This window comes from Mustela putorius, unplaced genomic scaffold, assembly GCF_011764305.1.
Source record: "Mustela putorius furo isolate JIRA1106 unplaced genomic scaffold, ASM1176430v1.1 tig00000460_pilon_pilon_pilon, whole genome shotgun sequence".
Taxonomy (NCBI): Eukaryota; Metazoa; Chordata; class Mammalia; order Carnivora; family Mustelidae; genus Mustela; species Mustela putorius.
In genome coordinates this window covers 20,398,198-20,529,426 of record NW_025421389.1, presented here as the reverse complement: position 1 = coordinate 20,529,426, position 131,229 = coordinate 20,398,198, and the positions used below count along the sequence as shown (strand labels likewise).

The 131,229-nt window shown below is 49.7% G+C and overlaps 12 protein-coding genes and 2 long non-coding RNA genes across 42 annotated transcripts in view; 8 read left to right on the top strand and 6 right to left on the bottom strand.

Annotated features, from left to right (window-relative positions):
* The window catches only part of FOXR1 (forkhead box R1), a 9,044-nt gene extending 654 nt beyond the window's left edge, over positions 1–8,390 (top strand). The window contains exons 2-6 of the mRNA XM_004749980.3: positions 5,427–5,501; positions 5,585–5,853; positions 6,111–6,334; positions 7,628–7,866; positions 8,317–8,390. Of these exons, the coding sequence (XP_004750037.1) occupies positions 5,427–5,501; positions 5,585–5,853; positions 6,111–6,334; positions 7,628–7,866; positions 8,317–8,345 (836 nt within the window). The 3' untranslated portion in view covers positions 8,346–8,390. The remainder of the gene's footprint in view (positions 1–5,426; positions 5,502–5,584; positions 5,854–6,110; positions 6,335–7,627; positions 7,867–8,316) is intronic.
* Positions 8,391–16,014: 7,624 nt separating this feature from the next.
* Positions 16,015–22,749, top strand: CENATAC (centrosomal AT-AC splicing factor). Of its 2 annotated transcripts, XM_004749986.3 has the most exons (11): positions 16,015–16,204; positions 16,347–16,510; positions 17,111–17,209; positions 19,173–19,239; positions 19,311–19,373; positions 19,701–19,765; positions 19,911–20,016; positions 21,021–21,051; positions 22,150–22,239; positions 22,319–22,451; positions 22,536–22,749. In XM_004749986.3, the coding sequence occupies exons 1-11, from the start codon at positions 16,067–16,069 to the stop codon at positions 22,633–22,635; spliced, it is 1,056 nt and encodes a 351-aa protein (XP_004750043.1). In that variant the 5' UTR covers positions 16,015–16,066; the 3' UTR covers positions 22,636–22,749. The 2 variants fall into 2 exon arrangements, with proteins under 2 accessions (XP_004750043.1, XP_004750042.1); XM_004749985.3 differs by having other exon boundaries at positions 22,319–22,749.
* Positions 22,669–24,732, bottom strand: RPS25 (ribosomal protein S25). The gene is made up of 5 exons (XM_004749984.3): positions 24,599–24,732; positions 24,290–24,385; positions 23,558–23,741; positions 22,812–22,911; positions 22,669–22,714 (listed from the first exon to the last, which is right to left on the bottom strand). The coding sequence occupies exons 1-4, from the start codon at positions 24,599–24,601 to the stop codon at positions 22,817–22,819; spliced, it is 378 nt and encodes a 125-aa protein (XP_004750041.1). The 5' UTR covers positions 24,602–24,732; the 3' UTR covers positions 22,669–22,714; positions 22,812–22,816.
* A 30-nt stretch (positions 24,733–24,762) lies between these two features.
* TRAPPC4 (trafficking protein particle complex subunit 4) lies at positions 24,763–27,878 on the top strand. 3 transcript variants are annotated; one of them, XM_004749982.3, is made up of 5 exons: positions 24,763–25,270; positions 25,437–25,611; positions 26,214–26,317; positions 26,932–27,058; positions 27,209–27,350. In XM_004749982.3, the coding sequence occupies exons 1-5, from the start codon at positions 25,096–25,098 to the stop codon at positions 27,285–27,287; spliced, it is 660 nt and encodes a 219-aa protein (XP_004750039.1). In that variant the 5' UTR covers positions 24,763–25,095; the 3' UTR covers positions 27,288–27,350. The 3 variants fall into 3 exon arrangements, with proteins under 3 accessions (XP_004750039.1, XP_004750038.1, XP_044936384.1); XM_004749981.3 differs by having other exon boundaries at positions 24,769–25,270; positions 27,333–27,878; XM_045080449.1 differs by lacking the exons at positions 24,763–25,270; positions 26,214–26,317 and having other exon boundaries at positions 25,476–25,611; positions 27,333–27,878.
* Positions 27,879–28,629: 751 nt separating this feature from the next.
* Positions 28,630–35,089, bottom strand: SLC37A4 (solute carrier family 37 member 4). Of its 7 annotated transcripts, none has more exons than XM_004749990.3 (10): positions 34,970–35,089; positions 33,420–33,762; positions 32,377–32,609; positions 31,824–32,067; positions 31,153–31,311; positions 30,835–30,920; positions 30,231–30,344; positions 29,952–30,017; positions 29,476–29,614; positions 28,630–29,343 (listed from the first exon to the last, which is right to left on the bottom strand). In XM_004749990.3, exons 2-10 carry the CDS (start codon positions 33,565–33,567, stop codon positions 29,177–29,179), a joined length of 1,356 nt encoding a protein of 451 aa, XP_004750047.1. In that variant the 5' UTR covers positions 33,568–33,762; positions 34,970–35,089; the 3' UTR covers positions 28,630–29,176. The 7 variants fall into 7 exon arrangements, with proteins under 7 accessions (XP_004750047.1, XP_004750048.1, XP_044936381.1 ...); XM_004749991.3 differs by lacking the exon at positions 34,970–35,089 and adding an exon at positions 34,813–34,957; XM_045080446.1 differs by lacking the exon at positions 34,970–35,089 and having other exon boundaries at positions 28,630–28,780; positions 29,160–29,343; positions 33,420–34,806.
* Positions 35,090–50,202: 15,113 nt separating this feature from the next.
* Positions 50,203–62,075, bottom strand: HYOU1 (hypoxia up-regulated 1). Of its 9 annotated transcripts, none has more exons than XM_004750005.3 (26): positions 61,861–62,075; positions 60,947–61,044; positions 60,625–60,718; positions 60,369–60,447; positions 60,057–60,211; positions 59,862–59,938; positions 59,388–59,569; positions 59,052–59,167; positions 57,596–57,788; positions 57,283–57,417; positions 57,043–57,125; positions 56,788–56,920; positions 56,435–56,622; positions 56,097–56,235; positions 55,289–55,349; positions 55,068–55,147; positions 54,512–54,727; positions 54,193–54,365; positions 53,937–54,024; positions 53,700–53,822; positions 53,394–53,527; positions 53,177–53,261; positions 52,322–52,556; positions 52,185–52,232; positions 51,802–51,855; positions 50,203–51,672 (listed from the first exon to the last, which is right to left on the bottom strand). In XM_004750005.3, the coding sequence occupies exons 2-26, from the start codon at positions 61,035–61,037 to the stop codon at positions 51,608–51,610; spliced, it is 3,027 nt and encodes a 1,008-aa protein (XP_004750062.1). In that variant the 5' UTR covers positions 61,038–61,044; positions 61,861–62,075; the 3' UTR covers positions 50,203–51,607. The 9 variants fall into 9 exon arrangements, with proteins under 9 accessions (XP_004750062.1, XP_012910409.1, XP_004750064.1 ...); XM_013054955.2 differs by having other exon boundaries at positions 61,910–62,075; XM_004750007.3 differs by having other exon boundaries at positions 50,203–51,669; positions 61,861–62,074.
* Positions 62,076–62,129: 54 nt separating this feature from the next.
* Positions 62,130–65,945, top strand: LOC123392185. The gene is made up of 2 exons (XR_006606893.1): positions 62,130–62,454; positions 65,370–65,945. It is a non-coding gene; the product is annotated as an uncharacterized LOC123392185 (long non-coding RNA).
* Positions 65,946–67,103: 1,158 nt separating this feature from the next.
* LOC101691393 lies at positions 67,104–70,727 on the bottom strand. Its single transcript, XR_199232.3, has 4 exons — positions 70,657–70,727; positions 69,348–69,405; positions 68,439–68,599; positions 67,104–67,394 (listed from the first exon to the last, which is right to left on the bottom strand). It is a non-coding gene; the product is annotated as an uncharacterized LOC101691393 (long non-coding RNA).
* VPS11 (VPS11 core subunit of CORVET and HOPS complexes) lies at positions 70,673–82,093 on the top strand. The gene is made up of 16 exons (XM_004750010.3): positions 70,673–70,993; positions 71,762–71,910; positions 72,003–72,138; positions 72,468–72,631; positions 73,580–73,827; positions 74,534–74,735; positions 75,134–75,285; positions 76,026–76,212; positions 76,833–76,979; positions 77,092–77,280; positions 77,391–77,552; positions 77,756–77,895; positions 77,980–78,182; positions 78,315–78,486; positions 80,184–80,406; positions 80,529–82,093. The coding sequence occupies exons 1-16, from the start codon at positions 70,807–70,809 to the stop codon at positions 80,691–80,693; spliced, it is 2,826 nt and encodes a 941-aa protein (XP_004750067.1). The 5' UTR covers positions 70,673–70,806; the 3' UTR covers positions 80,694–82,093.
* A 601-nt stretch (positions 82,094–82,694) lies between these two features.
* HMBS (hydroxymethylbilane synthase) lies at positions 82,695–90,514 on the top strand. Of its 3 annotated transcripts, none has more exons than XM_004750012.3 (14): positions 82,695–82,869; positions 85,062–85,115; positions 85,465–85,537; positions 86,103–86,152; positions 86,680–86,735; positions 87,103–87,180; positions 87,393–87,470; positions 87,580–87,655; positions 88,747–88,860; positions 89,112–89,150; positions 89,395–89,514; positions 89,757–89,810; positions 89,948–90,034; positions 90,136–90,514. In XM_004750012.3, exons 1-14 carry the CDS (start codon positions 82,837–82,839, stop codon positions 90,304–90,306), a joined length of 1,083 nt encoding a protein of 360 aa, XP_004750069.1. In that variant the 5' UTR covers positions 82,695–82,836; the 3' UTR covers positions 90,307–90,514. The 3 variants fall into 3 exon arrangements, with proteins under 3 accessions (XP_004750069.1, XP_004750068.1, XP_004750070.1); XM_004750011.3 differs by having other exon boundaries at positions 90,133–90,514; XM_004750013.3 differs by lacking the exon at positions 82,695–82,869 and adding an exon at positions 84,769–84,895 and having other exon boundaries at positions 90,133–90,514.
* A 321-nt stretch (positions 90,515–90,835) lies between these two features.
* Positions 90,836–92,186, bottom strand: LOC101693436 (histone H2AX). The gene has a single exon (XM_004750020.3). It carries the CDS (start codon positions 92,091–92,093, stop codon positions 91,662–91,664), a length of 432 nt encoding a protein of 143 aa, XP_004750077.1. The 5' UTR covers positions 92,094–92,186; the 3' UTR covers positions 90,836–91,661.
* Positions 92,187–92,909: 723 nt separating this feature from the next.
* Positions 92,910–97,760, bottom strand: DPAGT1 (dolichyl-phosphate N-acetylglucosaminephosphotransferase 1). 5 transcript variants are annotated; one of them, XM_004750017.3, is made up of 9 exons: positions 97,338–97,753; positions 96,883–97,003; positions 96,497–96,710; positions 96,101–96,247; positions 94,793–94,877; positions 94,252–94,440; positions 93,853–93,940; positions 93,538–93,693; positions 92,910–93,459 (listed from the first exon to the last, which is right to left on the bottom strand). In XM_004750017.3, exons 1-9 carry the CDS (start codon positions 97,496–97,498, stop codon positions 93,394–93,396), a joined length of 1,227 nt encoding a protein of 408 aa, XP_004750074.1. In that variant the 5' UTR covers positions 97,499–97,753; the 3' UTR covers positions 92,910–93,393. The 5 variants fall into 5 exon arrangements, with proteins under 5 accessions (XP_004750074.1, XP_004750073.1, XP_044936377.1 ...); XM_004750016.3 differs by having other exon boundaries at positions 92,910–93,693; positions 97,338–97,760; XM_045080442.1 differs by having other exon boundaries at positions 92,910–93,693; positions 96,883–97,091; positions 97,338–97,463.
* A 5,906-nt stretch (positions 97,761–103,666) lies between these two features.
* C2CD2L (C2CD2 like) lies at positions 103,667–113,286 on the top strand. Of its 2 annotated transcripts, none has more exons than XM_004750243.3 (14): positions 103,667–104,435; positions 106,439–106,534; positions 106,906–107,025; positions 107,194–107,304; positions 107,393–107,509; positions 107,604–107,715; positions 107,858–107,966; positions 108,964–109,028; positions 109,118–109,245; positions 109,344–109,518; positions 110,211–110,312; positions 110,441–110,574; positions 110,662–110,947; positions 112,189–113,286. In XM_004750243.3, exons 1-14 carry the CDS (start codon positions 104,082–104,084, stop codon positions 112,398–112,400), a joined length of 2,121 nt encoding a protein of 706 aa, XP_004750300.2. In that variant the 5' UTR covers positions 103,667–104,081; the 3' UTR covers positions 112,401–113,286. The 2 variants fall into 2 exon arrangements, with proteins under 2 accessions (XP_004750300.2, XP_044936374.1); XM_045080439.1 differs by having other exon boundaries at positions 110,438–110,574.
* Positions 113,287–116,400: 3,114 nt separating this feature from the next.
* On the top strand, positions 116,401–129,074 carry LOC101693730 (histone H4 transcription factor). 5 transcript variants are annotated; one of them, XM_004750024.3, is made up of 11 exons: positions 116,488–116,613; positions 120,797–120,888; positions 121,770–121,954; positions 124,982–125,211; positions 125,464–125,575; positions 125,733–125,885; positions 126,617–126,694; positions 126,783–126,903; positions 126,995–127,133; positions 127,224–127,348; positions 128,102–129,074. In XM_004750024.3, the coding sequence occupies exons 3-11, from the start codon at positions 121,780–121,782 to the stop codon at positions 128,520–128,522; spliced, it is 1,554 nt and encodes a 517-aa protein (XP_004750081.1). In that variant the 5' UTR covers positions 116,488–116,613; positions 120,797–120,888; positions 121,770–121,779; the 3' UTR covers positions 128,523–129,074. The 5 variants fall into 5 exon arrangements, with proteins under 5 accessions (XP_004750078.1, XP_004750081.1, XP_004750080.1 ...); XM_004750023.3 differs by lacking the exon at positions 116,488–116,613 and adding an exon at positions 116,621–117,074; XM_045080440.1 differs by lacking the exon at positions 116,488–116,613 and adding an exon at positions 120,320–120,342.
* Positions 129,075–131,229: the final 2,155 nt, after the last annotated feature.

The window sequence follows — 131,229 nt, the reverse complement described above, 5'->3', positions numbered from 1 at the left end:
CTGAACCAATGGTTGACCTCAGGGTCTTTAAAAAGAGGACTTTTCTTGGGACCTCAGGGGCAGAGAGTGGAGGTATCACCTCCTAGTTTGTGGTACATTATTGCTATCTGTTCGGGCAAGGTGCTTGGATCAGTCCATTGTCCCCCTTCAGTGCACCCCCCACGCCCTCACCCCACCTTCCCTCACCTCCCACACTCCCCTGTATCTACCCTAATTGTTTTAATATCTTTAATAGGTGTATCTTTGAGAACTATTTAACGTTATTTTCTGTGTAGAGATGACCTTAATTTACTAAATGCTTATTCTCTCTCTTTTTTTTTTTTTCTTGGCCTACTCGCACTATTGTTATTATTTTTTTAAGATTTTATTTATTTGAGAGAGAGAGAGCACTAGAGGGAGGAAGGTCAGAGGGAGAAGCAGACTCTGTGCTGAGCAGGGTGCCTGAGGTGGGACTTGATACTGGGACTCCAGGATCATGACCTGAGCTGAAGGCAGTCGCTTAACCAACTGAGCCATCCAGGCGCCCCTGTTTACTCAAATGTTTTTGAGAGCTATTCTGGTTGCTGAATGAAGATGTGGTTCCTTATTTCTGATGGCTGGGTGGTATTCTACCATCTGTGTATGCTACCTTTTGCATTTTAGTTCTCCTTGCTAATGAAGACTTATATTGTCTCCAGCTCTCTGCCTCCTTAAGTAATGCTAATGAATTCCAAAGTTTTTGTTGAGTAAGAAATATTTAAAGATTTTTATTTATTTATTAGAGATCACAAGCAGGCAGAGAGGCAGGTGCGGGGGGGGGGCAGACTCCCTGCTGAGCAGAGAGCCCAATGTGGGGCACGATCCCAGGACCCTGGGATCATGACCTGAGCTGAAGGCAGAGGCTTTAACCCACGGAGCCACCCAGGCGCCCCTGAGTAAGAAATATTTATTGAGCACCTCCAATTTGCCAGACGATGTTCTAGACACTGGTAATACATAATGAGTGAAACAGACAAGTCTAAATGAAGCTTACATTCTACTGGGGGCAGACAGACAATCCACATAAAAAATATATAGTATGGTATAAAGTGACAACTAAGATGGGGAAAAAGGACACAGTAAGAGGGCTCGGAAATGGTGGTGGCTGTGGGTTGAGGTGGTGGCAGCCACAGTTTTAAGTAGGGTCATCAGGTTGGGCTTTCTTGAGAACATAATATTGGAGCAGAGGGTTGAAGAAGGTAAGACAGTGAGCCAAAAGGATATTTAGAAGAAAAGTTTCTCAGGCAGAAGAAATAGTCAGGACAAAAGTCCTAAGGAGGCAATATTCCTGGGGTGTTTGAGGCACAGGAAAGAGACCAGTGAAGCTGTATCAAAATCATATACAGAGGGCAGTTCACAGGATGTGGAACAAAGATCTGGAAGAGCCCATGTGCCACTTTAAGGATGTAGGGTTGACTTTGAATAAGTTGTAGCATGGTTGAAAGGTTCTTAGCCAAGGAGTGACAATGATTCCCGAGGGTGTGTAGTTGCATAGGTGGCTGGTACTTAGTTTGATGCTCTGCTTTCAGTGTCTTAAGATTTTTAATTTTTTTATTCTTTTTTTTTTTAAAGATTTTATTTATTTATTTATTTGACAGGCAGAGATCACAAGTAGGCAGAGAGGCAGGCAGAGAGAGAGGAGGAAGCAGGCTCCCTGCTGAGCAGAGAGCCCGATGCGGGGCTCGATCCCAGGACCCTGGGATCATGACCTGAGCTGAAGGCAGAGGCTTAACCCACTGAGCCACCCAGGCGCCCCTATTCTTTTTTTTTTTTTTTTAAAGATTTTATTTATTTATTTGACAGAGATCACAAGTAGGCAAGAAAGGCAGCAGAGAGAGAGAGAGGGAAGCAGGCTCCCTGCCGAGCAGAGAGCCTGATGTGGGGCTCGACCCCAGGACCACGACCTCAGCTGAAGGCAGAGGCCTTAACCCACTGAGCCACCCAGGCGCCCCAGATTTTTAATTTTTGAACAAAGAACCCTTCATTTTGCACTGGGCCCTGCAAATTATGTAACTGATCCTGCATGATCTATATCACTGTGGCTGATGTGTTGAATGTGGAGATAAGAAGCTAGTAGACTAGGCTACTACTGTAGTCCAGACAAGAGCTGGTGGTAGGCTGGAGGGTCAGGGTGGTGGCAGAGAAGGCATAGTATAAGAAAGAGAGATTAGAACATGATTCCTTCAAAGTTTTGGCTGGTTAAGTAAAAGGATGGAGTGGCCTCATACTGAGACAGAGGAAACTTCTGGTAGGACAGATTTTTTTTTTTAAGATTTTATTTATTTGGGACGCCTGGGTGGCTCAGTTGGTTAGACGACTGCCTTCAGCTCAGGTCATGATCCTGGAGTCCCGGGATCGAGTCCCGCATCAGGCTCCCAGCTCCATGGGGAGTCTGCTTCTCCCTCTGACCTTCTCCTCGCTCATGCTCTCTCTCACTGTCTCTCTCTCTCAAATAAATAAATAAAATCTTTTTTTTTTAAATATTTTATTTATTTATTTGACAGACAGAGATCACAAGTAGGCAGAGAGGCAGGCAGAAAGGAAGAAGCAGGCTTTCCACCGAGCAGAGAGCCCAGGACCCTGGGATCATGACCCGAGCCGAAGGCAGAGGCTTTAACCCACTGAGCCATCAAGGTGCCCCCAAACTGAAGTTCCTTGAGATAGTCTGCAAGGCCCTAGCTCCTCATCAGTGTCGTCATTCCTCCCAGGCTCTCTCCTTATCTCCGACACACCACACTCGAGATCCCAGGCCTTCCCACAAGCCGTTATCTTTGCCAGAAACACTCTTTCCTCTTCCTCCTGCCCTAGTTAATGGCTAGTTACCCATTATGTTTCTGGTTTTTTAAAAGATTTACTTATTTGAGAGAGGGGGAGTGTGAGTGAGTGGGGGAAGGGGCAGAGGGGGAAGGAAGAGAACCTCAAGCAGACCCCCCGCTGAGCACCGAGCCTGATGTGCACCTCCTTCCCTTGACCCATGAGATCATGATCTGAGCCAAAATCACGAGGTTGGATGCTCCCCCGACTGAAAAATCCACGTGCCCCCATCCTGTTTCTGTTTAAACATCTTTGTAAAATAGGCCTTCTCTGACCGCCTGTCCAAACATAACACACATTTTATCATAATTACTTTGCTTAAGGCCTATCTCCAGGTCTGTCTTGTTCACTGCCGGGCAAATGGGAGGAGCTCAGCTTAACTGGATGGATGAATACGTGGCAGGCTAGAAGCACATCAAGTGTGTATTAGAGCTATGGGCTCAGCACTATGCTGGCTCCTCAGGATTAGGGGGAACTATTTCCATCTCCCCCCGCCCCGCCCCAGGCCCAATGAGTGTCGTCACATGGCAGTTGAATCTAGGTTTTTATCTGGAAAATGAGGTTATACTTATTGGAGAACTCAATAATTAGAAAGGATTCCCATTACGTTACTAATAATGTTCAACATAGTATTTGAAAAGAGGAAAAATACAGGTGTTTCTTTCTTTCTTTTTTTTTATTTAAGATTTTTATTCATTTGTGAGAGTGAGAAAGAGAGTGAGTGGGGCACCTTGGTGGCTCAGTGGGTTGAAACTTCTGCCTTCAGCTCGGGTCATGATTCCAGGGTCCTGGGATTGAGCCCCACGTTGGGCTCTCTGCTCAGCAGGGAGCCTGCTTCTCCCTTTCTATCTGCCTGCCTCTGCACCTACTTGTAATCTCTCTCTCTGTCAAACAGATAAAATCTTTTTTTTTTTTTAAAGATATTTATTTATTTATTTATTTGACAGAGAGAAATCACAAGTAGATGGAGAGGCAGGCAGAGAGAAAGAGAGGGAAGCAGGCTCTCCACTGAGCAGAGAGCCCGATGTGGGACTCGATCCCAGGACTCTGAGATCATGACCTGAGCCGAAGGCAGCGGCTTAACCCACTGAGCCACCCAGGCGCCCCAAACAGATAAAATCTTAAAAAAAAAAAAAAGAGAGAGAGAGAAAGAGAGTGAGTACAAGCAGGGGAGCAACAGGCAGAGGGAGGAGCAGGTTCCCTACTGAGGAAGGAGCCCAATGCAGAACTCGATTCCAGGACCCTGGGTTCATGACCTGAGCCAAAGGCAGATGCTTAACCAACTGAGCCACCCAAGCATCCTGAAAAGAGGAAAAAGTAGAAAAAGAAAGAAAGAAAAAGACGAAACTACTATTATTTATAGAAAAAAAGAATGTTAAGATAGAAACTATACGAAATCAATATGCAAATTATTAGAACCAATAAGGGCCCAGCAAGTTTGCTGGTAATAAGAACAACATACTAATAAACACTGTTCCTCCATAGCAGCCTGAAGAAACTGGAAAATATAATAATAATAAATAATAAAAATTATATTATAATTAAAATTATAATAATATAATATATAATAATTATATTATTTAAAATTATATTATAATAAAATTATATTATATTATATTATATTATAATAATATATTATATTATATTGCAGTAACAATCAAAGTAACCCATCAAAGAATGAACTAGACCTTCATGGGAAAGATGCAATCACTATTTAAGGACATAAGAGTTCTGAATAAATGAAGACATGAGGGGTGCCTGGGTGGCTCAGTGGGTTAGACCTCTGTCTTCGGCTCAGGTCATGATCCCAGGGTCCTGGGATCGAGCCCTGCATCAGGCTCTCTGCTCAGCAGGGAGCCTGTTCCCCCCGCCTTCTGCCTCTCTGCCTACTTGTGATCTCTCTCTCTGTCAAATAAGAAAATAAAATCTTTAAAAAAAAAAAAAAAAAGGAACTTCAATTTGGCCCTCATGGAAAGCCATCAGAAAGTTTTTAAGTAGAAGGGTGACAAGATTGGATTGATATTCTAGGAAGATGCTCCAGCTGCCCTGGGATTAAAGATAGAGCAGCAAAGAAACATAAACGCCATTCAGGTGCTCCTGGACTTGGGGATTGCCTGGGTGTGGCTAGACCGGAAAGAAGAGATCAGAAGTCAAGAACACTTGCACGTTTCTGGCCTGAAGGACTGGGTAGGTGGCAGTGCCACTTGCTGAGACAAGGTACATAGGAAGAAGAGCAGGAAGATGGAGTTTGGTTTTAGAAATGTTGAGTTCGAAGTGCCTATAGCTTGTTCCGATAAAGACCTCCCATAGGCAGTTCTGTTGATGGGCAAGCAGAGCCGTCTGGCTAGAGGTCAAGATTTGGAAGCCCTCAATTGAGAGATGGTGGCTGAAGTCACAGGCATCCATGAGCTCTCTTGGGGCACAGGGTGTGTGGAGTGAGGAGAATGAGAAGGTCAGAGAGGTCAAATTTGGTGTCCTCATGCCCTGGGGAGAGCCCACAGCTATCTCCCAGAGAAACTTCCAGGCCCAGGATCCTGGGGCAGCAGTGGAAATCCTAGGACGTTTCGACCCTCTTCTATCTTTCTTTTTGTCAGTTGCCAGATATAGACTCCGAATAGTTGAGCCACCAAAAGAACCTGTGAACAAAACAGCCAGCCCTGATGACGATGGTGAGTAGGGGGCAGTAAGTTCTGCTCGGGCCAGATCCCAGAGCCAGCGAGCTGTGGCGCACAACCTCCTTCTCTCCACACAGGCCCAGCCCTTGAGCCCAACCTGTGGATGTGGGTAAACCCCAACATCGTGTTTCCCCCTGGAAAGCTGGAGGTCCCAGAACCTCGCCAGAGGGAGCATCTGCCAAGCACACTCCCCTCCCCTCAGCTGCCCCCCAAAGAGCAAGACTTCGCCAATGCCAGCTGCTCCTCCGAGGCCGCAGCCTTGGAGTCAGAGTCGCTGCCTTCTTCCAGCGAGCAGTCTCCCCCTCGGAAGCGGAAGCGGTTTGCCTCTTCCCCCAGCACCTGGGAGGTAGGAATTTCTGGGCCCGTGGGCAGGACTTGGGGCTATAGGCAGGGCAGCTTCGGGATGATACAGTGGAGAGGTGTTTGCTTAGGGATAACCAAGGGTTAATGGGTTCAGAAATCAGCCGTCCCCCCCTTGGGTTGGGGAGAAGCCCAGACAGGTGGCCCTAGACTACCCCGCTCCCTGCCACTGCACCCCACCCCCACTCCCCCCGGAGCAGAGGCCGTGGAGTTAGGACCAGTTCCTACTCTGTGCTCCTCTAGCTCACAGAAGAGGAGGCCGAGGACCAGGATGACCGCTCCTCTGTGGCTCTCCCGCCCCCTCACAAAAGGGCCCCCCTCCAGAGTCGGAGGCTCCGGCAAGCCAACAGCCAGGAGGGGAGGCTCTGGTCCCGGCCCCCCCTCAATTACTTCCACCTAATTGCACTGGCATTAAGAAACAGTTCCCCCTGTGGCCTCAACGTGCAACAGATCTACAGTTTCACTCGGTATGTGCCCCCGGGGGTACCTATCAGGGGGGAGGGCAGGGACCCTGGCCTGATACTTTCCGATCTGCCCGTGGTCCTGGGCTGCTGCCTTGGCTTCCCATGTGGGTCTGAAAGGATAAGTGTGTTCCCAGGCCATCTTTCCCAGGCATTGCTTCGGGTTGTCTCCAGATGTGTGTCCACGTAACCTGTGTGCGGGAAGATATCCACATCCACTCTCTTTCACATCTAAAAAATCCACCTGGTTTTTTTTATTGTTTTTTTTTTGTTGTTGTTTTTAAATATTTTATTTATTTATTTGAGACAGGGATTACAAGTAGGCAGGGGGGCAGGGGCGGGGAGAGCAGGTTCCCTGCCAAGCAGAGAGCCTGATGTGCAGCTCCATCCCAGGACCATGGGATCATGACCTGAGCCAAAGGCAGTTAATCCACTGAGCCACCCAGGCACCCCCAACTTTTTGTGTTTTTTTGTTTTGTTTTTTTGGTTTTTTGTTTTGTTTTGTTTTGTTTTAAGATTTTATTTATCTCTTTATTTGAGAGGGAGAGGGAGCACAAGCAGGGGAACAGCAGAGGGAAAGGGAGAAGCAGGGAGCCTGACATGGGGCTTGATCCCAGGACCCTGGGATCATGACCCGAGCCAGAGGCAGATGCTTACCTACTGAGCCACCCAGGTACCCCTATACCTTAGTTCTTTAAAAAATAATTTCACCTGAGTCAGAAGTTCTCCTATCCTTCCTGTCAGGAATTTTCCAGTAGAAAGTCTGGTTTCCCCAACAGCGTCTCGCAAGCTTTCCCTTTGGGCTGTCCTGCCGGCCATTGCCCCACACACTCCCAGGGGAGCCCAGTTGAATCACATTTAGCTTTGAGAGTCGTGTACACAGGAGTGTGAGGAGCTTCCCCGACCTTTTCCCTCTAGCGGGCGAGTCTTGGAATATTAATCCACCAGTGGTGTCCTTCCTTGACCTGGATTCCTCTCACAGGAGCTGATGGGCCTGATTCTCTTCTGTTCGCGTTGCAAGTCTCAGTCCTGAGCCCTCAGAGGGAAGGAGGAAAATGAGCCTGGGAATGCGAGCAATAAACTGGGTTTAAAAGATGAGGGTTTGGACAAGCAGCACACCAGGTCGGGTTTTGCCATGTGTTCCGTCAGCAAAGAGCTGGTCTTTGAGGCCGGCTTGCCATTCTCCCCCCCGTGAGAGAGGGGCTGGGGCTCCTGGCCCCTGGGGGAGAACAGGAGTCTCAAGACAGGGCCTCTCCCCCAGGAACTGGGCCCTTCCTGACCATTCCTCCCTATCCACAGACAACATTTCCCCTTTTTCCGGACGGCTCCGGAAGGCTGGAAGAATACCGTCCGTCACAACCTCTGTTTCCGAGACAGCTTTGAGAAAGTGCCGGTCAGCATGCAGGTCGGAGCCAGCACGCGGCCCCGCTCCTGCCTCTGGAAGCTGACCGAGGAGGGTCACCGCCGCTTTGCCGAGGAGGCCCGCGCCCTGGTCTCCACGCGCCTGGAGAGTATCCAGCAGTGCATGAGCCAGCCAGGTGAGAGGCCCTGTCACGCCAGGGACCCAGGGCAGGGGACCCGACCGTCGGGCGCAAAGCTGAGTGTGCAGGGAGGGAGCCTGGTTCACACTATTGGGGGGGGGCACCTCCTGTGGGAAGGGGAGAAGATGCCAGTGGCCTGAGACCCTGGGGTAGTGCCTGCCCGAGATGGGACCCCACCCCACACAGGCATGTCCTGGCAGTCCAGAGGGAGGACAGAGAAACAACTGAGGTGCAGTTGACCTCATAGCCCGTGGAAATGGTGACCACACAGTGAGAGAAGCGGGCTATGAGCAGTTATGTGCAAAAGAGGCTTTTTCTTTTTCTGGAGACCTAGTGGCCTTTGGGCCTTGAGGGAGAAGTAGATTATCTGCTGTGACATGATCTGTGCTGAGGGAACAGCAGTTGCAAAGGGCGGATAGATTCTGTTGACTCTTTTTTTTCTTACAGATGTGATGCCCTTCCTCTTTGATCTTTAACTCCAAGAAGCAGGAGTCAGCCCATCCCGTATTAAAGTTACCTGCAGCAGCCTGGTGTGTGTGTGTGTGTGTGTGTGTGTGTGTGTGTGTGTGTATGGTCGGTCTCTGGGGCTGGGAACAGGGTGGAGGTGGAGGTCAGCTCTGAGGCTGGAAGTGTGTGTGTGTGTGTGTGTGTGTGTGTGTGTGTGTGTGTATGGTCGGTCTCTGGGGCTGGGGACAGGGTGGAGGTGGAGGTCAGCTCTGAGGCTGGAAGTGGATACCATTGGCCTGGTGTCCCGCAGAGGGAGCCCACGTCCTGCTTTGCCCAAAGGAAGAAAACACTCAACCCCCTTCAGGATCCTGGAGCTGTTCCCATTTTTCTGGATTATGAGGACAGTCTTGGGAGATGCCAGCTCAGAGCAGCCTACCACTCACAGGAGGGGTTGTAATCAACTGGGAACAGTGGAAAGAAGCCTAAGGAAAGACATCACTGTGGGGCAGTTGAAGGAAAGACAGACCCTCCTAGCAGGCCAAGAAGGAGCAGTGAAAAGGGCAAACCTTTCAAGATTTTACTTACTTATTTGACAGAGAGAGCACACAAGCAGGAGGGAGTGGCAGGCAGAGGGAGAAGCAGGCTCCCGGACCCTGTGGAGCAGAGAGCCTGACATGAGGCTCCATCCCAGGCCTTTGGGATCACACCTGGAACTGAAGGCAGATGCTTAGCCCACTGAGCCACCCAAGGGTCCATTTAACTGTTTTGAGCAAGGGGTGGGAACTTGGAGCCAAGATTCGGGCCCATCCCCCTTGCTGTTCCTCTCCACCACGCCCTGCAGAAGCCAGAGCACCCGTGGATTGAGTTCTTAGCGGCTTCAGATCCCAGCCAGGCTGCTGTGCTTTCCTGGTGGCAGGAGCTGGTGTCCAGGGTAGGGCCAGGTGCCAGCCTCAGGTCAGAGGGGAATACAGAGAAGCCTCGTGGGCTGAGTGAGAAAGGAAAAAGGGTATTTTGTTGTTGTTGTTTGTTTTGGTTTTGGGTTTTTTTAAAGATGTTATTTATTAGAGAGAGGAGAGTGAGAGAGAGCACACAAGCAAGGAGGAGGGAGGAGGAGAGCGAGAGAGAGGGAGAGGCGGACTCCCCACTGAGGAGGGAGCCTGACAAGATGCTTGATCCCAGGACCTTGGAATCATGTCCAAGGCAGATTCTCGATGACTGAGCCACCCAGGAACAAAGTTTAAAGCTGTATCCCAAGCCCCAGACATTCAGACAGTGCTTGAAGACAATACTGAATTTGGATGACCTCGCTCATTCCTTCTCCTGCTCTCCCCTTGCCCCCCAGGGGTAGCCTTTGACCTTGAAGAACGGGCCCTTATACCTGGGGCTATAGACAAGGAGTTCAGCCAGGAAACCAACTTGGTATTACAGCTAAGCAGAAAGTATTTGTTGCATCATTTTAAGATATACTGAACTTTTCAAGAATGCAACTATTCTGTAAAGTGAAGGATAATTGTGGGCTTTTTTGTTTTTTGGAAGTTTACCAAGAATTGTTTGCCATTTCAGAAAATCACTTCACTGACAGCAAAGCTGCTCTGATATTTAAGTTACCGATACCACACGCTTGTATGAGTCTGTGTTTATGTCTGCTGTTCTCATGGGGAGTCTACATGTATAAACAAATATTTAGTTATTATATAAAGGCAGCCAATATAAAGAAAAATTATTTTCAATACACATTTGAATATCCTTTCTTAAATCTAAACTCTTCTCACCATAGGTATGTGCAAATTTCCAACTATCTCATATTTTCAAATCTTGTTTATCTATTGAAATGTACTTTTTTTCATAAATTTCTCTACCTTTATTTTTGTTATATTACAGTTAAAGTGTTATATCCACCTTTTAAAAATTACATGTGTTAGTAAATTATTTTATCAGTAAGATTCAAGAGGTAAAAACAGTTTTTTTTTAAAGATTATTTATTTATTTGACAGAGAGAGGGAACACAAGCAGGGGGAGAGGGAGAGGGAAAAGCAGACTTCCCACTGATCAGGGAGCCTGATGTGGGGCTCAATCCCAGGACCCTGGGATTACGACCTGAGCTGAAGATAGCTGCTTAACAACTGAGCCACCCAGGTGCCCAAAGCAGTCTTTTTTTTTTTTTTTTTTTTAAGATTTATGTATTTATTTGAGAGAGAGGGGTGTGGAGGGGAGGGGGAGAGGGAGAGGGAGAGAGAATCTCAAGCAGACTCCCTGCTGAGCACAGAGCCTGTCACGGGCTGAATCCCACACCCTGAGACCACGACCTGAGCCGAAACCAAGTCAGACGCTCAACCGACTACGTCACCCAAACACCCCAAGATGGTAAAAACAGTCTTACAAATCGTTTGCTCTATTCCTAGGGTGTTAAGGCTGGTGGGGTAGAGAACCAGTGAACCAAGCAACAGGTAAAATATAGTTCCTGCCCAGATGTGCTCACACACAGTGACATCGGCAACCAGTGAGGACAACGCGTGTTTATGTCCAGCCCCCCAGAGCCTAGCGTAGGGCTTGTCAGGTAGTAGGATCACGCTGTTTGTTATGACTGGTCACTAGTAACTTCTCTAAGAGGCACATTCCATATTCTCTGGAAGCACGGAGAAGACAACAACCAGCTCTGTCTGGAGGAGTTAGGGAGGGCTTCTCGCAGGAAGAGTTAGCACTGGGTCTTCTTCCCAGGTCTAGAAAACAACAGCCTCTACTTGTCCAGAAGTGCCCAAAGCCAGCTGGGCTCTGTGGGGCACTGCTGATGCTCCTAGGAGGCAGGGGGCAGGCTGAGGAGATGCAGAAGAGCAGCAACAGGATGGAAAGAAAAAAATCACCGGTTCCAAGGAAAAGACAGGACAGACCCAGGCAGGTGCCTGGTTGGAGCAATGGCCTTTCCCTAATGCACTTGGAAGTGCTTTGTGATTCTCTCCTCCGAGACCACCTGCGTGCTAGTCTCTGTGTGATAGCCACTGGGGAGTGGGTGGAAGGACCATATCATTCATGTCCTTCACCTCTGGACCCACCCAGCCCTGAGCAGCCAGAGCACCGCCCCCACAACACCAGGTGCTAAAGATACAGTGAAACCCAAAATGGTCCTTCTCTCAGAATTTTCAGCCTAGATAGAAAGATATTAAACAGGGTGTCTGGGTGGCTCAGTGGGTTAAAGCCTCTGCATTCGGCTCAGGTCATGGTCTTAGGGTCCTGGGATCGAGTCCCGCATCGGGCTTTCTGCACATCAGGGAGCTTGCTCCCCGCCCCCCTGCCTGCCTCTCTGCCTACTTGTGATCTCTCTCTCTGTCCAATAAATAAATAAAACCTTAAAAAAAGAAAGATAGGGGCACCTGGGTGGCTCAGTGGGTTGAGCCTCTGCCTTTGGCTCAGGTCATGATCTCAGGGTCCTGGGATCGAGCCCTATATCGGGCTCTCTGCTCAGCGGGGAGCCTGCTTCCCCTCTCTCTCTGCCTGTCTCTCTGCCTACTTGTGTTCTCTATCTGTCAAATAAATAAATAAAATCTTTGAAAAAAAAGATATTAAACAGTCCTATTAATGTGCAATGATAAGAAATAGTAATAAATATTAGGTGATTGTGAGAGGAAACGATACAGATACTTAGACTGAAGAGGAGGTAGAGAAGTCCATTTTTTTTTTTTTTGAGATTTATTTATTTATTTTAGAGGGGGGAGAGAGAATCTTGAGCAGACTCTTCACTGGGCAGGGAGCCTGACTGAGCCAGCCAGGTGCACCTTATTTTTAAAATTCTGCTTAGCCACTCATTGACAGTGGCTGCTAGGGGGGCACACGTGGGGAAGCCTGTAGGCAGAGCAGGTTTGAGCCGTTCTTTTTTTTTTTTTAATATTTTATTTATTTGACAGATGGAGATCACAAGTAGGCAGAGAGGCAGGCAGAGAGAGAGGAGGAAGCAGGCTCCCTGCTGAGCAGAGAGCCCGATGCGGGGCTCCATCCCAGGACCCTGAGATCATGACCTGAGTGGAAGGCAGATGCTTAACCCACTGAGCCACCCAGTCGCCCCAAGCAGTTCTGATTAGAATCTGAGAGATGCCTGAGTGGCTCAGTGGGTTAAGCGCCTGCGTTTGGCTCAGGTCCTGAGATTGAGTCCCACATCAGGTTCCTCGCTCAGTGGGGAGCCTGCTTCTCCCTCTGCCTGCTGCTCGCTCTGCTCGTGCTCTCTCATTCTCTCTCTGACAAATAAATAAATAAAATCTTTAGACTCTGTGAGACATCAGGGCAGTTTCATCACGTAGATGACTGTTGTTAAGTGTGGGGTTCGGAGGACAAGACTGAGCTGAAGATGTAAATACATCTGAAAGTCATCAGGATATAGACGGTATTTAATATTATGTCCTGTGTGCTAACACAGGTATCCACAACACATTCTGGGGAGAAAAAAACCCCAGCAAAATAATATGTTGGATATGACTACAAATGTGACAGAAATCATGTTCATATATATAAATGTGATGCCTAACTATAGAAAAACTTTTAGTTTAGCGCTTTTTTTTTTTTTTTAAAGATTTTATTATTTTAGGGCTCCTGGGTGGCTCAGTAGGTTAAACATCTGCCTTCGGCTCAGGTCATGATACCAGAATCCTGGGATCAAGTCCCTCATTGGGATCCTTGCTTTTCAGGAGCCTGCTTCTCCCTCTGCCTGCCATTCCCCCTGCTTGTGCATTCTCTCTCTCTGACAAATAAATAGATAAATAAGATCTTTATTTTTTAGAAGATTTTATGTATTTTGTCAAGGAGAGAGAACCTGAGTGAATGAGAGAGAGCATGAGCAGCAGAAAGGGTCAGTGGGAGAAGCAGACTCCCCACCTAGCAGGGAGGCTGATGTGGGGCTCGATCCCAGGGCCCCCGGACCATGATCTGAGCAAAAGGCAGATGCCTAGCCCACTGAGCCACCCAGGTGCTCTAAATAAGATCTCTTAAAAAAATAAAAATCTTGCAGACAACTCTAGAAGGCTTCACAAAAGGGGTGACATTTCATTTATTCAATAATAACATTGATACAGGAGCCTGTGAATGATTGAGAGCTTACCATGTGCCAGACAAAGCCACCAGCCACATGGAAATTCCATTCTCGTTCATATTTCAGATCCTTTATCATAGAATTTATTAGGCAGGGCTGGAAAGAAGTAAATTTTAGGCAGAGGGAACCAAGGGCTGGAAGATGCTAAATGCAGAGTACTCCAGCATATTGCCTGGAGGAGGTGGTAGAGGAGGTCAGGGAAGTGATGGGAGATAAGACAAAAAGAATTTGGGAAACATGCTGTAAAAGGCTTTGAAAGTCATCCTGGGAAATTTAACTTTTTTCCTGATGCTAATTTAGAGGCATTAAATTAATCCAGAAAGTCACTTGGAGACTTTCCTAAATCCAGAGTCTGAAGGATAAATGGAGCTGACTTAGACCACACATTTGGAAACCCTTTAGAAAAATTGTACAAATTGAAACAAGGTTTGCTCTAGGAGTATATCCAGTAATATATAATCCAGTAAGGCAACTTGAACATGGTGGATATGGGGAGTGAGTGAAAGCCGGTATCAAAGATAACTCTCCCCAAAACTCCAGGATTTAGCTTGGTGGTGTTCCCTGGGAGGATGAAAATAGGGGATGTTCTCAGGTGGAAGATGTTGAATAGATGTTGAATTCCATTTCACACAGTCAAGTTCAGTTGCAACTGAATGAGCACTCCATGGTGCAGAACTTTAGGGAAACAGTTTCAAAAGCAAAACTGCAGAGGGGTAATAAGTTAGTGGAAGTCGAAGTAGTGTAGTCTACACTAGGCACCTGGGAACAAATGAGGAAAACAGATGTCTGGGTTGATCTGCTTTTGGGGTTTGACGAAATGAGAGGTCTGGGACGGTCAAGGGAAGTAATAGATTGCCATGAGAGTGTGGTGGGAACAGTCGTGGGATCCAGTGAGTAAAGTGAAGCCAAGAGGACCTAAAACCTAGACCACTAATTAGCAAATTTGATTAAGCATTAGAATCCCCTGAAGGACTCATTAAACTATAGATGGCTGGTCCCCACTCTAGAGTTTCTGATTCAGTAGGTCTGTGGTGGGGCCCAAGAATTTGCACTTTTTTTTTTTTTAAGATTTTATTTATTTATTTGACAGACAGAGACCACAAGTAAGCAGAGAGGCAGGCAGAGAGAGAGGAGGAAGCAGGCTCCCTGCTGAGCAGAGAGCCCAATGTGGGGCTGGATCCTAGGACGCTGGGATCATGACCCGAGCCGAAGGCAGAGGCTTTAACCCACTGAGCCACCCAGGCGCCCCAGAATTTGCACTTCTAACAAGCTTCCAGATGCTGATGCTGCTGACCCAGAGGCCACACTTTGAGAATTCAGAGCAAAGCAGCAGGTAGATGCTGAAAGTTTTCTGAGTGAATGAATACGAGTACTCATCTTCAGGAATGGAGATCTTCCTGCAGTTAAAGGCAAGATGGAAACTAAGGCCACATGGGAGGATGGAAGATGGTGGTCAGAATACAACTTCAGAGTTTGAATTCAGAGGAGCATTTTTAAGGTCCAGGACTGACCCTTCCGAGGAAATGATGAGAGGTCAAGGCATTGAGCGTTGTGGGGTCTTTAAAATGAGTCACATCTGACAGAGGCCTGAGTCTACTGGGAGGCTCCAAGAGGAGGTCAAGATCTGAAGGGGGTCTGGCTACTTTCTGGGCCTGAATTAGGTAGGGTTGACTGTATATACACCCACAGACATTGTAGTCCATCCAGGTTAATGCACCAGTACTGGTAACAAATCCAAGTGAAGTTCGGACTCTGTTAGTTCTGTCCGGCACCTCCTATAAGTAAGGTATGGGCTGGGCCCCAGGCTTTTTGGGGGGTACTCTAGGGTAGAGATCACAGCCTGGAGATTTCAGCCCTGTAGGGAGCAATTTGCTTTAAGCCCTAAGGCTTAGGGGAGCAGGACAGATGGAAGGTTCTTCATTCTAGGAAAAGTAGCGTGTAAAGAATGAAAATTCCACTGAGTGAGCATGCTTACAGAATAAACATGTCTGTTAACCCTCAACAATGACTCTGCACCCTTTTCATAGCTTCCTTTTACAGTTTTATAGTAACAGCTTCTCAGAACACACACACACACACACCCTGGGGTATATGGCTGTGATTAGGTCTTAGATGAAGGCCACTTCCAGCATGCTTCCTTACCACCATCTGGTACAGCAGAGCATGAAAGGTGCTGCCTCTGATGCTTCGCACTTGTGCAACCTTCCACAGTTACTTTCTCCCCGTGCCTCAGTTTTCCCATCTGTAAAATGTCGGTAATAATAGCCACGTAGGGCTATGGTGAGGATTAAGTGCCTCGTGAATGTAAAGCTCTGGACACACAGCACCCTGTAATACTAGTTACAATGTGTTCCACTGTCTAATGCGGGTCCTTGTCAATGCCCCGACATGCGTGCGGTCTGCGGTCCTGCAGTGGCACCTCACTGTCGCGCGCGCTCTTTCCCGGGCATCTGCACAGCGGTGCCGCCACTTTTTCTGGGCGGATAGCATCTGGGAATATTGATGTAGGCTGGGTGCACCCGACGGCAGAGAGCCCGGGGCGGGACTCGCGCAGCCGCAAATGGGTCTGCAGTGGCGCCAGCCTGCCGCTGGGGGTCGCGGGGGAAGCGCTGGGTTCGCCCCGCCCCCGAGGGGTCAGGGGTCACCGGAGAGCGAAAGAGCTGCTGCGCGTCGCAGATGCCGGCTCTTGGGCCCATGGCGCCAGCGCAGCGTTGCCCCCTGTGCCGCCAGACCTTCTTCTGTGGTCGCGGACACGTCTACAGTCGCAAGCACCAGCGGACGCTGAAGGCAGCTTTGGAGCGGCTCCTGCCCCAGGTGCGGACGGGAGGCGGGAAGTGGCCGCGGACGGCCTGGGTGGGGGATGCGGGCAGTACAGGGAGGGTGCGAGGGGGTGGGACGTGGGGGTTCCACTGGGGTCCTGGTTGACCTCTCCCGTCCTCTCCCCTCTCCGCCGCAGGTAGAGGCCGCCCGCAAAGCCGTCCGCGCCGCCCAGGTGGAGCGCTACGTGCCCGAGCACGAGCGGCGCTGCTGGTGCCTTTGCTGTGGCTGTGAGGTGCGGAAGCACCTGAGCCACGGAAACCTGACCGTGCTGCACGGGGGGCTGCTAGAGCATCTGGCCAGGTGAGATCCGGCCTGGGAGCCGCCTCCAGCACATTCGCATCCTGGTGGGTTGGGGGGCGGGTGGTGGTGGTTTGGGATGCGTGAGAGGAGGAACGCTTTTGTGGTTGGATCCAGTCAGCTTATAGCCTCGCATCTTTGACGCGTGGAGGGCTTATGACTGCCTTGGTCTTAGTGGTAGAAGGTTACCTCCCATCATCTCCTCCCAGATTCTCTTTCTCTCTCTCTTTCTTTCTTTCTTTTCTTTCTTTTTTTAATATTATATTTATTTGAAAGAGACAGAAAGGGAACACAAGAAGGGGGAGTGGGAGAGGGAGAAGCAGGCTCCGTGCTGAGCAGGGAGCCGGATGTGGGGCTGGATCCCAGGACCCCAGGATCATGACCTGAGCCGAAGGCCGACACCCAACCGGCTGAGCCACCCAGGTGCCCCTCTCCCATTTTTATTGGAAGAGGGGAGACTGGACATCTGGAAGATGTAACAGTATTCTGTCATCCTTGCCCAGAGGCAGAAACCCAGATATCAGTGTGCATTACTTAATATAATGCCTAGATGTCTGAGTAATATTCTATAATCCATCATTGAGATTATCCATTCATTCTCAGCCCAGAGCACAAGAAAGCAACCAACAGATTCTGGTGGGAGAACAAGGCTGAGTTCCAAATGAAAGAGAAGTTTCTGATCTCCCCCCAGGACTATGCCAGGTAAGTTATGAAAGGTGAAATAACAGAATGGGACTTCTCTGGGTCTGTGTCAGGTACTGGAGCTTTCTCTGTTAATTGGAAAGTTCTGCAGGGCCTTTTTAAGTATCTATTGTCTTCATAGCACTCATTATTCTAATCACTATACTGGACACAAAAGAAGTATGATAGAGTCCTTGAAAAGTTTATATTCTAGTTGGGGGATGGGGTTTACAGTCCATTGAGCAAATAGAGAATAGTATATAATAAAAGTTCACTATAATCGATTATTTAAATGTGTGGTACAGAGAATATTAAGGTCCCTTAGGAGTAGAAGAGGCTTTTTAATAGTGTGTGCAAGCACCTGGTACTCATTCAGTGCCCACGTTGAATAGTTTTAGACTCTATTTTAACTGGCCCCTAAAGGACCCTGAGAAACTGGAGTGTAGTCAGCTGGCCCAGCGTAGAGCAGGTGTCAGTGCTGCTTCGGGAAAAGGACACAGACAGCCTCGCACTACTTTTATTAGGACAATATTGAGATTATAGGAAATGGAACCCAAGGGGATCCCAGAACCAAAGTTACAGAAAAACTCATGACCTCTATTATTGTTTCCTATTTAGTGTGAAGAATAATGAGGGAATGGTGAGAAATGCCTAAATCCTTCAAATCTGTGGTTCAAACTGGGCAAGAGATGGAGAACTGAGGCCAAAAAGCCTAACTCCTTACACCCTGGCCCAGCTCCAAACGGTGTTTGGTGGGAATAAAGAATAGTTGAGCAGAAAAAGTTATAATTGAGAGTTATGAGAATGGACTCCTTGACTTTTTTTTTTCAAGATTTTATTTATTTATTTGACAGAGAGATCACAAGTAGGCAAAGAGGCAGGCAGAGAAAGGGGGAAGCAGACTCCCCACTAAGCAGAGAGCCCGATGCGGGGCTCGATCCCAGAACCCTGAGATCATGACCTGAGCTGAATGCAGAGGCTTTAATCCACTGAGCCACCCAGGTGCCCCTAGACTCTTTGAATTTTTTATTAGTTTTCTTTTTTTTCTTTTCTTTTTTTTTTTTAAGATTCTGTTTATTTAGAGAAAGTATAAGAGCTAGCATGAGCAGTGGGAGAGGGAGAAGCAGACTCTCTGCTGAGCAAGGAGCCTGATACTGGGCTCATGACCTGAGCTGAAGGCAGATGCTTAGCCAGCTGAGCTACCCAGGCACCCCAGTTTTGACTTTTGAACCTTATACATTTAACGTGCACATGCACAAGGCAAAGCCAAGTTTGACTGCTTTGACTGGTAAAGATACCACAAGCCACTTTTAGATTTAGACAGGTTATCACTTAAATATCGAAGAAAATAAACCCGGAGTGCCAGCTTCCCAGATCCTTGCCCACCCACCAAAAAAGGCCACTCTGAAACAAAAAGGGCTAGGTAACTATAGTGTGAGCTGTGGGACACTATTTATAAAAATAAATTACAAAATAAAATCAGACCAGAAAGCAAATCCTAAAACTCATTGCAAATAATGACAGATTATCATAGCTATATATCAAATTGATAAGTTATAAAAAGAGTAAGAATTCAAGTGACTTCAACTCAAAATTCTAACTGTATAGCCTTAGGATATTTACTAAGGACTGAAGAACAGGAGAAATCCTGAGCTTTGGTTAGTAGTTCTATTGTTGATAGTGATATTGGTAGTATTGGTACACCTTTCTGTGTGTATTGTAGGATAATAACAACTCTAAGTCTCATGATGGTCTAAAGCCCATTTTTGATTTCGCAAAAAGGAAATATGTGCTAGAAGAGAAGTGGAGCCAGTATGGCAAAATGTTTAAGTGAATCTGGGTGAAAGGTCCATGGGTGTTAAATGTTGTATTTTGTTTTTGTGATTCTGAAATTATCCAAAATTTGAAGAAAAAATGATCTACTGAGGATTTTTTGTAACATGCATAGACAGGTTCTTGGCTGACTTGCCCTTTTTCTTTTCAGATTCAAGAAATCCATGGTGAAAGGTCTAGATAACTATGAGGAAAAGGAGGATGAGGTGATCAAAGAAGTGAGTTAAAAGGCCACTGAAGGACACAGCCCCATGGCCTTGTACCAAGCTAAGCAGCCTCTCCCCCACAGATGGCAGCTCAGATTCGTGAGGTGGAGCACAGCCGGCAGGAGCTGGTTCGGTCTGTCTTAGAGGTTGGTGTCCCTCGGAGGAGCCAGAGCAGTATCCAAATCCATCTGATCCCTGGTTCTCCCAGGTCCAGCATTTCACCTACCAGCTCTTCTAGAACTCATGGACTCCATGCTTCATCTGTTCGGCTTGAATTCCCTTACCTGTCTGCCAGGGGGCAGGCCTTGTCAGTGGCGATGTGGGCTGAGCTGGGAGGGGAAAAAAGGAAGTTTGCAAAATGGGTAGTACCATATGTCAGTATGCTAATTTGTTTCCTACTGGAGGGTGGGAGCATGGCCTAGATAAACTCTTAAGCATCCAAGACACATTTATTTTTCCTGAATCAAACTCAGCCTCAGCCAGTGCCAGACCCAGAAGAAGGCTCTTCAGCACTTGGAAGCTGGAAAGGGACCAACAGGTAAAATTGCTAAGGAATCTCGTTGAGTTTGGATTGTTAGAGCATTCTGTAACTTTCTGGTTGGAAAATGGCAAGAGTTCACCTCTGCTATCCTCATGGCTCAAGGACCTCCTCTGCCAGCCTGGCTCCTGCTTATCTTTTTCAGTCTAGTGGCCTCCACCTCACAGCAGCCCTCCTACTTGGACCTGCCACCTGCCCCAGAGCTTGACTGGATGGAGACAGGACAACCTTTGACATTCATCGGCCATCAGGTACCATGGATAAGCGAGTCAGGAAGGGCCAGTGCTCCCTCAATTCCCAGGACATCCATCTCTCACGTTTTGTACCTATTCTGGCCATCCAGATCTTGTTTCTTGGCTGCACCACTCCATAGTGTGTTGGGTTTTTTAAAAAAGATTTTATTTGACAGAGACATAATGTGTTCTTAGACTTCTTTCCCCAACGTCCAGTGATCTCATCCACACCTCTTGCCTCCACTGCCACTGAGGAGTGCCAACTCCTACAGTCATCCTCTGTAGAACCCCCCGTTTCTGCTCAATTTAGGACACTACATTCCAGTCACCTGAAGCTAACCCCTACTGTCCCTAGATTACCAGAACTGTAGCCAAGTTATTTCCTCTTCTTTCATCTCCTACATCCTGTTGAAGAGTAGGCCTGTTTTACCTCCTGGCTAGATGTCCTGTGTTACACTTTTCTGCAAGTTTCTATGCCCCCTGTAATCCTTTTCTGAACACAGAAAGCCACTGCCTCACCTGATGTCTTGTACACTCCAACCATACTGTGCATCTTATGGTTTTTGCACGTGTCACTGCCATTGCCTTAAAATGATAGGCCTACCTTTCTTCAGCCTAGCTCAAAGGTCACCTTTTCATGGAAGGCTTCTGTGAACAGGTTGCCTGTTACAAATGTACATGGGACCATGTAAAAAGCTGTAAATGTCACCTGTATAATTTATGCTTAAATCTCTCCCCCCACAATATATACTGTCTTGTGAGGAAAGAGTTTTGCTAATGTAACACCTAGTAGGCACTCTATTTTTGGACATCTTTACTACTGAGACCATAAGTCTTTTGAGGAACAGGACTCTTTCAGTTATCTGTGCTTTTTAAAATTTAACACCAACCAGGGGACAGAAGTAGCACTGTGGTGCTTCCACCCCCAACCCCCAACCCGTGGCTTTGTCCTTTTTCTAGTTGGGAATATACTGTCATCAGTTTCTTATCTGGGATTTCCCCCTCCCCCCTTCCAACTACAGGAGACACCAGGAATTGGTAACATCCACTCAGGTAAGGCCCAGAGCAGTGTTTCTCAGATGGTAAGAGGCAATTATTTTATTATTTTTTAAAGTTAATTATCTTGGGGGCACCTGGGTGATGCAGTCAGTTCAGCATCTGACTCTTGGTTTCAGCTCAGGTCTGATCTTGGGGTCACGAGATTGAGCTACACCTCAGGCTTCAGGCTCAGCACCAAGTCTGCTTAAGATCCTCTCCCTCTTCTCTCCCTCACCCCCCTGCTTGCTCACTTACTGAAATCTTTTTTAAAGGTGGACACTGAACTGACTGTGCCCCCCAATCACCTTTTTAAAGAATAAGGTTGATTATGAAGTGCTATCTGATGAAGGACTTGAATCTCAAATATATGAAGGATTCTCAAAACTCAGTAAAATCATGTAGAAAGATGGTTGATCAGAGTGGCTAAAATTAAAGACTGTGTATGTGAAGAAACATTCATAAACTGCTGGTGGGAATGTAAAATGGTACAACCAATTGGAGAAACAGTTCAGGGATTTAAGAAGTTAAACATACACCCACCATTATGATCCAGACATTGCAGGAGACAAGCAAACATGTCTGCACAAAGGCTTGCACACCAGATGGTCACAGCTTTAGTTGCAAAACCCCAAAACTGAAGCTGAAAAGAATCCAAATGTGCCTCCATGAAGGAACAGAGCAGTGCTCAACAAAGAAGGTACTGTTAAGTGCAGCATAGATGAATGTCAATTATTAGAAGCCAGATTGAAAAAAGGTACATAACTAGTAAATGCAAATTAGATTAACAGAAGCATATTCATAGTTTCCTGGGGTTGGGAAAAGGTACAGAGGAGCGGGAAGTCCTTTAAAGGGGCAGAACAATATATAGTGGTGATATTTAATATCTTGACTGTGATGGTTTCACTCAAAGTTTTTCAAGTTGTGTATTTTCCACTGGGCAGTTGTAGGTCTTATGCCTCAACAAAGCTGTTAAATACCAGCCCATGGTCAAAAATTCCCCAGCCCGTGGGGTTTTGCTTTTGAGCATTAGGTAAGAGTTTATAGCAAGGGCATGTTTCACACTAGTCTGAAACTTAGGACTGCCTTCATTCCTGCTTAATGGGCCTTTTCCAGGTGCTACACCTCCTTGGATGGTCCAGGATGAAGAATACAGCTCTGTAAACCAACAAATAGGACCATCCTATGAAGAATTCCTTAAAGAAAGTAAGTTAACAAATTCAAGAACAGGCTACCTAAATTTTCCTAATCAAAGCAAAACCGTTTAAAAACTCTTTCTTTGTAGAGGAAAAACAGAAATTGAAGAAACTGCCCCCAGACAGAGTTGGGGCCAACTTTGATCATAGCTCCAGCACCAGTATAGGCTGGCTGCCCTCTTTCGGCCGGGTCTGGAATAATGGACGCCGCTGGCAATCCAGGTGTGGATCCAGTGCCAGGACCCCAACCCACTATCCCTTTGGAGATTTCAGCCTTTATCCCGCTAACCTTTCATTTCCTTTCAGACATCAGTTCAAATCAGAAGCTGCAGCAAGAAACAAACAGTCACATAAAAAAAGCCAGTCATTTCCGGATACTTTTTCAAGCCAACAAACCCATACCTAAATCCTTTTCTTAGGAAAGAGACATACCCACGTATTTGATTTAATAAAATTTTATTTTCCAAAATGTACAGTTGGAGGATCTGTAAAAAATAAAAATAAAAGAATCAGAACTCTAGAGCCTAATACAAAAGTGGGATGTATATACTTTCTACACCACAAGCCCTCATGCATTCTTACCTTGTTCATGCATCTTCACCAGCAGCTGGGGCATCTCCACCCTTGGTGTTTCTGGTGTAAATTACTTGAGCTCTGTGCTTTGAAACCAGTTTAATAAGTCCTACAGAGAAAAAAATAAGGGTAGGGGTTCTATGCAGTACTATGAAATATTTAACAGACACTAAAAATACTGAATTTGAGCATTAGAGTTTAATAACAAAGGCAAACATCCCTCATGTCTTGGTGATGATCTAATTTTATTTTTTCTTCCTAAATGAAGGGCCCATTACCTGCTATGGGGATGCTTACCCTCATAGCGCTTTAACTTAAAAATTACTGTTTCCACATTAAACACTACAGATGCTTAAAACATTTACATTCATTTACATTAATATGAAATCATGGTAATTAAATCACCACTAAATTTTAAGAATACTTAAGTAAAAAATGCTTTCCTACCAAAGCTTTTACTGTTTTCACAACCATATTTCAATGTTGGGTTTCTTTTGTAACTCTTTAAATAAAATGAATTTATTTGAAAACAAGGGATCCTGAAGCTCCACCAATAGGACATAAGGGTCCACAGGACAAAAGTGGCCATGAACCCTGCTCTGGGGTTTACACAAGGGGGTAACATGTTAGAATATTATGGCTAGTGGTCAGCCTGTGCCTACTTTACAAAACTCCAGTATAAACATTGAAGATGGCTATTACAGGCAAGCCAATTTAACGTATAAAAGCACACCAGTACAACACACCCCTCTCACCTTTACTAAGGAGCTCCTGAAGGGCTGCCCTGGCCAAGGAACCTCGAATCTTCAGTCTCTCAGAGACAACAGCTGGAGTTATAAGCTTATAGTTGGGAACTTCTTTACAGAGTTTGTCATATGTCGCTTTGTCAAACAAGACCAAATTATTCAGCTTGTCCCGAACTTTGCCTTTGGACCACTTCTGCTCACAAAGAGACAAAGAAAATCAGTGCTTCTGAAGAAACCACCCCCCCCCCCAAAAAACAACCGGTGTCAGAGAACTCTTCCACTGCCGTCCTGCTATACTGCAAGGGTGGCTGTTTCTTGGCCTATACAAACCTACGAAATTCAGATTTTACTAAGTTCTACAAACAAAGACTCAAATAATCGAAACCAGGATACAAAACAAAAGGAACTCTAGCTGCCACTAACAGCACCAAAGATACGTCAGGCTGGGGGAAAAAAATAAAAATGCGACTTTCCCATACAGGCTGAACCCCACCATACCAACTAAAAATATAATGGACTAAGCCTCAGAATACTTTACATATTGTTAACTTCTAAGTAGCGTGTACCACCCTATTCTTCCAAAACAACAGAACGGTGATGCAGAGTACAAGCTCTAATAATCGGACTCTAGACCGCACAACCTTAAAAGCCATTTGCCCTACACGCCACTTATTACCAAGACACATGGGTCCGACGTCCCCGGACCCTCACTCCTAGGTAGGGGGGGGAGCTCACGCCTACCTTCTTTTTGGCCTTGCCCCCAGATTTGTTCACTGGGTCTTTGTCTTTTTTGGCCGATTTTCCGGCATCCTTCTTCTTCTTGTCATCCTTGGGCGGCTGTAGAGAAAAAAGGGGGAATGCAGGCAGGTCACAAGGCAGCCCCGCACCGTCCTAACCCCACTACCGGAGCACATGGGTGAAGCAATCCCCCCGCCCACCTTGAAGAAGCGGCCCGGCGGGTCTGAGGCCCTCCGTCCGGTGTCGCCCCAACTGCGCCCCAGCACCGCCCGGCTCTCAGAACAGCCCGGCCCCCCATTCCCGAGAGCTCACCATAACGAAGCTGGGAGAGGAGCGTCCACCCCTGCAGCCTCACTAAGATGTCGGACAAAAAGGAAGCACCTCTCCCAAACCGGCCCAGAAACCTCCACCCGCAACGAGCGCTTCCGGGGCAAGGGGCGGAGCCCGCGGAGAAAGGCCGGAAATCTGGCCCCCTCGTGCAGCGGGGAGCGGGCCGCAGCGAGGGGACGGTTGTTCCTGAGGGTCGCATCCTGAGAGCTGCCCGCGGCTTACTGGGTTTTGCCGTTAGTTGTGAGGCAGCCACACTTTGCTTCCCCTGGCTCTGGAAACGAGTAAAGAGAGACGCAAAACAATCTGCCGGGATCCGAAGGGACCCCCAGCGACCCCGCTAAGCGTGGTGCTTCAAGTGCGCAGGCGCCGGCGCGCGCCGGGCAGGGAGCAGGGGGCGGTGGCGGGTCCCGAGGCTGCGGTTCCGGGGCGGGGCCGTCAGGAACAAGCCGAATAGGCGTCTCGGAGCCGCTGCGGCCGTAATGGCGATTTTTAGCGTGTATGTGGTGAACAAAGCTGGCGGCCTGATCTACCAGTTGGACAGCTACGCGCCACGGGCCGAGGCTGAGAAAACTTTCAGTTACCCCCTTGATCTGCTGCTGAAGCTGCACGACGAGCGTGTGCTGGTTGCCTTTGGCCAGCGCGACGGCATCCGGGGTGGGCTAGGCTTGCGTCCGATGGGCGGGCCGGGTGCTGCGGAGTGGGCTGGTGTCTCTGCAGGGCGGGGGGAGGGCGAGGGGACAGGGGGTGAGGCTGGGTCGCCAGTCCCTTTGGCGGAATCCCCGCGCTGGGGCTTCGTTGACCTTTAGCCTCACCTCTGCAGTGGGCCACGCAGTGCTGGCCATCAATGGCGTGGACGTGAATGGCAAGTACACGGCCGATGGGAAAGAGGTGCTGGAGTACTTGGGCAACCCTGCCAATTACCCGGTGTCCATTCGGTTCGGCCGACCGCGCCTCACCTCCAATGAGAAGCTCATGCTGGCCTCCATGTTCCACTCGTAAGTCCCCCAGCCCTTCCTAGGGCCTGTGGTCCTGCACTTGGCCTTTAGGCCGGCTGGATTAGTGTGGTTCTGCGGGAAGTCTCCTGAGCGGCCGTGCTTACCTTTCTAAGTCTCCTTTTAAATCGTCAGTTCTTGTGTTGTGAAAGAAAAAGAACTAATGCAGGATGACTAGGTTTTAGGAAATACCGGCAGTGGTGTGACCTTGCACAAGTCCACTTCTCTTCCCTCAGATTTAGTTTCTGAAGTCAGGTAACTTAATTAAATGGTCGTTAAGACCTTTTTCTCATTCTCAACGATAGTAGATGTGCTGGGTAATCATAGCCATGGGGTAAGTAACCATGACACATATGCCCAGTGGTAATTTTACCCTCAGTTTTCAATGTATAATGTTTTACACCAAAGTATGAGTGTAAAAAACGTGCAGAGCTCAAATGAATTTTAAAGTTTGGTGCTGCTGCTAGGCAGTTGACACGGCCTCTTCTGACTTCTCCGTGTAATGTGAACTCAGCAGATAAGGTCACTTCGGGGGACAAGTTTGAGAAGCATCCCTCCCCTTATACAGCCGGCTGCATTCCCAACCTTACCTCCTTTGCAAATAGGCTGTTTGCAATCGGTTCCCAGCTGTCTCCAGAACAGGGCAGCTCAGGCATTGAGATGTTGGAGACCGACACCTTCAAACTGCACTGCTTCCAGACACTGACAGGTAGGCGTCTCCAGATAGGCCAGAGGGATGGGGGAAGAGACTGACCAAAGAAACTTTGGTAAGCAAGGGGGTGGTGGTTAACTTTTCCTGGGACAGTTGCACAGACACATACGTCTATTTGTTTTGTGAATCCAAAGCCAATATATAATCTGATGCCAATTTCGTCAACTCCGCCCAGAATGCTCAGCCGAGGTTATCCTGTGTGCAGATAAAACTCACCATAATGGTATCTCCTGTTGCACACGTTTCGGAAGGTGTATTTCAAAATGAAACTTGAATGCCAAATGGAAATGACCTTTGGATCATGTCATTGCCTCACACCCTTAATGGGGATAATTGAAAACTGCCTGAGTCTGTCCCCTGCCTGGCACTTGCTGCTGAGGGACCACAAGGAATTAAGTGACAGAGCTAGAGTTCAAAACGTGATCTCAGTCAATTGGGTGATGTGATAAAGTCACTTCCCTGTTCTGGTCTTACAGATTCACAGTCTTGCCTTTCCTGCTTTATGCAGCAATAAGGATAAAAATAAAAATGGGCTTATGAAAATGCCATTTGCACACAGGATATTCGCTGCATTCTCTACCCTTCCGTAACCATTATCGGTCCTTCTCCAGGGATCAAGTTTGTGGTACTGGCAGATCCTAGGCAAGCTGGAATAGATTCTCTTCTCCGAAAGATTTATGAGATCTACTCAGACTTTGCTCTCAAGAATCCATTCTACTCCCTGGAAATGCCCATCAGGTAGGCGGTCCCCCTCCCCGAGATAACTGGTCGAAGAGTCCTTGCCCCTCCCTTTTGCTCTTCCCCAGGTCATTTTTCAAAGGGATAAGAAGAGTTACTTTTAAATAAAACAAAAACGGACTAGTCTTTTTTTTTTTTTTCTATTTTGAGAAACCAAAGACTTTTCTTGCCATTCATGTCCTTCTTCAAGCAAGAGTACTTGGGCATCCAAAGTGGGAGGAGAGTCTGAGACCTCACACTTTGTTGTCATTTGTGCCTCTTGGGTCTGGCCTAGGTGTGAGCTGTTTGACCAGAACCTGAAGTTAGCCCTGGAGGTGGCAGAGAAGGCTGGAACATTTGGACCTGGGTCATAGGCTGAGCCTGCAACAGATGCCCCAAATTTTGAGAGATCCTATAGCAGGGATCCTGCTGTATCCACTCCAGTGGAGATTCCCACAGCCTCGTTAGTGCACTTGAAGACGGGAGGGTGCTGAGCCTGATGACATGTACTGATCCCTGAGCCTTAATGCCATGTGCTCTGCCATCCTATATCTATCAGGAGCCTGATTCCCAACTCTGTACAGGGTTATTTATGGAGGGAGTAGGCCCATAAATGCTAAATAAACATTCCTTTGATCTGTTCGCTATTTTAATTGGTGGTTTGTGGGGGAAAGGCTCTGGTGGGGAGATGGGAATGATAAGGAAATTCTGGGAAGATAAGCTATGTTCTGGTAGAAAACAAGTAATTGTTCGTTTGGTTTGTTTTGTTTTTGTTTTATATTTTAGGCACAAGTGACAAATGTATTTCTTTTTATCGTTATTAAAGTTGACAAGTGACAAATGTATTTCTTTTTATTGTTATTAAAGTTTTCCCCAATGTAGTTCAGTAAATGAAGCATTTAATTTTATTTTATTCCACTGTTGGTCATAGTTTGAGCCCTACACACTCCCTCCCCTTTCACCTCAACAGGGCCTCTTTTGTATGTAGCCACACACTCATCACTAGTGAAAGGTCAGGCTGGATCTGCTCCCAAATCTTCTTGGGATTCAGCTCCTTGTCAGGCTCTCCAGGAAAAGCATCAAAAACCGAGCACAGGATTTTGAGTCAGGAGCCTTGGGTCTAGTTCCAGCATCGCTGACGTCTAGGGTGGCGGCAGCAGTGGTGGTCACAGTGGGGTATTACCAGGTGTTTACACCAGGCTTTACTGCTTTTACCCTAATCTCAGGGTGCATTCTATTACAGACAACAGATTTAGCAAAGACTAAATTTAGCAAAGACTCTCCGCCTCAGAGTCTCAAAGCTAGTTACTAAGCACCTGAGTTTGAACCCAGGCTTTCTGACTACACCATCTATGAGCCACTGTTAATATTGCCTTCCTCCATTCAGTGGTTTCACCTGCCTGAAACCCAGAAGCTTCATCTGTAAAATGATCATTGAATTAGTGAAGCTGAAAGCAGAGGACCCATAAGCTTAAAGAAATCCCTGTCAGGTTGCCCATTCGTGGAAAAAGCAGATACCAAGAGAATATTTCCCAAAGAAAGTGGTCTCTGGCTTGGAGTACCCCTTTGGAAAGAATGACTCAGTGATAATGTTTAGTATCAAATCTAGTTTTAATCTGTGTCAAGTTCCCCACCCTCCCAGCCCCATCTGCCATCTTCGCAGGGTACTCGTGAGCGTGATGGGCCTCCTCCTCCCCAGGAATCGGAGGTACTGGCAATAGCAGTCGCCCGGTGCTGAGAGGCCTTAGGGCAGAAATTACAGGCCACTGGTACCCTGCAGCTGCAGGAGGAGCCTTACTTCTCCTGGGGACAGTGTGGGAGGGCCCAGGAGGGGAAGAAGGGTCTAGGGGACTCCCTGACAGCAGGGGTTTCCTTTTGGAAGGCAGAAAATAGGAGCTAATGGAGTCCGAGAAAAAAAAGTTGCCTTTTAAATAGAACAGAGGATGGGGAGCTGGGACCTCATTAGCCACTGATAACTTCCAGTGCCACCTGGGCGAGGGAAAAGGCGCACAAGAGGAAATCAAAGGTTCGGTGCTAGTCGGAGCAGCCCCCCTTTCTCTCTCTGCCCCCCTCTGCCCCCCAGCCTCATGCAGGGGAAGACCACAGGTGGGAGAGGACGCACTGGAGCCTGTACACTCTTCACTCAGCCTTCTTGGGCACATGGCCCATCTTGGTGCGGATGTTTCGTAGGAGAAAGAAGGCAGCTGTGCTGGCTGCACAGATCACTTCAGCCACCCAGAAGGCTGTGCTCCAGCTGTAGTGCTTGGCAATGGTGCTGAAGGGCAGCCCAGCCAGAAAGCCGCCCACTGCAGAGGGGGTGGGGGAAGAGCCTGGGTCACTTGTGAGGCTAGAGTTGGTGGGGCTAGCCCCAGCGTCCAGCTAGCCTATGCGCAAGGCACAGCAGGGATCAGGTGGACGCTCTGGAGAGCACTGCTTACCATTGGCCATGAGTCCCACAATGGCATGGGAGGTGCCGCACAAGTTGGGAGGGGCGCTCTCGTTGGCTATAACTCCGAACAGGGCAATGGGACCGTAAGAACAGAAACCAAACACAGCTCCCAGCACCAGGATCCAGAGCTGCAAGGACAATGCAGGGTGGCATTTAGAGTCTGAGAAACCCTACCCACCTACCCCTGCCAGGGGAGAGAAAGATGCTTGGCCCCAGGAACACATGATTGTAGTAAGGAGGTAGTAAGTGGCCTCCCTCTCCCCACTTCCCGAATCAACTGACAGGGCCAAGCTAGAGGCGTGGAGACACGCTGAGCCAACCTGAGGGCCTGAGTGGGTAGGTGAAAGGGACGCAGAAGCCATCCCTCCCAGTTAGATGCTGTCTCTTAGAACTGATGCTAGCAGCAAGACAGACAGGGTAGGACAAGGGGGAGACAGACCAGGAGGAAAGCCACAGGTAAGGCACCTCATGCTCCGTAAAGCCTGTAAGCTCAGCAAGAGGGTGAAGAGCTGGAGTCCAGAAAGCAACATCCTAGAGGAGCACAGGGAAGAGAAGAAAACCAGGCCCCAAGTCCAGGAGGAGCGCCAGAGTACAGAGGGCACGAGGTAAACGAGAACTGGAAAGGGAAATCTGAGAGGCAGAGAAAGGCCTGGGCCAGGGTAGTCAGGGACAGGGAACCTGACAGTCTCTGGCCCTTGCTCTCTCATCCTTGTGCCAGTGGCAGGCCAGGCGCTCCCCATTTACCTTGGGGGAGTCACTGGTCACAGTTACCCGGAAGAGGTACATGGACACGGTCATGCCAGCCATCATGAACAGCAACAGGCCGTGGCGAGGATTCCCGTAGATGGACAGCCCCGCCTGTGGATACAGGCCCAGCAGCAGGCAACATCTGCCCCTGGACTCTGACACGGCAGGGCTTCTGCTGACAGGTTTTTGGCAATCCCACCACAGTTCTTGGCCCGGGGCAGCTCTGGGAGGCCCTGGGACCTGCTCATTATATCCCGAGGCCAAACTCCACCACATCCCCTCCTCCACCTTGGGGACGCGTGCTAGCAAGCGGCACCTAGTGTCTCCTCAACCCCAGCTTCCATCAGCCTGTAGAGAACCCTGCTGCCAAGCTGAGACAAATTCTGGCCCTCCTTGACATCCGTTAAAACCCTTTCCCCAAGAGCCTTACCTTGCCACCATATCCTCAGCAGGTAAGAGTTATGTGGAATCATTCCAGCCTCCCCCCACCCATATGCCAGCCTGCCCATGCCCCAGGGCTCCCGCCTCTCTGGTGCCTGTCCCAGTCATGCTGGGAAGATTTAAAGGGACCCTCCTCCTTCCTGTCCCCTCGCCCACTCACCTTTGCCATGGCCCGGTCGGACAGGTAGCCAGCTGCGATGCTGCCTACAAGGCCCCCAACCTCCAGGGCACTCATGTAGGAGCTACCTGGAGTAAGGAGTTGTGGTGGGAAGAGGGAAAGGAAGAGTGGAAGGGGGTTAAACACACTGGGGTTGTCCGACTGGCTGGAACCCAGAGAGGTACAGGTCCCCAAGGGTGACTGGCCGCAACTCTCTGGGTGGTGCCTGGCCTCGGATAGAGAGAAGCTGGGCCTGAGTTTCCCATCCCCTTCATTGATTCCTGCTCCCTAGGCCCACCCCTGCTCCAACACTCATCTTACCCACGAGGACTGACTGTCCTTTCTCCTGGATCAGGAAGAATTGGCCCCAGTCAGTGCAGCAGGTCTTTACTCCAAATACCACAAGGTAGCCAGTGGAGAGCACCCAGAGGTAGGGGGACAGCAGCAGGTCCTGTAAGGTGCTCTCCTCCTTCGAGGAGCCTGGGGGCAGGAGGAGGCCAGGCCTCAGGCTCTGTTCTTGCTGCTCTGCCCTGACCGAGCCCCCACCACTCATTAACTAGCCACAGGGCCAGAGTCCATCCCCATAGCCAGGCACCAGCAGGACGGCACCCCTTTGCCCACTGATCTGCCCTGTCCCCTCCACTGCAAGCCTCAGCAAATGAGAGAGAAACTGAGGACCAAGGCACATGGCGGAAGGCATCTGAGCCATTTAAGCTTGGGATGCTGTCCAGGACAGGGAAGTCTAACTCTGCTGTGAGGAAGGACCAGGATATAACGTGAGTCACAGCATTTATTGGCTCTGCCACTTGTCTGGTACTTAAGTGTCTCTTGGAACGAAGTTTTATTTACTCCCCACCAACTCGCCATCACCATCCCTCCCCCTGCTGCCATTGGCTAGCCTGGGGCCAGGCATACAGCCAGTCCTCAGTGAAAGTCTGCCAAATGAATGATGAATGAAGGTGCCCCAATCACCGGCTTGGGTGGGTGCTCACCCTTCTTGCCCTTGGATGGGGTGGGGTCCAAGTTTTGGAGTCCGACGTCGGCAGGTTCATTGTGGATGAGCAGGAGGCAGAGGAAGGAGACCACCACACAGAGGGCCCCCGACAGGGCCAGCGTGCTGCGCCAGCTATAGCTCTGGGCGAGGACGGTGGCCAAGATAGGGCCCAGCCCTCCAGCCAGGTTCATGCTGGCGGACAGGATGGCCCACCAAGTGCCAAACTGAGATGGTTCGAACCACTGTGGGACAGAGGGGATGGAGGAGGTGCCCACATTCAACACGCTGAAGGTGCAGGTCAGGTGGGGCAGACCTAGGAGCTCACATTACAGGGATGAGGAAGAAGGCGCTTCTACTTGGCAGGGCCAATTCCCTCATCTGCCACCCGATCCCACCATGCTTAGCTCCTAAAATATCTTGACAAGCAATAGGAGCTGGACTGGAACTCCCAGGGAACCTGCTGCCCCGGAATGGGGGTGCCGGTGCTCCCACATGCTCCTTAGGCATCCTCTATGACAGTCTAAAGAAGCTCCCCGGAAGCAGGCACGCACCTTCCGCAGGATCTTCCCACACGGAGGCCAGCCCAGCCCCTGTGCCAGGCCGTTGAGGAACCACAGAGCAGCAAAGACAGGTACCACGGAGCTCCAGGAAAACGCTATATTGACCAAGCCCACCAGGAGCAGCCCCGAAGAGAAGAGCCAGCGAGCACTCATCTGGTCAGACAGGACCCCGCTCACAAACTTGCTGATGGCATAGGCTGCCGCCTGGCTGCTGGTGATGAGCCCTGCAGGGGGGAGAGCAGGATGCGGGACGCCTGGGGAGTTAGGGGCTGGGGCAGAAGCGGAGGAGGGCTGGAGGAAGGCATGGGGTCAGGTGTGGCGAGGTGCCAGGCAGGGTGAGACAGGTCCCCTCCCAGACGGCTTGGAAGAACCTGTGCTGGGTTCCCGGGGCCCCGCTCCTCGCCACCAGCGCTAGCCCCAGGCTGACCCATGACTTTGCAGCCTCCTGTAGAGTTCCAGCTGCAGCTGTCAGGAGGCAAGAAGGGAAAAGCAGGCAGCCCCCCTCCCTGGGATTTACAAAGGCCTGATGACATTTCCCCCTCACACTGGCTCCAAGCCAGGGCTTTTGGAAGTTCTGTTTCCCTATCTCAGGAGCTTAGAAGTGGAGTCAAGGACCTTCCTCCTCCTGAAATGTCACCTGGTGGGCCATGTGAAGTCATTTTGCCAACTCCCCAGTTTCCATTGCTCACAACGTCAGTGGCCAGCAGGCACCCCGCAGTCTTAGCATGCCCCCACGCAGTGTGGAAACTGCGCAGGGTGACCCTCAACACAGAATAAGCCATGTTTCTGGGGGCACTCGTGGGCCACAGGCACACAAGGACACATCAGATGAGCAGCACTCCTCAGGCACGTGGAGAGCACATGCCTAGTTCCTCGCCCTTACCCAGGTACCTGGTCAGAGTCCCCTCAGTCAGCACCTGCAGGCTGCCCCCCGTCCTCTGCTGCACACGGACCCTCCACACAGCCACAAACACCCAATTTGTCCTACTAGTGCTGGGTCCCAGGGCCCAACCCCTTACCCCACCAGGGCTCACCCAAGTCATCCTTGTCCAGAGGGATCTCCTCCACCAATGATGGCATGACAAAGGAGAAGGTCTTGCGGTTGAAGTAGTACAGGCTGTAGCCTCCAAACATGGCTGAGAAGATCACAGTGCGGTAATAGCCGTAGCCTTGGGCCGCCATGGTGGAAGGGAGCGCGCCCCACTGCCCAGGACCTGGAGCCTCTGACCACAGCTCCTGCCGGTGGCTCTCTCGGTGCCCAGATCTGCTGAGTTAGGCTTTCTCTGCTCCCTCCTCCACCCAGCCTCCCAGGCTCCCTTTATAGCCACCTTCTGGACAATCATTAAGCCTGGGACGGCTTGTAGGGAACCCAGTGTCCTGAGGGCGACAAGAAAACAGCAGATTACTGACTGGGGAAGAGGTGGGGGCTGGAGGGGGTCGCAGAGGGAGGCACTGCCAGTGAGCCAGCACCAGCCAGCATGCTATGTCCCCAGAACTTCTGCGTTCCTCTGCTTTTCCTTGTCTGCCCGCCCGTGAAACCAGCTGTGATTAAAAGTTCAACCTAATTACTTTTGTCTTCAGGAGCCCAGGGGAGGCAGGGGTGGGATAACCAGAGATGCCCTCGCTAGCCCTGCTCCCTCAGTCACCTACCTTCTCATTCATCCAACCAAGTTTAGGGAGGGCTTACTGGTTGCTTAGCACTGCATTAGGTGCCGGGGTAGTTTCCACACACACACTTAATGAGACACAAACCCCCAACAACCCGACTCCCTAGGACTGACTCAAGTGACTCTCAGGGCTCAGCGCACATTCATATTCGTGTGTAACTGTTTATGGATAGTTGCAGACCTGTAAGCAAGAGAAACTTCCCTTTGCAGGCCCTGTGTTGCACCGAAAGCTGCCCTGAAGGCTGGGGTCCTGGCGGGGCCACTCAGCGGTCTCTGGTCCCTTTACCCTGGAACGTCAGGATGGGGTGCCCTCCGGCCGGCTGGGGACTGCAGGGTTTGTGACAGCATGGCCCATGGGCGGGAAGGTGCACCCCGCGGACTTCAGGCGGCAGCCGCGAGCCAGCCCGCTTTGCAGGGCCCAGGCAACACGCCCCCGGCTTCTCCGCTCGGTTGGGAAAGCAATAGGAGCAGAAGGCGTAGGCACAGCGAGGCAGGCGACCGCACGTAGTCTCCCGGAGGCTCCTCGCTTCGGGCTCCTAGTGGCTCAGCCCGGCAGGATGGGGCCAGGCGCAGGCTCTCGGCACCTGCCCAGCCCCGTGTCCTCAAGCTACCCGGGACACCCGACTCGGGCTGGAAGCCCACGGGCCCGGGTGCGGGAGCTGGAGAGGTGCGGAGACACCGGAATGGTGCGACGAAAAGAAGCAGGTGCGTGCTGGTCACGGGCAGCGCCCCCAGGAACCCCCCAGACCCAGGAACTAACCCCCGCCCGGGAAGGGGCAGCTGCAGGAACAGCTCCGGTTCGTATTGGAAGTTAGGGCAACCTTTGCTGGGGCTCTAACAAAGGAGCCCAAAGACCCGAGACTCCCCCTCCAGCCCCGCCTTCTCGCGGCGCCCCTCCCCCGCATTCAGCCAGCTACCTGGACGCGGGCGGGAGCCGAAGTAGGATAGAGCGGGACGGCAGGGCCCGCGGGCGCATGCGCGTGCGCTGGGGGCGGGCCCTCTGCCGGCGCCTTGCTGGCTGAGAGCCAAGTCCACCCTTCAGCGTTTAGTCCTACTCTTGCGGGAGGTATAGGTCCTTGGGCGAGGACAGCGCCCCTTAGGGGCTGTATTCGTATGTTCCCTTCTTAACTGATGGCTTTCCACAAATCCGTTTTTAGTGAGTGCACTACCACTGCTCCCGCGTTGTTCACAGTCTGGGAAAGGTCTTGTAGAGAGCACAGTCTTTTCTGTAAGAAGTTAAGGCAGTCCTCAGTAAGCACAATCTGAACATTTAATTTGTAATCAGACTGTTGGGAACGGGGTTAAGATAAAATAGACGGAGTGTTTAAAAGTACCTGGCTGGAAATAAACATTAAATTCTAATCCCAGACCCACTACATTTTAACAATGTGACCTTTGGTAATAATCTCTATGAGCCCCAGTTTTTTATAAACCTCATAGGTTTGTTGTGAGGACTCAGAAGAAGATATTTTTTTAAAGAAGATTTTAAAAACTGTAATTGTGGGACGCCTGGATGGCTCAGTGGATTAAGCCGCTGCCTTCGGCTCAGGTCATGATCTCAGTGTCCTGGGATCAAGGCCCGCATCAGGCTCTTTGCTCAGCGGGGAGCCTGCCTCTCTCTCTCTCTCTCTCTCTCTCTCTGCCTGACTCTCTGCCTACTTGTGATCTCTCTCTCTGTGTCAAATAAATAAATAAAATCTTAAAAAAAAAAAACTGTAATTGCTAAAGTAATCTCTGCACCCAACATGGGACTTGAACTTTCAACCCGGAATCAAGAGTCTTAGGTGACACCGACTGAATCAGCCAGGTGCCCCTCAATAGAAGATTTAGATAAGAATTAAGAAAATTCAGATCATTGCTTTCATAGAGACCACTGGAGAATTGCTGAAAGAATTTTAAGTATTCCAAAGTTAACAGCAAAGAAGTTTTAAATTGGGAAGGTGGTCCAGGAAGGGAGGAGACGCCCACAATCTGCCACCAGCCCAAGCAGAAGGCCTCATGAAAGATTTTAAAATGAGATTATAAAACACTGCAGTATGATAACTACATGCAATGTACAATCCTTGATTGGATTCTGATGAGAACCCTTAGTGTGATCAGCATTTCCCCTCCTTTCTGTCTGGGTCCCTGAAATGATGAATGCTGTCAGAGATTCCCATCCACATGGGTAAGTCATTCAGCCTCCCAGATGGCTGTCTTGGATCTAGACAATTGGGAGGAGCCGACCTAGGAGAAAATAAGAAATTAATGAAGAATCAGAGTCTTGATATCAGCAAAGTATGGATAGTAAATTATCAGGAAGATATTGAGGACCTTGTAGACTTGGCTCTGGTGAGGTAGGAGATCATGATGGAGAAGGTGTTGTGGCTGGAGATGAGGTGATGGTGATTCACCTGATCCTGAAAATCCAGATGAGTCAGAAAGTGATTCACAGAGAAAGAATCGGCTAAAGAACTCCAAGCTACTGAGCCCCCTGATGAAGTGTCCTCAACAAAACTAAAAGACAACCTACTACTGAATGGGATGATATTTGCAAGTGACATATCCAATAAAGCATTAGTACCCAAAATATATAAAGAACTTATACAGCTCAACGCTGAAGAACAAATAATCAGACTTAAAAATGGGCAGATGAGGGGCACCTGACTGGCTCGGTCAGTAGAGCATGTGACTCTTCATCTCAGGGTTGTGAGTTCAAGCCCCATGTTGGGTACAGAGATTATTCAAAAATAAATAGGTAAACTTAAAAATTTTAATTAAAAAATGGGTGGAAGACACAAACAGACATTTCTTCAAAGAAGGCATCTAGATGGCCAACAGACACATGAAAAGATGCTCCACAGCACTCATCATCAGGGAAATGCAAATCAAAACCACAATGAGATATCACTTCATACCTGTCAGAATGGCTAAAATCAAAAACACAAAAAACAAGTGTTGGCGAGGATGTGGAGAAAAAAGGAACCCCCATGCACTGTTGGTGGGAATGCAATCCGGTGCAGCCACTCTGGGAAACAGTACGGAGGTTCCTCAAAAAGTTAAAAATAGAGTTACCATATGATCCAGTAATTCCACTACTGGGTACTTACCCAAAGAATATGAAAACACAGGGCGCCTGAGTAGCTCAGTTGTTGGGCATCTGCCTTTGGCTCGGGTCATGATCCCAGGGTCCTGGGATCGAGCCCCACACCAGGCTTCCTGCTCTGCTCAGCCGGGAACCTTCTTCTCCCCCCCCTACATCCCCAACTTGTGTTCCCTCTCTCGCTGTGTCTCTCTATGTCAAATAAATAAATGAAATCTTTTTTAAAAAATCTAAATTAATGTTGGCACAAGATTAGGTACTGGTTTTTGGACCAAAGCAACATGAAAGCAAATACTTTTGACATCTGTTGGGGTGGATTGTAACTATCATACATTTGGAGTGTTATGATTCCAAGCAATCTTTATACAATGTGAAACACTGTATATTATATTTTTTTATAAAATTTGGCCAAATTTTACAGAAAAAATCATTTCTCTGATCATGTGGTCCTATCTATTTAAAACTGGATTTTTCGGCATAATATGTGACCAGAGTTAACTTTCTTCCTAAGGCCTAAATAAAGAGAAAGAAGTTTCCCAGTAACCCAAAAAAAAAAAAAAAAAAAAAAAGAAAGAAAGAAAGAAAGAAAGAAAAAGAAAAAGAAAAAACTTTCATGACTTTGATATTTTTCAAGAGGGTAAAAAAATTTTTTTAATTAAATCATGAAAAAGAGTCTAGGTCAGTTTTTTGTGTTTTTTTTTTAACATTTTATTTATTTATTTGACAGAGAGAGATCACAAGCAGGCAGAGAGGCAGGCAGAGAGAGAGGAGGAAGCAGGCTCCCCACTGAGCAGAGAGCCCGATGCGGGGCTCGATCCCAGGACCCTGGGATCATGACTTGAGCCGAAGGGAGCGACTTAACCCACTGAGCCACCCAGGTGCCCCTAGGTCAGTTGTTTTTGCAGAATGTCTCTCAATATAGATTTGTCCAACTGTTGTTGCAATAAGCGTCATGTTAAGCAGTTTTTGGTGGATGTTCTCAGTGGTCGCTGATATACCACAACAGGAGGCTTGGAATAAATTTGATCATTTAGTTAAAATGGTGCTCATCTGATTTCTATACTGTAAAGTGTATCTCTTTGTAATTAGTCATCTATGGGTTCCTACATTGATACCTTCATCTGTGGGCCTACTCTTTCTAGGCTTCAATTTCTTCCATTGTTACTGGATTCCTTTAACAGTTTTTTTTTTTTAAGATTTTATTTATTTATTTGACAGAGAGAGAGAGAGAGAGAGATCATAAGTAGGCAGAGAGGCAGGCAGAGAGAGAGGAGGAAGCAGGCTCCCTGCTGAGCAGAGAGCCTGATGTGGGGCTCGATTCCAGGACCCTGAGATCATGACCTGAGCTGAAGGCAGAGGCTTAACCCACTGAGTCACCCAGGTTCCCCAACCTTTCCAGATATTTGTAAATATTCTTTTTTGATACTACACAAAGCTAGACAAATGTTAGTTTCTTAAAGACTGGCTGCAATGTGGAATCTAAAACCAAGTCAATGAAGTTTTAATATTCTGATAAGTTAAAATCTATTGGTCTATCTTGTACTAAAAATGGGTATTTTACACATGCATAATTTTTTTTTTAGAGTGTGTGTGTACATCCAGTGGGAGGAGGGACAGAGGGAGAGGGAGAGGGAGAGAATCTTAAGTGGGCTCCATGCCCAGCACAGAGCCCCAGGCAGGGCTTGATCTCCATGACCCTGAGATCATGACCTGAGCCAAAATCAAGAGTCATATGCTCAACTGAATGAGCCACCTAGGCGCCCCGCATGCATGATTTTTTTAACATCATGTATTCGTCATTTGGAAGTGGTTGGTTCACTGAATTTTGCAGATCTTCCCAATGTTAATGTATTTCATTACATAATACCAAAAAATATATATTTGGTAATACCACCACTGGTTTTTTTCTAATTTTTTCAATTTATTTATTTTCAGAAAAACAGTATTCATTATTTTTTCACCACACCCAGTGCTCCATGCAATCCATGCCCTCTATAATACCCACCACCTGGTACCCCAACCTCCCACCCCCCGCCACTTCAAACCCCTCAGATTGTTTTTCAGAGTCCATAGTCTCTCGTGATTCACCTCCCCTTCCAATTGACCCCAACTCCCTTCTCCTCTCTAACACCCCTTGTGCTCCATGATATTTGTTATGCTCCACAAATAAGTGAAACCATATGATAATTCACTCTCTCTGCTTGACTTATTTCACTCAGCATAATCTCTTCCAGTCCCGTCCATGTTGCTACAAAAGTTGGGTATTCATCCTTTCTGATGGAGGCATAATACTCCATAGTGCATATGGACCACATCTTCCTCATCCATTCGTCCGTTGAAGGGCATCTTGGTTCTTTCCTCAGTTTGGCGACCGTGGCCATTGCTGCTATGAACATTGGGGTACAGATGGCCCTTCTTTTCACTACATCTGTATCCTTGTGGTAAATACCCAGGAGTGCAATGGCAGGGTCATAGGGAAGCTCTATTTTTAATTTCTTGAGGAATCTCCACACTGTTCTCCAAAGAGGACCACCACTGGTTTTATTGGAAAAGGGTTAAAAGAGTAGGAAGCCTTCAAGCTCAAATTTTATTTTTGGCAGCAAATACTGTCAGTTGTTTTCCCTGAAGGGGTGGGATCACTTGATACATTTTGTACAAAATGTCTGGCAAATACCCGGTCCCAATAACCATGACTTGTTTCTCAGGTGTTCTTTCCAGTAAAACTGGTGTTCCATGAAAAAAGAGGCTAATTCAGCTCGCAGCTCAAACAACTACATGGATGTGTTTCCTCCAGGAAACCACTGTACTTCCAACAGAAGTAGTTTACTTTATAGGGGTGCCTGGGTGGCTCAGTCCTTAAGTGTCTGCCTTCAGCTCAGGTCAGTCAGACAGGTTTTTTTTTTTTTTTTAAGATTTTATTTATTTATTTGACAGACAGATCACAAGTAGGCAGAGAGGCAGGCAGAGAGAGAGGGGGAGGCAGGTTCCCCGCCGAGCAGAGAGCCCGATGCGGGGCTCGATCCCAGGACCCTGGGATCATGACCCGAGCTGAAGGCAGAGGCTTAACCCACTGAGCCACCCAGGCGCCTCGCCTATTTTTCTTTTATTGTTTTTTTATTTATCGCCTTCAGGGCCATATTTATACATATTATACAACAATTGCGAAATCCAAATCCAAATCCCCCTATGTTTTCCTCTAAGTTTTTTATAGTATTAACTTTTAAATTTAGGTCTTTGATCTGTTTGGTATTTTTTGTAGGATATTTATTTATTTATTTATTTGACAGAGAGAGACAGTGAGAGAGGGAACACAAGCAGAGGGAGTGGGAGAGGGAGAAGCAGGCTTCCTGTGGAGCAGGGAGCCCAATGCAGGGCTTGATCCCATGACCCTGGGATCATGACCTGAGCCGAAGGCAGATGCTTAATGACTGAGCCACCCAGGCACCCCTGTTTGTTATTTTATATATATATATATATATATATATATATATATATATTTTTTTTTTTTTTTTTTTTTTTTTTAAGTAGGGCTTGAACTCACAACTCTGAGATCAACACCTGAGCTGAAGTCAAAAGTCAGACACTCAACCCACTGAGCCACCCAGGCGCCCCTGACCTGGTTTTTTTTTTCTTTTTAATTTTATTTATTTATTTGACAGGCAGAGATCACAATTAGGCAAAGAGGTAGGCAGAGAGAGGAAGGGAAGCTGGCTCCCTGCTGAGCAGAGAGCCCGATGTGGGGCTCAATCCCAAGACCCTGGGATCATGACCTGAGCAGAAGGCAGAGGCTTTAACCCACTGAGCCACCCAGGTGCCCCATCCCCTGACCTGTTTTGAGTTAGTTTTTGTATATGACATGAGGTAAGGTTCCAATTACATTTTTTTGCATGTGGAAATCTAGTTTCCCAGCACCATTGGCTGAAGAGAGTGTTCTTTCCCTATTGCATTGTCTTGATACTCTTGTCAAAATTCAATTGAGTATATACGTAGGGGTTCATTTCTCGTCTCCCAGTTCTATTCCATTAGTCTGTATGTGTATCTATATGCCAGTACTACACTGTTTTGACTACCGTAGCTTTGCATTTTGAAACTGGAATTGTGGGTCCTAAACTTTGTCCTCCGTTTTCAAGATTGCTTTAGCTAGTTGGGGTCCCTTGAATTTCCAGATGAATTTTAGGATCAGATGATCTGTTTCTGCAAAGAAACTCACTGGAATTTTGATAGATACTGTCTTGAATCTCTAAATTAATCTGGGAAGGGGCATCTGGATGGTTCAGATGGGTAAGTGTCTGCTTTTAGTTCCAGTCATGATCCCAGAGTTCTGGGATCAAGCCCCTCAATTGGGCTCCCTGCTCAGCGGGGAGCCTGCTTCTCCCTCTGCCTGCTGCTCCTCCTGCTTGTGTTCTCTCTAACAAGTAAATATAATCTTAAAAAAATACTAACAGATTTTCTGTGGTTTCCATAGAGTTTCTACATAGAAGATCAAGTCATCTGTGAACAGAGATGGTTTTACTTCTTCGTTTCCAACTTGGATGGCTTTGATCTCTTTTCTTACTTAATTGTTCTGTCTAGAACTTCTAGAACTATATTAAATATAAGTGGTGAACACAAACACCCTTGTCTTATTCCTGAGCTTAGAGGGAAAGCTTCCGTCATTGAGTATGATGTTCACTATGGGTTTTTCCAAATATGGCCTTTATCATGTTAAGATAATCCCTTTCTACTCCTAGATATTTTAGTGTGTTTTTTTTTTTTTATCATGGAAGAGTGATGGATTTTGTCAGATGCTTTTTTTGCAGCAGTTAAGATGATCATGTGTTTTTTCTCTTCATTCTGTTAAGGTGGTACATTATACTGATTGATTTTCACATATGAAACTACCCTTGTATGCCTGGGATAAGTCTCATTTGGTCATGCAATATGGTCCGATTAATATACTGCTTAATTTGTTTTGTCAGTATATGTATTTTTTAAGATTTTTGCCTCTTTATTCATAAGCATACTGATTATGGTTTTCATTTCTGTAGTGCCTTGTTCTGGCTTTGGTGTCAAGCTACTGTCTTCCTCATAGAATGAGTCAGGAAGTATTTGCTCCTGTTTGATTTCTGAATAGTTTGAGAAGGATTGGTGTTAATTTGTCTTTATCTTTTTAAGTTTTTTAATTAATTAATTTATTTATTTGAAAGAGAGAGAGAGCACAAGCAGGGGGAGCAGCAGGCAGAGGGAGAGGGAGAAGCAGGCTCCCTGCTGAGCAGACAGCTCAATGTGGGACTCAATCCCCCAGGAGCCCAAAATCAGGCCATGAGCCGAAGGCAGACATTCAACTGACTGAGCCACCCAGGTGCCCTGTTAATTCATCTCTAAACATTTGATAAAATTCACCAGTGAAAACATCTGGTCTTGGAGTTTTCTGTGTTGGAGATTTTTTTTTTAAGATTTTATTTATTTATTTGGCAGACAGAGATCACAAGTAGCAGAGAGGCAGGCAGAGAGAGAGAGAGAGGTGGAAGCAAACTCCCTGCTGAGCAGAGAGCTTGATGTGGGGCTCGACCCCAGGACCCTGGGATCATGACCTGAGCTGAAGGCAGAGGTTTTAACCCACTGAGTCACCCAGGTGCCCCAAGATGTTTATTCTTTTTATATGTAGGCATTTACTGCTATAAATTTCCCTCTGTGCTTTGCTTTCTGTGAATCCCACAGGTTTGGGTATGTTGTGTGTATGTATGTGTGCATGCAAGTGTGTGTGTGTGTGTGTGTGTGTGTGTGTGTAGACTTTATTAATTAACCTGAATGGACATATCATTATCACCCAGAGTCTACAGTTTACATTAGGGCTCTCTTTTGGCGTAGTACATTTTTGGGGTTTGGACAAATAACACCATTACGGTCTACAGGATACTTTCATTGCCCTGAAAAGCTTGTCCCCCATCTGTTCCTCTCTCCCTCCTCACCAGCCCCTAGAAACCACTGATCTTTTTACTGTCTCCCCTGTTACTGTCATTTGTCTGAAGGTATATTCTAATTTCCCTTGTGATTCCTTCTTTGACCCATTGGTTCTTTAAGATTGTACCACTTACTTTCTACATATCTCTGGGTTTTCCAGTTTTCCATCTGTTATTGATTTCTAGCTGCCCTTCATTGTGTCCATGAAGATAGTTTGTATGATTTCTGTCTTTTAGAATTTATTGAGACTTTTTTTGTGACCTAAAATATAGTCCATCCTGAAGAATATTCTATGTACAATAGAGAAGAAAGACTATTCTGCTGTTGTTGGGCAGAATGTTTTATTATTGGGTGAAGTCTTTTGGGTCTAATTGATTTATGGTGAGGTTAAAGTCCTCTGTTTTCTTACTGATCTTTCATCTAGAAGTTCTATCCATCAGTGCAAATAGGGTATCGAAATCTCAACTATTATTGTGGAATTGTCTATTTCTTCCTTCAGTTCTTTTTTTTAAGTTATTGATTGATTGATTGATTGATTGAGGGAGTGGGGTACAGACGGAGTGGGAGAGGGAGAAACAGATTCCCTGCTGAGCAGAGAGCCTGATGCAGGGCTCAATCCCAGGACCCCAAGATTATGTCATGAGCTGAAGGCAGACATGTAACCAACTGAGCCAGCCAGGTGCCCCTCTTCCTTTAATTTTTCACTGAATGTCTTTTCATGCTTTATATTTTGGGGGCCTCTTTTGTTTGGTATATACGTTTATAATTGTTATAGCTCCTTGATTAACTGACTCTCTTATTAACATACTGCGTTTGTCTCTTATAACAAGGAAAAAATATGTATGTAATAAAAGTATATGGAGAATGTCTTTTTTAAAAGATTTTATTTATTTATTTGACAGACAAGAGATCACAAGTAGGCAGAGAGACAGGCAGAGAGAAAGAGAGAGAGAGAGGAGGAATCAGGCTCCCCACTGAGCAGAGAGCCCGATGGGGGGCTCGATGCCAGGACCCTGAGATCATGACCTGAGCTGAAGGCAGAGGCTTTAACCCACTGAGCCACCCAGATGCCCCGAGAATGTCTTTCTTAAGTCTCTTTTGACTTATAGTCTATTTTGTCTGAATTGATAGAGCCACTCCAGCTCTTTTTTAGTTACATAAAATATGATTTTCCATTTTTTCACTTTCAACCTATTGGTGTCTTTGATCCAAAGTGAGTCTTTTGGAGATGCCTGGCTGGCTCAGTTGGTAGACCATGTCACTCTTGATCTCAGGGTCATGAGTTCAAGCCCCATGTTGAGTGTAGAGATTAAATAACATTTTAAAAGATTTTATTTATTTATTTGACAGAGAGAGAAAGCACAAGTGGGGAGGAGTGGGAGAGGGAGAAGCAGGCTCCCTGCTGACCAGGGAGCCTGATGAGAGGCTTGATCCCAGGACCCCAGGATCATTACCTGAGCCAAAGGCAGATGTGTAACCAACTATGCCACCCAGGTGCCCCAATAAATAAATATTTTTTTTTAAATAAAGTGAGTTGGGGTACCTGGGTGGCTCAGGTGGTTAAGTGTTCAGCTCTTGTTTAGGCTCAGGTCATGATCTCAAGGTTGTGAGATCAAGCCCTGCATTGGACTCCACACTCAGTGGGGAGTCTTCCTGAGATTCTCTGCTTCTCTCCCTCCCAAAACAAATAAAAAAAATTTTTTTAATAAAATAAAATAAAGCGAGCCTTCCAGAGGCAGCATATCCTTAATTATTAAGAACCACACTTATTTACTTTTTTCTCGATTCCGTAAGGTTTCCAAAATTGATAATGTCCCCGGGACACCTGGGTGGCTCAGTTGGTTAAGAAGCTGCTTTCAGCTCGGGTCATGATCCCGGTGTCCTGGGATTGAGTCCCACATCGGGCTCCTTGCTCGGCAGGGAGCCTGCTTCTCCCTCAGACTCTGCCTGCCATTCTGTCTGCCTGTGCTTGCTCGCTCTCCCTCTCTCTCTGATAAATAAATAAAATCTTTAAAAAAAAATTGATAATGTCCCCTTAACAAAGTAAACTCCTTAGTCTCAATTCCTCTACTTACTATCTCCAGTTTCCATCATTTATAATTTTTTTTCAGGATTCTTTTTTTTTTTTTTAAGATTTTATTTATTTATTTGAAAGACAGAGATCACAAGTAGGCAGAAAGGCAGGCAGAGAGAGGAAGGGAAGCAGGTTCCCTGCTGAGCAGAGAGCCCAATGCGGGGCTCGATCCCAGGACCCTGGGATCATGACCCGAGCTGAAGGCAGAGGCTTTAACCCACTGAGCCACCCAGGCGCCCCTTTTTTCAGGATTCTTGAACTGGCTAATAACAATAGCAAACATTTAGACAGTGTTCATTAGGTCCTTGGCCCTGCTCTGAGAGCTTTTCTATATTATTAGATATATTAGATATATATTGTTAACTCTCCCAAGAAACCTTATGAGGTAGGTCTAATTTTTATGGGAAAACTGAGGCAAGAGGCAAAGAAACACCCACATCACAGGGCTAATAAGCGGCAGTCAGGATTTAAGTCACGCATTCTTGCTGCCTCTCAAATAAGCCAATTCTGAAGCTGTTGGGAAAAAAATAAGGAAGATGCCCAAGACATTTCTTAAAGTATAATGAGGTTATTAAAAAGTATAAAACTCCAAGGCGCCTGGGTAGTTCAGTTGGTTAAGCGACTGCCTTTCGCTCAAGTCATGAACCTGGAGCCCTAGGATTGAGTCCCACATTGGGCTCCCTGCTCCATGGGGAGTCTGCTTCTCCCTCTGACCTTCTCTCTTCTTATGCTCTCTCTCAAATAAATAAATAAAATCTTAAAAAGAGAATAAAACTATAATAATTAAAACCGTACATTATTTTTTAAGTTTATTTATATAAGTAATCTCTACTCCCAACAGGGGGCTTGAACTCATCACTCCAAGATCAAGAGTTGTATGCTCTTCTGATTGAGCCAGTCAGGTGCCCTAAAGCTGTGCAGTACTAAAAAGTATCATTGAAACATAATTAAAAATTCTAATATAAGCTTTAATCCATCTGAGAACTTGTTAGATAATAAAGGTGGCTCTCTGGGGCGCCTGGGTGGCTCAGTGGGTTAAGCCGCTGCCTTCAGCTCAGGTCATGATCTCAGGGTCCTGGGATCGAGCCCTGCATCAGGCTCTCTGCTCGGCAGGGAGCCTGCTTCCCTCTCTCTCTCTCTCTGCCTACCTCTCCATTTACTTGTGATTTCTCTCTGTCAAATAAATAAATAAAATCTTAAAAAAAAATTCTAATATAAGCTTAAATCCATCTGAGAACTTGTTAGATAATAAAGGTGGCTCTCTGGGGTGCCTGCCTCTCTGCCTACTTGTCATCTCTGTCTGTGAAATAAATAAATAAAATCTTAAAAAAAAAAAAAAAAAGGTGGCTCTCCCTAACAGCCTAGAAAAAAAAACCCAGATTTAAATTGTATTGGAATACTGGCTAATCAGAACACTGCTTCATACCTTACAGTAACATAAACTCTAGGTGGATCCAAAGTGTAGACACAAAAAACCATAAATACTAGACAAAAGCATGGAAACATTCTTATAATCTTGGAATGGCGATGAACACACCACAACAAATGCCTAAAAGCCATTCAAAAATAATGGTAAATTCTACCTAAAATAAAATTTACTCGGAAGACCATATACAGAGTCAAAACCTAAACTGGGTAAGATATATTTACAATTCATGGATTAAGGACTGATTTCCTGAATAGAGTGAGAATCCTGAAAGGTCATTAAGACCAATAGAACCTAACAGAAAAAAGGGGCAAGAGGTAAGGAGCGATAGCTCACAGAGAAAGAAAATACAAGCAGCACTTAAGATGTTCAGCCTCAATTCTAAAATAAAACCGAAGCCACTTTTTAGTTTATCAGGTTGGCAAAATTAAAGTACTAATGTTGTGTTGGTTTTAGAAACCATGTGAGGGGGGCACCTGGGTGGTTCAGTCAGTTAAGCCTCAGCCTTTGGCTCAGGTCATGGTCCCAGGGTCCTGGTATTGAGTCCCTCATTGGGCTCTTTGCTTAGTAGGGAGCTCTCTGCCTCTGCCCTCCACTCTGCTTGTTTTCTCTCTCTCTCTCCAAATAAATAAATAAATAAAATCTGGAAAAAAATAAATAAAGAAAGAAACAATGTGAGGTTGGGTCTCATCTTCCTTCAAAAAGAAAAATCAAAGCCAAATGATTTGTCTCAGGAATAGGTTACTACCTAGTTCCTAATTTGTTGGACACCAAAACCCATGTCCTTAATCAATGAATGATGCTGCTTCCCATCCACAATGGCAAAGAATTAAAAGAAGGTGATACTTGAGGATTTAGATTAGGGTTTCTCCATATCAATGCTATTGACATTTTGGGCGAGGTAATTCTTTGTGGTGGGGAGGGCTGTCTTCCGTGCATGGTAGGATGCTTGGCAGCATTCTTGACATCTGTCCACTAGATACCAGTAATATCTCTCCTCCTCTCCCCCCCATTCTGACAGCCCAGAATGTCTCCAAGCATTGCCAAAGGTCTTCTGGAAAACTGCCCCAATTGAGAACCACTGCCTTAAATATTCCTACCTTCTAACCTAACCTAAGAGATCATGAAAACACTACTGAGCCCAAAGGTAGTCATTGTTACCTGCAATACTGAAAAGCAGAAACAGATGAAAGATTATCAGATGAAAGCAACAGATGAAAGATTAAGGAAACCATAGACTATCTATTCAATGTATTACAGAGTTGTTAATAATGCCCATCTGATGGTAGAAACTAGAGAACTCAAAATGTAAACTCAAAATGTAAAAATCAATCCTTCCAAAAGAATGGCTACTAAAAGCCCACTACTTTTATATTTAAGAATTGCTAATGGCATGCTTACGACATTAATTTAAAAATATATGCGGGGCGCCTGGGTGGCTGAGTGGGTTAAAGCCTCTGCCTTTGGCTCAGGTCATCATCCCAGTGTTCTGAGATCGAACCCTGCATTGGGCTCTCTGCTCCGTGAGGAGCCTGCTTCCTCCTCTCTCTCTCTTCTGCCTGCCTCTCTGCCTACTTGTGATCTCTGTCAAATAAATAAATAAGATCTTTAAAAAAATAAAAATAAAAATATATGTAAAATTACATACCGCTACAAGTTGAAAAACATAAAACCTGGACAGAGATTTATAGCAGCTTTGTTCATGATGGGCAGAACCTGGAAAAGCAACCAAGATGTCTTTCATTAGGTGAATGGCTACACCTTGGTGCATCCAGACAAGAGGGTATGATTCAGAGCTACAAAGAAATGAGCTGTGGAGCCATGAAGACATGGAGGAAATGCATTTGCATGTTGCTAAGCAGAAGTAGCCAGTCTGAAAGGCTACAGGCTGTCTGACTCCAACTAGATGACATTCTTGAAAAGGCAAAACTATGGAGACAGCTAAAAGGTCTGTGGTTGCCAGGAGCTGGAGGAGGAAGGGAGGGAGACTGAGTATGGAAGATATTTTGGGCAGTGGAACTACTCTATATGACATGTAACGGTGGGTACATATATTTTACATTTGTCCAAAACCGAATAATGTACAATGTCAAGACTGAACCCTAACGTAAACTATACTTTGAGTGATGACAGAATCAATATAGAGTCATAGATTATTATGACTATACTACTCTGGTGGGGGATGGTGACAGTGGGGAGACTACTTTCTGCTCAATTTTGGTGTGAACTTGAAACTGCTCAAAAAAATAGTCTATTGAGAAAAAAAAAAAAAAAAAAAAGACTTCCAGGCTTAAAACTTGTCTGACCTGTCTAGCCTTTAGAGAAAAACATCTTAGATATGTAAGCGATTCATGACCGGAGTGATCTTCCTTTGGTAAAATACTGTTCCATCAAGACTGATGAACAACCCAAATTAGTTGTGCTGGTGAATTAATAGAGTGGTGAATGTCTAGCAACACCTTCTCCTATCAGAGCAGTTAACAGCGAGGGCTAACAGATCAGAATTAAGTTCAGACATAGCTGTGGGACTTAACACCTGATTGCTTGGGTCCGTAACTGAAACCTTTATGAACTGTCAACTGTCAACTTCTTACTTATTTAGTTAGCTAGCTAGTTAGTAAGTAGGCTTCACACCCAAGATGGAGCTTGAACTCACAACCCTGAGATGAAGTCACATTGCTCTATTGACTGAGCCAGCCAGGAGCCCCAGGAACTGTCAGTTTCTTATTTGCAAAACGGAGTTGTCATCTTAAAAAGTGATTGTCACCTAAAAAAGTCTGGGACATAGAGGTCCAAAACATGTCAGCGGAAAAATAAAACCAGTTTTGTTTTCATGAAAAAACAAAACAACTTAATACATATGAATCTCAACTAAGTCCAAAATGTTAATATTGTGGTGGTACCAGTGTATGTAATGTTGAGATTCAAACTCCTCTTAAAAATTTTCTCTAATTGGGGCGCCTGGGTGGCTCAGTGGGTTAAGCCTCTGCCTTCGGCTCAGGTCATGATCTCAGGGTCCTGGGATCGAGTCCCGCATTGGGCTCTCTGCTCAGCAGGGAGCCTGCTTCCTTCTCTCTCTCTCTGCCTGCCTCTCAGTGTACTTGTAATTTCTCTCTGTCAAATAAATAAATAAAATCTTTTAAAAAAATTTTTTTTTCTCTAATAAACATGGGACTGTCTAAACTCAGGAAACAAACGTTTAAAAAATCACAGCACAGGGGCACCTGGGTAGCTCAGTGGGTTAAGCCTCTGCCTTTGGCTCACGTCATGATCTCAGGGTCCTGGGATCAAGGCCCACATCGGGTACTCTGCTCAGCAGGGAGCCTGCTTCCCCCTCTCTCTCTGCTTGCCTCTCTGCCTGCTTGTGATCTCTGTCAAATAAATAAAATCTTAAAAAAAAAAAAAAATCACAGCACAAGGGGTGCCTGGGCAGCCTAGTCGATGAAACGTCTGCCTTCACCTCAGGTCATGACCCCAGGGTCCTGGGATGGAGCCCTGCATCAGCCTCCTTGCTCAGCAGGGAGCCTGCTTCTCCTTCTGCCTGCTGCCCCCCACCCCAATTTGTGCTCTCTCACTGTCTGACAAATAAAATTTAAAAACTTAAAAAAAATCACGGCACAAAAACTGTAGAAAAGAATATTTTATTGAAACAGTTTCTCAATTAACAATGGACAATTTGACTCAAACCTGTCCAACCAGCCTCAACCGCTAGTGAAAGAACTCAAACATACAGGATGGGGTGGGACCCTGCAGTCTCATTTCTGCCAATGTGGCAAAAAAAAAAAAGGGAAAAAAAAAAGGACAGAAGACAGACACAACCAGATTCCCCCTTACCCTGGGAGCTGGGTGGCAGCTGTGGCTCCTGCTCCATTCGGGATACGGAGGGTAGGCTCCCCAACATGGGCACGGGGTCAAGAGCCCCCATCTCAACAGAGCAACTCAAGAAAGGCAGGCCAGCCCCTACCCCTTTCCGTCCCCCACAAGGCCTGTCGCGAAAAGGGTGAGGTGGCCTTTTTACATTCACACCACGGCCTCTCCTTTTCCCAGGGTCTTGGGATAGGGGCTCACAGTAGAAAGCACATTTTGGTCAGCCCAGGGGGCTAGGGGGCCAGGGAAAGGCTATGTCTGGGGGGGGCAAAAGGGGAGAGAGCAGGGGGCCAAGAGTCATAGGGACATGGAGGAACAGGCTATTGGGCCGATGCAGACTCCGACAGTGCTCACAGGAGGCCGGCATCCCACGCAGGCCATTCCGCACGCTCTCCTGGGCCTGAGAGCCCACAAGTGGGAGCTCCGGGTTTTTCACACATCTCTCTCCTCCTCCGCTTTCTCCCTGCCTACTCTGGCCACCGGAGGGGGGATGCTGGGGGGCGGGGGGTGCGGTGCACAAGCAGGTGGGGATTAATCTAGCTTTGCTGCAGCCTGCCTGGATAGAAGGGCTTGGGCAGGAGGCAGCAGCTGCCTAACTTGCCACAGGAAGGCAAGGAAACCATGGGAAGAGGAGTCACTGGGGATGAGGTCTTTTAGGGAAAGACAAGACCGTGGAGAAGAAAAGAGCAGAGATAGGCACTCAGAAACCAGACCTGGTAACCAAGGCTCTGTAGACACTGGCCCCTGTAGGGCAGACTTCGTGGTGGAAGAGGGAGCAGGAAGGAGGACAGAGAAGACTGGAGACTCTCTAATATCCCAGGGCACCCCTCCCCCTGCCAGGTCCGTTGACCCCTCACAGTCAATCTCTCACCTACCCACAGGCAAAGAATTAAGACATAATAGTGATTTTTCCCAAATTAGGGCCTGGATGGGTAGGGAACCAGGGGTGGGATTAGGAAATCGAGCAATTTCAGTTTTTACCACAGAACCATTGCAGAAGGAACTGGTGAGCTGTCCCTTCCGTCCCCTTCTCCACACCTCTGATCAAGGTGAGAGAAAAGGAACTGAAGCCTGTGAGGGCAGGAGCAACCCCTCCCCCCACCCTTGATGTTTAATAAATAGAGGAGGTAGGAGAAGGGGACAGGATGAATGGGAACTGGGGGTTATAGTTCATCATTTTTCAAAGTTGGCTTCTGTCCTGTTGGCTGTTCCTTCTGTTCCGGTTCTGCTGGGAGTGGGGAAGAGCAAAGGGATGCCGGCAGGTGAAGTCGAGGTGACCTGGCCCCATTCTGTGCAGATCCCCCTGACCCCAGGACCTCCCACCAGGCTTCCCAGGTAGCCCCAGTTCCACGCTCACCTGCTCCAGGACCTCCCAGCTCCAGAGGCTCAGCATCTGCCGGTTCAGATCCTGCTTTGGGGAAGGAAGAGGTTAGCCTCTGCAGAAGGGAGGAAGGGGCTAATGGAGGGGTTAGGAAACTTTTTCTGTAAAAAGCCAGCTGTAAATGTTTTAGGAGCTGTGGGCCACAGCTCGTGTGTGTGTGTGTGTGTGTGTCTAATAACCTAAAAATGTAAAGGTCTTTCACAGCTTGTGGACCTTTGTGTGTGTGTGTGTGTCTAATAACCTAAAAATGTAATGGTCTTTCACAGCTTGTGGACCTTCCAGAAACCAGCTGTGCCTGCCAGTGTGCCAACCCTTAGGTTAAGCAACAGCCATATTCCCAATCACTTTCCCCAACTCACGAGTCTCTTTCTCAGGTTCTGAAATGGGCTTTGCATCTTCAGTCTGGCCTGGAAGGAAACCAGGGGTAAAATGTAGTCCCAGGAAGGAGAGGCCTCTTCCTGCCCAGTAGCACCCGCAGCAGGCATCCTGCCCTCACCTGGTGGAGGGATGACCTTTTCCGCTTGGTCACTGGCATTGAGGGGAGGCTCTGCCCGGGTCCCGTTCTTGTCCTTGGGTCGGGGCCGGGGCTTGGTAAACTTGGCCTTATTGAGCAGATACTGCACCTCACGGTCCAGGGCCATCATCTTGGCCTCAATGTCTTTTGAGAGCAATACGGGCTTCTCTGTGGCGGGAAGTTTGGCCTGCTCGGCCATGGTCGCATTCTTCCAGGCCTGTGGGTGAGGCCAGGACAAGCTGAGAGCTAGCCCCGGAGCCTTCAGAAATCTGCCACAGACGAAATACACCCCAACCAGCCTCAGACTCTGCCCTCAGATCACAAACCAGTCCACTCTACCTGGCTGTCAGCCCCCACAAGGGGAGGCAGGCTCCTCAAAATAGCATCCGAGGCTTTCCACAAAGGAGTAGCAACCTACACGCTTGGGGCTTACTTGGAACCGACTAGCCAAACCTCTTGATTATTCCCTTGTCTCTGCACTTCTAGAGCTCTGATTCAAAGACGTTCTCCACACATCCAAAAAGGAAGTTTCTGCTTCCTGTGACCAGTCCTCCTCACCTCCCCGAACCCAGGCCCACTTGCTGAGTACAGCTCAAGCCCCAGCTCCTCGGAGCTCTAACGTCATGGGAATGGGCTCTGCTGCTACTCCAGTCTGACAACTCGGGCATGGCCATGACCCTTGTTTGGGGCTAATCCGTCATGGCCCCTTCGCAATCAGCTGTGAGGCCAGGAGGCGGCGGCTGCTGCTCAGTCCCCATCACTCGGCATCTCCCATGCTGCCTAGCTCGGACACCCTGCCAGGGCGAGGATCCCCGTGAGAATTTACACCCGGATTACCCAGGTCTCGTTGATGACTTTCTCTAACGTTGTCATCTCCACCTCAGTGAAGATCTGATCCATCTCTGGGATGAGCCGGGCACCCCTGGAAGCCAGAAAGGAGATGGTGAGCCCAAGAGGAAGAAGGGTCAGGGGTTTGCACGCGGGGCATGGGAAGCTGAAGGACAATGAGGCTCGGCAGGACTGAATTAGGAAGAAAAGCAAAGGGGCTGCTCACTTGAGGAACATGCTGGAATGGTTGAGGAGATTATCAAGGGCAGACAACCGTTCAGGCCACTTCTTGCGCTCTTCCACCCGAAAAAACAACCCATGGCATAGCTTCCTCAGTTCAGTCAGCTTCTCCTTCAGCATCTGAGGGATGTGGGGCGGGAGTGGGCAAAGGCGTTGAAAGGAGGAGAGGGGGCCTGCAGCCAGCCCTGCATCCCAGTCACAGCTTCACACCCCAGCTCTCCTCACCTTCTCTGACCCTGGAGAGGAAAGCGAGGGCTCCCATCCCACCCACCGTGTCTGGGAGGCCGCTTACCACGGTGGTGGCCCCAAAGCCCTCGTCCTCCAGCCAGGTGGAGGCCGCGCTGAGCCTCCCAGAGATCTCCTCACGCTGCTCCTCAGTGGACACTTCCTGGTACTCAGGCTGGTACAGTTTGTCCTAGGGAGGAGCACACAGGCCCAAGCATGCACCGAGCCCCTGAGGGCAAGGCTCACAGAGCCAGACCCCCCTCAGACACCGGGCCCAGGGCAGGCTGCCTCCCAGCCTACCAACCTGGGTCTCAAAGATAAAAGCTTCCAAGCTGTTGGCAGCTTTTTCCCGTTCCTGCTTCTCTAGGTCTCGGAGTGTCAAGTCTTGGAGTCTGTGGGACAAAAAAGAAGCATGAAGGAGAGAGCATGTTGAACTTGGAGCCTGGGTCAGACAGTTCTCCCTCCCAGAGGAGGGATTCCATACCCGGCACACACATACCCTGCCCACCCTACACACACACACACACACACACACACACACACACAGAATTTCTACTCACTTTTTCGCTGAGCGGGCCAGCTCTTCCTCAGGTAAGTCAGGCAGGTCCAGGACCACCAGCTCCACCCCAATCTCCTCTACCATTCTCTGCTTCCGGGCAGGCTTCTGCTTCTTTTCTTCCTCTGGGGCTGGAGGAACACCCTCAGACCCTGTTTCCTTTTTCTCACTTGGCTTCTAGTGGGGAAAGAGAGGAGCATATCAGGAAAAGCTTAGGCCCTTCTATTCCCCACAGGCAGGGCTCTGGGGACAAGCAACAAGGCAGGCATCTATTCCCTTAGCCCCTGGGGCCACCCTGGCCTTATTCGGCACCTGCAGCTCACCTGGGCCTCAGACTTTTCCTCATTTTCTTTTTCTGCAGCCTTTTCTTCCTCAGGGGCTGCATCCTCCTTGGGCTCAGCAGGTGGGGGCTGAGAAGTGTCCTCCGTGGGGGCCTCAGCCTCCTCCTTGAGCTCTGCCTGCTCCCCAGGCTCATCTTTGCTCCCCTCAGCAGGGCTTTCCTCCTCCTCCTGGGAAACAATCACAGATGCCCCCAACCCCTGTAGGAAACCGTCATTGTAGCAGAGCCTAAGGCCCAGCCAGGTCGCGTCCCCTAGGCTTGCGGCTGCCAGCACAGTGTGGGGGCAGACAGATGACTGGATGGCAACGGTGGCCTAGTCGGACAAAGGACAAGGGCTTAGAGAGGAGGGGAATGTGCCCTGGATTCCAAGCACAGGGGCCGCCTGGAGTCCAGAGGATGGTATGGTTCACTGGGCAGGGGAAGGGGTAGTCTAGCCAGTCCCAGGCAGCTGGAAAGCCCACCCCAATCCCTGCCTCTGCTGCCACTCCTGGGGCACATACTCCCTCCCCCGAGCTCCCCTGGCTCCATGCTGGCCTCACCTGGACGGCGTCTGTACCGTTCTCTTTAGTGTCTGCCGTTGTGCCCCCTCCAAACAGGCTAGAGATGGTGTTGCCAAGTTCTGCCAGGAAGAAAGCCCCAAAACTCAAAAGGGCCACAGCAGTGACACCACCTCACCCAAAAGCAAGGCCTGCCCACCCCCAATGCATACAAGCACCGCCTCCCTCACACACACACACACACACACACACACTCATCTTACTGGTCAGGGTGGATTCCTCCTCGGGGCTATCCTCCACCAGGGTCTCAAACACAGACTCCACCTGAAAACAGGGTGAAGAAACACACACGCTAAGCCATCTTTCCCCTGGAAATATCCTGTCACCGTGGGCGTCTACTGACGTGCATCCAGGTGACTTACGGTGCTGGCCTAGTCCCTCACCAGCCTCTTTCTACTGGCTCTTGAGCCAAGTCACCTCTGCCCCCTTTGATTATGGGCCCTCTGAAGACAGACTCCTAGCTCCTTTCCCCTGAACCCTGCACTTCTCTACTCAAATACAGAATGGACCATTATTTCCCACAGTGTGTTTTAAAAGATATTAACCCCAGACCTACTTTTTTTTTTTTTTTTAAAGATTTTATTTATTTATTTGACAGACAGAGATCACAAGTAGGCAGAGAGGCCGGTAGAAAGGGAGAGAGGAGGAAGCAGGCTCTCCGTGGAGCGGACAGCCCGATGCGGGGCTCGATCCCAGGACCTTGGGATCATGACCTGAGCCGAAGGCAGAGGCTTTAACCCACTGAGCCACCCAGGCGCCCCCCAGACCTACTTTTTGAGAATGACTTACTTAACCATCTATAGGACCTGAACTTTACAACACTCATAAGCATTTATAGACCCTGAAAACACCACAGCAGATCCTTGGTTAGCTGTGTTCAGAGGCAAGACTTTTCCATTTCCCAAACTCTTCTTGTTTCTTATGTTCTGATACCATATGGAGGAACCACTCTGGGAAGGCTGGTGGGACCTGGGCCCTTGGCCTGTACCCAGGGCCTCCTTCTGCTCTCACCCTGATGAGGCTGAGCACGCCGCTCTCATCCAGGTTGAAGTGAGCCTTGATGCCCTTGGACTCGTGGTCGGGATACTTCTTGAAGCTCTCACCCACACCTTTTAGCTTCACCGTGGTCAAATTCTGGGAGCCGAAGACCCTGGTTGGGGGACGAGAGAGCCATTCCAGGGAGCTCACCCAGCCTGCCTCCTCCAGCTCTAGATTACGTAGCTTCCCGGCATGAAATATCTCTCCTTTCCTCCCAGAAGATGCTCACCCCAACCCTGACCGCACAGCCTGCTGCCTCTGTCAGCCCTGTGGCTCCAGATCCTCCCTCCCATCCCGACCACCTCCCTCACCGAAGATCCTCGGGCTCCAGGAAGCCCAGATCGCCATAGTTGATGTGGAAGTTGAAGTCGTGGTTGTAGCGGTTAAAGGTGATGACTTTGCGTTGAGGGTAGGGCCCCATTCGGGAGAATAGAACACGCTTATTGTGCTTCAGGCTGCGAACCCCAGGATCCTCCTCCACCTCCCTTGTAAACTCCACCTACAAGGCAGGCAGAGAGGAGGCATGCTGGAGAGCGGGAGCACGTTGGGGGTAAGGGTACGCAGAGAATGTCAGCGGGCAGAGAAACAAGGGGACAGGCTAGAGCAGACAGAGGGAGTGTGCTCAGTGAGGGAGCTTGTCATCTGATCAGACGGGCCTACTCACCAGGATGGGGTAGAGGACCGCATCTCGGACTACAAATGGCTTCACCTTGAAGGCTTTGCTGAGCGCGGCTGCCTGGTACACGGCCCCCATGGCAGCTGCTTCGTCTGCGTTGATGTTCTTCCCTAGTTCCTCCCTGTGGAAGTCCCGGGCTTCAGCGTGTCATCTCTGGAGCAGCCGCCCTGGCCGCCCTCTCCTCAGCCCTGCAGCCACCTAGCCCTGGAGCCCCAGCCCCACTGCCTCAACCTCCACACTCACTTGCCCACAGCCTTCAGCAGCACCTCCTGAACTTTAGGGACCCGAGTGGCCCCGCCAACCAGGATCACCTGCTCAATCTCATCCTGTGGAGAAAGAATGGGACACACAAGAGCTGGGTGTTAGCCCTCCTCCTCAGCGCTGACTTGTTCCTTAACACTCCTGCCCCCTCCAGCCCGCCAACCTGTCACCCTCTCTCCCACCCGCCTCTCCACCCCAGGCCCATGCCTGACTCCCCCTCACCAAATTCATCTCAGCACTCTGGAGAGCCTGCTGTACGGGCCCAGGTACCCGCTCAAATAAGTCTGCACAGAGCTCTTCAAACTCCACTCGGGTCACTTTCGCCTTGAAGTCCACATCGTCCATCAGGCCCTCGATCTGGGGGAGGATGAGGCATGTCAGAGTTCCCACCCAGGTCCTCCTCTGGCTGGGCAGGCCAGAAACCGAGGGACTGGGACTTTGAGGGGACGCCAGGAGGCCGAGGAAGAAGGGATGGGCCACACCACACGCCAGCGGCCTAGCTCATATTTTCCCTCAAGTAGCCACGTGCGGGCACCTGTGCCATGTGATCAGCGTTGGCACTCAGGACGGTTTTAAGTCGATTCGCTTCCCGCAGCAGCTTGGCCATCGCACGGGGGTTCTCCCGCACGTCCTTTGCTCTCTGGCCCTTGCGCTGTTCATTGAAAAGCTTAGCCAGATGCTCACGCAGCCGGAGCTCCATCTCCAGGCCCCCCAGGGTACGGTCAAATCTATTCAGGAAAAAGTGAGAGAGAAAAGTGTGAGGAACACACAGGGTCCCTGACTCTTGTTCCACGGACGTGGCGACACCTCAGTGATAGTTCGCCTCCTCCTCCAGTCCACTGTATTTACTGGGTGTCAAGTATGTGCTGGTCTCAGGGCATGCGACTGAGAGAAAAAAGCCAGGGTCCCTGCGGCCAAGGAGTTTACAATCTAGCACTGAACAAACACACGAACGGAAAGCATGTACCACCCCGTGAGTTATGAGGAACAGACAAGCAACAGTGTCAGAAGATGGAAAAGGGGGACGCCTGGGTGGTTCAGTGGGTTGAAGCCTCTGCCTTTGGCTCAGGTCATGATCCCAGGGTCCTGGGATCAAGCCCCGAATCGGGATCTCTGCTCAGCGGGGAGCCGGCTTCCCTCCTCTCCTACCTGCCTCTCTGCCTACTTGTGGTCTCTGTCTGTCAAATAAATAAACAAAATCTTAAAAAAAAAAAAATAAAATAAAAAAAAAAGAAGATGGAAAAGGGAAGTGTCGCCTACTTGCTGATGTCAGGGAAGGTTCTGTGGAGATGTGATAATTGAGCTGCAATCTGAAGGATGAGGGGAGGTAACGAGGCGAAGAAAAGGGAAAACAACTGGAGAGATGGGGAACAGTATCCAAAAGGACACGCAGTGGGAGCCAGCCCAGTACGTTCCCATGGAGGGCAGGCGCAGCTGGCGCTCAAAGAGCAAGGAGCTCTGGGTAGAAACAAGTGGGAGGAGCCAGGGCTCCCACAGGCTAATGTAAAAGGTATGAGGGTTTTTTTTTTTTTAAAGAAACAGATTATAATCAGGTCAGCATTTTGAAAAGAACTCTCTCGCTGCAATGTGGAGAAAAAACTGGAAGAAGGCCGCACTGGAGGCAAGGAGACCTTTCCTAACCCTGCAAGTCAGAAATGATGGTAGCCTGGACTCAAGCACTGGCAGGAGAGCTGGCCAGAAAGGAATGGGTTTGAAAGAGAAGACAACGTTGTCAACAAGTACACCAGAAAAGACAAGAACAGCGAAATGACTGCATGTGGTCTACGGGTTTCCTTAGAAGCCGCTCAGGAAGGTCCGTCTTTCAAAATTCCCAAACAGTCCTCCTCCCTCCCCGTCTTCCCCTGGCTCTTCCAAGAGGTACCCCGTGATGATCGATACTTCAGGAGAGAATTCGTGCAGGAAAATGTGGCGGCTGCCACTCCAAGAAGCCCCGACCCAAGGGTGTCTCAGTGAGCCCAGCACCGACTTACCCCACACCCCGGACCTGCAGCTGCGGCTGCATCCCCGCCTCCTTGGTCTTCACTGTCTGGTAGGTCACGATGGTGCACACAGTGCTGCCAGAGCCCATGTCGTAGAACATGATGTTCTGCACAGACACCAAGACAACGGTCATGGGAACCTCATCTAACTCCAGCTGCTACACCCACTCTCTCCTTGAGGCTGAAAAGCTCTAATAGCGGCCGAGAGGGCCATTCTCTTGCTGCATCCTGGCAAGGGCCAGCCATGCACACGAGATGCCAAACACTCCAAGTGGCCTCCATCCTCAGAACCAGCCACCCTCTGGCCGAAGTTCCTCCCTGGCTCACCTGGGCGGTGGTGTTGATATCTTTCCGGCGGAAGACCCCATAGCTGAGGGCCGTGGCGGTGTTGTCGTTGATGAGCTGGAGCACTTTGAGGCCGGCCATGCGTGCGGCCTGCAGCACAGCCCGGCGCTCAGCCTGATTGAAGAAGGCTGGCACGGTGATCACCGCGTCTTTGATGGGCTGCTCTACAGAGGACAACAGAACGGGGCTCCCACCAGCTCCATGCCTTGGACGACACTTCCTAGTGTTGGTGCTATTGGCATTTTGGGCCAAATAACTCTCTGCTGTGTGGGGCTGTCCTGCGCATTGTAGGACGTTTGGCAGCATCCCCAGCCCAGTAGATGCCAGGAGCAGCTCCCCAGATAACCAAAGCAAAGATATTTTCTAACACTGACGAAGGTTCCCTGGGAGGCAAAGCTGCCCAGCTAGGAGACCCTAGGAAACCTGGCCACCACCAACCCCACCTTAGCTACTCACCAGCAAAATCCTCAGCCAGGGAACGGGAGTAGTTGAGAACCATGCCAAGCACCTCTTCAGGTGAGAACTGTAGCTGCCTGGGGGAAAGTGGGTAGTTAGAGGCAAGGACAGCCAGACATTAAGGCCAGGACAACTGTGAGCACTAGAGGAGCCTATCGGCCCTGCTGAGCCCGCCGTCCCCAGCAGAGCACTCACGGGCTGATCTGGAAGTGCACGGTTTGCCTCTGTGGGTCGAAGCCTAGCTCATGCTCTGGAAAACGAGCTCTGTAAAGGGCCACGTGGGGGTTTCCCTCCTGCTTCCCCAGGAGGTGCTGGAAGTAACGCAGTGTCGCCTTTGGATTCTTGATGGCCTGAGAGGAGGTAAAAAAAAAGGAATAGAGTATGAGGCTTCCAAGCCCACCATCACCTACCTCTCACATCAGAGGTTGATAAGGGCTCAGGCTCTGGTGTCTATCATCTCCTCCCCTCTGCCCACCACTCTGGGAAGGGGTGGGCTGCTAAGCTCACCATGCTTGCTGCACTGTCTCCAAAGAATCTTTCATTTTCTTTCAGGGTCACAGTCACTGGGGTTTTCCTCCTGGATTCCCTAAAAAGAGGAGACGCAGGGCCCAGGTGCCTATAGCAGGGTGTGGACTTAGGAGCCCCAACACCTCAAATACAACCACTCAGACACCAGACTGTTGGGGGCCCTAGGAAGCATACACACTGGCTTGGAGCACAGACTCCCCTCTTTCCCCACCCCGGATACTGGGATAGCCCTCACTTGTTCAAGACAATTTCCATGGGCACTCCGGGTTTGACGATGGCCACCTTCATCGACTCGCTGCCCAGGTCTACAGACATCACAGCCAGTGTGTCTGCAAAGGAAACAGATTTGTCAATTCACCCCTCTTCCCCCACATTCTTGAGTCCCCTCTAACCAAAGGACACCTCTCTCCACAGAAAAGGTAAAAAAGTGAAAAGATAAAGGACTGGATTCAGCAACTCCAGTGCAGAGGCTTCCAACCAGAAGCTCCCCTCCCACCATGGATCATTCATCATTCACTCATTTATTCTTCTTCTGAGCCTGCTCCTGGGGTACACACCACTCAGTGCCAACAGGTCGGCCAAGAGCACAGCCATCACAGCCCAACAGGCTAGCCTCCCCGGCCTCTGCCTCCTGATGGTGGCTGCCATTGTGCCTCTGAGGGAGAAGAAAAACAACACTTGTAACCGGATGCCCTGTGTGAAGAAGACAGAACCTCATCCCAGAACAGAGAAGCTTTAAGATTCATACTCCATGGTCTCCCCGGGGCTGAGTAGCCTACATCCCCCTCCTCTCCCTTCTGATAATGACCCGGGACTCTAACCACACAAAGGGTCCTGGGCTCCATCCTGTACATCCCTAATCAAGGAAGGTACCAGGACGGAAGAAAGGAGACCAGAACCTTCCGTCCACTGCATAGGCTATAACCCGTGCACCCTAGCCCTGCCCCTGCTGTCAGACACCTGGGGGGAGACCAGGGATCTCCGCCCAGGGCTCAACTACCTCCCTACACCTGGAGCTCCCCCGCTGGCTGGGGAAAGCCAGGCCGGACTTGGACGGGAACTGAGAGGTGGTGACGTTGGAGGAGGCTGGGATGTTAGAAGGGCCTGTCTCCTTCTCGGTATCCCTTTGGGGTGTCCCACCCCGCCCCCCGTTCTCCATCCCAACCCCCGGCCCCACTGCCTACACAGACGCCGTGCCAGGAGCGCTAAGATTCTTCGCCGGGCGGGCACCGAGTCCCCCGAGTTTACCTAAGCCTCACCTGGCGAAGGCGGCAGCTCCCACTCCCGGAAACGCAGCCCGGCCCACCTCTAAGACGTGGGTGCGCCCCAGGGACCGAGCTTCGGGGCCAAGCGCACCGGCGTCCGTGCGGCCCTCGCTCCCGCTACCGACCCGCCCCCGGAGCTAGCACGTTGCCTCCTCCCGGAGGGGTGGCCCGCTCCCATCGCCATCCCCCCCACCCCCACCGCTTGCCTGCGCTCCTGCGGCCCCAGCTCTGGGACAAACGCGGCGGCGGACGTACCCACGAGGCCGGCAGCGCGCCCCCAAACCCGCGCCCTTCACAACTCCCCTCGGTTTGCAAACTGTTACATTAGCCACCAATCTCTCGGCGGCGTCTCGCGCACCAGCCGGCCCCGGACGCGGCGCGCGCTCATTGGAGCCTCCGCCGCCCGGCCCTGCGCCGCGCGCCCGGCCCCGCCCCCGCCGCCCCGGCGCGCGCTCCCATTGGGCCACGTCCTACGCCCGCCCCCTCCTCCGTCGCCGGCTCGGGCCTCGGAGGCCGCGGAGGGGCCCGTCCGCCAGTTGGGGGGAAACCGCCGGCGCCGGCTGGGGATTGGACCACGTCACGGGGCTCGGCGCCCGCCCCCGTACGCTCCTGGACCTTTCCGGCCTCGGCTCTGGGTGCCGGACTACCGGGGTCGGGAATGACCCGAGGCCGGTGCGAGTGGGCGCACGGACAGTCCCGCAGTCGGCCCCCTTCTTCCGGTCACCTGGGGAGCCCCGGCCGAGGAGCGGGAGTGACCCGCATCCCCTCTGTAGCCACGCGGAAGAGGCGCTCGCTTGCTGGTTGGTATTGAACTGCTCTAGGCTTTGGATAGAAATCAGAATGGCTGCGCTACAGGCTTAGTTCACCCCGCCCCGTTTCACCGATGACACTAAAGCCACCAGAAAAGACGATGTTCGCTAGCGGGACGGAGATGACGCTTGTTATCGGTGGCAGACTTTGGCCTGGACTCCTTACTCTAAGATCCATTTTTATGAAACGGAATATTCCAGAATGCAAAGCGCTGAGGCTGTAATTGGGCGTAAAGGCACCACCTTATGTTTTCATTCCATTAAATCTTATGTGGCTTCCCTTCTCTTTTCCTGCTTCTGTCCGAATTACAGTATCTCAGACAGGTATTTGGCGCTTCTCCCTCCCTCCTTTGTATTTTTACAGCCCCATGGAAGTGTGCACAGCCCTTGGAAAGCGCCCCGCCCCCCGTTTTATTGACATGAGCTCAAATTTCTTAAATGTGGAAGATGGATCTCCTGTTTCCTGCCTCTCCCGAAATCGACTCCAGGGCTCCCCTCACAGAAGTCTCCTTAAAGGCCCTGGCCGTAACTGCTATGGCTTGTTTAAGGAACTCTTACCTGTTCTTTCCCTACATTTTTCATGATGTTTAGGGGGACAGAGGAGTCAGGTTTCTATGCTTAGAAGATAAACCAACTGGCAGTACAAGGGAGAAGTCGATTTTTCTTCAATTTGTGGGTTGTTCAGTCTTCATCTGGAGACCTTGGTAGAAACAAGGAGGAATAAATCCCTTTTATACCATCCTCAACCTCATCTCTGGAGCTATCTGCTGTTATCAGTGTGGTGTGTAATCTTCCAGGCCTCTTCTGTGCATTTACTTCCATAGGTATCTTGAAAGATGTGGCTTTTGTGTTTTTGTAAATGATAGAACGTTATAGAATTAGATTGTTTGCAACCTGCTTTTTTCTTCTTTTTTGGTAACTGAGAACAAATCGTGAGGATTTTCCATAGCTGTGTGTAAAGATTCACCTCATGGTTTACTGCTGTAGAACATTCCACAGCATGGGGGTTGGTTAGCCACAGTGATGGACACATAACGTTGTCATTTCAGTCCCACTAAGAAAGATTCTGTATCTGTATGACTGACTCTACTTTTGGGTAGCTATGTAGGACGGTAGATTCTTTCCATCCATTTCTTCGTTTTTAAAATTTTTATTTATTTATTTTAAAAGATTTTATTTACTTAGTTGAGAGCGAGAGAGAGCACAAGCAGAATGAAGAGCAGAGGGAGCAGAGCCCGATGTGGGACTCAATACTGGGACTCCAGGATCATGACCTGAGCTGAAGGCAGACGCTTAACGAGCTGAGCCACCCAGGTGCCCTTCTTTCCTTCTGTTTTAAACAGATTTTGCATTTTTAAGATTTATTGGGCCTTTGTCGCATATAAGCACAGTACCAGGTATGGGATTCCACAGATGGGAATGACTGTGTCATTGCTTTTGGAAAACTCACAGTCTGTTGGGAAACAAATAGGCTTATGGTTTCAATGCACTTACTAAAAACCTACTGAATGGCTGCAAATTGCGAAAGCAGAAAGATGAGTGTGCCCTGCTCCTGAGCTCCCATCCCCAGAATATCCTTGGTGACAGCACAGGTTTGCTGCAGTGATGGTTTTCCACCTGGGAATTTGCCCCTTGGGAGATGTAGCAGGTGCAAGTCCTGAACAGAGGGGAGAAGTGTTTCATAAGGACATGTCGTAAAACAATGGGAACGTTTAAAAGTAAAACACCTGATTTAGATTGACCAGAGCAGCTGAATTCGCTAGTTCTTATTTCAAATAACTTGTTAATAACATTTGAGGACTACATCCTTTTCCCCACACTGAGCAGGAACCCACAAGTTGCCACCTTGCAGAACATACACCAAACTGACAGAAGACAGGAGCCCCCAATTTCACTTTAGATATAAAGTTTAAAACCAGGCAAAACTAAGCTATGGTGATAGAAATGGAGATGGTTCTAATTTTGTGGGGTGGTAGTGTTTAGAAGAGGGCCTAACAGGTTTCTTGGGGTCCTGGCAGTGCTGTTTGCAATGCTTGTTGCAATGGCTTTGTGAAAATTTAATGGGCTGCTTTATGTACGCTTTTCCATGTATATGTTGACTTCAATAAAAATTTTAAAAATAGGGTGGCTGGGTGGCTCAGTGGGTTAAGCCTCTGCCTTCAGCTCAGGTCATGATCTCAGGGTCCTGGGATTGAGCCCTGCATTGGGTCTTTGCCCAGCAGGAAGCCTGCTTCCCCCTCTCTCTCTCTCTGTGCCTGTCTCTCTGCCTGCTTGTGATCTGTCAAATAAATAAAATCTTTAAAAAAAATTTTTAAAAATTAAAAATATTTTATATGTGTTGCACAAAAGACTAGAAGACTTGGGGCGCCTGGGTGGCATCGTCGGTCAAGCGTCCAACTCTTAATTTCAGTTCAGATCATGATCTCAGAGTCGTGAGATCAAGCCCTGCATCAGGCTCCACGCTGAGCATGGAGCCTGTTTAAGATTCTCTCCCTCTGCGCCACTCTCTTACCCCTCCCCTCTCCCTCCCTCCCCAACACTGCTGCTCTCTCTTTCTCAGTCTCTCTCTCAAGAAAGAAAACAAAACTAGAGGGTTTGATTTTTGCTGGAAACCTTAAGCAGGGGAAAACTTTTATCAGGAGATGCTGCACCAGATGAGTTTTTCCCTACTTCTTCACCAGTGGCTTTAGAATTACAAAAATACGGTTACTGAAAAAAACTGGAAGAACATGAAAAAGAAAGAATAAAATAAAAACCACCCACAATTGAATTTTCTAAATTAAATACTTTTAGCATTATGTTGTGTATCCACACACACACTTTAAACTTTAATGGAAATAATACTTTGTGACTGTTTTTTATTTAATTTACTGAGAACATTTTCCTATGTCATTTTTTCTCTACAGAATTTTCAGTGGCTATCTATAGAATTGCAGCATGAAGAACTATAATGTATTTATCAAGATTACTATTTGACAATTAGGTGGTTTCTTTTTTTCTGCTGTTATAAAATTGCAATAGACACTTAATTGACAAATCTTTATTCAGATCTACCCCTTATAATCTACTTAGGATAAATTCCTAGAAGTGGTTATGCAGGCCTAAATTCCTGTTTAGGCATTTGATATATTCTGCCAAGTTGCGCTCCAGAAAGATTTATTATCTTTGCTCCCCACAGCAGTGAATGACAATGCCTGTATAGACACTAGTAAGGATACTGATGTGTTTCTGTGGTCCTGGTATTACGAATTTGAATAGGATGGGAGGTGTGGAAGAGAAGGCAAAAGATTGGGAACATTTCACAGTTTGCATTGAGATGGGGATGATTAAGTGTCAAGAGAAAGCAAGACTTCCAGTTTTCTTGAATTCTGTCATTTCACGACCGCATAGAGAATTGCTCAGAATTATGAACAAATTTATGGAATTGGCTTTAAAAAAATAAATAAATAAATCGAGCACCCAGAATATGGGGCTTTAGAGTCGGGCAGACCTGGATTTGCCTGTAAACACCACTTTCTACCTGTGTGACTCAAGGCAAGTTGTTCAGCTTTCCTGAGCCTCAGTTTCTACAGCATTAAAAGCGACCTGCTGGTACATGCCTGACAGGGCTGATGTAGAGGGGGGTAAGGTGCTTAGCACAATGCTTGGGACGCCCTAAGCACCAAATAGACATTAGTTAACTACTTGTTCCTGTTCTTAGTGGGGAGAAATACATCTTAAAAATGGACACTACTGCAGTGTTAAAAGCTTGGTTAAGTGTTCTGCCAAGTTCATGGGGAATTTCCTTTCTCTTTAGGGGGCCAGATTTTCACAATCAATAATCTGCTAATTGCTTCCTCCTGTTTCACCATAGCTTTGGAAGTTGGGCTCTCCTGTATTTGGAGACCTCTGAGTATATTTTAAGATTCTATTTATTTGTTAGAGAGGGAGAGGGAAAGAGCACAAGCAGGGGGAGTGGCAGGCAGAGAGAGAAGCAGGCTCCTCAGTGAGCAGAAACCCCCATGTGGGACTCGATCTCACGACCCTGGGATCATGACTCGAGCCGAAGGCAAACGCCCAACCAGCTGAGCCATGCAGGCGTCCTTCTGAGTTTATTTTAGATTGCCCTTCCTGTTGCTAAAGTGGAAACTTCTGCTAGCCCTCATACGGACTAAGAGGAAAAAAAAAAAAAAACAGACCTTTCAGTATTCTGGAAAATGGTTTCTACCCCGAGAGCCAGATGAGAAAAAACAAAACAAACTGATAGAAAATAAAAACTCGCAGCCAGAACAAGAAGTGTTCCTGTTTTGCTCCAGTGGATATGACTGTTCTGTACGTCACGGACAGCAGTTTGCTGAAGAGGAAAAGAGGCCATGGCTAGGCACTCCTTGATTTTGAATTGTGATCTCTTTAATTTCAAGCTGAAGACTTGAATTGCTTCTTTATCTTCAGTCCATTCAGACCTCAAGGTCTCCATATGCAGAACTATAACTGAATTAGTACATCATTTTCTGTGCAGTTTGCCTGCTTATCTTCCTTACTATACTGAAGTTCCTGGACTTAGACAAGTATCACAAAAAGATTGTTTATGTTCTTTTTAAAAAATTATTTATTTGACAGAGAGATGGCGAGAGAGGGAACACAAGGAGGGGGAGTGGCAGAGGGAGGGGGAGAAGCAGGCTCCCTGGTTAGCAGGGAGCCTGATGCAGGGCTCAATCCCAGGACCCCAGGATCACAACTGGAGCCAAAGGCAGACACCTAATGACTGAGCCACCTAGGTGCTCCTCTGGTGTCTGTTCTGACAAGTATAGCCCAGCTTCACGCTTCAGAAAAGTGTCTAATTAAAGGTTAGGGACCGGAAGGACTTTGATGTGCTCACACAGGGAGAGTCACTTGAACCTCTTGGAGACTCCGTTTCCCACCAGAGATAATGATACTTCTGCAAATGGTTGCTATGAAAAGTCCATAAAAAGAGAAAGCACCCTGTTAGGTATAATTCATTATATAAAATTAAGGACTGGTTACTGTCAGATCTTTTAAAAATTTTTTAAATTTATTTGACAGCGTGTGCATGAGAGAGCACAAGCAGAGGGAGCAGCGGGAAGAGGGAGAGGGAGAAGCAGGCTCACTGCCAAGCAGGGGAACCTGACTTGACTCGGCTCGATCCCAGCACCCTAGGATCACAACCTGAGCCAAAGGCAGACGCTTAACCAACTGAACCACCCAGGTATCCCTGTCAGTCCTTTCTGTGTCTGTCCCTTGCGGTGGTTGAGCTCCCTAAAGGGCAAGAATCATGTGTTGTTCATATTTACGTTCTGGGAAGTTAGTACAGTTGCAGGAATAGTGAGTACTTGATACATGTTTGTCAAAAGGAGGAAAGGAGGACGCCTGGGTGGCTCAGATGGTAGGGCATCTGCCTTCGGCTCATGATCCTGGGGGCTTGGGATCCAGTCCCTCATCTGGCTCCCTGCTCAGTGGGGAGCCTGCTTTTCCCTCTGCTCCTCTCTCTCTCTGTCTCTCATGAATAAATAAAGCCTTTAAAAAAAGGGGGGGGGGAGGAAGGAAGGCAGTAAGTCTGAACAGATGCAATGGATTGTGAATCCCTGCCTTCATACCCTTGTACCCTCATAAATAGGACCAAATGGACACAGGCTTTACCAGGTTCAGGTATCATAGGAAGACTCTGGGCCAATGCCATTGGACAGTAGGGGGAGCACCCAAGTCAAGGACAAAGATGCCCCTCTGCTGTTCACATCTCTGCGTTCACGTTACTTCTTTATTTTATTGAAAAGTGATATACAACATTGTGTTAGTTTCAAGTATACACCCTATCAATTTGATATTTAAATACATTACAAAATGGTCCCCATGTAAATCTAGTTAACCATCTGTTGCCATATAAAGTTTTCATAATATATTGACTATATTCCCTATGTTGTACATTACATCCTTATATATGTATTGTGTATTGTATAAATACATTTTAACCTCTTTACCTGAGGCACTTGGGTGGTTCAGTCTGTTGAATGTCTGGCTCTTACTTTCGGCTCAGGTCACGATCTCGGGATAGTGTTCCACGTGGGGTACAGTGCTCGGGCCAGAGTCTTCTTGGGACTCTCCCTCTCCCTCTGCTCCTCCCCGTGTTTGCGTGCTCTCCCTTAAACAAAAATAAAATCTTGGGGCACCTGGGTGGCTTAGTGGGTTAAGCCTCTGCCTTCAGCTCAGGTCATGATCCCAGGGTCCTGGGATCGAGCCCCACATCAGGCTTTCTGCTCAGCAGGGAGCCTGCTTCCCCCCCCCCCCCTCTGCCTGCCTCTCTGCCAACTTGTGACCTCTGTCTGTCAAATAAATAAACAAAATTTTAAAAAAGTCTTTTTTTAAAAGAGAGAGGAGAGGAGGAAGCCACCCAGGTGCCCCCCAAAATAAAATCTTTAAAAAAAAAGACAAGGGGCACCTGGGTGGCTCAGTGGGTTAAAGCCTCTGCTTTCGGCTCAGGTCATGATCCCAGGGTCCTGGAATCGAGCCCCACATCAGGCTCTCTGCTCAGCAGGGAGCCTGCTTCCTCCTCTCTCTCTGCCTGCCTCTCTGCCTACTTGTGATCTCTGTCTGTCAAATAAAATCTTAAAAAAAAAAAAAGAAAATCCCCTTTACCTCTTTCACCATCCTTCTCACCCCCTCTCCTCACATCCTCACATTGCTCCTTTTTTTTTTTTTTTAATGTAAGCTCTGTGTCCAATGTCAGGCTTGAACTGATGACCCCAAGATCAAGAGCCGCATGCTCTACCAACTGAGCCAGCCAGGCACTCCCCACGTTGCTTCCTTTAACATCTATTATTCATAGGCTTAACAAATGAAATACACACAATATCCAAAAAAATTAAGGAATGGTACAAAATATACTCAACAGATGAAAGAGAGTCGACTCCCCATTTGTGCTTCTGCCCATGGTTTCAGATCCTGAAACTGTGACAGAGGAAAGAAATCTGAGCTGGACGTCAGAAATCGATGTGAACTAGACAGTTTCTTTCTCTCACTTATCCCTTCAGCAAATGGGGCACTACCTTTTTTCTCAACCAGATTGAGGAGAGGAAGGGGTATGGGGAAGATCCACATTCATTTCTTCAACCAAACGTGGAATATCTACCAGCTCTGTTAAGCCTGGTTCCTGGTAAATAAAACACAGCCCCCACTCTCTGGGAACTCCTGGTGGGAACAAAGAGTAAAATAATCTGGAAATAAAAAGCTGTGGGGGAGAGGGGTGCAAAACAAACTCCACAAATACTAACCACATGGTCACTTTTTCACATGTCCATATCTCAAAATGACACTCCTGTACATAGCTCCTTGTGACACCAAACTGTACACCTACAGTTTTCCCTGCGAACAGTTGGTTTAGCCAGAGATGGAAATGGTGGGTGGCCATGGAATATCTTGGACACTTGCCACTTGTTAAATCACTTGGCTCTCAGAGCTAACCCTTCCAGGCATTTTCCCTGTGTTGGGCTTATGTTCCATACCCTCCCACTATAGAAAGGGAAAGAAAGCCTACGTTCTTGAGAGTTCCTGCATCATGAGTATTTCCTAGCTTCGTTAAGAAATATATTCTATGCGTCTACTTCATGCCACACACTCTAACAGAGGGACACAAAAACGAACGTTAATTCTCTGTGGTTCGCAATCTGTATCTGGTGGCAGATGCAAACTTCTAATTTTAGTTCTCCGCTCCTACAGCTGAAAAGCCAGTTTCATATACCTTCATTCATTTATGCCTCAAAACAGCCCTGGGAGATCGGGACATAATGCACTTAAGCACAGTGGGTTACAATTCACAAGGCGCCTGACATTCCTCACCTTTTTTCCTTCAAGATTTTATTTGAGAGGAAGAGAGCATGCAGGGTGAGGGGCAGAAGAAGAGGGAGAGAGAATCTCAAGCAGACTGCGCAGAGCCCAGAGCCCCAGGCGGGGGTCGATTCCACGACCTTGATATCAAGACCTGGCCGGAAATCAATAGTCGATGCTTAACCGACTGAGCCACCCAGGTGCCCTCATATGCCTCATCTTGATCCTTCACTGTCCATGCATTTAATAAGGGAGGAACCTGATGCTCAAAGAGGTGAAGGGTCTAGCACTTCAGAAGCATTTTACCCAGTGCACGTACAGAGTCAATAAATTAGCAACCGGAGGAGCGAGTGAGTGACCAGCTAAGAGTCCTACCTCACGCGGGCCGCACCCACCGGCCTGGGGAAGCTGTCACTCGGACTTCAGGGCGCATGTGCAGTCTGGCTCCAGGAAGCGGTCCTATCACGTGATCCCTGCGCGCCTCTCACATGACCTCTCTCCCAGAGGCGGGGACCTTGGGCCAAGATGGCGGCTTACCTGCAGTGGCGGCGCTTCGTTTTCTTCGACAAGGAGCTGGTGAAGGAGCCGATAGCAAATGATGGGACTGCTCCTGCGGCTGCACCTGCCTCAGGACCCGCTGCTTCCAAGTTCCTCTGCCTCCCTCCTGGCATCACTGTCTGCGACTCCGGCCGAGGGAGCCTAGTCTTTGGAGATATCCTTCCTCTGGAGCTGTCTGTTCCCTTCCCAGATCCCTGAAGAGATCCTGCTGGGATGGAATCTGTCGGGCACAGGGGTTCGTGTTGCGTGCCACTTTTCTTTAGATGGGTGCTCAGTGCTTCTTCTGCGGCTTGAGGGAAGAAAGAAGGAAGTCCATTCTCTTATTACCAACTGAGCAATCCTGGGCAAGTCACTTAACCTCCCTGGGCTTCAATTTACTTATCTGTGAAAAGGGTATGAAATATCAACTTAGAAAGGTCGTTTTTAGAAAATATTTTATTTATCCACTTCAGAGAGAGAGAGAGAGAGATCATGAAAAGGGAGGTCAGAGGGAGAGGCAGACTCGCGGTGGAGCTGGGAGCGTGATGCGTCCTGGATCCCGGGACTCCAGGATCATGCCTGAGCCCAGGGCAGTGGCCTAACTAACTGAGCCAGCCAGGCCACAACAAGGTGATTTTTAAGATCAGTCAGAACGATGAATGCAAGTAGGCTTTACAAGATGAAGGTGTTAGATATCATTACCTCCCCTGCCTAGATTGTGGGCAAGGAGATAGATGAAAGCGAGAGTTTGTTGCTTTGTTCTTGACAGTGTTGGTACTAAACTCTGGCCGCCTTTTTCACTCTTTTAAAGGTAGGGACTTTCCAGAGATGATATGTGGGAAAATCCTGGAAAATTTTAAGGAGTTGGATGAATGTTAGTAGTTATCTGGGTTCTGGTCTAAATATATCTCCTTGAAAAGGAGGCTCCTTGACTATTTTGCACATATGGAAGGCCAAATCTGGTTCTTACCTCGCTCCCTACAGCTGACAGGCTTCCAAGCCTACAAACTGCGGGTGACACACCTGTACCAACTGAAGCAGCACAATATTTTGGCATCTGTTGGTGAAGATGAAGAAGGCATCAACCCCCTGGTGAGTCCTAGAAGGGAAGTGGGAAAGGTCCAGAAGACTAGAACGACTGTTGGGAGGGGACTAGCATTCACACACCCGAGATGTGTTCACAGGTAAAGATCTGGAACCTGGAGAAGAGAGATGGTGGCAATCCACTCTGCACTCGAATCTTCCCTGCCATCCCAGGAACAGAGCCGACAGTTGTGTCTTGTTTGACTGTCCATGAAAATCTCAACTTTATGGCCATCGGTAAGCAGAAGGCAAACGTAACGCTCCGTGATTCTTTACAGATTTTCTTCAGAGTTGCTTCTGCACCTTGTCTTCGCTGTTTTAATGAGATCATTTTGTACTGAACTCAGGCCTTTGAGATATTAAAGTTTGGAGTGGGAAAGCATTCATTCAGTTTTGTTCTTTGAAAAAGAGTCCGTGAGTACCGATTTTTATGTTAACCACCGGGAAAGCTGGGTATGAGAAGAAAGTTTGTCACTTCCAACAAGTGCCTCAAATGGTCTTTTTCCCTTTCTGTTCTTCCTGATCTTTTCAGTCTCATTGAAGTGCTGTTTCCTGTTCTCCTACAGGTTTCACAGATGGCAGTGTTACACTGAACAAAGGAGACATCACCCGGGACCGGCATAGCAAGACCCAGATTCTGCACAAGGGCAACTATCCTGTAACTGGGCTGGCCTTTCGCCAAGCGGGAAAAACCACTCATTTGTTTGTTGTGACAACTGAGAATGTTCAGGTATGAGTTAGGGGGCAGGCAGGGGAGGGTTCTCCATTGCTCAGGGGCCTAGAGTAAGGAAGTGACAAGAGAGGTAGAATTCTTAAATTTTTCATCGTGTAGCCTTGAGTCATTTGCCCTGCTTAATATTTTATTTCTTCATTTAAGAGAGGAGGAAAAGTCAGAATTAGGAAAAGAGCTAGAGCTTATAGTTAAAGACCTGAATTTTCTTCCTGATTTGTTAAGTGACATTCGACAGGTTGCTTTACTTTGCTGGTTCCTAGTGCTCTTCTTATTTCTAACAGCCTACTCTCAGAAATAATCTTTTGGTAAAACAGTACAAGATTACTGTATTTCTAATGGTGGCAGGATTCCATTTGTAGGTAGTGATAGTATACACAGAGGAAGGCAGTGTGGTCCTTGCTTTCCTATATATATGTATCTAAGGATATATCTATATATCCTTATATAGATTAGATTTTATATATATAAATCTTATATATATATATCTATAGATATCTATATATTTATAGATATCTATCTATCTATATATAGATTTTTTTTCCTTAAACAAAACCTTAGATTTAGAGATTTAGAGGATTAGAGAGAGTGCGCACATACACAAGCATGGAGCATGAGTGGGCTGGAAGGAGCAGAGGGAGAGGGAGACGCAGGCACCCCACAGAGCAGGGAGCGCAACATGGGGCTCGATCCCAGGACCCTGGGATCATGTCCTAAGCTGAAGGCAGATGCTCAGCTGACTGAGCCATCCAGGCACCCCACACCTACCCCCCAACCAGCTTATATATATAGTAGATGGGTGATGATTAATGGACAAAGCAAACAGCCAGAGAAAGTCTTAGGGTGCTGTGAGTTAGAGAGAGAGCCAATGTGGAGTTGGGAATACCTTTGGGAAGGCTTAGATGCCCGCTCCTGAAAGGGAGCCTGTTAACTCCTTTCTTCTCACAGTCCTATATAGTTTCTGGAAAGGATTACCCTCGTGTGGAGTTGGACACCCATGGTTGTGGCCTGCGCTGCTCAGCCCTAAGTGACCCTTCACAGGACCTGCAATTCATAGTGGCCGGAGATGAATGTGTCTATTTGTACCAGCCTGATGAACGTGGGCCCTGCTTTGCCTTTGAGGGCCATAAACTCATCGCTCACTGGTTTAGAGGCTACCTTGTCATTGTTTCCCGTGACCGGAAGGTTTCTCCCAAGTAAGGACTCCAGGGAGAAGGAAGAGAGTATAGGGCTATCCTCGGTCTCCCAAATTCACATGATTTTTAAAATCCTAATGCCTGCATCCTGTCAATCTCCTACTTTTGTTTATGTAAATTATGCTTATACCTAGATTCACTTGTAATGTTTTTACTGAAAAAAGTATTTTTGCTACAGATGTTTGCCAAGCAGCCCTGGTGCACTAGAACACTCCAGAGGATTTGGGACTGCCTTTTTTTTTTTTTTTTTTATTCTTCCATCAATATAAAATTGGGAGGAGGAACAAGGAAACAAGTAGTAGAGAAGTTGGAAAGGGCTGGGTGTGCAGGACATGGTATTTTTATCCTGAGCAACCTGAAAGGGGCGGTAGGGTCTTCTGCATGAGGGAAGTGATCCCTGTCAGTGTTTGTTTTCACTCAGCACGAAGTGCAGCATCTCGTATTTACCAGGTGCTAATTATGTTAAACAAATGAGTGTTTGGATGTTCTTAGTTTTTTAATCTATTGCTTATGTTAGTCATAGGATCCTGAAGGGTAAGATCTCTTCCTACAGCTGCCAGTGCAATGCTGCAATTACAAAATGTGCTGCTAGAGGGGCCGAAGGGTGGTTTGTCAGGGGTGGAATGGGCAGCACTAAAGTTGTGATGTAAGGGGTTGCTGAGACAGAGCGGTTAGAAATACCTGGTGCTTTTTCTTTTCCACACAGGTCGGAGTTTACCAGTAGGGACTCCCAGAGCTCCGACAAGCAGATTCTCAACATTTATGACCTGTGCAACAAGTTCATAGCCTATAGCGCCGTCTTTGAGGATGTAGTGGATGTGCTTGCTGAGTGGGGCTCCCTGTACGTGCTGACGCGGGATGGGCGGGTCCACGCACTGCAGGAGAAGGACACACAGACCAAACTGGAGGCAAGGCCACCAGGTTCCCAGAGCTGGCCACAGGCACCCAGACACAGCTGTAGGAACAGGCTCCCCAAGTCACCTTGGCCAGGGTGTTTCCCTCCCTTTGGGGCACAGCCTTACCCAGGTCCCTTAGGGCAGAATTACAAGGTAAATGACCTGGGATGAGATCTTAGAGAAAGATAATGGCTAGGAGCCCGAGTCCATTCTCAGGGTCTGTTCTTTCTGCCGAGAGACTTGCGCGGTAAGGCAGTGTTGGTCTTGGGGGTATCAGAGAGGTCTTGACCTATCTGGAATCTAGGCCGACCAGAAGTCCGGGACTGCCTGACTTGTGTATTGTAGGTGCATTGTGGGAAGGTGTCTTTTCTGGATGGCTTCTACCAATTTTTTAATCTCTCCCCTTCCAGATGCTGTTTAAGAAGAACCTATTTGAGATGGCCATTAACCTGGCCAAGAGCCAACACCTGGACAGTGATGGCTTGGCACAGATCTTCATGCAGTATGGGGACCATCTCTACAGCAAGGGCAACCACGATGGGGCTGTTCAGCAGTATATCCGGTCAGTCCTGGGGTGCTTTAGGCTATAGCTCTGCATGCAGCCAGACAGGCTGACGCCTGGGCTTCAGTGAGGGGAGCAGACTCACCAGTAACCACCTTTTCCTGCAGGAACTGGGATGGCCTTGGTGAGAAGACAGTACACTTAATTGCAAAGGGTTAAATATTACATGACCAAGATACAGTTGAGCCGATGAGTTTTAAAGTTGAACCTCTTGTTTTATACTTCAGCCTGGCCTTTGTTAATATCATTTTGGGAGCGGCCAGGGGTTCAATTGGTAGAGCATTCAGTTCTTGATCTCAGGGTCATGAGTTCAAGCCCCACGTTGGTCATATAGCTTAGTTTAAAAAAAAAAAAATGTGTTTTGATCTGTTTTTTTTTAAGAGAAAAGGATATTCATCTCTTGGCTTCCACAGTTTTTTCTCTTGGTACTAATTCTTGGAATTTTCTGCCCTAATAAGGGGTTTGAGGACCCTGTCTAGCTCCTTTCCCTACCTTTCTAGTATTCCTGTTTTCAGCCAAGTTTAAGAATCGGTGCTCTGGAGCTTTGCTTTCTCACATGGTCCATAATCCAGGAGCATTGGTATCATCTGAGTCTTTGTTAGAACGAGAGACTCAGGCCTTACCCCAGACCTCTTGAAACAGAATCTGCATTTTAAGAAGACCTGCAAGCGATTCCTATGCACGTGAAAGGTTGAAAAGTACACTGATGCAGATACTGTGTGATGCACGTGTCTCTCCAGAACCATTGGGAAGCTGGAGCCATCCTATGTGATCCGCAAGTTTCTGGACGCCCAGCGCATCCACAACCTGACCGCCTACCTGCAGACCCTGCACCGGCAGTCCTTGGCCAATGCTGACCACACCACCCTGTTGCTCAACTGCTATACCAAGCTCAAGGACAGCTCGAAGCTAGAGGAGTTCATCAAGGTGTGGGGGGTGTTAGTGGGAGAGTCCCTAAGGGTCACACTGAGCATGAGGTGGCACTACCATGGCTTGCCCCTCAGCAGATGCTGGGAGAGGAAGGAACTGACCTTATGTGGGGAACAGGATCCTCTGGTCTATAAACTGGGAAGAGGAACAGCCTTTGCTAGTTCTGTCCCAGCTCCCCTCTTGTTTTTTGATGCTTGGACTTGCCATAGTATCTAAGCTGGAATTAACATTGGGAGGCCCCTGGATCCCCACAGGAGTCCCTGAAATAGTAGGGGCAGAGGAAGACTTTGGTTCTTAGAGACTTTCTGAGAAGAGGACATAATGTTCTAAAACAATGGGCTTTATTTATTTGCTTTACTATTATTATTATTGGTCTCCCACCGACCTGGCCTTGACTTTATTGTTATGAAGAATCTGGGAGCACCTGCCTAGCTCAGTCAGTAGAGCCATGTGACTCTCGATCCTCTGGGTTGTGAGTTCAAGCCCCACATTAGGTCTAGAGATTACTTTAAAAAAGAAGAAGAAGAAGAAGAATCTGGTCTTAGAATCAGATGCAGGTTTCCTCTCCGTTCCCCAACCCCATTTCTGTGAATGACTGTTTCATGTCTCCCTGGCAGACAAAGAGTGAGAGTGAAGTCCACTTCGATGTGGAAACAGCCATCAAGGTCCTCCGTCAGGCTGGCTACTACTCCCATGCCCTCTACTTAGCTGAGAACCATGCCCATCACGAGTGGTACTTAAAGATACAGTTAGAAGACATCAAGGTAAGTGAGACAGAGACCTGTTCTTTTGTTAGGACATTCTTGGAAAGATGAGCGTGCTTCCTGGTGGGTGAGGCAGGAGCACGCGCTTCCTCTGCCCGTTACCTCTCTCCAGAATTATCAGGAAGCCCTCCGGTATATCGGCAAGCTGCCTTTTGAGCAGGCTGAGAGCAATATGAAACGCTATGGCAAGATTCTCATGCACCATATACCGGAGCAGACAACCCAGTTGCTGAAGGGGCTATGTACAGACTATCAGCCTAGCCTTGAAGGTCAAGGAGATCAGGAGGCCCCAGGCTGCAGGGTGAGACCTCAGGGAGAATGGCTTTTGGACATCAGGGATCATCTCGGGGGGCCTCAAGGAGACCATGCCCATTCACTCGGCCTCCTCCCTCCCCCTCTTCCCCACCCCAGGCCAACTCTGAGGAGTTCATCCCCATCTTTGCCAATAACCCTCGAGAGCTGAAAGCTTTCCTGGAACACATGAGTGAGGTCCAGCCTGACTCACCGCAGGGCATCTACGACACACTTCTGGAGCTGCGACTGCAGAACTGGGCCCATGAGAAGGATCCCCAGGTGAGGCCTGGCAGATCTATGGTGCTCCTCTTCCACCTTCTGTGGTGGCCTTTTGCTGCCTTATTAAGACCAATAACACCTCACCCCCCGGGGGGGCTGAGTGGTCCCTTGTGAAGAGACGGTTGAAGAGGTGGTTGATTGGGCTTGTTGCGGAGACCCTGTGATTCTGCCCTCTGGCCAGCAGCACGCTTCTCCTTCCCTAGGTCAAAGAGAAGCTTCATGTGGAGGCCATCTCCCTGCTGAAGAGCGGCCGCTTTTGCGACGTCTTTGACAAGGCCCTGGTCCTCTGCCAGATGCATGACTTCCAGGATGGGGTCCTTTACCTCTACGAGCAGGGGAAGCTGTAAGATGTGGGCCAAGTTCGAGGAAGGGGGAAGGGTCCCGGTGTCCGGGGATGGCCGCTGAGTGTGCCCTGCCCTGGCCCCAGGTTCCAGCAGATCATGCATTACCACATGCAGCACGAGCAGTACCGGCAGGTGGTGGCCGTGTGCGAGCGCCACGGGGAGCAGGAGCCCTCCCTGTGGGAGCAGGCGCTCAGCTACTTCGCCCGGAAGGAGGAGGACTGCAAGGAGTACGTGGCCGCTGTGCTCAAGCACATTGAGAACAAGAACCTCATGCCGCCCCTACTAGGTGCTTGAAAGGACGGGGTAGTGGGGCCCAGGGGGGTGAGGGCCGCCAACAGCTCCCGGCAGGGGCTCTTCCATTCCATCCAGAGGGTGCTTCGTGCTTCATTGTCTCCTTTCCTTCCTGACCCAATCTCAGTGGTGCAGACACTGGCCCACAACTCCACAGCCACCCTGTCTGTCATCCGGGATTACCTGGTCCAAAAACTGCAGAAACAGAGCCAGCAGATTGCACAGGATGAACTCCGGGTGCGGCGGTACCGAGAGGAGACCACCCGCATCCGCCAGGAGATCCAGGAGCTCAAGGCGAGGTACTTGGCAACTGGATACATGTAGAGGCCCAGGGGATGGCCTCGTTCTTCACCAGGTGTCACTAAATACTTTCCGTAGAGGGTTAGATGGAGCGTGTTCAGACATTTCATTCTTAAAGATCTGTCTTAATGGAGGAATTCCAAAGAATGGTTTATCCCATAGATCATTATTTATTGGACTTTGGAGAATGTTACTTGTGGCAGGTACTCTTCTTTCTATAGGAGTCTGTGTTTTGTTTTGAAGATTTTATTTATTTATTTGAGGGAAAGAGAGAGAGAGAGAATGAAAGCAGAGAAGGTAAGAAGGAGAAGCAGACTCCCCATGGAGTTGGGAGCCAGATGCGGGACTCAATCCCAGGACTCTGGGGTCATGGCCTGAGCTGAAGGCAGTTGGTTAACCAACTGAGCCACCCAGGTACCCCAGGAGTCTGTGTTTTACTTTTCCTAACAACACACCTAAGTTGTGGTTGGAAGCCATCAGAAGTAAAAAACAAAAACAAAACAAAAAAAACTTGGCTTTAGAAGATAGAGGAAGTGGATAATTAGAAGTATTTGTACTGTATGTTAATCTCCTACTTTTAAATTTTAATTTGCCCTTAACATTATAAAATACTGGGACGCCTGGGTGGCTCAGTTGGTTAAGAGGCTGCCTTTGGCTCAGGTCATGATCCCGGCGTCCTGGGATCGAGGTCCGAATCGGGCTCCTTGCTTGGCAGGGAGCCTGCTTCTCCCTCCGTCTCTGCCTGCCACTCTGTCTGCCTGTGCTCGCTCTCGCTTCTCTATGACAAATAAATAAATAAAATCTTTAAAAAAAAATTATATTTACTAGAGAAGAAGAGTTTTTTCATCCCACAAATATTTACTGAGCCCCTGTTACGTCTCAAGCACTGTTCTTTTTCTTTTTTTAAAGGTTTTATTTATTTATTTGACAGAGATCTCAAGTAGGCAGAGAAGCAGGCAGAGAGAGAGGAGGAAGCAGGCTCCCTGCCGAGCAGAGAGCCCGATGCAGGGCTCGATCCCAGGACCCTAGGATCATGACCTGAGCCGAAGGCAGAGGCTTTAACCCACTGAGCCACCAGGCGCTCCTCAAGTACTATTCTTAACAACACAGACAAAAAGCCTTGCTGTATGGCGCTTACAACATAGAAATTGAAACAGACACTGAGTAAGCAAAATGTTATGTTAGATGATGATAGGGTCTAAGGAAGAATTGAGTTCAGGAAGGGGAGGAGGGTGCAGAACGTTCTCCTGTAGGAGATGGCCAGGAGAGGCCTCACCGGAAAGGTCACATCTGAGTAGAGACCTGAAAGACCAGTATAAGCGCCCAATTATGGAATGACTAAATCTCAGGGATGAAAGGTACAGCATAGGGGAATATAATAGTGGTGTGCTAATAGTGCTGTGTGATAACAGACAGTAGCTACTGGGGCACCTGGGTGGCTCAAAGATATGCAGGACAGTTTAGTGGTAGTTGTGAAAACTGAAAGCATTAGCTGGCCTTGCAGGGAGCGTGCTGAGACTGCAGGTCCAAGGCAGGGTGTCCTCATTTGATTCCCTGTTGGTGACAAGGGCAGGGCCTTGCAGTCCCTTCCAGGGACCTCACTCTCCTCCTTGACTCCAGCTGCCTTCTCTCTGCTCCTGGCTCTCAGCTCTGCTCTCACTCTTTGCCACTCCCTTCTGGTCTCCCTTGCCTGCAGTCCGAAGATCTTCCAGAAGACCAAGTGCAGCATCTGTAACAGTGCCTTGGAGTTGCCCTCTGTGCACTTTCTCTGCGGTCACTCCTTCCACCAACACTGCTTTGAGAGTTACTCAGAAAGTGATGCCGACTGTCCCACCTGCCTCCCTGAAAACCGGAAGGTCATGGATATGATCCGGGCCCAGGAACAGAAACGCGATCTGCATGATCAGTTCCAGCACCAGGTGGGCGTGAGTGTGTGGTTAGCTGCCCCACTCCCCGAGCCTCACCAGAGCATCAGCTGGTTTCCTTCTCTCACTGAGGACTGGGAGACCTACAGTTCTGATTCTTCTCTCTTTCCCTGCAGCTCAAGTGCTCCAACGATAGCTTCTCTGTGATCGCAGACTACTTTGGCCGAGGTGTTTTCAACAAACTGACTCTGCTGACCGACCCTCCCGCAGCCCGGCTGACTGCAAGCCTGGAGGCTGGACTGCAGCGGGACCTGCTCATGCACTCCAGGAGGGGCACTTAAGCAGCTTGGGGGGCGAGGTGTGAGAATAGGGGTGCAGCAGTGGAGACTCGGGGGACAGAGGGAGGGCTGTTGCACAGGAATCAGGCACACATGACCAGGACTAGACCCTGATCCAATGCCATGGCCCTCAGGAGTAAAGGGGACTTTTTCTCCTTCCTTCTTTGGCCAGCCCGCCATTCCTCCTGTTGACTTTTTGAGCAGTGTGGATCATTCCAGACCAGCGGGGGAGGGTACCTCAGCAACCTCTGAGTATGAACAATAGCTGCTTTATTCTCTCTCCAAGAGCACCAGGCTGTGCTTGGGTCCTTGCTCCCAGAGTCTATAAATAAAAGAATATAATAGTTTTGGGGTTGAAGGGTTTATTCTGCGGACTTCATGGTAATACGTAGCTGTGCAAACTGTACCTTTCCTCTGCTCTGGAGGACCCCCGCTTCCTTTCCTGCACAGTTCCTTGAAGACCGTGTTGGACAAAACCTCATTCCAGTAGTGGGTGGAGCCTGTGGCACCTGGTAGACTTTGATATAGGAACCTCTGCAAAAGGCCTGATACCTTTCTGCTCCAAGAGCAGCCTGGACCAAGGTACCCAAAACAGCACCTGCTCTGTAGCCTGGCTGGTCTCTGTGGCTCTCGTGTCAATCACATCTTTAAGCAGGAGACAGATTCTGGTGGGGATCCTGGAGTGGAGGCCTGCCTTCCCAGCGGTAGGTTGGTGCCTTGCTGGATTTAGTACCAGATGATAAGCAGGATAAAGAGCCCTTTGCCCTTGACTAAAACACTTATTTCCAACCTCTTCAAATTTGCCAGCTGAAGTTTGTGTTGCTAGGTGTCTGCCTATAATTTGCGTTACACTGCCTGTCAGAAAATTGCTCTGGGGCACCTGAGTGGCTCAGTTGGTTAAGCATCCAACTCTTGGTTTTGGCTCAGATCTTGATTTCAGGGTTGTGAGTTCAAGTCCTGCATTGTGCTCCAAGCTCAGCATGGAGCCTACTTAAAACATTTTTTTAAAAGGAAAACTGCTCCTATGGGGCTGTTTAGCCCAAGAAAGTAACCTTGGACGTTGTGCTTTAGGTAGTATTCAGAAGAGGTAGAGTATACTATATTTATCATGGCTAAAAATAGAGACTTTGGGTCAGCTGACCCAAGTTTGAATCCTAGTTTGATTTAGGGCATCTCTTACCTCCTCTGAGCCTCAGTTTCTTCATCTGTACATCAGGAATGAGAACACCTTCCTCATACAGCTGTTAGGAAGGCCAAAGGAGCAATCGGGTGTCCAGTTCTTTTGATAGTGGTTAGCCCACGGGTGCTCAGTACATGGTTATTAATACTGTTAGTGGATAAAGCACTTTTCCTAACACGCCCTTTCCCACTAACATTAATAAAGTGTTGGCACTCTCTCTTCAGTTATTTGTCTTTGATCTCTGAACCAGTTTCCTCAATTAAAAAGTAGGAATGTTAGCCTACTTCGGGGTTGTAGCGAGCTAAGTTTTAACGGAACCAGAGGAGCATCACATGAGCTGCACTCATTGGTTGTGCCACAGCTAGGAGAGAAAGCTGTAGCATTCCGGGGCGCCAATTTTCGGGAGCACCCTCTTGTTTGGAGGTGTCTAATCCAGCCGAAGGGGCGTGGACGGGGCTCAAGGACGCGTTACTTTCAAGCAGCATTTTAGGGTTAATACTCTCCCTTCGGGCAGGGCTCACTTTGGCTTGACTATCCCTTTGGGTGGTGGTCGGGGGGCTGCACAGTTTGTTCTGTGGGTGAATCTGAGGAGCAAATCTTAATCCCTGACCATCAGCATTCTTGATTCAAAATGAGGTGTATGTAAAAGAAATGAACAGTGAGGCCTGCGTCTCAAGGTAGGAAGACTGGGGCGGACGAGAATCCACCGTCTCCACCAGCCTGACGGAGCAGAGACGGTAACAGGTGGGTAAGGTCGTCTCTGTCGCAACCGTTCTAATTCCCGCCCCGAGGGTGGTCCTCCAGGCTGAGGGCGGGCGCCGGAAGTGACGCAGAGCCCTGAGTCTGAGGCTGCAGGAGGAGCTCGGTCCCGCGTGCACCCGCTGCCCGCTGGCCGGGCCCTCCGGCTCCTCCGGCTCCCGGGGGACCTCGGCGGCACGCCCACGGACCTACCTCCCGAGCACAGCCATGTCTGGCAACGGCAACGGGGCCGCGACAGCGGTGAGTACTGAGCGGGGGACTCTCGCAACTTCGGCGTTCCGGACTGGCGGCCCAACGATTGGCTCCAGGTTGCCACCCTCCGCCGTCTATTGGTCGGAGCGACTATCCGTCATTTTTTTTTTCCCCGAAACAGTTTTTAAAGGGCCAGTAGCTGGGTTGCCCTTAGGAAGGACAGGGGCACTGGGTGAGCGGTGGGGGCGGGGTTAAGAGTGGAAAGATCGTCTCGAACGAAACCCGCATCCCTGCGGGCATCTGGGTGGGGTTCCGCCGTCCGTGCCTGGCATCCACGGCCCTAGATTTAATGACCCAGCCCAGGAAAGTTCTCCCCCAGAGGAGGTGCTATTCCCGGGACCCTTTCACAACGAGACAGGGCCGAGGCGGGATTCGGCCACTTTGGGAATCTGTTCCAGTTTGGATCCCGAGAGGAGAGCGTACCCGCAAGTCCCCCACCTGCACACAAACTTCTTGGAAGTGCGCCTTCTCCCTTTTTTCTCTTTTAGCGGTCACCCAGCCCCAGCCTACTCTTAAGGTCCCCAGCTGAGACACACCTTTGGGTTACTGTGGTGGGTGGGGCGGCGCCCTTGAGTCTTCTCCCTAGCTCGCAGCAGGATCTCTGGGCTTGCATAGATGCAACTAAAGCGGGTGGAGGCCACTGCCAGTCTGAGATAAGAAAGAGATGGGGCAGCTGCTTATCTCCCGACGTGCAGCCTGCTGGGGAGGAGACGGATTTTTTGTCACTACAGACTTTCTTGAGCACTGGACGAGGAGTAGGAAAATCTGGATTCTGGCTCCAGCTTTTTTCCCATTATTAGCTGCATGACTCTGGGCAAGTCATTTCACTTCTCAGTTGCTCCTGTAACATGGTCCCCGAGATACCTGCCCTGTCTACTTGATAAGAGTTTTCATGAAGATTAAAAGTAATTGTTCCAGCATATACAGGTTTAATAAATATTTTTTAATGGAATAAAATATGCCATGCAGAATCGATGCAGTTAAGGGATTATTTCAACCTAGCAGTTTCTGGAACCTTAGATTACTTTCTGTGGGCTCCCAGTGGCCCAGAATTTTAGGGGCCATGTTTAGCATTTCAGGCCTAACCTGACTGGCTCAGGGTCCATAGGGTCCATAGGGTTTATTTATGGGAGAACTGATAGCAATGCTGTAGACTAGGGTCCAGGAGCAGCCAGCTGTCACATCCTCCAACAACAGAGGGCCCAGAGGCTTGCCTGCAAAGCACCTCCATGGGATGAAGATCTCAGAATAGGGAAAGTTGACATTATGTACAGTGCCTACTCTCTGATCTAGAAAGAGATAGGACCTCAGACTGAAGCACGCAGTTCTACCTGCATGGCACTGAACACCTTTGTCACAGGTGCCTTGGCAGGAAGAAGAGGTGTGTCCCTTTGAGTTCCTAGCTTGGTCAGCAACGTTCCAGTATTTCTGGTTGGTGCGACCAGAGGTCGCACTCGAGGTGAATGGACGTTAGGCAGCTTAGCCTTTTAAGTCTTGTAGAACATCTGAGACAGAAAATACTAGGGTCCAAACCTCTTCATTTTATAGATAAACAGATACTGAGGAGAGGATGTGCTCAAGGTCAGCCTGCCAAGAGGCTGAGCAAGACTCTCCCTAAGATCTGTTGACCCCAGTCCTTTCTGTTGTGTTCCAACCGGATTATGGGATCCGTGGTGTGGCAGCTGTGGGGTAGCTGTTCCCATCAAGGTGGCAACACACCTGCACCTGCTGTGCTGTGGATACCGAACTTGTCCTCAGTGACTCAGCGCAGTCTCGGCAGCCCTAGCTGCCCTGCCCCTGTCTGCTGCGGGAGCCTCCCTCCCTGTGGCCAGGCTGATGGGCCTTATCTCTTCACCCACCTGTCTGTGTGCAGCACTCCCACAGGCTTAGCCAGGATGGGCCTCAGGGCTCAGTGTCCGGTTATTAACGCAACAGCAACCGTGGGTCCTGCTGGCGCTTCCCTCAGGTCTCTGTTTCTTTCGATCCGTGAGGAGGGCAGAAGGTTCTGAGGAAGGTAAACGGATCAGGGTCAGAGTATTTACCCACAACAAGGCTCAGCAGGCCGCAGGCCAGGGGCTGAGGTCCTTTGCTTCCAGGCCTGTGATTCTGGTTCTTGGACAAGGTGTTGAAGAACACAAGGAACAGAGGGGATTGTGACTTGGGGATTTTATTTTCTGCAGGAAGAAAACGGCCCAAAGATGAGAGTGATTCGTGTGGGTACCCGAAAGAGCCAGGTTAGTACAGTTACCAGGCGGAGGAAGTTGGTGGGAAGAGTTCTGTGCTGGCGGTATCACAAGCTGGGGGGCCCAGAGGGTTAATTCCCAGGATCTCAGAAATGGAAGATAAATGGGGTGGCGGGGTTTTAAATCCCAGGAGAATGGCATATTGCATTCTGTGGAGAGAGGGTCTGGGCAAGCTGTCGGGGTATAGAGAGGTCCCAGACCAGACCCCTCTCCTTCCCAGGTAGGCAATTCAAACCCCTCTCTGAATTCCGGCTCCTTCAGTATGTCCCTCACCCAGTGAGAGTGTGAGCTCTGGGTAGTGGCAGGGAAGGATAGGACTAATCGGAATGTTTGCCTCCAGCTGGCTCGCATACAGACAGACAGTGTGGTGGCAATGCTGAAAGCCTTCTACCCAGGTCTGCAGTTCGAAATCGGTGAGTTTTCTGGACAGGAGTGGAAGCTAAAGGGAAGGAAGCCCTTCTGCCCCCAGAGAGGCAAACACAGCATTTCTGGCTTTCCCTAGGCTCAAAGCTTCATCCCATTGCCTCTGAGAATTTTTTTTTTTTTTTTTAAGATTTTATTTATTTATTTGACAGAGAGACAGCATAAGCAGAGGGAGCAGCAGGCAGAGGGAGAGGGAGAAGCAGGCCCCGGAGCAAGGAGCCTGATGTGGGACTCCATCCCACGACCCCCAGATCATGACCCGAGCTGAAGGCAGACACTTAACCCATTGAGCCACGCAGGCACCCCACCTCCGAGAATTCTTGGCTGTCCCCAGTTGGAGGGCCATTTCCTCCTCTGAACACTTCCAACTCTGACTTGCTGGGCCAGCCTGGCGTTTAACACTTCTGCTTTGGGTCTTTCTATTGGGGTGTTTAGTCCTCTTCCTAGCTCATTACACTCCTAGAGGGCAGGGGTTGGGGTATATGTGCCTCTGCATCCACACTGCTGGGCTCAGGAAATACTGATCAGTGAGCTTCTGGTTGGTTCTCTCCTCAGTTGCTATGTCCACCACAGGGGACAAGATTCTTGATACTGCGCTCTCTAAGGTAACATATTCCCCCCAGTCCTTTTCCCTCCCTCCTCTTTCCTTCCCCCAAGAGATTCACTCTGGGGCTCTTTCTTTTTTCTTTCTTTCTTTTTCTATTTTTTAATTATTGTTTGTAAATATTTTATTTATTTATTTGAGAGAGTACGAGAGTAAGAGAGCGTGTGCACAAGGGAAGGGCAGAGGGAGAGGGAGAAGCAGGGAGCCCAAGGCAGCACTTAGTCCCAGAACCCCAAAATCTTGATCCAAGTAGAAGACAGAGGCTTAACTGACTGAGCTTACTCAAGCGCCCTTTATTTTTTATTTTTAAAGATTTGTTAATTTAATTGAAAGAAAGAAGTCTGGGAGGGAGGGAGCACAGTGGGTGGAAGGGGCAGAGGGAGGGGGAGAAGCTGACTCCCTCCCTGAGCAGAGAGCCGAACATGGGGCTTGATCCCAGGACCCTGGGATCATGACCTGAGCTGAAGGCAGCCACTTAACCGACTGAGCCACCTAGATGCCCCTCTCAGGCTCTTTTTTGACTGGCAGATTGGAGAGAAAAGTCTGTTTACCAAGGAGCTGGAACATGCGCTGGAGAAGAATGAGTAAGTGAAAGACCGTTCTTACACAGTCTCTTGCTAGGACCCCTGTGCACATCACACCTGGATATCAGCTAGACTATGGGGCTTCCACCTTTGGATAGGCTAGAGGGAGGCTCATATGTGGGTTTCTCAGGCCTCAGAAAAGGGGAGTGTCCTGGTTCTGAGCGATCCGGCTGCCTGGAAGGCAGGATTGGCTGGGGAAGGGGGACAGAAGGGAGGGTGAAGGGCTCAGGGTCCTGAGGTCTTGGGCAAGCCCGCTTCCTGATCTGCTCTAAGCACACCACTAAAGTAGAGGTGGGCATAGGTGGAGGAGGGGTGGGAGCCTGCTGCTGGGATCCCTTCTCCTTGCCTCCCTCTTCCATCTCTCTAGAGTGGACCTGGTCGTTCACTCCCTGAAGGACCTGCCCACCGTGCTTCCTCCTGGCTTTACCATCGGGGCCATCTGCAAGTAAGAACCATGAAGTCGGGCGTGAGGTAGGGGGAGGCATCATGTTAAGCTCTGCTTTTCCCTTTGGGACTCTGCCCTGTGCCTCTAGGACCAAGGAGTGTCAGGCATGGCAGGAAATTGAGAACATGCCAGCTAGTTGGTTATGGAGAGAGCCTGGAAGTGACCTGCACTGAGATCTCGTCCTCATTCTTTGACTTTCCCTCTGTCTCCAGGCGGGAGAACCCTTATGATGCTGTTGTCTTTCACCCAAAATTTGTTGGGAAAACCCTAGAAACCTTGCCAGAGAAGAGGTGAGTGGGGCCTGGATAAGCATCCTGGTGGGACATGCACAGATGGTGGAGGGCTGGGAGCAAGAGGAGGAAATCTCGGGTTAAATCTCATTTTAAACCCTCTGAGCAGTGTGGTGGGAACCAGCTCCCTGCGGAGAGCAGCCCAACTGCAGAGAAAGTTCCCACACCTGGAGTTCAAGAGCATTGTATCCTTTCCAAGGAGGGAGGGGCCCGTAGTCAAGGAGGAAGGCTGGGTCCAGAGGACCCAGGGAGTCATGAGAGCAAAAGGAGCTTCCAGAGGAAGTGGGCATGGGCCAGTGGAGTGTCTATTCTCCAGTGTCTGCCCTGTCATTCCATCTACCCATCCATCCATCCATCCATTCATAATCCTTCATGTTTTCTTAGCCCCAGGCCAGTGCCTGGCACTGGGGACAATGGTGAGCAAGACCAACATTGTCCTTGCTTATAGAATTTTACATTTTTGTTCTGACGACAAATGAGCATTGATAATACAGAGTGGTACTGAACAGTGATTACTTGGGAAGTGGGGGGAGGAGGAGGGTGCTTCCCTTTTATTTCATATTCTACTGTATTTTGATATTCTAAGCATATCGAGTGTTTTATAAAGCTAATTTTCAAAATAGTATGTGTTAAGCACTCCCATGCACAAAGTAGGGAATTCTCTGGAAGCTTCTAGCTGGAACATCTGTAACAGACTTGGGGATCAGGGAATGCTTCTCAGAGGTCTTATAACCTTGTCAAGTTAGTTAACTTCTCTGTATCATTTTCCTCATCTATAAAATGGAAGTAATTAGAATACCTACCTCACTGGGTTGTGGAAATTAAATAGGAGTAGGTAACGCACTTTTGTTTATTTATTTTATTTAATTTTATTTTATAATATTTATTTATTTTATGTATATTTATTTTTATTTTATTTATTTGCCAGAAAGAAAGAGAGCCAGCGAGCGCACACACAAGCAGGGGGAGCAGCAGAGAGAGGGAGAAACAGGCTCCCTGCTGAGCAAGGAGCCCATTTCAGGACTCAATCCCAGAACCCTGGGATTATGACCTGAGCCGACAGCAGACACTTAATGAACTGAGCCACCCAGTGAGTCCCTGTAAAGGACTTTATCAGCATCTGGTGTGTAGCTCAAGTGTAATGAAGGAAATGTTAGCTGTAATCGGTAAGCAGAAGACCAAAGGAGAGATGTTAGATATAGAGAGACTCAGGCAGGGGGAGCAGTGTGAGGCTTGGGACTGCCCAGTGCTTGTGGTCCTTAGCATCTCCCCACAGCGGGGAAACCTCAACACGCGGCTACGGAAGCTGGATGAGCTGCAGGAGTTCAGTGCCATCATCCTGGCCGCCGCTGGCCTACAGCGCATGGGCTGGCAGCACCGCGTGGGGCAGGTAGGGGTTGTCCCTGTTCCAACCCCAGTTAATCTTCTTCCTTTTCCTGCCTGTATTCTCTTTCTGAACACCCTGTCTCTAACAGTATAAGCAGGACATGGGTCCCAGGCTGTGAAGATTGAGGATCAAATGTCAGAGTCCCGCTTTTGCCTATTTAGGCTTTCTGTGTGGTAGGGAAACCCCTTCTCACTATTGTCTGCTTTTAGCCACCCCCATCTTCACCCTTCTGACTGCCTATTCTGCCCCTGCAGATCCTACACCCAGAGGAATGCATGTATGCTGTGGGTCAGGTATGTTTGACCAGGGAAGCCATGAGTTGATGTGCCCTTTCTTCTGCTGTCAACCAAAAAGCTGGTCTCAGAACCTTCTGCATCTGCATCTCCCAGCATGAACATTTCTAGGGAGGGGCAGGCCTTGGGAGGCTTCTGGGCTGAAAGGGACGGTGGGGAGCAGTTAGAGGTGGGCTGGTTCCTGTCCTCACCTCCATTGGTTGGGGAAAGATTAGGCCTGATATCTTGGGGGTTTCTCCATCAGGGAGCCCTGGGCGTGGAAGTCCGAGCCAAGGACCAGGACATGCTGGATCTGGTGGGTGTGTTGCATGACCCGGAGACTCTGCTTCGCTGCATTGCCGAGCGAGCCTTCCTGAGGCATCTGGTAGGGTCCATGTTCCATCGGTGGAGGGGTGGGGACTTGAGGAGTTGGGAATAGTCGAGGAGGAGATTTCTCATATTAATGCTCTTTATTGAGTGGTAACTCATTCTTGAATGTATGGATAGGACCCAAGTCTGGGCCCCTGCCTCTGTCTCAGTTACGTCTTCTGAGGTCTCTATCTCTGACGGCTCTGGCCGAGTGGTGCTGTCGAGTCCCTAGCTCACACGGAGAACTTCTCATTGCAGGAAGGAGGTTGCAGTGTGCCAGTGGCGGTGCATACGGCTATGAAGGATGGGCAAGTACGCAGGGGAAGGTGGGAGGGAAGGCTGGTAAGGGAGCACCGTGACGCGTTCTGTGTATCTCGAGTTGCCCGCGAGAGCCCAGGTTTCTAATAGTTCTCTCAGAATATGCTGAGGTAACCTGTTTTCTTTGCCAGCTGTACCTGACTGGAGGAGTCTGGAGTCTAGATGGCTCAGATAGCATGCAAGAGACCATGCAGGCCACCATCCGGGTCACTGCCCAGGTGCCAAAGCTGGAGGGTGAGGGAGAGGGGGAGAAAACAGACCTGCCTGGTACCTCCTCTTTCCTGCTGACCAGATCCCACCTCCTTATCTCACCTAGCAGGAAGATGGCCCCGAGGATGATCCGCAGCTGGTGGGGATCACTGCCCGGAACATTCCACGAGAAGCCCAGCTGGCTGCTGAGAACCTGGGCATCAGCCTGGCCAGTTTGTTGCTGAACAAAGGAGCCAAGAACATACTGGATGTTGCACGGCAGCTTAATGATGCCCACTAACTGGTCTGTGGGGCACAGGTGCCTGGGTTGCTATTGTTCAGTGCCTACCTCCCAGCCCTCAGTGCCCCATCCTCACTGCTTCCTGGGAGTGATTACCCCAGGGGATTGAACTGCAAGGTCAGAGACTTGCCTCACCTTGGGGCTGTGGGGAGTGCCTTGCCTCCACAGTAGGTAACCAACTCAACTAATAAACCAGCTCTCAAGGTGACTTTGTTTTTGGTGGGGTTGTAGCAAAGATAAGGACAGACACAAAGCCTGTACTCTTCAGAGGCTGGGACCTCTGTGCAAAGTTCTCCTGGAATGTTCTTTGTTCCTGCCACAGTTCTCATTTCAAACAACAAATGGTCTCCCATGAAAGAGTGGTGATCAGAGAAACGTAGGACTTGCCCCTCTCCAGCTAGCCCATATGGACATCCGATAGGTGGGCCATGTATCAAGGAGTCCCCAACCCCCGCGCACCCCTCCCTCAGAATAGGAGTCTACAAAGTCGCCAGTGCTACAACTCTTAAAGAATGACAATAGACACTGCTTTAAAAAAAAAAAAAACCCTTTAATAAACAAAATTAGTCCATCTGAAACTCCCCTTTACAGTAAGGTCCTACTCTTGGGTGGGTTGTAGCTGCGAGATTCCAGTTCCGAAGCAATCGGAGGCTCAGTGCAGACGCGGGCGAACCGGCCGGTGCTGGTGCGGAGGTGCGTGGCCCGCGGAGTGGTGGCCCGGAGGGAAGTGGGGCGAGCGGCAGAGCCCGAGGGCCCAGCTGCGGTCACCGCGGGCGCGCGCACACCTCCAGTGGTCCCCACTGCCCGCGGGGCGCAAACCAGGGCCCCCGCCCCTCCCCCGCCGAGGCCCAGGCGGCGGTCCCCGAAGCGTCCGGCCCGCGGGTGCAGACGGCGGGGGGCGCCAGGGCCAACAGTGTACGGATCTTCCCGGCCGCGTCTGGAGAGTCCCGGCCTCGGCGCGCACCTCGGCCCTGCGTCAGAGCCGCGAGCAGCTCTTCCAGGAGGCGCCGCGGCCTCCCTGCGGCCCATCGGCGGTTCCGGAGCCCGGGCGGCTGAGTCACGGGCGCCGCGGCGGGCAGCTGCGCACCCCCGGCCCTCTCCCGGCGGCGGCGCTCGGGCCTCTGCGCCAGGCAAGTCCGGCCGCCCCCCGGCCTGGCGGCAGCGGGCGCGAGAACCGGCGGGCCCGCGCGGGGGAGGGGCGGGTCGGGCGGCGGCGGCGACGCGGGAGGGGGAGCCGAGCGCCGCGGCCACCCGCCCCAGGCCCGACGTGGCTCAGCTCTTTCCGTGAGGGCGGTGGTGGCCCTTAAAAGGGCCTTTGTGGTGGCATGGGGGGCCGGCTGCGGCGCGGGCGCCCCTCAGTACTCCTGAGAGGCCTGGGTGGCCTTCTTGCCCCCCGCGGGCGCCTTCGGCCCCACGGTGGCGCTGGTCTTCTTGGGCAGCAGCACGGCCTGGATGTTAGGCAGGACGCCTCCCTGGGCGATCGTCACGCCGCCCAGCAGCTTGTTGAGCTCCTCGTCGTTGCGGATGGCCAGCTGCAGGTGGCGGGGGATGATCCGCGTCTTCTTGTTGTCGCGGGCCGCGTTGCCCGCCAGCTCCAGGATCTCCGCGGTGAGGTACTCGAGCACCGCCGCCAGGTACACCGGCGCGCCGGCGCCGACCCGCTCGGCGTAGTGGCCCTTCCGCAGCAGCCGGTGCACGCGGCCCACTGGGAACTGGAGGCCGGCGCGCGACGAGCGCGACTTGGCCTTGGCGCGGGCCTTGCCGCCGGTCTTGCCGCGGCCCGACATGCTGCGCGAGGTAGAAGAGCGGTGAAAACAGACGCCTCGAACCGAACCAACGAACTGCCGCCCGCCGCAGTCCAACTGCTGCCGCGCGCGCCCAGGGGCCGCCCTTATAAGCCCCCAGGGCACACCTCCGCGCCCTCCTGATTGGCTCTTTTCTCGAATACCCGCCTCCGGTTGGCTGCAGTTAACCCTTCCGTGACGCGCCACGGCTGAGGGAGCGCGCCCGCCGATTGGCCCAATTTGAAAACCTTTTGCCCGGGGAAAAAGGCGAGGAGGAGTGGTAGCACGCAGCCAGCCAACCCCTCCCTGAGCGAGCCAATCCACTTGAAGGGCGCCAGATTTAAACGCTACAGCTGGAGCCCAGAACCGGAAGACAGAGAGGGTGGAGTCTGAGCCACCCCAAGAGCCTCTGGGAAATCTGTGAGGGCCTAAGATTTTTAAAGGAACGGGGTCTGCGCCACTGCCCTCCCTTCCAGGTCTGGTCACTCTCCTTCTTTCTCCAACCACCCTGCAAAGGGAAAGTGAAAGAGAGAGGAAATGGGATCCCTTCCCTCTGTGCCCCTCAAAAAGTTCTGTCCCACACCAGACAAAGGTAACTTTAACCTTATGGCTCTCCCCGCCACTTGAAGTGTGAGGATTTCAATATTTATTCAACATGTTCCGTCTGATCTCAGTTCTTTCTGTTCACTTCTTGTTACAAGGAGCCTGCTATGCTGAAAGGAAAAGGACTGGGCAGAGGGATGGGCATCCTCTTGGCTCCACCAACCCTCCCAACCTACCCTCAAATGCCCATATAGGAAATATACCTACAGGAACAACAACAAGAAAAAGACAACACTTTATTGTCACCACTGGGAGCACCTGGCTCCCGCCCACCCCCGCAGTCTGCCCTTACTAATCAGAATACTTAATTTATAGTCAAATATCAAGTAATTTTAAAGCCTGTGTCCCTATCCCGCAGCCAGGGTTCTTTCCCCAGGCCCAACATATTCCTTGAGAGTCCGAGGCGTGGGTAACTGCATAAAAGTGGCAGTATCCCACCTCAGGAGGCTGTAAAGACGGGACGGAAAGGGAGAGTGGCAGCTGAAGGAAGCCACAGGCAAAGTCCAACAGTCAGTAGAGGGCAAGTCATGCCCAAGATGTCAATAATCACAGCGAAACGGAATCACTAAGTATAAAATCTCGGGGAGAAGAAGAGGTGGTGGGTAGAGGCCTGGGCCAGGAGGCATTCCTGGTCAGGAAAGAGGTTGGCCTGAGTCAGGAACCCTGCAGACTGTCCAGTAAAGGGCAAGCATCAGGGGACTCAGACATCGTAGAAGAGCCGGACAAGCTGGTACCGAATGGAGAAGGTGACAGCACTGCCAAGGATCTGTGAGGAGAAACACACTAGAGTCAGAACCATGGAGAAAGGGAAACAAGGAGCTATAAAGCCCTTCCCTGACCACACCTGTAGCAGCAGCAGGAGCAAGGTCAGGTTTCTCTCATGCATGGGCCCGATGACCTTAAGGAGCAAGTTGATGAGGGTCATGTTGTTACACTCCGTGAAGCCACCATCCTCATGCTCGCTCTGGCGCACTGTCACTAGCTGGAGGCTCTCTGCTACCTGGAGGGGCCAGAGGTGGAGAGAACTTCAACTCTGCTTCAGCAATGGAGATCTGCTTCGTACTTCCAAACTCCCCTTGGATCTGATGCAGGCCTAGGATCCCCAGTCCCTGAATTCCGAATGACGGCCTAGAGCCTTACCTCCTTGTTACCCTGTTACCTTTAGAATAAAGGTGCCCAAGAAAGAGAGGTTCTTGGTCTTGAACTTGGAATAGCTCATCTCCAGTTTGCCTGTCTTGGTATTGAGTCTGCAGGGGGAAGAGAGCTTTATGTGACTGGGCCACTACTCCAAGAACTCTCCTCACTGTGGTCAATTAATAGGAAGAGCACCAAACATGGCATCAAACGATCTAAGATCTATTTCTGGCTCTGCTTACTACTGTGTGATCAGAGCTATTAAATTATGTAGGTGAATGTGCTCTGTAATTTAGAAGGGCTAACCATGTAGAAAGAGCCCTTCTTTGGGCCCACTCCCTTTGCACAGCAGATGTATAAGGCTGGCTTTACGCATCCCAAGTGAAAAAGCTACGATGTCCCTTTCAAGCCCCAAAGTGGCTACCTGGGAATACGATGGCGAGGGCAGGGTATGATATGCAGGAGCTGAGGCAGTGAGTAGAGGAAGTTGAACACCTGGGGCATGAAGAAGAGTAGCATGGTCTTGCTGAAGTGTCCCAAGATGCCCACCACGGCAAAGGTCATGCCAGCAAAGTAACAGAAGGTATCTCCCACAAACACCCGTGATGGGTACCTGTGTGGGGGAGAGGATCTGAGCCAGTGGTGGAGGCACTATCCATCTATTCTCTCCCACCCCCTGGGCCCTGGGCTAGCCCTGACTCTAGTTCTGGCCCAGAGGAGACTCTAGCTCTTCCAGCAACTGTCCAGGACCCAAGGCCCTGCGTTCATCTCTTCCGGGGGCTCCACACTACTTCTTTCTAACTGCAACTGGGCAGGGAGCAATTGAAGAATATTTCCAACGAGAGATCCAGAAAACACTCAACATAGGTGTGTGCAGGTTTAGCCTCTCCAGGAGCTGGGTCATGACCAGGACCATACTCATTCTACCATCACATAGCTATCCCCCTAGCCACAGGCCCACTTACCAGTTATGGTAGAGCAATCCCAAGGTGGTGAAAAAAAAGGGTATCATGAAGTAGAGGGAAAAGACATGATCATCTCGACAATCACCTTTGGAAGCAGGAGAAAACGAAAGGAGAAGTTGATAGTACTTCCCTGCATATCTGGGTCCTATTTTTGTCTCTAAGTTCTGTCACAAGGGGTACTCTCCATGTCTCCCAAGTCACATTCAAGAACTCACTATGCCTTTTTTGTCACCCAGGCAATTCCTAATATTCCACTCTAGTTCATGAACCCTTCCTAAGTGAGTTACTGTCTTCAGTTTAGTTTAGATCAGTCAGACCTAGGTTTGAATACCAGTTTTACTTCCTGTGTGACCTCGATCATGACATATTTAAATTCTCTTGCCCCCAGTTTCCTCCACTATAAAATATGGTTCACAAGAACCCCTGCCACATGTTACAAAATTTAAATGAGATAATGCTTTAAAAGTGGTTGTTTTTTTTGTTTGTTTTTAAGATTTTATTTATTTGCCAGAGAGAGAAAAATAGCGCACAAGCAGACAGAGTGGCAGGGAGAGGCAGAGAGAGAAGCAGGCTCCCCGCTAGCAAGGAGACCAATGTGGGACTCGATCCCAGGACCCTAGGAGCATGACCGGAGCCAAAGGCAGCAACTTAACCCACTGAGCCACCCAGGCATCCCTAAAAGTGGTTAGTTTTAATAAGCATTGATATCCATCAGCCAAAGACCACCAGAAACACACCTGCACTCAAAGCTGGGTTTACTGACTTGTAACAAGGGAAACATTGGAGACCACACACCACAGGCAACCATGGGATGCCTCAGTAAAGAGGTATTAGGAGGATTTGTTTTAAGTGATTCTGGGGAGAAAGCAAGGGGGTGGAGTTTTGCCCTAGACTGGGTGCTGTCAATCGAAGTAATTGTATAAGTGAGCATTTCAGTTTTGTCTAAAAAACATGAAGAACTGGTATCAGAAGGAAGCAGCAATTGCTCCTGTTAGCCAGAAGAGGGAGACCTTAGTCATCTTTGAAGGATGCACAAAATGTGGTTCTGTCTATACTTGGACAAGTTTAGGAAGGGACCTGGGTTTACTCTGTATCATGGTCATAGACTGACGCTGTCTGACTTAGAAGTTCTGTGAAATGGTTTACATTCAACAAAAGACTATGGCCTACCTATTAGTGCCAATCCAACTAAAAATGACAGGGCTGCTATTTTTCTTTCTTAACATTCCCCTCGGAACTCCTCAAAGCCAGGTATCAGGCAACTTCCTTAGCACTCACACTTCTCTCCGTACTCCCAAACCCACCTACCTTCTAGCTCCACCAGATTGAAGATGATGATGGAAGCAGCAATGACTAGTGACTGGCCAGCCTCTAGGCCATTAATTCCTGCTAGGATATTGATGGCATTGGTACAGAACACTGCCAGCAGCCCCATGTAGACATAGTACAGGATCCCTGGGGGAAGAAGACAGAAGTGTGCCAACCATAGAAATGAGGACTTAAGGATATTCTACTGAAAAAAAGTGGTGGGGACAGAGGATTGGACGAAGGACCAACAGAAAGGATCTTAGAAGACACAGGGACAAGTCAGGGACACTTGGAGGAGAATCTGGAGTACCAGGAATGATGCTCTGCTAGGTATCTCCCAGGGTGAGGGTGTCCTGAAGTAGGGGCCACAGGGTCAGTGGTGGCAGGGCTACTCACCCAAGTCCAGGTGCAGGCCAAGAATGGGCCGGAAAGGCTTGGGCACCACAATGGTCGTGTTGCCAAAGTTGGTGAAATAGACCATGAGAAGAGGTAGTGAGGCAGCTGTAGGCAGCAGCAGCTTATGACGCCAGCGCAGATTCAGTACATCATCCGCAAAGCCCAGGAAAATCATGCAGCAGATGGCAAGGAGCGCACCTATCAGGGCCACAAACTGGGGGAGGCTCGGGCAGGTCACAGCTCAAGCCTGCGCCCATTTCACCTTTCAAAACTACCTGTCTTTTTGCTCGTTCCTCAGCCCCTCCACCCAAACCCAAACAACCCCAGCTCTCTCAGGTAGCTTCCAGACCCCGGCCACAAGCAACCGCCCCCACTCACCCACTTACTTCATGGTGCGGGAAGGCTTTACACCGCTCCTCCATAAAGCAGTTCAGGAAAGGGAAAGGGATGAAGCAGAAGAGGATGATAAGGAAAACAGCACCGCTGATCACTCCCTGGGACTCTGGGCTGTGGCCCAGCAGCAAAGGGAGGGGGCGGAGGGAGAGGAAAGGGGGCGTGGTCACTCACTAGTGCGGGCACACCAGTGCGGGCCCATCTAAGGAGGAAAGGGGGTGGGGAAGGCCACCAGTGCTGGAATCCCTGATACACCCGAGGGTCCCCTCAACCACAACATCCCTTCCCAGTGTTAGCCAGTGCTGCCCTTCATCTCCCAGAATCCCGAGCTGTCGGCAGAGTTAGGGCTCCGTCTCCGCGGGGTCAGGCACCCCAGTTCCCGCCCGTGCCCTGCGGGCCCCTTCCTCTGCCCTTGCCTCCCGCCCGGTACCCGGGTGCCACCGCTCACATTTGCTGCCGGCCGATTTTGTTGAGGTCCTGGCCACAGAGGTGCGCGGCGATGAAGTGGCCACGGAAGGCGGGGATGAGGGTGACTGTGGCCACAAATCCCAGCAGCGAGCCGATCAAATTCACCAGTAGCGGCATTGGCAACTCCGGGAAGGCCCACATGACGACCTGGCAGGGGCCCCGCTCCGCCACCTCCTCAGCTAACGGACAAGCCGGGCGGAAGCCTTGAGCCTCCGGCAGAGAGAAGCGGCCGCTCCCCACAGGCTGGGTCTTCCCACAGCAGCCTGAACGAAACCTAACAACTCTGACTTCAGGCGCGCTCAGGACTCCCGCGAGCCTCTACAGCGCAACCTCGGCTGTGCCCCCACGGCACTTGCATACCCAGTGTTTCCTCCCGGATCTTGTTCGCAGAGCAACCAGCGTCCTGGAAGGCGGCGGCGGCCATTTTTAATATGGGCACGTAAAGAAGGGGAACCCAAATTGTCCTTTAAACTCTATCTTTATTTGAGAGTGTTCACCACGAGGGTACTGGGAAAACAACTAAATACAGACAAACAAAAGCGGATACTCTCCTAACGCCATATTTAAAATGTATAGCCCGAACCGGACAAACTCTGCCCGGTTCCAAGATGAACACCTCCTGTCCCACGTGTCTGACACCGCTTACTCCCGGTTCCACGTCAGTTTTAGGTCCGCCGGCCTCAGCCGGTCACGTTTAAAGGGCCAGTACCCCGCGTTTCCTCTGGGCTACCCCTGGAGCGGGGAAGATGGCTCTTGGAAGCAACGGGGTAGGCAGGAGGGACGAGGGTGAGGAGCCTCTCCTGCTCGCGGTAGAAAACCTGTTGCCAACGTAGTCGGAAGTCAAGGTAAACGCAGCTTAGTTCCCGGGAACGCAGCTACACTTCAGAAGCTGCTGCAAATTCTAAAGCCGAGACACTTGATAAGTCCCTCCCACTCCTCCCACTCCTCCCACTGCTCCCACTCCTCCCACTCCTCCCACTCCTCCCACTCCTCCTACTCCATGTTTTCCTTGTCCTCGAGTCAGGTACTTTGCCTTCATCATCCCACCTACTTCTGCCCCCGCAGCAGCAGTAGTTGCCCAGCAACCCAGCGGGGCACTTCACCACTGAAGGGACTGGCAGTGCCCTCCGGTCTTGAATTTAACTCGGGACTTGGCTTTTCCTTGGTCCTCCATTGTGCCAAGCTCCCAAATCGAGGAGGGGAGGCTGTGTCTAAGGAAGCAAGAGACTCAGCCCCACACGTGCCTTCCTGCGGGCCCTCTTCCTCCAGGTTACCGTGCCTTCTGCTTGGCACCTGTGTCCTTGCAAATAACAGTTCACCAGCTTCATTCCCTTTCATTCACCAGCGGGGTCTCAGTGGAAAATGACTTATGTTCCATAGAGAGATAACCACCATCTGGGACTACAGAGACAACTTAAGTATCCCCTCACTTTGTCTGCTCTCGGAAATCCAGAAGTCAGGTTGACTCTTTTTAGGTCGAAGATGGTCTCTCCTGCCTCTCAAAACTACGTGTTAAATGTCCCTCCTACTTGAAGGCAGTTCTAATTAGCAACAAAAACTGCATATGTATGAAATATACTTAATATACATATAGTAATCCCAGTAACATACTTGATAGTATTCCACCAGATTTTCAGTACCTCTTATCCCACAAGTAGTGTGTGTGTGTGTGTGTGCGCATGCATACATGCATTTGTGTCTTTTAGACTGGAAACTCCCTAGAGGCAATTGTTTTCTATTCCACAGAGTATACCCCATGGGGCTAAGGACACAGAGATATATGTATACAAGGCACCCACACAATGAGTCTGTGCCTTAAAGAAGGACAAATGGCAATTGGAGCACATGGAAAGAGCAATTAGTTGTGACCAGGGAAGGTAAGTAGGCTCTCCAAAGATTTCGGTAGGTGGTAAGAGTGGAAGGGCCTCCCGAGTAGGGGAAGTGAGACTCCAGGAGCAGGTGGAAAGGAGGAGCTTGTGGGAGCCTCAGAGGAGGCAGCATTCAGTTATCTTGTTGATCAGGAGCAGGCTGAGACTCCCTGGAGGTTGGAGGGACAGCGTATCTATTTCCTTCCTTATTAGGAGTTCAGTCATAATAAATCTTCCTTCCAACCTGGCATCAGGAACCTCTGACTTTTCTCCAGAGATCATTAGCCACCCCCAACCCACGTACAACCCCCACTTTAACAGGGTTGGGAGGGGACTTGTTCAAAGACAAATCACTAGAAATTCCTCATCCAATATACATGTTACCATCAGAACATGGTTACTGGGGTACTGGCATTACAGTATTTTTGTTCCCATGATGGAATATGCCCAGTTGATTATCAGCCTAATTAGGAGAGACAAACATAGGACTTGGCCACACTTGAAATTTTGTGCCTTTCCTGGTAAAAATTCAAACATTTGCCTGAATGTTAAAGCTGGTTCTAGAATTCACAGATCAGGTGAGTTGTCGGTGGCTTCTGCTGGTTTCTTGGGCTGAGTAAACAACATCTGAGATGCCTGTCTCCTACTAGGAGGCCTGAGTGCCTCCCACTGAGCAAGGCCAATCTGTTGTTAAGTTGGATTGCCTGTCAAAGTCTGTCCCAAATATGTCTTACAGTGCCTAAAAAGTCCATGAGACAGCTTTGGATAGTCTGGGGCAATGACACTTGTAGGACCCTATCTGTGGCTCTTTCCAGGCAGGTGAGTTACTTTTTCCTTTTCTTCCTGCTTCTCCCCTGACAGTGTATCAGAAATTGTTAGCTGAGGAGTGCCTGAGAGGCTCAGTCGTTAAGTCTCTGCCTTTGGCTCTGGTCATGGTCCTGGGGTCCTGGGATTTGGCTCCCTGCTCAGTGAGGGGCCTGCTTCTCTCTCTCCCACTCCCCCTGCTTGTGTTTCCTCTCTCTATTCCTCTCAGTCTGTCAAATAAATAAATAAAATCTTTAATAAAAAAAAAGTTGTTAGCTGAAAAGCAAGCCCCAAGATCTCCCATTCCATTGAGATAACATGAGCTTTCAAAAGATGCAAACAATATAGAAATTCTTAGTGTTGGCATGTATAAGGGAATGTCTTGTTAGACTTCAAATTACAAAGGATTTACTAATCCCTACTATATTTGTGGGAAACTTTTACATACTGCAGGGACACAAAGTGATATAAATACACTCCCCTTCCCCCCAGCAGAGTCTGCTTTAGCATATTAAAGCATCTTGGTTGAATATGAGAAAAGACAGATGACTGTGACAGGGGCCCCACTCTTTTTTTTTTTTTAAGATTTTATTTATTTATTTGTCAGAGAGAGAGCGAGTGAGAGCGAGCACAGGCAGAGTGGAAGGAAGAGTCAGAGGGAGAAGCAGGCTCCCTGCGGAGCAAGGAGCCCGATGCGGGACTCGATCCCAGGACGCTGGGATCATGACCTGAGCCGAAGGCAGCTGCTTAACCAACTGAGCCACCCAGGCGTCCCTTTTTTTGTTGTTTTTAAGATTTTATTTATTTGTTTTATTTTATTGGGTTGGGACAGAGGGAGAGGGAGAGAATCCCAAGCAGACTCCACGCTGAGCATAGAACCTGATATGGGGTTCAGTTCCACAACCCCGTGATCACGATCTGAGCCAAAACCAAGACTTGAACTGAGCCACCAAGGTGCCCTTATAGGGTCCCCGCTCTTTTTTTTTTCCTTAAGATTTTACATATATATTTAAAGATTTTATTTATTTATTTATTTTGACAGAGAGAGTGAGTCAGTACAAGCAGGGGGAGCAGGAGAGGGAGAAGTGCAAGGCTCGATCCCAGGACCCTGAGATCATGACCTGAGCGGAAGGCAGACGCTTAACCAACTGAGCTACCCAGGCTCCCCAAGATCTTATATATATTTTTAAAATATTTTATTTATTTCCTTATTTAAGAGAGAGAGAGAGCATGCCAGCACAAGCAAGTGGAGCAGCAGGCAGAAGGAGAGAAAGTAGCAGGCTCCCCACTGAGCAGGTTCCATCCCAGAAGATCCCCAGGACCACAACCTGAGCCAAAGACAGACACCCACTGATGAGCCACCCAGAGACCCAAAGATTTTTTTATATTTGAGAGAGAGAATGAGAGGGAGAGAGCATGAGCAAGGGGAGGGGAAGGAGGAGGGGGGCCAGGGAGAGAGACAAGGGGAACAGGGAGGGAGCCCGCTGAGTAGGGTGTCCAACATGGGCCTCAATCCTAGGACACCAAGGTCATGACCTGAGTAGAAGTCAGACGTTTAACTGACCGAGCCACCCAAGTGGCCTAACAGGGTTACCACTTTATTTTTTATATTTTATTTTTTTTAAAGATTTTATTTATTTATTTGACAGAGAGAGATCACAGATAGGTAGAGAGGCTGGCAGAGAGAGAGAGAGAGAGAGAGAAGCAGGCTCCCCGCCGAGCAGAGAGCCCGATGTGGAACTCGATCCCAGGACCCTGAGATCATGATCTGAGCCGAAGGCAGCGGCTTAACCCACTGAGCCACCCAGGTGCCCCCAGGGTTACCACTTTAAAGCAGCTTCCTCGTGAGTGGGAAAAGCAGACATAAATAATCAGCTAGACTTTAAGACAGAATAAGTGCTAGAGATCTAAGTAACAAGTGGAAGGAAGAGTAGTGGGGCTAACATGGGAGACTCACGTGAGACTGAACCATGAAGCAGTATCTGGCCACCCAGAGCCCAGCGCTTAGTGGAGGAGTTCAGGAAATAAATCCAAGAACTCAGAGAACTGAGATCCCTATGAGGTTGGAGGGTTCCTGAAGAAGGATTCCTGGGGAGGAGTGTCTGCATGTGCACCTAGGCAACTTCTTATATAACCTGCTTCCCTAGCTCTAGCCATTTTGCCTAATAACAGCTTACTCTTGGGGTCTGGCCCTGAGTTCTCTCCTCCCTTCATTGCATGTCTTTTTCTCCCTTTATGACTAGAAACTTCATTCTCGGGGCACCTGGCTGGCTCAGTTGGAGAAGCATGAGATTCTTGATCTCAGGATCCTGGGTTTGAGCCCCATGTTGGGTGTAGAGATTAATTTTTTAAAAATTAATAAACTTTTTTAAAATGCTAGGAATCTTCCATGATTTTTGGTGTCCAGTGATGATGCACGGGCAGGGCTATAGCAAGGCTTGTCCATCACCAGCCATCTCCCCATCGTTCCTTACAGTGAATTCCTAGCATCCCAGGCTACCCCACAGCTTCCTCTGGTTCAGGAACCCTGTTGCTGACCTGCCAGATCCTGCCTAGCTCTGCAGCCCCACACTTCAGAAGGCATTGTATTCCCAGATACTCATTCCTTGGACTTACTGACTGTATTGGGGAAAGAGATTAATACCTTCCCTGTTACCTATCTGGGAGCTGAACCCTTGGCCATATGTAGCTGGAGAAGAAGGGTCTTTTGGGGAATGGGGGTTCCTTTGAATCCTGTTGCAAGAGTTCCCTCCCCCTCCCTTCAGAGGGAAATGACAAGCCCCTGTCCTATACAGATGGAATCGACTCCCTCAAATCTAGGAAAAAGGATGGATCCTGAGGCCAGAGTGTACCTGTAGCATCATTTTGTGTGTGTTTGTTGGGATATCACATATTTGGATGGCATCACATTTTCTGGCTGAGTCTATTGATAGTCCACTGCTACACTGCCAGCTCCCTTCTCATTACCACCTCTTCTACACGTGCTCCATAGGCAGGAGCTGTTACTATGGAAATATATTATTTTTAAAAACAGCAACAGCCCCAGGCTTGGGAAGTATCTCCAGAACAAACCCACACTAGCAAGGAGGTTAATAGGGTGTTCCTGAATCCCAGCTCCTAGTGGGAGGGAGGTGGTGGTGGTGGAGGGGGCTTAATATTCCATGTTCTATTCTCAGAGTCTACCAGGTTCAGGTTCTTTCCGGTCAGTATCTCCTGGACTACTGCCAGGCACTTCTATCTGGGAGGGATGCTCTGCACTTATTTATCCAGGGCCTTGTTTAAGCCAAGAAATGGGAAGGTGCTGAGCCTGACGGTGTTGAGAGAAGGGGCGACGCTATCCACGGGGTTCAGGTCCTTCTTAACCCCCACAACGCGTCTAAACTAGAAATCTAAGCTGCGCAGAGGAAATCAGAGGCGGTATCTCAAGTGAGTGAAGTTACTCCTGCTGTGAGCTCAGGGGAAGGGGAGTACCCCGATTTCAGTATGGGGCGGGGTGGTCAAAGATCCCGCCTATTTTCAACCCCGGAACCTCCTCCACTCTGTGTGGTCCTCCCGCCCTCCTCCAAGCCCTGGAGCCCCGGGCTCGCCAAGCCCCACCCAGCGCGGGTGCGGCTCCTTTAAGGGCGGGGGGGGGCGGGGCGCCGGCCGTGTTGTCAGTGTCAGCTTTGCGCACGCAGCCCTTCCGGAGCCGGTGCCGGTCCTCGATCCCCCACGTCTCTGCAGACGAGTCCCCGCCCGGGTCCGGGAGGGCCCGCGCCGTGGGAGGAGTCGGGCGCTGGCCGGAGACTAACCCAGGTCGGACTGCCGGACCAACCAAGGAGGGAACCGGCCCGCGCAAAGAGGGACCTCGACGTCGCGACCCCCCAGGACTCCTCTCATCGATCTGTGTGTGGCACCCGCTAGTTCCGGACACCCAGCCCCGCAGAGCCCCCGAGCCCGCGCGCGCCCAGCCCCGGGGGAGCCCGCCCCCGCCCCGCGGCCCGCCCGGGCCATGCTCCCCCGGGGCAGCGGCTGAGCCCGAGCCGGGGCCCGGATCGGAGCCCGCGCGGAGCATGGATCCGGGCTGGTGGCAGCAGGACGTGGGCTGGGCGGCTCTACTGATCCTTTTCGCCGCCTCGCTGCTCACGGTGTTTGGCTGGCTGCTACAGTATGCCCGGGGCTTGTGGCTGGCGCGGGCCCGTGGGGGCCGGGGCCCGGGACCCGCCTTAGCTGCGGAGCCCGCGGGCTCCCTGCGGGAGCTGGGCGTATGGCGCTCGCTGCTGCGGCTGCGGCCGACTCGGGCCGGCGCCCCGGAGGAGCCGGGCGTCCGGGGCCTCCTGGCTTCGCTCTTCGCCTTCAAGTCTTTCCGAGAGAACTGGCAACGGGCTTGGGTGCGAGCGCTGAACGAGCAGGCCTGCAGGGACGGGGTGAGTTGGAAAGGAGCACCTGAGTGTTCCCCTCACTCAGCCTTTCCTTCCAAGGGAGGGAGGGAGGTCTGCTTGTGCCTGGAGGGCCAGATGGGGGTGGGGATCAGCTGGAGAACCCTATGGCTTCTCTTCCCCTCTGGGATTAGAGAAAAGGGTGCAGGTGAGGCTGGAGGTTGTGGAAATCTAACCATGTCCCATATTCTGTATTCTGTGGTGGAGGTACTCTCTGGCTCCAAACCCCAGCACAAGTTGCTGTTCTCATAGCAACGCTAATACCTGGGCCTGAAGGCACTTCCGTGTAGCCTGGGTGCTGGCTGTGTTGGAGGAACAGGGATAGCAGGGAAACAAGTGCACCTGCGGAAGGAATTTGCCTGGTCCTCATGCCACCACACCCAGTTAACATTTCATGCCCCTAATCCCTGGTTTGACCAGGCAGATAGATCCCCAAGGAGCCTGAATTACCAACCCCACCAAGCCTTTAGTAATTTTACTGATACAGACTAGCACATCCTCCTTTTTGCTGACCTGCAGTATATATATTGAGGAAAAGGTGTTAAGGTGGAGAGCAGATCTGTGCCCTTCTCAGTGGATGAGCCTGGAGCTGCCCCTTGAGGGTCAGTCACAAACCAGCCCAACCTACTTCCTCCCATTGCACCATGGGCATCTGGTCTCCCAGGAAGTAGGGCAGGAAGCGTGGTCATAAGACTGAGGTAGGGTGGGAGGTAGAGGCCTCCCTGTCATGGGGCCCTCTCCCATCCTGGCGCAGTGATCTCTCTTCGCCCTCACTGTCTATCAGCCTTCTGCCCAGAGGGTTCTTTAGCTCCAGCTCCCACTAGGGCTTTGCTAGCTCCCCAGATGCCTGGAAGCAAACGTGGCCACGCAAGAAGTTGCCCAGTCTCCTCTGTCCAGCTAGCCAGCAGAAAGCCAGACGGCTTCTGTTAGTCCACATCTTGAACTCATCCCTCCACCCAGTTTTTCCTGTACCTTGTCCCTAGGTCAGGAGTGGCACCTCGGGACAGCTGACTCAGCTGGACATTGGCCTCCCTTGCAGGGGGTGGGGAGATTGGGGTTCCAAGCATCCATCTCCCCATCTCCCTGGGCCTGGCCTTCAAACAAGCCAGCAACAGGAACAGAGAAGTTGGTATTCTCTGATTTGCCAGGCTCATGAGTCCCGTGAATTTGTTTCCTCCCATCCCAAGACCCAGGGAAGGGCAGCCAGCTCAATTTGTGCCCCCTCCTCAATTCTTCTTCCCATCTTCTCTCTGGATGGTGCTTCAGTAGGCTGTTTCCATTGCTGTGTAAGAATTAGGAAGCTCTTTCAAGACCTAAGCTAAGCAGCTTTCTGCTGCCTAATACCACCCTGCTGTTTGCCTTGAGGAATTAGCTCGGTCCTGGACCCTTGAGCCATCTGAGCTTGCTTTTCTTCCCAGTCCCTCTGGGAAAGTTCCCCAAGGCCATGCTGAGCTAGTCTTCAACCCCAACAATATGGATAGGGTCATACCCTTGAATGTCCGCATCCTACTTATCTGGAAGAAGCCTTAGCCTCGTTTCTTCAACTCTTATCTTGACTCAAGTGGCCTTGCTTCCTTTACCCTTAGTTCAGCCGTGTCCCTCTCTCCCCAGTTATATGTATGTACCAACCAAAACCTTTATTACGATTTTTTTCTATGCACACCTTTCTTTGGGGGTAGATTGGGGGATGAAGAAGAAGGTGAGGGGAGAAGAGGGAGGCTCCTGATAATTCCAGGAGAAATCTAGGGTCTTCTGCTCAAGGTGATTTGATCTTTGAGGTGGTCTAGCTCCAGGGCTCTCCCTAGTAACTGCAGGCCCCAGAGGGGTGTGGTTCTAGGGGAACACTTCCTGTCCTAAAGCCCTGAGCCAAGGAGGGGCCAGCAGCCAGCCTGCAGCCTCCGCAGTGCCAGGGCCCAGCCAATAACTGAGCAGGCCAGCCCTGTGGGGGGCAGCTCCAGAGACCTGAGCCTCTGTCCACATTACTCCCTCAGAGTTCCATCCAAATTGCCTTTGAGGAGGTGCCCCAGGTCCCACCCAGAGCCAGCATTAGTCATGTGACCTGCGTAGACCAATCGGACCGCACCATGGTAAGGGTTTGTGGGGCACTGCCTTCCACAGGGCCTGAGGGGGGGCTGATCCCAAGAGTTCTTTTTAGTCTAAGGGCTCTTCACTTGGAGTCTCTAAATGCCTTTGGCATCCAAGGACTGGGTTCGGGAGGTCTGAGAGCCGCATTCAAATTACATGCGTAATGGGGCATATGTGTATGTATCTGCATTTTTCTGGACAGGGAGTCTTTGGGTTTTATTTAATTCTTTTATGGGCTTGTGACCCCAAAAAAGTGAAGTCCCAAGGAAAAGCAGGTGGGGTGGGCTCTTTATAGGGCAGAGCGAAGCAGGGTTGAGCCCCCGTCCTCTCATCACACCTGACCCTCGTTGTCTCCGTGCCTTGCTGGTCTCAGGTGCTGCATTGCCAGCTCTCTGCTGAGGAGGTGATGTTCCCAGTCTCTGTGACCCAGCAGTCCCCCGCTGCCGTCTCCATGGAGACCTACCACGTCACTCTGACACTGCCACCAACACAGGTGGAGGGGGATGTGGGAAACCGAGTTGGGCAGGGGGTGGTTCAAGGCCTCAGCCTTGCATTTGGGTTCCTCTCTGGGACAGAATCAGGGAAGGGAGGGTCCTGGGGAGTAGGGAGTCAGTTGGAGGCATGAGGCAAGTCAACCCACCCCTTTGTCCATCCCCCGCAGTTGGAAGTCAGCCTGGAGGAAATCCCTGACGAGGGGCTGCTCGTGTCCTGGGCCTTTACTGATCGCCCAGACCTCAGCCTGACGGTGCTGCCCAAGCTGCAGGCCAGGGAGGTAAGGGGGCAGGCTGGGGTGGAAGAGGCAGAGCAGGGAGGCTATGCAGAGCTGGGGGCCCCATCTCTTTGTTCTCTTCACCATGCAGAGAGGCGAGGAGCAGGTGGAGCTCTCCACGATTGAAGAATTGATTGAGGACGCCATCGTCAGCACCCAGCCGGCCATGATGGTCAACCTCAGGGCTTGCTCTGTGCCTGGAGGCCCGGTAAGTAAGTCCTCAAAGCAAATCATTTGTAAGCAGAATGTCCCCAGTGTGCTCTGTTGGGATTCCTGTTCTTTTTACCTCCTTCTGCTCTTAGGTGCCCAGTGAGAAGCCACCCATGGTGCCCCAGGCACAGCCTGCCATCTCCAGACCTACACGGTTATTCCTACGGCAGCTTCGAGCATCTCACCTGGGAAGTGAGTTGGAAGGTAAGAGCCAGAAGCAGCTGGGGGACTGCCAAGGCTATGGGTGCAGGTGTTCCCTGCCCTTCTGCCAAGGGTGTGGCTTCATTATTCCTCAGTGGCTTCCTGTCTTTGATCTGAGCATCATCTAATTTCTGGTTCCTCCCAGGCACTGGGGAACTGTGCTGTGTAGCTGAGCTCGACAACCCAGTGCAACAGAAGTGGACCAAGCCCGTGAGCGCTGGTCCCGAGGTGGAGTGGACAGAGGACCTGGCCCTGTAAGGAGTGACTCCTCCACCCCCACCCCTGCTCTCATGGGCAGACTGAGGATCAAACCCTTCCAGCATAGCTCTGGCATGAATCAGCTCTGCTGTCAGTATACTCTTTTGTGAACCCCAATTGTATGCCAGGCCCTGGCCTAGGTCCTGGGGATACGAACATGACCAAGTTGATTGCCGGCTCCAGGCAGAGACAGATGTACATAAAGAAGATGGGATAAGAGCTCCAGTCAAGATTTGCCCTGGGCATGCTTAAGTGGGGGAGATTAATTCCCACAGGGGGCTAATAAAGATCAGAGTAGGCTTCCTGGAGGAGGTGGCATTTAAACCACACCTTACAGCAAGAATAGGATTTCAGGGGCACCTGGGTGGCTCAATGGGTTAAAGCCTCTGCCTTCGGCTCAGGTCATGATCCCAGGGTCCTAGGATTGAGCCCCGCATCCGGCTCTTTTCCTCCTCTCTCTCTCAGCCTACCCGCGATCTCTCTCTGTCAAATAAATAAATAAAATCTTTAAAAAAAAAAAAAAAGAATAGGATTTCAACAGAATGTGACAGAAAAGTGTTTTTGGCAGAGGAAACAGCCTGAGCAAAGGGAAGGGGGTGGTTTGACATAGAGAGAGAGAGAGACAGGGAGGGCAAGACCAGGGAGGATCCATGCCCAGTGTACTGCGCAGAACCCTGTCCTATTCCCTTGGTAAGAGAGGGTGTTTGTTTTTCCATTTTTTAAAAAATTTCATTGATTTAAGTGATCTCTCCACCCAATGTGGGGCTCCATCTCATGACCCTGACATCAGGAGTCACGTGCTCTTCCACAACTCAGCTGGCCAGGTGCCCCTGGAAGAGAGAATATTTTTGGAGAGCAGGAGTTAATCCAATTGGAGCCCTTGTTCCTGCTTGTTTATGTACATCCCTCTTTGCCTCTGGCTTGTGATCAGTTCGAGGGTGGGTTTGGTTTGCTAATTGTCACCCTCCCTGCCTCACTTCCCCTTGGCCACAGGGATCTGGGCCCCCAGAGCCGGGAGCTGAGCCTCAAAGTGCTGAAGAGCAGCAGCTGCGGAGACTGTGAGTAAGGGGCAGGGAGGAGCCCCTCTGCTGGGTGCTGAGTGGGGTCTGGTCATGGGCCCAGCTCACAATGCTGTCCCTTTCCCCAGCTGAAATCTTGGGCCAGATCACACTGTCTGTGGGCCCCCCTTCCAGACCTCTGTCCCGAAGACAGGTCTGCCCACTCACCCCTGGGCCGGGAAAAGCCCTGGGACCTGCGGCCACCATGGCAGTAGAGGTAAGAAGCTGAGCCCAGGGGGGTTGACCGGAGGACACTGGGGACTGGGGAAGGGCAGTCTTTGAGTTCCGCCTCTTTGCTCTTCCCCTTCTGGGCAGCTTCAGTATGAGGAGGGCTCCCCCCGGAACCTGGGCACTCCAACTCCCTCCACTCCACGCCCCAGCATCACACCCACCAAGAAGATCGAGCTAGACCGAACCATCATGCCTGATGGCACCATTGTGACCACAGTCACCACCGTCCAGTCCCGGCCCCGTGTAGAAGGGAAACTAGGTAAAGAGAAGGGAGCCCAGTTCGAGCCAGGGTCCCCTGGCTGCAGACCCGTGTGGGGCAGGGAAGGGCAAGGGAAGCCCTAATTCCAGCTCCTCCTGTTTTCCAGCCACAACTTCCATCCACAATCTTTGTCTCTCAGACCTCCCCTTACATCCTTCCTTTTCCCCACTGTTCCTCTCCCGCCAACCATCCTGGGATCCTGGGTCTGCCGGGCCCTCCTGCAGGACCCTTGCCCTTCTGTCTCTCCCGTTCCCTGCTGTCTTTTCACAGGTCTCCTGCCAGCCCTTTCCCCAGACCCAGGCACCTAGTTGTCCCTCCCTCTACCCTCAACCTTCTAGCACCTTTGGGATCTGCCAACTAACCCAGTGACCTCTGTGATACTTGTCTCACTCCTGGGGGCCCTCCATGACATTCTTCCCATCTCTGGGGGCCCCAAGGGGCTCCCTCTGCCCCCAGGCATCTTCATGGTATCTCCCCATGCCCTGGGTAGGCCCCACGACCCTTCCCCACACTCCCATTGGTTCCCGTGGTGTCTTTTTGCCCCCCTGGCATCTTATTAATCACCCGCGTGATTAACTGTCCCTTAGGCACCCCTGCCCTCTGAGTCAGCCAAAGCCTGCATCTCAATACAGTAGGGGGTGGGGGCCACTTTAAGGCACCTCCCAGCTCACTGACCCTCCCCCACCCACCAGACTCCCCCTCCCGCTCCCCGTCCAAGGTGGAGGTGACTGAGAAGACGACAACTGTGCTGAGTGAGAGCAGCGGCCCCAGCAGTACCTCCCACAGCAGCAGCCGTGAGTGGGGGGATCGGGAGGTGTGAGTGTCGGAGGGCACGGGGGCCCCAGAGTCAAGAAGCCATTTTGTGTGGGACCCAGGAGCCAGGGAGCAGTCAGGTTATCCAGCCTCTGTACCCCCCCAGCAGGGGAGAGCCACCTTTCCAACGGCTTGGACCCTGTCGCAGAGACAGCGATTCGTCAGCTCACTGAGCCCAGCGGGCGGGCAGCCAAAAAGACACCCACCAAGCGTAGCACTCTTATCATCTCTGGCGTTTCCAAGGTAACATGGCTCTGAGGAGAGGAGCTGGGATAGGGAGAAAGCCCTGATGGGTCACTCCTGCCCATTAAAACATGTCGCTCCTGCCAGGTGCCCATTGCTCAGGACGAGTTGGCACTATCTCTGGGCTATGCGGCATCTCTGGACGCCTCCATGCAGGAGGACGCAGGAACCAGTGGGGGTCCCTCCTCCCCGCCCTCAGACCCACCAGCCACGTCCCCAGGACCCCTCGATGCCCTCTCCAGCCCCACCAGCGTCCAGGAAGCAGATGAGACAACACGTTCGGACATTTCTGAGAGGCCATCTGTGGATGACGTTGAGTCGGAAACAGGGTCTACCGGTGCGCTGGAGACCCGCAGCCTCAAGGATCACAAAGGTGGGGAGACATTGGCAGCACCCCCTCCCTTTCTTTTATGCCCAGTATCAGGACCTGGGTCCTACTGGACACTTAGGGGAATGGGATTCTCAACCCAGTTTTGCCTTCTCCTTCCTCCGCTAAGGGATCCCCAGAGTTCCCAGCCTGTTTCAGCCAAGCCAGAGTAGAGAAGGAAAACTTACTGCCTAGGCTCCTGGCCTGGGTCTGACAGGCCACCAGTGACAGCAAGGGATGCTGGAGTCGTTCTCTTTACCTACACTTTTCTTCTTGGGTCTAAGCACACATGTTCTCTCCTATGGTTTTCTTTTCTTTTCTTTTTTTTTTTTTTTTTTAAGATTTTATTTATTTATTTGACAGAGAGAGATCACACGTAGGCAGAGAGGCAGGCAGAGAGAGGAAGGGAAATAGGCCTCCCGCTGAGCAGAGAGCCTGATGTGGGACTCGATCCCAAGACCCTGAGATCATGACCTGAGCCGAAGGCAGCGGCTTAACCCACTGAGCCACCCAGGCGCCCCTCCTATGGTTTTCTTTTTTTCCTCCCTGCCGCCTTCCATTCTGTACTCTCTTCCTTATGAGTATAAGGAATCCTACCCCGGGATCAACTCTAGAAATGTCCTTCTAGCAGCCACATGGCTGGCCCAGGGATTGGCTGGTGCTTTTCTCACTTCTAAGGATGAGGGGCTTGCCCCCCACATTTTTATCCCTCTGCCAATGAGTCTGTCAACCACAAATGTATTTAACTGTGACTTAAGCCTTCATCACTTCTTGGGATAATGAGATTCCTAAGTCCAAAGCCCGCTGTGTAAGCACTTTTCTCATTATGTTGGTTCTGAATTTACCTCCCTGAGGTTTTCCAGCTGCCCCGCTTCCTGCTTACATCCTGGAATTTGGTTGACGAGTCAGTGCCTACCTTGTCCTTCTATGACTTTATGGGCTTTTAGGAGTACCCTCTGCTCAGCCTTTGTCTTCCCATAGTAGAAGCCCAGTTGTCAGTCTGGTGCTCAGCGGCAGTAGCCAGCAGTGCACACATGAATCCCATAAGCACCTCCATTTTTCTCCTTAGGAAAGATAGAAGGCATATTTTGTCTCTACTTTCTTTTGTAAGGAAGCCTGGCTTTTAGACAGAGGAACTGCTTCTGTATCTTCAACCCCTGCGCGCTTGGTCCTTTCTCTGCTCCCCATCTCACCCCATGCGAGCTGTGCCCCCTCTTTCTGCCTCAGCCTCCCCTCTTCCCCCACAGTGAGTTTCCTGCGCAGTGGCACGAAGCTTATCTTCCGCCGGAGGCCTCGCCAGAAGGAAGCTGGTCTGAGCCAATCACACGACGACCTCTCCAACACCACGGCCACACCCAGTGTCCGAAAGAAGGCCGGCAGTTTTTCTCGCCGCCTAATCAAGCGCTTTTCCTTCAAATCCAAACCCAAGGCTAATGGCAATCCCAGCCCCCAGCTCTGAGGGCCCTTCTCACATCCTGAGCTAGGAGAGGGCAGGAGTCCTCTCAGCCCACCCCCCACATCCTCTTCCATTCCCCTTCCTGGATTCCCAACAGCCTGGGCCAGGGAAGCCCTCTGGGTTCCAGGAAGCCCTGTGCACCCTGGGCTGTGGGGCCAGTTGGAAGGGTACTTGCAACGGGAAGCATGAGACAGGCGGGCACCCGTTGCTGAGGACGCCGAAGAGGGAGTGGGTGGCTGGGAGTGAGAGGAGGGCTCCGTCCCTGCACATGTGGGCATTCCTCAGAACTGGTTGCCTGCTGTTGACATTGGCCCCTCAGAGGAGCCCCAGGGTGCTCAGCTCCTCAGCTGGTCCTTCCTCCCCTATTTATTCTCTTTTCTATTTATATGTGTGGTCCAGGGCCCTCAGCGAACAGATCAGAGAGGGCATTTCTCCCAGGTGACCCTTCTTTTCCTGTCCCAGGAGGGTAGGCAGTTAATTCCCTTTGGGACAGGACTCCCATGTCTCCCTCAGGTCCCCACTCTGACCAGCACCAGTGTCTGCCTCTGGGGACATTGGCAGCTCACAGAAAGCCGGGCTGGTGCCCCGGAAGGGGGGCAGGTACTCCCCACCTCCCTGCCTCCCCTTCTGCTCCTCATCCTTCCCTCCCCTTTATTACTGTTTTTGTACTTGATGCCTTCTCCGTGAGCAGTGGCTCTGTTGGAAGGAGGGAGCCAGGAGCTGGGTGGAAGCCTTCCCCAGAGAAATGGCTTCAGGGGCTTCATTAAAGACTGTGATGATAATGGCACAAGAGCAGGGCTACACCTCTGTGTGTTGGGAGATGATGATGTCCATTGCTGTGTGATGGCTTGGAATTTAATTTATTAAATTAAAGTCAAATTGGAGTTTATAAAGTGGTTATCCTTTGAAAGGTCAGTGAGCAGCAAAGCTGTGGCATTGGTAGGGTGGGAAGATCAGGGACGGGGGGCCCAGATAGTGTGGTGGGGTAGATGACACACATGTTGGGTCTGTTAAGAAGTTCATGCAGGGAAGAAGGGATACGTGGAGAGACGATGGGAGAACGAGTCTTTGAGGGGTGAAGTCATAGCAAAAAACATCAATCAGAGAAAAAAGTAAAAAAACTCGTACAGGCATCTTCATTCCCCTTTCTTGAATAGGCTGCTCCTTCCAGGATATGATAGGATCCTAAGCATGGATTCTGGATCTAGATGGCCTAGATTTGAGTCTCAGCTCTTCTACCTGTGTGACCTCGGGCAAGTTATGTTACCACAGAGTGCCTCAGTTTTTTCATCTGTAAAATGGGAACTGTGATAGTAGCTATGACTTGGTTGTGGCTGAGAAGTAAATGCATGAAGTGCTTACTATTCTGCTGGCATATGGTCAATGCTGAATAAGTGCTAACTGTTGCCTCACAAGAGACAGATTGGGAGGGGGAAGTCTTATAAAGGTTTCATCATACTGAAAAGTCTTTCATTCCTAAATATGGCCAAGCTTCAGGGAGTTCTGGCTGCTAGCAAATTCTTCACTCCTGGTTCCTGTTCTTTGGGACCTTACCCAGGATTTGAACCAGGGAAGCTGCTGCAGGATGTCAGACAGAGCCCTGGACGGGGGAAAGAAAGCCTGAATGTACCACAGACAACACCAAGTGACCTTGGACAGACCAAGGTCTTTCTGGACCTTCTGGACCTCTACTTCCTCATCCCTAAAATGAAGAGTGACCTAGATAATCATTCAGGTCACCTCCAGCCTCACCATTCTAACTGACTTATATCACAGGGTGTTTAGGGCACATGCCTTTGGGTAGGCAGCATGGAACTGTCAATTTTTCCCATGTCCCATCCATACTAATCACCGAATATAGGATTTTATTTATTTATTTATTTATTTGATAGAGAGAGAGCGCACCAGCAGAGTGAGGGGCAGAGGAGAAGCAGACTCCCAGTTGAGCAGGGAGCCTTAGAGGGGGCTCAGTCATAGAACTTGCTCTGAGTCCAGTGCAGACACTTAACCACCTCGCCTCCCAAATGTAGTATTTTTTTAAAAGATTTTATTTATTTATTTGACAGAGAGAAAGATCACAAGTAGGCAGAGAGGCAGGCAGAGAGAGAGGGGAAAGCAGGCTCCCCGCTGAACAGAGAGCCCGATGCAGGGCTAGATCCCAGGACCCTGAGATCATGACCCGAGCTAAAGGCTGAGGATTAACCCACTGAGCCACCCAGGTGCCCCCTGAATATAGGATATTTAGTAAGAGTGGCAGAGTATGGATGTTTGAGTAATTTAGATATAGTAAAATGCTCAACTCTAGGTCAAGAAAACTCAGAGATTTATCAATCTGTTTCCCTTGATCTAAGAAGTAGCTTATTTACCGAGAATAAAGAACAAATCTCAGGATATGCCTGAGTTTTCAAACCAAAATTGTAGCTTGTTTTCAAGAGAAGCAGATTGAGATGGAAGTAAATAATGCTAGACAGCAAGATGTGGTCTAAAATTCTGGAGTCATGTGTGGATCCCAGAGCTATCCTGAAATTTTTGCTCTGTAAAAATTGGTTTGAATCTACATAGCTCTGTGAATGAATTTTTCTTCATGAAATTGCTAAATTAAAGCTAAAAACCATCTTCAGTGGTGTAAATCTGAATTAAAAGAAGGTTGGCATTTTGTGTATTACTATAACTGTGCTTTTGAAGGAATGAAGTTGATAAGCTATATTTTTATTACTTCAGAATTATATTTTTTAAAAAACCCGATTTTAAAATAGGGACAACGCCATAGTCCACTGTTAGTAACAAACTTCATGCACAAATTTCTGATTTTACTCTGACTTTGTCATTTTTAACAGTGTCTTTCATTTATATTGAACATTTAATGTGTTTTCTGATTATATGAATCATACAGGCTTATTTTTAGGTTAGAAAAATACAGAAAAATGTAACAAAATAAATCTCAAGCCCAATGAACTTTACTAAGGTACATTATTTAACAAATATGTCTCAAACCCTGGTAGGCTAAGTGATGGAGTCACGTGGGTGAAGAGCACATACAACCCCTGCCCTCCCCTACTGGAAGACTTGGGAAAAGAAGCATCTTCACTGAGACCAGAAGAATGAGTAGGAGTCAATCAGATACATGTCAGAGGGGGAGAAGGGGGAAGATGGCATCAGGCAGAGGAAACAGCAAGTACAAGGCAGGAAAGGTAAAAGGCGGCTAGGTGTGGTCGAGAAACCGCAAGAAACTGGGCTGGAGAGCAGAAAGAGAGGACCAGGACAAAAGACACGGTTGCAGTATGCAGGACTCAGATATCGAAGGGTCTAGAAAGCCTCAGTTTGGTTTGGGGTTTTTGCCTCTGGGCCACAGAAGGCCTTGAAGTGTTGAAAGCAGGGTCGTGGTTTAACAGAATTTCTTCGTGGGGAAGGTCTTGTAAGGAAGGGAGAGTGCACGCGATGGAACCAGGTAGTGTAGACATGGGCCTGGGCGTCGTTAATAGACGAGCGAGGGGACGGCGAAGGGTTGGGGGGCGTGAATTTGAGAGCTCCCGTGTTTAAGAAGTTAAAATTCACAGGACTTGGGCGGAGGATGGTAGGTAACGGATGAGGGAGGAATCAGGGAGGACTGCTGCTGGGTTTCTAGTTTGAAGGAGTGGATAGATAACGCGGCTGTTCACTGAGTCTCGGAAGAGGAGAGGTGGTGGAGGGAAAAGATGGCACTGGAATACCGATATTTAAGAAATCAGAGTAAGAGGGTGAGGGTAGAGGTAGAACTTCAGTTTGGGTCGACAGGGGCTGACAGCTCGGTGCACGCAGCCCTGCGCGCAGCTGCCACCGCCTCCCGCTCCTCTTCCCCGCGCTCGCCTGCAGCTAACGCCGTAAGCCAAGAGAGGAAAGAGAGCCGGCGCTCGGCGATCAGCTCGAGCCCCGCGCAGGCCCAGTGGATGCCAGCGCGGAGTCTGCGCAGTTGGGCGAATTCGGGACCTTGGGATCCCAGTCCGCGCTGCGTCTGGAACCCAGCAGCGCCAGCAAAGCTACTTTCCCCGCAGCCCGCGGGTCCTCACTCCCACCCCTTCCCTATTTTGGTCGCGCACGGTTTCCGTCAGTCGCAGCGGCCATTGGCTGTTAGAGGGATTTAAGAGCGGCGATTGGCTCTCGCTGGCCGTCGCTCAAGCGCCCTTCCGGAGATGGTTCGAGGTGGGAAGAGCTGGAGAGAGCCGGCGGCGGAGGGACGGTAAGCTGGGCTGCGGGTTTCCCGGAGCAGCGTCGGGGTGCTCTCTGAGCAGGCTCCCGGGGCCAGGCTCTTCTTTAGTCACCTCCGCGAGGCTTCTTCTGGCAGCTCGGCCACGTCGGTCTGCCCGGCGCCTGCAGTGCCCCGGAGCCCTAACCCCGACTCGTATCTCCCAGCTCCCTCGTCTGGGGCTTCACTGCTTCTGAGACATGGTTACCGCCATGCCTTAGTGGGAGAAGGACTCCGGGAAGCCTGCGAGGCTGCGAGGGAGAGGTTTTACCAGCCGGGACGGTCTCCTTTTCTCCGAATTCGACCGGTGTTTCAGGGGCCCGGGCCCTGCTGCTTAGGGCAAGTCTTCCCTGTTTCGCTTCTGCACTGGGATTTCTTTCTGTCCTGGCTTCCCCCATCGCCGCTTTGTTTTGGCGCTTGTCTTCATACGTCAGAGTCATCTCTTCGGCCAGATTGTGAGTCCTTAGGATGTTCAGGACGTAGGTCTCTCCTTTTCTTGAATATCGTTCAGGGTTATCTGTCGGTGCCTTGCGTTAAAATATATACCCGTAAGTATTTCCTGATTTCTTCTTACTGTGATTCCAGATGAAGAGTGTTAGGGTTTTCTCCGGTGGTCCTTTTGTTGACCTTTTTGTAGAATTGTGCTTAGATCCTCTCCCCCTCAGAAGCAAGGATACAAACAGCTAACACTTGTTGAGTTCTGGCGGGATGTTTAATATGCATTATTTAGTTTAGTCCATAAGTCAGTTCAGTGGGACAGGCTTAATGATTCCCCTGCTTTATGGGAAACTGAGGTTTAAGTAACTTGCAGAAGGTGACACAGCTAGTAAATGTTGTTGGTTTCTAACCAGGTTTGTTCAGTCTATCACTAGATGTGATATTAGTATTAGTTGTGATATTAGTTAGTTCAGTCTATCACTACTTGTGATTTTACATTAAAAACAAAAACAGGTTCAAGGAAGTTAGGTTATTTATCAAAAAAGTAAAGTAATAAGTTATAGGTTTACTTAAACATTAAAAGAGCTTGTATGGGCGCCTGGGTGGCTCAGTGGGTTAACCCGCTGCCTTCGGCTCAGGTCTTGATCTCAGGGTCCTGGGATCGAGTCCCGCATCGGGCTCTCTGCTCAGCAGGGAGCCTGCTTCCTCCTCTCTCTCTCTGCCTTCCTCTCTGCCTACTTGTAATCTCTCTGTCAAATAAATAAATAAAATCTTTAAAAAAAAAAAAACAACTTAAAAAAAAAAAAAGAGCTTGTATGAGGGCGCCTGGGTGGTGCAGTGGGTTAAAGCCTCTGCCTTCTGCTCTGGTCATGATCCCAAGGTCTTGGGATCTAGCTCCACATCGGGCTCTCTGCTCTAAAGGGAGCCTGCTTCCTCCTCTCTCTCTCTCTCTCTCTCTCTCCCTGCCTCTCTGCGCTCTCTGTCAAATAAATAAAATCTTTAAAAAAAAAAAAAGAGCTTGTATGAGGGTGTGCTGCTGGTCCTGAAATTAGAACTGAATGGGGCACAGGCCAGGCTTTCTAGGAGCTCACAGTTTATTGGGAGAAGCTGGCAGAATAACTACTTAATAAAACATGTTTGGGGTATTGTGTATACGGATACAATTGTGGTCTATGGGGAGGAAGGAGTCAGACAAGGAGAGTTAAGATGGCGGGTGTCGGAGGAAAACGGAGCCAAACTCCCTGGCTTTGAATTCTGTCTCTATCACTAGCTTTGTGGCCTTGGGTAAATTACTTAACCTATCAGGGCCCATTACCTCATTTGTGGAGTGGAAGAACAATACCTCGGTAGGTGGGTTGTTGTATTAATGAGTTTTTGTTTTTAATTTTAATTTTTTTAAAAAGATTTTATTTATTTATTTGACAGACAAGTAGGCAGAGAGGCAGGCAGAGACAGAGAGAGGAGGAAGCAGGCTCTGCGCAGGACCCTGGGATCATGACCTGAGCTGAAGGGAGAGGCTTTAACCCACTGAGCCACCCAGGCGCCCCTATTAATGAGTTTTTATACATGCAGGACACTTAGAACAGTGCTTTGCCTACTGTAGATACTTAATGTTACATTTTTTGAGACAGAGTAAAATAATTGAGACAGGAAACTTGAACCTAGGCTTTCTGACAGTTGGTCCAGTGCCCTCTCCAGTATACAGGGTGCCTCACTGGATTCCTTGCCTACAGAAGGAGGAATGGTGTCCAGATAGTTACTGTCCCACAGCTCCCCAGGATAGAGACCAGCAGGGCACAAGGAGAGAAAGTGAAGAACACTGGAGGACAGCGAAAGGGATTCAGGGAACTTTGCCTAATTTTCAAGTCATTCTAGATATCTAGATGCCTAGATAGCCCACCTGCTGGGCCTTACCCAGTCCGACAACAGGTATATGTTTACAGCGTCTGTGCTCAGCACCGTGCTGGACACAGTATAGGGACACAGATGGGCGTGGTGTGGTTCCTGCTCCAAAGCAGCTAATATTGTCCCAATTGTGTGAATGAGAATAGAACACATCAAATGACCATGGGCAGCATACAAATCGGGTTGAGATTTTCTGGCATTAGCTATGGCAGCCATAGAACCAAAAGGCAGGAGTAATCCGAGGGCAAGTAATTTAGGAAGGCTTCCTGGAATATGGTCAGATCCTGACATTGTCTGAAGAGTACAGAACTCTGGGCTAATGCTGGGAAAGGGAAGGGAAGGGGTGAGGTCCCTGCCCTGAGAAGCCCCTAGTCTGGGGGAGACAGATGTTCCATTCCGTTGTAACAGCGCTGTAATGAAGTGCTGCAGGGACAGCAGCTGGATTTTCCAGCTGTACCAGGATAAATTGGAAAGGACTCACCAAGGAAGGGACAGTGGGCTTGAGGGTAGGTGGAAGTTTCTCAGGCACAGAGTTTCAGTAGTATGTAATGTGTTTAGGGACAAATATGGTTGGATCAAAGAGAGAGAGGAATGAACGGACAGGAGAGGAAGCCAGAGCGGCCGCATGGTTTCGGCGAGGAAGAATATGATCTTTGGGTTAGAGTCAGAATGCTCTTACATCAAATGAAATGAAGTTTAAGGGGCATCTGGATAGCTCAGTGGATTGAGCCTCTGCCTTCGGCTCAAGTCATAATCTCCAGAGTCCTGGGATGGAGCCCTGCATCCCCCTCTCTCTCTGCCTGCCTCTCTGCCTGCTTGTGATCTCTCTCTCTGTCAAATAAATAAATTTTTCATAAAAAAAAAATAAATGAAGGGGCTGACTCGTGGTAGGCCCTCACTCATGCTCAGTCATGGTAGTGTCCTTTCTCAGTTTCTGGAGAAGTTGAGGCAGTTGGAGAAGAGCCTTGCGTGCAGTTCTAAGTGGACTTGATCCTGCAGGCAGGAGATAGAGGAGGTTTGGGATGTTATGTCTGACTTAGGAAGTCTTTCCCTACTTTTTCTCCTGTTATTAAGAAAATCATAAGGAAGAGAACATACGTTTATAGTACTGGACTGTATTTATCGAAACTGTTAGTTTTATGTGGCCTCTTTATAAGGTGAGTCGTCTGTCATCAGTATTGTCTTATATGAAACAAAACACTGGAGATGTTGCACATATTACTAACAGTAGAAAAGATAATGTATTGTATGTACGTGTGTGTGTAAGCTTTGATAAATTTTAACTTTTTAAAATTTTTAAAGTAATCTGCGCCCAGTGTGGGGCTTGAACTCATGACTCCAAGATCAAGAGTTACATGCTCCACTGACTGAGCCAGCCAGGTGAACAATAAATTTTAACTTTTTATAATAGATTTGGGTATATTTTATGGTATTAAATAATAAATAGTAAATAATTAAACAGACTTGTATTCTAGAATAGATTAGTATTTATGTATTTGTGATATATCTTATTCGTATTCTTTTTTTTTTTTTTTTAAGTTTTTGTTTATTTACTTGGCAGAGACACAGCAAGAGAGGGAACACAAGCAGGGGGAGTGGGAGAGGGAGAAGCAGGGTTCCTGCTAAGCAGGGACCCTGATGTGGGGCTTGATCCTGGGACTCTGGGGTCATGACCTGAGCCAAAGACAGACACTTAATGACTGAGTCACCCAGGCACCCCCCCCAATTAGTTTTCTTTTCTTTTCTTTTTTCCCTAATTAGTTTTCTAAAATAGACTAGTATTTATGTATTTATGACATACCTAACTTTTTCTTAATTCTTTACTTATGCCTAGACTACACAGTTCATCTGGGAATTTTTTCAAATTGTTGCATACCTCCAGAAAAGTTTACCAGTGTTTTCGAAAAGTGTTGGAGAACTCTGCGTGTAAGTGGATCTGTCCAGTTCACATGTCTGTTGTTCAGAGTCACCGGGACGTTTTAGTTCTGAGGATGTTAGGGGGGTGGTCAGTATCTGCTGGGTAGGTTAGGCAAAGGCAGATTGAATGGTGGTTTAAAATTCTGGCAGGGGCTTAGGATGGATGCAGTAAGAGATAAAGAGCTTTGGGGCTCATCTGCAAGCTGTGTGGGTTAGAAAGGATATGGACTTTGGACTCAGCCTGACCTGACTCTACCGCCCCACTAGTGTGTGACCTTGAGCAAACCAGTTAACCTCTCTGAACCTGAAGTTCTTACCTGTAAGTGAAGTTAAAAATAGTACTTCCCTCATTGGGTGGTGTTGGTAATTCAGTGACATCATGTAATGTGCTTAGTATGGTACTTGACCTATATAGTAAGTGTGAAATTAAAAACAAAGAGTTTTGTTATCCCCATTTCAAAGCTGAGGGTGTTCAGGATTCGAAGGGTGAAGTTATTGGCCACCGTCACACAGCTAATAGGTGGTGGACACAGGAGTGTGGGTTTGAAGTCTGTTCCTTGTCCAAAGCCATCGCTTTGAACTTGTGCACAGTGTTCTGCATTCTGTTGGAATAATTAATTCCTTCTTGGCCCATCGCTCTGAAGCTTCATGAGAAATCGGCTGTTGAAGTTCTTAGCTCAGTGCCTGGCACCCGCTCCGTGATGTTAGCGTGTGTTTTCCCTTCACAGGCACGCCAGGCAGCTTCCAGGGGCTCGAGGAACCGAGCCGCACTAGCTGTTCCTCGAGGGTCATGGCAGAAACGCCTGCCGGTTCTTGGCAGGCTGTGCACCCGTTCGCCCCCAGCAGCACTTGGTGGAATCCTTGTAGCTGTGGATCTCTTCCTCTTCTAGGGTGAAGGCCATGCCACCCCCGGCGAAAGTTCTCCGAAAGGAGAACCTGGGGCTCCAGTGCGAGTGGGGGTCCTGCTCCTTTGTGTGCTCAGCCATGGAGGAGTTCTGCGAGCATGTCACTCAGCACCTGCAGCAGCACCTGCACGGCTCCGGGGAGGAGGAAGAGGAGGAGGAGGACCCACTTGGTAAGGGAGCAGGACAGGAAGGGGAAAGAGCTCAAGGAAGGTGGGAAATCTGACTTTTCCTAATGGTGCTGTTTTTGCTTATAAAAACATGGTAGACACTGTATAGGAAATGGAACGAATCTGCCAGCCTGCCATCAAAAAGCAGTATATATGTATATATTTTTTGTATGTGCATAAATATGTACATTTTATTTTATTTATTTATTTTTTAAAAGATTTTATTTATTTATTTGACAGGGAGAGAGAGATCACAAGTAGGCAGAGAGGCAGGGAAGCAGGCTCTCTGCTGAGCAGAGAGCACCATGTGGGGCTTGATCCCAGGACCCTGAGATCATGACCCGAGCCGAAGGCAGAGGCTTTAACCCACTGAGCCACCCAGGCGCCCCATAAATATGTACATTTTAAAAAAGATTTTATTTATTTATCTGACAGAGATCACAAGTAGGCAGAGCAGCAGGCAGAGGAGAGAGGGTGAAGCAGGCTCCCTGCTGAGCAGAGAGCCCGATGTGGGGCTCGATCCCAGGATCCTGAGATCATGACCTGAGCCAAAGGCAGAGGCTTTAACCCCCTGAGCCACCCAGGTGCCCCATATATGTACACTAGATAAAGAGGATTTTATTTTTTAAAAAGGATCATACTGTACATACTGTCAACAGCCTGCTTGTCTGATTCTCTGGTAGTGCTTCTCGGTTTTTTCTTTACTGCAGCAGCCAGTTAGGAATGCATTTTACATCCCAACCCCATACACAAAACTTAAAAAATACTTGAAATAATCCTTACCTCTATTAAATGCTCTCTGAAGTGTTCTGTCTTGTTCTTTTTCATTTAAAAAGAAATGCAGAGGGGTGCTTGGCTGGCTCAGTCGGTGGAGCACTCAACTCTTGATCTCAGAGTCATGAGTTCAAGCCCCATGTGGAGCCTGGAGCCTCCTTAAAAAAATTGGTTTGCAGGGGCACCTGGATGGCTCAGTTGATTGAGCGGCTGCCTTCGGCTCAGATTATGATCCTGGAGTCCTGGGATCAAGTCCCACATCGGGCTCCCTGTGCGGCAGGAAGTCTGCTTCTCCCTCTGATCTCTCCCTTCTTGTGCTCTCATTCTCTCTCTTTCTCTCTCAAATAAGTTAAAAAAAAAAATTGGTTTGCAGTCCTCTAAATTGATTTCTGCTGTCACTAATAGGTCACAACACAGTTTAAAGAACTCTGTTCTGCAGAAAGTACAGAGGCAGCTCTCTTTCCCCTGCCTCAAATTCTGTTTTAAGTCTAGTGACTATGAACTACAAGCAATAGTTTTAGATGTCAAATAATATATGTATGAAAGAGAAATTATTTTTTGAAGATTTTATTTGTTTGTTTTTTTTTTTTAAAGATTTTATTTATTTATTTGACAGAGAGAGATCACAAGTAGGCAGAGAGACAGGCAGAGAGAGAGAGGAGGAGGAAGCAGGCTTCCCACTGAGCAGAGAGCCCGATGCGGGACTCGATCCCAAGACCCTGAGATCATGACCTGAGCCGAAGGCAGCGGCTTAACCCACTGAGCCACCCAGGCGCCCCTTATTTGTTTTTTTTAACAGAGAGAGATCACAGGCAGGCAGAGGGGGAGGAAGAAGCAGGCTCCCCACCAAGCAGAGAGCCCGATGCGGGGCTCGATTTCAGGACCCTGAGACCATGATCTGAGCTGACAGCAAAGGCTGAACCTACTGAGCCACCCAGGCACCCCTGTATGAAAGAGAAATTAGGGTGTGTGTGTGTGTGTGTGTGTGTGTTTTAAAGTAGGCTCTATGCCCAGCATGGGGCTTGAACTCACAACTGTGAGATCAAGACTTGACCCAACATTAGGAGTTGGATGCTCAAGCAGCTGAGCCACTCAGGTGCCCCTTATACAGATATTTTTTAAAATATTTTATTTATTTATTTGTGAGAGAGAGAGAGAGAGAGAGCATGCACACACTAGCAAGGGAGAGGAGCAGAGGGAGAAGCAGACTCCCGCCGAATAAGGACCTCACCCCCAGCTGCCATGCAGGACTCAATCTAGGACCCTGGGATCATGACCTGAGCCAAAGGCAGATGCTCAAGCAACTGAGCCACCTAGGCACCCACCCCCTTATATTTTTTTTAAGTACCTACTTTCTAAAACAAGTAAACCCTTGTAAAGATTTGAAAATGTGCTTGGAGGGGTGCCTGGGTGGTTCAGTGGGTTAAAGCCTCTGCCTTCGGCTCAGGGTCCTGGGATCGAGCCCCATGTCAGGCTCTCTGCTCAGTGGGGAGCCTGCCTTCCCCCTGTCCCCTCCCCGCCGCTTGCCTCTCTGCCTATTTGTGAACTCTGTCAAATAAATAAATAAAATCTTTAGAAAAAATCAGAAAATGTGCTTGGAGAGAGCTGCTTAAGAACCATGCAGTGGACTGCAACAGTCGATGGCTTTTCCAGAGAGGACAGGCCTCGGGGAGAATATAGGGAAAGGAACGACTGGTCTGAAGGAAGGAGTGGGAGGTGTCCCGAGCTGGGAGGCCGAGGCAGAAATCCGGAGCCACTAGTGCCTGCCAGCCACCCCTGCCATCTGGGAGTTTTGGGCAACGGGCCTTGAACACACCCTTCCCTCTGCCTCAACAGCCACACTTCTCCCTCTAGTTTACAGATACTCACCCTTCACATCTCAACACAGGGACACTTCCAAGTCATCCCTGTCCATATCAGATGACCTCTGCTTGATGATGTTATAGTACCCCAGACCACCACCCCCTCATAGAGCTTGGGACTGGCTGGGGTTTTATATGCATACGTGTGTTACTTGATTAATGTTTTTTCTCCATGACTGAAAGTTGTTGTGAGGGCGAGGACTGGGACCCTCTTTACTCTTTGTATCCCCAGTGCCTGGGGCACGATTGGTGGTAGTTAAATGCTGGTATTTGCGAAATGAACTGCTGGTAATTGGGTCAGAATCCAGCCTCCTCTCTCGCTGCTAAGTGCTATAGGTAGGAGAACTGAGCTTTGCAAAATATCAGACTCTTCCTTCTAAACATCTTTCTGCAGAGGAGGAATTCTCCTGCTTGTGGCAGGAGTGTGGCTTTTGTTCTATGGACAGTTCAGCTGACCTCATCCGCCACGTTTACTTCCACTGCTACCACACCAAGCTGAAGCAGTGGGGGCTGCAGGCCCTGCAGAGCCAGGCCAACCTCAGCCCCTGCATCCTGGACTTCCAGAGCCGCAACATCATTCCCGACATCCCTGACCACTTCCTGTGTCTGTGGGAGCACTGTGAGGTCAGCGGGCAGTGCTGGGAATGGGGCAGAAGGAAGTTGGGGGTCTTAGCCCACGATGCCTTGACCCTGTCAGGGATGCCCCATGTATGCCAGGTTCCCGCTAGCATCTCATTTCCGGGCAGCTCCCTTGCTCAAATAGGGAGGGGCATGCCCCTGCCGACCTAATTTGGGAGACAGCCAAGGAGCCCCCCTTGGACACGAAGGGGTCAAAGTCCCTCTACCCATCCTCACCTCAAGTTGCTCCTGGCACAGAGTTCCTTCGACAATCCTGAGTGGTTCTATCGGCACGTGGAAGCGCACAGCCTATGCTGTGAGTACCAGGCGATCGGCAAGGACAACCATGTGGTGCTGTGTGGCTGGAAAGGTAGGGCCTTTAAAGAACGCCTGGGGTTGCTGAAGGCCTCGGGTAGCTAGGCATGGGCCCAGTCCCATGGGGTAAGGGTCGCTGCTGTCTGGAGATTCAGCACCAGAGCCTGCTCTGGGGGTCCATGACTGAAGCCTGACTGGGCTTTCTTTCCCAGGCTGTACCTGCACCTTCAAGGACTGCCGGAAGCTTCGAGAGCACCTCCGCAGCCATACCCAGGAAAAGGTGGTGGCCTGCCCCACCTGTGGGGGCATGTTTGCCAACAACACTAAGTTCTTAGATCACATCCGTCGCCAGACCTCTTTGGATCGTAAGCAGTCCGAGAAGAAGGGGAGTGGGTACAGGCTGTCCTGCTTGGGGTGGGGATTAAGGGTATATTCCTGGGAGAGGGGGCCACTGAAGGCATCTGCAGCTTGGCTACATCTGTCTTAGGGCTCAGTCACCTGCCACAGCCTTGGCTGCCTGAGAATCATTAGATGTTTTATTCAGTGCTTACCGTGTGCTTTCTTTTCCCAGTGAATTCTCAGCCCCATGAGGTGCACTTCTTACCCCCTCTTTTTTTTTTTGAAGATTTTATGTATGTATGTATGTGTGTATTTGTGAGAGAGAGGGCCTGAGAGCACAAGCAGGGGGAGCAATAGGCCAAGGGAGAAGCAGGCTCCCTGCTCAACAGGGAGCCTGGTATGGGACTCGATCCTGGGACTCCATCCCAGGACTCTGGGATCATGACCTGAGGCGAAGGCAAACACTTAACCAGCTGAGCCAGTCAGGCACCCCTCACCCTCTTTTTGCAGATGAAGAAACTGAATCTCACATTAAATCACTTATGTGAGGTTGCACAGCTAGTTAGGGGGCAAGCAGGGATTCAAATTCAAGTTCTCGACTCCAAGGCCCTATGCTCCTTCAGTGGTACTGTGTCTATCCCTAGTTCTTAAGCTCCCCCTTTTCTTGGGTGGTTCCCCTCTCCCGGGTTTCCTGTCTTCCATGAGCCTCCCCACCATCCCCCGCAGCCCACCCTGTCTTCTGCCTGTTCTGCCCCAGAGCAGCGCTTCCAGTGCTCTCACTGTTCCAAGAGATTTGCCACAGAGCGGCTCTTGCGGGACCATATGCGTAACCACGGTGAGTAGCCAGAGCCCCCAAGCGCCTGGCCCTCCCTCCAGGTTCCCACTAGGCTTCAGGTCATGGCCCCCCTCTCTGCTCCTCTCAGTGAATCACTATAAGTGCCCTCTATGTGATATGACCTGTCCGCTGCCATCCTCCCTCCGAAACCACATGCGCTTTCGCCACAGCGAGGACCGGCCCTTCAAGTGTGACTGTTGTGACTACAGGTAAGGGGAACCAGGTAAGGGGCTAGAAGTCTGAGAACTCACAGTCCAGTGTCCCCTGTGCCCTCCAGCCCCACCTGACCTCTCCCCACAGCTGCAAGAATCTGATTGACCTGCGGAAGCACCTGGATACTCACAGCAAAGAGCCAGCCTACAGGTGTGATTTTGAGAACTGCAGCTTCAGTGCGCGATCCCTCTGCTCTATCAAGTCCCATTACCGAAAAGTGCATGAAGTGAGTGGGGCTCTCGGTGGGAGAGGACAGGCAGAGGTGTGGGGAACCCGGGGTGGAGAGTTGGCCTCACTGTCCTCCCCTCCCTCTCAGGGAGACTCAGAGCCAAGGTACAAGTGTCATGTGTGTGACAAATGCTTCACGAGGGGCAACAACCTCACTGTACATCTTCGTGAGAAGCACCAGTTCAAGTGGCCCTCAGGGCACCCCCGTTTTCGGTATGTCAATCCTGCCCTCTAGATTCACAGGCCTCCCCCACCAACCCCCTGCACCTCCCCATACCTTTTCCACAAGTTAAAAACCTCAAATTTGGAACGCCTGGGTGGCTCAGCCGTTTAAGCATCTGCCTTCAGCCCAGGTCATGATCCCAGCCAGGGTCCTGGGGTCAGCCTGCGTTGGGCTGTCTGCCCAGTGTGGGGGGCTGCTTCTCCCTCTGCCCCTCACCGTTTGGCCCCTTTCTGCTTGTGCGCGCTTTCTCAAATAAATAAAATCTTTAAAATTTATTTGAATTTGATGATAATCCACCATCTCCATTCAGGTTCAAGGAACCCTGAGAATAAAGTGGTGGAGCAAAGATGATTATTTTGATTTTTAAATGTGGTTCCAGAGCCCTGCAGCCAGAATCAAAACTGGAGCCTAAGGTTCCTGCCCCTTAGCTCCATGACCGTTTCCTAATTCCTGCGACACCCCCCACCCTCCAACACAGATCATGTCTTTATCCCACCTTCTCTTCCTCTCTCCCTGCCTCTCAAGTTTCTACATATGATTTTCCATTGTAAGTAATGCTCTTTCCCTCTCGTCTTGTTTTCTACATATTCCCCTAAAGATCTTTTTGGTCTCCAACTCTGGTCGCTTAAAATCCCAGGACCTGTCCCACCCTCTCATGTCTGTCCCTTACCTTGCCGCTCACCGGGACGTTCCACGTCCCCCTGCGCGCGCGGTCGCTGCCCTGTGTGCTCCTGCTTCACCAGGTACAAGGAGCATGAAGACGGCTACATGCGGCTGCAGCTGGTTCGCTACGAGAGTGTGGAGCTGACACAGCAGCTGCTTCGGCAGCCGCAAGAGGGATCAGGCCTGGGAGCGTCGCTGAATGAGACCAGCCTGCAGGGCATCATTCTCGAAGCAGTGCCGGGGGAGCCAGGACCCCAGGAGGAGGCTGAAGAGGAGGGGGAGGGCGGGAGCAGCCAGGGGACAGGCCTCCCAGCCTCTCAGGACACTCCCAGCCCCGTCATCCATGTGGTGAATCAGACCAATGCCCAAGGCGAGCAAGAGATTGTCTACTATGTGCTGTCGGAAGCCCCGGGAGAGCCCCCCCCAGCCCCTGAGTCCCCCTCAGGGGACGTCATGGAAAAGCTTCAGGGAATAGCTGAGGAGCCAGAAGGGTTGGTGTGAAGGCTACGGAGCCTGGCTGTTTCCACCCCAGGCCCCGGGGTTTGTGCCGGTCTGCTGGCTGTGCCCCGAGCGGGCAGCCCCTGCCGATGGAGGCCTTTAAGAGTGTTGCCAAGAGCAGTGCGGTGTGCTCTGGACCCGGCCTGTGTCATGCAGCAGACTCTGAAGGCTTCCCTTTTCTGCCGGACCACATGTGTTGGGGGATCCTGAGGAGTCTGGATTCCTTGAGGGGGATGCCCTGGTCCTGTGTGTTCTTGTAGAGGGGCTAGTATCAGGCTTACCCGTAACCCCCAGTCATGCTGAGATGGTGACCAAAATTCTGTCACCTTGTACCCAGTCCCGTCTTTAAGGGTCCTTAGGTCCAGTGATGCCGTGTAACTGGTCCCTGCAAGGGCCTTTTCCTCAAAACCAGCCAAGGCAGCGTGAGCCAGGTAGGCCTTTCCCTCCGAAGGGCTCCTACAACCACAAGGACCTCCCCGGTTATCCTCAAGGATGGGAATGGAGGTCCTGAGTGTGTGTGTAACAGTTTCTTCAGTAATAAACACTTGGACTGTTCTCATTTCTCCTTCCTTATGTCTTTTGGCTGTTAACTGGATAGTGAGGAGATGCAGCTGCCTGGAAGAGGAGCTGAATCGTTCGGCTTGTTCTTCTAGTGACTGAGGTTCATTTAACTTTCTTCTTGTTCCCCTCCCCCCACCCCTTGGTGAAACTTCTCCATTTCTTCAAGCATCTACCGCCTCCCTGGAGGTCCCGTTTGTGGGCACAAGTAGTGCTCTAGAATGCGCACGCGCGCCTCATCAGGAAGAGAGCACCTGGCTGCAGACATGTCCTCTGAGTTCTGGTTAGATACCCAGTATCTCTGGGGGAGGGGTTTCCACCTGTGGGACTGGGAGGGAAGCCTCTAGGTGGGCGGGGGGAGGTGGATCTGGGGGCCCTAGGGAATGGCAGGTACTCTAGTTTTAGGAACCAAGTTAGAAAAGGGGGAAGGGGCCGCCTGGGTGGCTCAGTGAGTTAAGCCACTGCCTTCGGCTCAGGTCATGACCTCAGGGTCCTGGGATCGAGTCCCGCATCGGGCTCTCTGCTCAGCAGGGAGCCTGCTTCCCTCTCTCTGCCTGCCTCTCTACTGTGATCTCTCTGAAATAAAATCTTTGAAAAAAAATAATAAAAGGGGGAAAGGTTCTGTTTTTCACTAGATTCTCAAAGATGTTGAAACCGTCCAAAATAAGAGCCAATTTTTTGGCCTGTCTAGCCACTTATCAGCACTGTGTCCATGCTTCGGGTCGCTTCCACTCTGGAGAGGTCAAGGAAATACAGGGGTCCTAGCTGGACAGAAAGCTGCCCACCAAAGACCAAATGTAATTTTCTTCACAAAAACGGTGTGCCTATTGCAGGAAGAATTTAGGAAAGAAATATCTCTCTGTTCATTCCATCCACCATTTACTGAGTTTCTCCAATATAGTCCAGGCACTGTGGCAGGGGCTGAAGATACAAGGATGGACAAAACCCAGGATCTGCCCTGAAGACACCTGGTAGAGAGGCAGGGACAGTGAAGTGATGGCAGCCAGGTGGGGCTCACTGAGGAGGCTCCGAGCAGGAGGCAGCAGTATCCCTTGGGCGAGGGGTCAGAAAAGGTGTCGTAGAAAGTGATAGAGCTGCCATGTACAGAGGTGTGGACAGGTTACTCCAGGTCAAGGAAACTAGGTCTGTAAAGCTGAAGGACTGCTTTATGGTCTGCAGCCCAGAAGGCAGGAAGCCGTGGGCAGAGATTAGGAAGGCAGGCCAGGCCACCCAGAACTATGTTAGATTTTCGGGTGGTGATTCTGCAAGCGATGGGGCATATACATTTGGAAGCGTGAGAGGTTGCAAGCAGAGAAGAGCTGCTGCAAGATTTCAGACAAGAGAGAATGAGGGCTTTAGGTTATGTGTCCATGCAGATGTTCCCGTGGCCTTTACGAGGAGCAACTTCAAGGAAAGGCAGCGTCGGGGAGAGTGAAGACATGGATGAAAGGTTGGCCCCCTCGGAGCTACAGGGTTTCCAGGCTCACTCTCCAGGATCCTGAACTGGTTTTGCCGCCCACACGCTGTCCTCCACCAAACAAGTGTAATCTGCTTCCCCCCAGCATGCCTTCCGCTAGTTGAAGACAACAGGTTTCTTTGGGCTAAGGACCTCCCAGTTTCTTCTATACCTCCTTGTATCATTTAATTTGGAGCCCCCTCCCCCTACCTCCTCCGGGCCTGTGTTTTGGTGGTTCTACCAGGCTCTCTGTTGTGAAGCCACTGCCCTTTAGAACCCCTGTCTTTACAAACTTTTTTACTGCCCAGACCACGTTCCCTTCACTTCAGATGTATGCAGCTGTTACCTTGGACTTAACGTCAGGATCTTGTGTTTGTCCTTAGTAAATTTTGTGTGGTTAGACTTGATGGACACCTGTCTCCAAGAGGTGGGTTAAAAATCCAAGAGGTGAATAGAACAGGGCCAAAGACCCCAAAAGCATGTCATTAGAGATCTTTCTCCTAACCAAGCCCAGATAAAGACTTGAAAGACTCCAAACCTTGGGGCGCCTGGCTGACTCCATCCATAGAATGAGTGACTCTTTATCTCAGTTGTAAGTTCAAACCCCACGTTGATTACCTAAAAATAATAAAGTTTTAAAAAATAAATGAAGGCTCCAAACCTTGGAAACATGGTGGTGTCCCATTTTCCATATGC

What these genes read in the sequence shown, in the direction of transcription:
- CENATAC (XM_004749985.3), top strand. Translation starts at nt 16,067, where the DNA reads ATGCCGGCTCTTGGGCCCATGGCGCCAGCGCAGCGTTGCCCCCTGTGC. An exon ending in TGGAGCGGCTCCTGCCCCAG is followed by an intron (nt 16,205 to 16,346) that starts GTGCGGACGGGA and finishes TCTCCGCCGCAG; the next exon opens with GTAGAGGCCGCCCGCAAAGC. An exon ending in CTGCTAGAGCATCTGGCCAG is followed by an intron (nt 16,511 to 17,110) that starts GTGAGATCCGGC and finishes ATTCATTCTCAG; the next exon opens with CCCAGAGCACAAGAAAGCAA.
- RPS25 (XM_004749984.3), bottom strand. An exon ending in GGGGCAAGGCCAAAAAGAAG is followed by an intron (nt 23,742 to 24,289) that starts GTAGGCGTGAGC and finishes CTTTGTGAGCAG; the next exon opens with AAGTGGTCCAAAGGCAAAGT. An exon ending in TCAGGAGCTCCTTAGTAAAG is followed by an intron (nt 22,912 to 23,557) that starts GTGAGAGGGGTG and finishes TTTTCTCTGTAG; the next exon opens with GACTTATTAAACTGGTTTCA.
- TRAPPC4 (XM_004749981.3), top strand. Translation starts at nt 25,096, where the DNA reads ATGGCGATTTTTAGCGTGTATGTGGTGAACAAAGCTGGCGGCCTGATC. An exon ending in CTGGCCTCCATGTTCCACTC is followed by an intron (nt 25,612 to 26,213) that starts GTAAGTCCCCCA and finishes CTTTGCAAATAG; the next exon opens with GCTGTTTGCAATCGGTTCCC. An exon ending in CTGCTTCCAGACACTGACAG is followed by an intron (nt 26,318 to 26,931) that starts GTAGGCGTCTCC and finishes GTCCTTCTCCAG; the next exon opens with GGATCAAGTTTGTGGTACTG.
- SLC37A4 (XM_004749990.3), bottom strand. Translation starts at nt 33,567, where the DNA reads ATGGCGGCCCAAGGCTACGGCTATTACCGCACTGTGATCTTCTCAGCC. An exon ending in AGGACAGTCAGTCCTCGTGG is followed by an intron (nt 30,921 to 31,152) that starts GTAAGATGAGTG and finishes TCCTTACTCCAG; the next exon opens with GTAGCTCCTACATGAGTGCC. An exon ending in CAGGCTTTACGGAGCATGAG is followed by an intron (nt 29,615 to 29,951) that starts GTGCCTTACCTG and finishes TTGTCCTTGCAG; the next exon opens with CTCTGGATCCTGGTGCTGGG.
- HYOU1 (XM_004750005.3), bottom strand. Translation starts at nt 61,037, where the DNA reads ATGGCAGCCACCATCAGGAGGCAGAGGCCGGGGAGGCTAGCCTGTTGG. An exon ending in AGAGTGCTGAGATGAATTTG is followed by an intron (nt 57,126 to 57,282) that starts GTGAGGGGGAGT and finishes CTTTCTCCACAG; the next exon opens with GATGAGATTGAGCAGGTGAT. An exon ending in CGGTCCTCTACCCCATCCTG is followed by an intron (nt 56,623 to 56,787) that starts GTGAGTAGGCCC and finishes CCTGCCTTGTAG; the next exon opens with GTGGAGTTTACAAGGGAGGT.
- VPS11 (XM_004750010.3), top strand. Translation starts at nt 70,807, where the DNA reads ATGGCGGCTTACCTGCAGTGGCGGCGCTTCGTTTTCTTCGACAAGGAG. An exon ending in AAGAAGGCATCAACCCCCTG is followed by an intron (nt 71,911 to 72,002) that starts GTGAGTCCTAGA and finishes ATGTGTTCACAG; the next exon opens with GTAAAGATCTGGAACCTGGA. An exon ending in GCTGTTCAGCAGTATATCCG is followed by an intron (nt 75,286 to 76,025) that starts GTCAGTCCTGGG and finishes GTGTCTCTCCAG; the next exon opens with AACCATTGGGAAGCTGGAGC.
- HMBS (XM_004750011.3), top strand. Translation starts at nt 82,837, where the DNA reads ATGTCTGGCAACGGCAACGGGGCCGCGACAGCG. An exon ending in ACCTGGAGTTCAAGAGCATT is followed by an intron (nt 87,656 to 88,746) that starts GTATCCTTTCCA and finishes ATCTCCCCACAG; the next exon opens with CGGGGAAACCTCAACACGCG. An exon ending in GCATGTATGCTGTGGGTCAG is followed by an intron (nt 89,151 to 89,394) that starts GTATGTTTGACC and finishes TTTCTCCATCAG; the next exon opens with GGAGCCCTGGGCGTGGAAGT.
- LOC101693436 (XM_004750020.3), bottom strand. Translation starts at nt 92,093, where the DNA reads ATGTCGGGCCGCGGCAAGACCGGCGGCAAGGCCCGCGCCAAGGCCAAG.
- DPAGT1 (XM_004750016.3), bottom strand. Translation starts at nt 97,498, where the DNA reads ATGTGGGCCTTCCCGGAGTTGCCAATGCCGCTACTGGTGAATTTGATC. An exon ending in AAAATCGGCCGGCAGCAAAT is followed by an intron (nt 97,004 to 97,337) that starts GTGAGCGGTGGC and finishes GCTGGGCCACAG; the next exon opens with CCCAGAGTCCCAGGGAGTGA. An exon ending in CAATCTGGTGGAGCTAGAAG is followed by an intron (nt 94,878 to 96,100) that starts GTAGGTGGGTTT and finishes CTGCTTCCAAAG; the next exon opens with GTGATTGTCGAGATGATCAT.
- C2CD2L (XM_045080439.1), top strand. Translation starts at nt 104,082, where the DNA reads ATGGATCCGGGCTGGTGGCAGCAGGACGTGGGCTGGGCGGCTCTACTG. An exon ending in CCTGGGAAGTGAGTTGGAAG is followed by an intron (nt 107,716 to 107,857) that starts GTAAGAGCCAGA and finishes GGTTCCTCCCAG; the next exon opens with GCACTGGGGAACTGTGCTGT. An exon ending in GAGCAGCAGCTGCGGAGACT is followed by an intron (nt 109,029 to 109,117) that starts GTGAGTAAGGGG and finishes CCCTTTCCCCAG; the next exon opens with CTGAAATCTTGGGCCAGATC.
- LOC101693730 (XM_004750021.3), top strand. Translation starts at nt 116,567, where the DNA reads ATGGTTCGAGGTGGGAAGAGCTGGAGAGAGCCGGCGGCGGAGGGACG. An exon ending in GGAGGAGGAGGACCCACTTG is followed by an intron (nt 121,955 to 124,981) that starts GTAAGGGAGCAG and finishes ATCTTTCTGCAG; the next exon opens with AGGAGGAATTCTCCTGCTTG. An exon ending in TCAGGGCACCCCCGTTTTCG is followed by an intron (nt 127,349 to 128,101) that starts GTATGTCAATCC and finishes CTGCTTCACCAG; the next exon opens with GTACAAGGAGCATGAAGACG.